Raw genomic sequence first — 127,450 nt, 5'->3', positions numbered from 1 at the left:
TGTGTGGAAAGGAATATTAAAAGTCCACATGTTGCACAGAAATTGGAAGGGCATGGATAGATTGAACCCACTTCAAAAGGTAGTGTAAACCCATGGATGAGTGGATTTGAAATCAGTTTCACATCTTTGGTGCATTTAAACTGTATGGCCAATCAAAGTCAAAATATTACATATGGATATAAACTCCAATATGTACTCTAAACATGTATTTTATTCTAGAAAGAACGGCACAGTGTTGTTAATAAATATTAGAATTTATATTACTACTGCTAACATATATTAGTATCATACAAATATGCCTTTACAGAACATCTGGAACAATTATTTCAACACCAATCCAAGAGTGTTTCTTAAGGCCAAAATATTTTCCACAGTGCTGTTTAGCCAACAACCCCGTCACACCACGGTCCAGAAAGAGGTGCATTTGCGGCTCCCCCTGCTGGCAGGCACAGACGTGAGTGATGGGGGCCAGACTGCAGGGGGACCTGGAGAGTAACGGAGCACGTTCTGCTGTTCATCTATGCTCAAAATGAAGCATCAAGGGTACGGTGCGCGTCCCAGACAGCAGGCCTGCGGTCAGTTTTACGCGGCGGCTGGCGGTGGTTAAGGACAGGACTGGGATTTTTGAGGCTGATCCAAGAGCAACTGCACAGCGCAGATAAGTAAGCCGCTTAAACGTTTGAGGCGGTTCATCATAGCGAGCTGTGAACTCCATATGAAATATCCCAGACAGTCGCACTTGTAACAAGTGTGCGGAGCAAGAACAGCCCATACGCCGTCACTGCAGCGTTTAGCACAGGAGGAAGACAGACAGCCTGGCCGCGCTCCATCTTGGCTAGCAGCTAAGCAATTAGGGGCTGTGCAGCTTTCACAGGAGAACAAATAGACTTTTTGTAGAAATGAATCCTAATAACACAGAGGCCTTAACCTGGAACAGCGAGAGCGCCCGGTTTGCAGGCGGACTTGGCCAGAGGCCACCTAATGCACCTAAGTGGCAGGAGATCAATGTCCACACAAGAAAGGGCAAAGAGCAGCGGAAAAGTCTCACCGTGGCCATAAAAGCCAATGTTGCGTTTCTGCGCAGGACTGCAGTGTACACTTCAGGGGTGACGGCAGGGGGGGGAGGCGCGGAGGCTTTCCTGGCAACCAGGTTAGTGCGGCCGTAATTCACAGCACATAAATCCAACAGTCATAACATGGAGTGGATGGAATGATGATGGAGGCCCTCTTCCGCTCGCTGCCGAGGGACTGGGGGTACTGGGAGAGGGGCTTCGAGCGCGAGGGTTAGAGGCCGGACAGTGAGGCATTAAGCCAAATCACTCAGAGTGAGAGCAGGAGGCCGAGCGATCACAGGAGCTTATGGGAAATGAATCAGGTGGGAGTTGGAGTCAAAGCAGGAGCCGCCAGGGACCATCGATCTGGGCAGGAGAGCGAGCGAGAAGAATTCGCACTGGGATTCATGTCTGCAACAAGCCGCCAGCTTTTACACACTCCTTCAGGCCCATTTACACTCGTAAGCTAACAGTGAGGTCAGGGGTGGGAAGCGAAGCTGACCTCTGGTTGGGAAGGAGGTTTGAGAGCACTTAAGAGGAACTGGCAGCTAAAAGCTGGGAAAAATGTGTGCTAGCAAAGAGTGGACAGGTGTATAGAACACTCATGAAGCCAATAAACAAGAAGAAATAAAAAATGTTTAACAAAATGTTACAGTACTGTAGAGGGTTGAGGTTCAGTGGATACACTGGCGAAGAGAACACATAGTATGCAACATTTTCACAAATCACAGCTCAATGATTCCAGGGTGGAATGTGTGAATTAGTGGACCTGCATTGGGGAAACTGTAGTGAATTTGAGTACTGCTAGGGTAACTGTAGTTTTGTTTGTCCCCTATGAGGTCCAAAACACAATATAAACTAGATTAAGTCTAATGCGCATTGTTAAAACTGTACCTGGAACACAAGTGTTTAATATACATGATCATGCTCATTTATATCTCTATTCGTCTCTGGGGTGGTGTTAATAGTATAAAATATTTTCTTTCAAATTTCTTAGCAGTGAGTATTTTTTTCCTATAAAATGTCCTGAATGCATTTCACCATTAAAAAGCTTTACATCTTAACCATTTGCCATCAGGGAGCATATTCATAACTTTTTTAATGAAAAAAAACTTTAAAATACCAAACTCTTCAGACCAAATCTGTCAGGACAACTATATTTTTTATACGATGCACTGTTCCAGAATTTATTGCAATAAATGATAAATCTTTTTAAACCATCTGACACATTTTTAAAGCACAATAAAGAGCAAAAAAAATAATATTCGAACAATGGAATTCAAATATATTAGTTAAAAACCAATAAAATAAAAACACTGTTTTAAAACAAATATGTCACATTGGATCAGTCATGTTAAGGGGGTCTCCTAATTTCTGCTAAGCAAAAACAATGGCTAATACTGAAGTTAGCAAAAACTCCTTATACTGTATAATAAGTTAATAATACACAGACCTACTTTAGACTCAGATTCCTCTTATAATTACCACTGTAAACAAACCAGTCTAGAGTTTTTTGATAATGGAAAACTTCACCACCACCAAACACATATAAATAGCTGTTTACATTTTAACCATTTTATTATGCAAAAATTGTGAAAACACTATTTTATGTTTTGTCCCATTATGATTACAATTTAGAAGGCCAATTACAACAACCACCCATTCTCTAGAACTACCCAATCACTAGTAATGCCCTAAACACTAGGAAGGTGAAAAGCAGCATGTGATCCAAGTGAATTTAGACACAGCCCTTTTTTTCCCCCCCAAGTTGTCTGACGCAGCACCACTGGGTTGCCAGCTCTGATATATCCGCTAACAGATGCCTGTGCTGACCAGCGTTTTATACTAGGAGTGATGTGGGGAGAGCATGCCATCTACCCACCCCTGAAAGAGCAAAGTCATTGTTTTTTTTTCTTTCAAACTCGTAATGGTCTTAATGGCAAAAGCAGCATGATCCAGAACTTAGGCATTCAATCTGAAAGTGTTGGTGCTTTAAGAGTATTATTTCCATTTTTAAAGATTAAACAGGTCAATAATAAATAAGGTGTCTAAATAAGCTTCAAATCACATGGTAACAACAATTAAAAATACTGGTTACAAGGCATTTTCTCTTTTAGGAAAAACATATTTTTAGACTGGCTACTGTCAAGAGGGGAAGTGTCAAGAACAGAGCACAAAAGATTAATCGTAAGACCCCACGTCCAACTCTCAGAGCTAAGCATCCTTGCTGGTTTGGACTTCATGAAGTAAAAAAAATAAAATAAAAAATAAAAAATGTTGACAAAGCTTTCCAGCAGAAACACTGCTGAGTAAATGTACATACTGCAAGTGTGCACAATGTGCAAAGGTTTGTCCCCTCAAATGCACCATTTTTCCTCCCCAATCCCCAACACACCTGCAGTTTAGCTTTCAGAGTGCAGCGGCTCATTTTTCCACCCGCTCGCAAATAAAGAACAGCACACTCATCAGAACCAGCCCCATCTGAGCCACAGGAAACAGTCACACAAAGGCTTCCCGAGAGAGACGGACAGAGCGGCCGGGGGCTGCACAGCACTGAGGGGCTCTTCCAGGCTGAGCTGAGAACTGCTGCACTCTATTATCCTCATCATCATCATTAAACTGTCTATTATACTGTTTATTTAATATCAAACAACATCCAGGTTACCTTGCACTGTTAAAATGAACTAATGAAATGAAATCTACACGTATTCATATACACGTCCATTACAACACCACCATGCGTCTCCCTGTATCCACAGGCGTAAGTGGGTCATATGTCTGACGATTAACACATTTTTGCCTCACAACCAAATACCAGCTCTCCTTGCATAACCAAACAAGAAGAAGGTCTCCGCAACCTCTAAAGCTGCAGTATTAAACTTTGATGAGCTTACACTGCCATCTGCTGGACATCACATATAATACATGAGTGCTGAGACCCCAGAGAAACAGGAGATTCTCCCCCCCCCCAAAGAAAAGTGCACATTAACTGCATTAGTTTTATACTTAAACTATTTTTTTTTACGATGCATAGACACAGACTGAGGTAAACAAACATAACAGTATTATGGGAGATAAGAGAAATACCAATAGTAATACTAATACTAACATAAGTAACAATATCAGAAATAATTACAGTCTCAACATTGAAAAAGGAGCAAGGACAAATATCCCCTATATTAACCCTCCTATTATCTTTGGGATCAATTTGACCCCATTCAGTGTTTAAAGCCTCTGAATGAAATGGCTGGCATTAGTTTTGTGATTCATATTTATTGTCTTTTCTTAATATACCGAAGACAAAAATAATAATAATATTTCAAATATTTCAATTTTAATGTCTGTTTTTAAGGCCGTTTTATGTGCATAAAACATAAGAAATATTAATATTTACATTCATTTGTGAGGTATCTATGACATTCAGTTGTAGAATCTTTCTCTAAACATCTCTTTTTATTTTAAGGCCTTCACAACAGAATACTTATTATATATATTTAATACTAATAAAACATTATAATGCCAGAACCATTTAGAACATGTTTAATTAAATTAAATTACTGGGATCATTTTTATCTAGAGAATAAAGGGTATTAGCAAATATGAGGATAGTAGGAGGGTTATGAGTATGAGGTTACAGTGTTCTTGTATTTAAATATGTTTATTCTTATTTGTTTCTGGTGTCAGATCATCCATTTTCCTAATTGCTAGCAAACACCTGCTCTTAATCAGAACTGTAAAGTAATAATTGTATAGTATATAAAGTAGTCTAGCAATTTTGTCTATTGTTCAAAAAGTTGAGGGATCCATCTTACAATTTCTTAATTTTCTATCATCACTTTTTGTGCTTGCTCTCATCAGGAACTAAGTTAAATATCTATGACTATATAAACAATTGTCTATACCACCAAAATACACAGACATCCACACTTTAAATCATACTAAAAATGAGTTCCTGCAACAATGATCAAACAGACATGAGGAAATGTATCGTTATACAGATGTTTGCCATATATTTTGTCCAGCCCAACATTATTTATCTAACTTTAGCTACACAGATTAACATGCATCTAACCTTAGCTACAGTAAGTAACATACATACATACATATATATATACATACATATATGTATGTTACTTACGTAGCTAAGGTTAGATGCATGTTAATCTGTGTAGCTAAAGTTAGATAAATAATGTTGGGCTGGACAATATATATATATATATATATATATATATATATATATATATATATATATATATATATATATATATATATATATATATAGCGTAAGATAGCGTAAGTAACATATATCAAATCTCAGATAGCGTAAGTAACATATATCGAATCTCAGATGGTGTAAATAACATATATCGAATCTCAGCTAGTGTAAGTAAGTTACATATATCGAATCTCAGCTAGTGTAAGTAACATATATTGAATATCAGCTAGTGTAAGTAACATATATCAAATCTCAGATAGACAGAGTAACATCCATCTAACCTCAGCTAGTGTAGGTAACATATCTAACCTCAGATAGCGTAAGTAACATATATCGAATCTCAGCTAGTGTAAGTAACATATATTGAATCTCAGCTAGTGTAAGTAACATATATCGAATCTCAGCTAGTGTAAGTAAGTAACATATATCGAATCTCAGCTAGTGTAAGTAACATATATCGAATCTCAGCTAGTGTAAGTAAGTAACATATATCGAATCTCAGCTAGTGTAAGTAACATATGTCGAATCTAGTAAAATTAATCTAATGTCGGATAGACAGATTAACATATATCTTACCTCAGCTAACGTAAACAACATATATCTAATGTCAGCTATACAGATCAACAGCCATCAAACCTTGGCTAGACAGATTAAAATCTAACTAACCTCAGATAGAGTGATTATTATTTATCTAACCTTAACTAAACAGATTAAAATTCATATATTCTCAGCTAGAGTACCGGTAATATATATCTAACTTCAACCAGAGTGATTATTATTTATCTAACCTCAGCTAGACAGATTATCATCTATCTTACCTCAGCTAGAGTGATTATTATTTATCCAACCCTAGCTACAACAATTAACATCCATCAAACATCGGCTAGAGTGACTAGCATTTATCTAACATCTATCTGAAACTTGGCATGGTGAAAATAGGTTCATGTTTACCTGCTCCAGAGAGTCGTATTCTATTTGCAATATATGTCTTTACAGCGACTAGACAAGCTGTATGTGTACATTTGCATGTCTGGATTGTCAACAAGCAACTATGCAGAAGAACACTGAACATCTATTAAAGCAGATGAATCTATACAATATTAACTACAGCAGTTACCACCCATCTAAACACAACTAGAGTGGATAACATGTATCTAACCTTAGCTAGAGAAGTTAACATCAAGCTAACATCTGCTACAGTAGTTAAAGCTACACCTCACTTTGAGATAAACTCTGTTTTTCACAAGATGGCAGTGTTACATAACACAAAAGAATACTGCACGTACTGGTTGACTTATAAGCAGAGGCAGAAATTAAATCTACACTGGCAGCAAACAGCAGAGATTATCATCAGGGAATTATTTGTAAAGTGGTAGTTATAGAGACCTTATCACATCCCTGCAGTTAAAAACACTGCATCACACTATAAAATAGTTCTTTACTGGCCCACAGTCTTCTATAAAATCACCACAATCACAAAGTTAATACTGAGATACTATAAAAAGATTAGCATACAATGTAAACAGCAGAAAATGATATATTTGTATAATCAGGCCTGAATGAAATCTCAGGAGTCTGTTTGAGAGATTAACACTATTACACGGATAAAAGACGGGAGACATCCCATATAGAAAGTCTATCAAATTTCCTGAGTCATGAAGAGCATGCTAGGCCTCTCCACCTGTTGCTTACTGGCTGGACGCCTCTTTGCCAGGCCTGACCTCTGTTAAGGGCAGTGAGACAGTATTAAGCAGCCTTATCATTTAGCTCACTGATAAGCTGGTTGTTGTCATAATGCTTTTGGGAGAAGTCAGGACTGTGTGTGTGTGTGTGTGTGTGTGTGTGTGTGTGTGTGTGTGTGTGTGTGTGTGTGTGTGTGTGTGTGTGTGACTTGAAGTGTTTTACAGTCTTTTATATACTGAAGTACATATACACCACATGCACAACTTAAACACAATGTTATGGTAAAATATATAAATTTCTTTTCTGGGTGGTATTTTCCAGCATTTTGCTAACAAACGTACTGATAATACACTACAAAATAAAAATACCATTATAAGCAGTAGTAAGGGTGTGAAGCAATGAGCAAGCCAATGAGGCCTAATGCAGTTTCAGCAAAAGGCCTTATCAGGTCTTGTGCAGAATGGGTCTTTTGAAACAGATGATATATAAGGAGTCAGAGTTTCTGAAAAAATAATTTGCCATTAATAGCCCTATCCGGACAGGATTAGTTTCTCAGGGGGGCGTTTGTGAAAAATATTTCTCACTTCTACTTTTCTACTGAAAAAAACAGGAGGACCAGTGATTTTCTTTTTTTGGCTTTCTCGGTCACGACATCCCGTTCAGTAGCTCCTCTATTTCCACTCGCTGTTGTGTTTGCGACGATCTCCCTGGAAACGTGCGTGCAAAGTGTAATTACGGGGTGTGGCTGCAGACAAATAGCTTTTTTATTAAACGTGAGGTGACTAAACGCAGATTTGCGTCCGGACGGGAATAAAAAGTACAGAACAACCACGGAGCTCATTGAAAAAATTACAGGCTGAATTACCTACTATGTTTTTTTCGGAGGACGTCTGAGAAAAACACATACATGGTCATTTCGGACAGGAATAAAAACCACAGATGATAGCAACCACTTGGTATAACATAACTAATCTACTGAGCAACAAATTAACATCAACATTGAATACCAGGGCAACTTCTTAAAAATACCACGTTAACCACATAGCAACATCATTGCCACCACTGCACAACATTCATGTTAACCACTCAACCATGACTCACAACATCCATGACTACGGCAGTTACCATAGCAAAGTAAATTCAAAATCCATCCCATCAATCCACATCATCAATGTCACACCGTCTTTTTTCTGGTCTATTTTCATACACAAGGCGCACCAAACTAGAAGGAGAATTGTGAGAACAGGGACGTCACCATGTTTTCCTTCTAATTTAGCAGACCTCACCGCTGGGTGGTGAGACCTGTAAAGCTAAGCTAAGTTAAGTGAACAAAACTGTAATTAAAAAATATATATTTTGAAGTTAAATGAGCCTGGATGTTGATCTACACAGATTTTTTTTTACCTGAAAAGTGTTTATTTGTATGAGTAAATTACGTCAATTTTCTACAGTAAGCTTAGATTTGCAGTTTTCTACTAAGGCTAGCCACGGTTAGCAGCTAATGACAGCACTACACTGCGGAACCCAGTGTGATAATACCTCTGAATGGTGAAAGAGCTAGTGCTTGTTAGCGGCTAATGCTAAGGCTACAGGCCGATAATAATTATCTTTGAACAGCAAAACAGCTAGCGCTTAGTGTGGTTAGGGGCTAATTAAAAGCACTTTAAAAATACTGTCAGTATAACCTGTTCTACAATACAGGCAGAAATGCAGTTTTCTACGTTATATATAAAACAGCACTCAGAACACCTGCAGACTCCGGGTCAGAGAGGAATCCAGCTCGACATCTAACTGTGAGGAAGATTCTACTTTCCACCAAAACCATAATAATTTAACCCGCATGGGGCGTCGCTGGAAAACAAAACGACAGACCACAGCGTTCTGACCTCTGACCGCCACTCCTGTGAGCACACCTGCCACACACAGACTGAACAGCCTTCACAACCAAGCTACGTTTTACTGTTATTTACAGACCTGAAGTCAGGTAAGGACAGCCAGGGTTCAGCAGGACATCATAAGTGGAGAACAATGCTCTCATTCAGGCTGAGATAGGGAACTATATCACTGCAGAAATTTAAATACAACATGCTGCATTGTTGGAGCCACACACCCCTAGCCACGTGCTCATCTTCAGACACTGCTCATGCTGACGTATTAAACTGCTCAGATTCCTGCAAAGCAGAGAGCCCTCAGCTGTGTAAACCAGCCCCAGCCTGACACACCCCCCTTAACCTCCTGCAGAAACTTCAGGAACTGAGCTCTTTTCACCAACATGTCCCCATATGCTCTAGATTTAAAAAACAAAATTAATTAATAAATAATACTAAAAGAAGAATTAGACATATGCCAGTTATATTGAAAGTTATTATTAGGAACAGTAGGTTCAATAAATGCTGGCAAACATTTCTGATATATTTTGAGATTCACTAAACTAAACTACATAAAACACATTTTACAACTTTTTCCCATAATTAATCTCATCTTTTTCATTAATTTTCTTTTTTCCAGTTTTGTTCAAGATTTAACCTTTTAAACAATAGGTTTACTATTCAGCTATTAAACCTTATACTAAATCTACTAAAAATCATTTGGTAATTATTTGGTTTAGCATATATTTGAAGCCCCACAGGGTTCTATTTTAGGGCTCTGAAACTGATGTATAACGACGCAGGTATGAGAGTGAGCCTGTCTGTAATCATGAAAAAAAAATAATAATAAAAAGGTCTCACTAATTATCATTATTATAAATAGTAAGGGAAGATTACATGAATAAAAATATCAAATAAAAAGCAAATTCCTAAAAAAGCACAAATTTCCTACCACATGAATGTTTTTCCCCCACATACCCCGAAATAGCTATGACAAAATTACAGAGTTGATTAGTCTGGAACCCATACAAATAATTTTTGCATCTTTATCTCACTTAAATCTCACATGCATACATGCAAACTTTTTTTTTTTTTAATTCTAATATTAAACCTTTTTTGTTAAAATAACAAACCAATTAGAAATGGCTATATTTATTTTTGATTGCCTAAAAGAGCTCAACAGGATATTTAAACAGCCTCCTTAGATTTGTATCAAACCACACACAGACACAGAGAGACAGACACACACACACACACACACACACAGAGAGACACAGACACACAGGCACTCTTATAAATACTTATAATACCCAGATGCCATAGTGTACTGCAGTGGTGCACAGTGTAGTTCACGCACTCATAGAATCTGCTCATCATGTTCCTCATCCAGACATACTTCAGTCACACTTCAGTGATTATCTTTTTATTCCTCACCCACACAAATCCAACAGCAAAAATAAAACACATTAAAAAAAATCCACTGTTCAAAAATACAGCTCTTAGGAAAGTTCAAGGCCTTTATCCGGCCCCTACATTGAACTGAATTGCAAGAGCAGCATATGATGTAATTGCTATCTGCATAGTTCGTTTGGGTAGGATTATGGACTTATTAATAAGTCAGTCAAAAACTTGGATTGGAAACATAACTCTGTCATAAAAATGAACAAAAACACTACCTGCTTGCAGTTAAAATTCACATCATATACAGTACTGCTCAACATAACGGATGAACCAGTCAATGCAGGGGACATAAAACACAAAACTTTTTTTTGCTGCTTCAGTATACTAAAGCATATTTTATATATATATATATATATATATATATATATATATATATATATATATATATGTATATTTACAGGCCTGTATGAACATCAAATCTGATTTTTTACATCAGATTTAAAAGTACTTTCATCTGTGGTCCTAGATCGAAAAACATAAATAGGTCATATCATGGGTAGACAGTTATTGCCAGTCATAAAAGACCAGGCTCTGATACCTTACCCATAACGATACAATGGTTACAAATAAAGACATCACTATATATTGCAATACTGTAAGCAAGCCAATATTTTTGCGATTGTAAAATAAGAGTTTAGACAAAAATTTACTGAAGTATAGTATAAAACACAGTCTTTTATAAAATCAGATAGATATCAGAAATAATGTTTTACTTTTGGATTTTTGGTTGCATAGGTTAGCATTAGCCACCTCCTTAACTGGTGCTTGATTTTGTAGTTTCGAACTTTCGTTCGTCTCTTTTCGTTTCTCCTGTTACTTGAGCCTTAATCTCCCTTTTCGCAGATGAACCTAATAAACCTTGCGTGAACCACTCGTGTCTACTCAGCACCTTTGTTTTCCTTCACAAAACCTCAAGCTGATCCTAAGCCTCTTACTGAAGCAAACCCCTAGTCAAGCTAATGTAGTGTAAAATCTACTACTAAACTACAAGGCACTGCACTTTCTGATTAGACCTACAGTGAAAAGGAGAGACAGTACACAACAGTCAGAATAACAAACTCAAAACTGTTTTAATCAAAACACACAGTATGCTTCAGACTAGTAACATGTAATATGCAGAATGTATAATATGTATTAGATGGTACGAGTAGAACTTCTCCACAACAGAAGTGAACCCAGGAGCAGCCTTTTCCTTTTATATCCCTGCCTCTATCCAGTTCAGGTTGCCCTGACATCTGGAGCTGGAACAATTACACTGCGGCATAACGCAGAGAGAAATGTGACTGGCTGCATGCGCTAATGTATGACAGTAATCAGCCTTGACTCACAGTTATTAAGAAATCATTTGATAAACAACACACACACTGTGGGGCAATAAAACAAAAACACTCTCAATTTGTACTATAATGTTTTCATTGAAAATATTAAGTCTAAATTATATACGATAAGCTAGGGGTAATAGGCTTTAATATGTATTTGTTACATTTTATGCTCATATGTATAAATGTTCAAGCTCAACAATAAAAAATAAATAAATAAATCAGGATTTTATTGATTTGTTCTATAAAACGCATTTCCACTAAAGGACAGAACACCATAATCATTTTAGTTATTCTGTATTTAAATAAAAAAATATATATGTAAAATTACAAAATAAAAGGCGATTTAGTATAAAGAAAGAAAAAACAAATTAATGATTACAATTACAATTGCAAAATCAAATTATATTTTATGGGTAAACCTAGTGAACATGAAATTAATCAAAATCTGAGCTAGATATAAACTACATTACATTATTGGTGATAAACAATATTAATAATAATAATAATAATAATAATAATAATAATAATAATAATTTAAAAAAAATATGGTATTATATATAAATTGTATAATTTCTTGGCAAATTCAATGCAGCCGAAACCCAACAAACAGTGTGCATTCCAAATGATTAATATTTTATTAATAATAAATTAAAAAGAAAATGAAAATTAATAGTAATTAAAAAAAGAATACATCATGCATAGTTCATTTATAAAAAAAAAACAAATCACAAAATTCAGCCTGAAAATCAAGAGTATCTACAGTATGTTCTAACACACTAAAACCAATACGTCGCTGACCCTAGGTCAGCACTCTCACTCTAGAGTGCTTGATATATGTGTGTCCAGAACCCATGCTGACGCAAAGCCTGCAGGATCTCCCGCAGAGCCTGAGAGAAAGCCCTGAATTATTTCAGCTGCACACAGTGGAGGACTGTGCCTCTGTTGTGTAGGACCTAAACACATATCCTGCTAAAACTGCAAGAATACAGAGTCTCACTTTCTGCAGACTCACAATGAAACACTGCACTGCAGTCTTTTCCAGGCCTCGAAATGGGGATGCACATTGTGTTTTATTTTTATTTATTTATTTATTTTTTATTATCAGATTTTAGGAAAACTGTCACATTATGATAAACTCACTAATGTATGCATACAAATCTTTATATAAAAAAAAAGAGAGAGAAAAGCAAAAAAAGTTGATTTCTGATCCAAGTACAACACTGCTTTCTAGTGTTCATGGTTTAAACACAAATACAAAAATAAAACTACTGTACGTTATCAATATTTACCATGTAAACATGTTAATAATTAATCCTTAAAAAATGCTCAGGGATGTGATTAGTGTAAAAATATTGCTGAGAAGAGGTGTTCATCTGCCAGGATCGTGTATAACCTGTCATGTTTTTTTTTTGTATGCTCCTTCATAGCATTAGCACAAGCTAGGTCACAGAAGTGCTTAAAAGTTTGGCTTCATTTTCTGAGAGAAAAAAAAAGTACAAGCACAACACTAAGCTGCACAAGTGTGCCATGCCAGAACCAGCAACTCGCCAGTATCTCAAGTACAGCCAATACCTTTTCCTAGCCGTTAAGTCACCAAAACGCAACAGTTACTATGATTAGTTACTTGTATACTGTTACCATCAGGTACTAATACATCTCAAAAAATTGAAATATCGTTTAAAAGGTCCTTTTTATTTCAGCAATTCAGTTGAAAATGTGAAACTTGTATATTAAATAAATGTATTACACACAAAGTGAGTGATCTATTTTAAGCATTTATTTCTTTATTGTTGATGATTATGGCTTACAACCAATGAAAACCCAAAAAAATCAGTGTCTCAGAAAATCAGAATATTAAATAAGACCAATTGGTACTTTTGGAAGTGTGGGCAGTGTGCAAAGTACTGCTGGAAATTGAAACCTGCATCTCCCTAAAAGTTGTCGGAAGAGAAAAAACATGAAGTGCTGTAAGATTTTCCAGGAAAACACTGCACTGCACTTATACAACATTCTAATTTTCTGAGGCACTGATTTTTGGGTATTTATTGGCTGAAAGCCATAATAATCAGCAATAAAAAAACACATAAAATAGATCACACTGTGTGTAATGCATCTATATAATGAGTTTCACATTTTGAACTGAATTACTGAAATAAAGTAACTTTATGATATTCAAATTTTTTGACATGCACTAGTATCTAGATAGCTATATTTGGGTTTTTTTTAAACCCAAAGTACACTGGTCCTCCAGAGATATTCTGATCCCTGCATTTACTTTAATCAACTGAAGGGACATCAAAACACTGAGAAAACACCTGTTCTCTCTGACATATCCTCGTGGATGAAGGAGCATCACCTTCAATTAAATCTCTCAAAGACTGAACTTCTGGTTATACCAGCAAAACCATCTTTTCAACACAACTTCTCTATAAGTATCGACTCTCTCTCTCTCTCACCGACAAAGGTTGCTAGGAACCTGGGTGTTCTGGTTGATGACCAACTCTCCTTCACGCACCATGTGGCCTCAGTTGCTCGGTCCTGTCGCTTTGCGCTCTATAACATCCGAAAAATTAGACCGTTCTTGACGCAACAGGCCACCCAACTCCTGGTGCAAGCGGTCGTCATCTCACACCTCGACTACTGCAATGCCCTGCTAACTGGCCTCCCGGCCTGTGTAGTAAAACCACTCCAGATGATCCAGAACGCAGCAGCACGTCTGGTCTTCAACCAGCCAAAACGGGCACATGTCACCCCGCTGCTCATTGAGCTCCATTGGCTACCAGTTGATGCTCGCATCAAATTCAAAGCTCTTACAATCGCCTACAAGGTGATGACAGAACAGGCTCCTTCCTACCTGCACTCGCTCCTGAAAGCTTACGCTACCTCCCGGCCGCTGCGCTCCTCCAATGAACGTTGCCTCGCTTTGCCAAACATTCACACAAAGCAATCCAGACTGTTCTCATGCAGAGTTCCCCAATGGTGGAACAAACTACCTTCCACTACCAGATCAGGAGAATCTCTCGCTATCTTTAAGAAACTCCTGAAGACAGAGCTCTTCAAAGAGCACTTACTCTCTTAACATCTCTAACACACTAACTACTTCTAACCTCATTTCCTTCTTCCCCTCCTTCACTCCTCTATCCTATTATTCCCCTTTGACCTCCTTTTATCCCTATCCAAAGATGTTTTACCTTTAAACTTATTTTACATTGTACTTGACTATTGTAAGTCGCTTTGGACAAAAGCGTCTGCCAAATGTAATGTAATGTAATGTAATGTAATGTTCAATATTTACACTCAGCGTTAATTTTACACTAGTGACTTTCCTTTGTAGCGTGAAGTGTTATTCAGGGTAAATAAAGACTCTGTACTCACATTTCCTTGTGTTTGTCCTCTGCCAAAATCTGGTCATTTGGCTTGAGTCCATACCTGTTAAAAACAATAATCATAAGTATACATATACTGTCACTTTTTTAAAGACCAGACTTTGACATGGTTCACACAAGTGGTTAATAGAAAGTTGAGAAAATATATAACAGGTAGGTAGAGATAGTTGTATATTGGCACTATCATACACATTAATCTGCTGATTATTGATTACCTCAGCTTTACTCAGAGAAAAGACACTACTGGCTAAAAATCTGCAACAGTTCACAGAAAACATATCAGACACTGAGCTAAGGTCAGTGCAGTTTGACGTAATTGGACCCTTTTTTTAATCAGACTGTTTTACTGGGTTTTCATGGATTTATATATTGGGACTACATTATTAGATAATATATTGTCCCAGAGATAAATGCAATAAATTACATTATTCCCATTTAAGACAATTTAAATCACTGATAAAGGTAAATAATAATACAATATCATAATAATGCAATTCCACCCTTTTACAAAGCAGCACACTTTTGATAATAAAGAAAGCTCTGACATCACTATTAAAATAAACAAAATATACATATAAAACATTTACATAAAACAAAAAAACTTGCCCATGAAAGATTGCCTAAAATTAATACCTCTGCTAAAATACAAACATACAAAAATACAAAACACAATGGACATTACTGAGTGTATACAAATATTATAAAAGGTCAAATCATACAATATATGGAGAAGACTGGCCTGAGACTGGCCAATCCAATTTCTTAACAGGGCTTATTGAGAAATATTACTGCTCACTACAGTATAATCATGAGTGTATATAAAATATATAATGTGTAAAGAGATTTTGAACCTTATGGGAAAACTTTCCACCTCCTTTTCCCTCTCCTTTTTATTATGCACGTTAATACATGTTTAAGGACATTAATAGCAGACCAAATCTTTTCTATTCAGGGTAGTATTTACATTTCAAAGGGATTAAAGGGCTACATGCTGATTCTCTGTCAAGTCACCAGAGGCCTTGCAGAACTCACGCAGATAGATTGCCTCTGAGCCGCTCCATTTCCCTGGATACAAGATATCAGTACAATGCTGAAAAACCCCTTAAGAACATAAAAGAGACGGATAACAAAGGCCACTGTGGGTAAAGGGCTTGCTGAGTGAGCAGTGCCTACGAAATATGCACAATCCACATCACAATTTCACATACATTGAGCAAGAGACTATATATTTTAACAGACTGATTGATTAACATTGAGTCCACACTGAGTGATCTTTTAAGAAACGTCAATGGATTTTAGAAGCTCACTGGCTAGCTGAGCTGTGCAAATGGAACCGGCAATTTTAGGGCTTTAGGATTAGCCTATGGCAGTGAGTAGCAGGTATATCTAATCTCATGTAAACAGTGTGTTTATTATGTAACTGTTGTGTTGCTTCTTTCAACTGAACCTTGGCAATCAATGTCTCGAGTTTTTCACGAAATAGATGCCTAAAGTTTAACTAAATCAAATGGAAATCATTATCTAAGGCACTTTCCAATCTAGTCTTTGTTTTAACCAGTGTGTAGTGCACTAGAAGAATAAAGAGTTTGCAGAACTATTTTTACAGTGAAACGTGTAAAAATGTAACAAAATATCTAGAAACTGTAGAAAAATATTGGAGAAATGCTCCCTTTAATAAGCAAGAGAACCAGACACCTTTTTTTAAAGCAATAGTGAACAGCTCATTCAGAAAGCTAATGCTAACACAAACACACCTTATAGTAAACTGATTGAAGTGTTCTAAAGGAACTAAAAGCTGAATTGCCAGTAGGGGTAGGACATATACCATATATCAATATCACAATCTATTGTATCGTTTCGACCCTATCGTATCGATACATGGTGTCAAATACACTAGATATTTTTATTAAACCATAGGAAATCTAATGTCCTCAAGACTTGCCCGTCAATTTCAATTTGACTTACTCCAAGTTACTGCTTCATTAATCCAGGTGTAGGTCATGATGGATGTAAAACACAAAGAATGAATTAGATTAGATTGTTATCAAGCTGATACCAGCGTTAAGAGAATTAGATCAGGGGCCAAAATAACCCAATTGGTACATTCCTAATTTAGAAAGAAGAAATTTCATATAATAACTGTAGCCTATTTTCACTAAGAATTCTGTGCATATTCTGTAAATACAGAGATAGGAAAAGTTTTAATTGATGACAAAATAGAGCATATAAATAAGTCTATAAACATCACCTTTCAGAATCAGATACCAAGAATTGAGACATTGCAGAAAGGTGCAAGCCCAATACAGCACGCCTTTAAATGTGCCAAAGATTTCAACAAAAGAACTGTCTTAACATCAGATATTACCAGAACAAACAGAACACAAGCCATGCTGACTGTGCAACAATAAACAAAAACTAATGCATAAGACCAACCTAAGAGAGCACCACTGGCAATGCATTTCTGGTTATGTAATAGAAAGGGGGTGAACTGGGAGAGGGGCATTGTTTTATGACTGGCATTGGAATGGCAGGCCTGTGAATAGGCCTACGTGTCAGTCCAGGAGGTTTCCTCTTGCCCACAGGGTGTCTGTACATGCCACCTCTTTAAAAGACACAGTCCAGTAAGGCAGTAGGTGGGAGATTCAGTAGTGAACCTCATAGGAGTTGAGTGTAAAGCAATCTAGAAAAATTAGCCTTTTCCCTAAAAGGTATAGAGTGATCATTTAAGCAGCTGTGTTACAAAACATAATTCCCCCTGCAATGTTTTGAACATCAATAAGACTGTAGTGATTTGCTCAACTCACTGTAAGTACAAAGCAGAAAATAAACCCTTTATTTGCAGTTGTTTGGGCTCTGTGCAGCATGACAAAGAAATGCTATTCTTGAACACAAGACCAACAGACAGCTTCTCAATAATAATGTGTTGGGAGTCTTGAGGTGACCACAACCCACACGCAAAGCCATCAATCTGTACAATGCAGCAGTGCAGTGTTAACATGCTGTAACTGAGGCAGAGCCCTGTGTTGAGGGATTTGATTAAATATGACTAGCGTATCATTAAGCTGGGAAATGTAGCATTAGTTACAGGTCTGTGTGACAGGGTGATGGATCAGCTTGGAGTGTAAATTTGGAGGTATTATTCATGTCAGTTTAGTAATCTCAATGTTTAGACTATAGGAATTGTGTTTCACTAGCAGTAGGGTTATCATTTAGCTCGTTTCACATACAGTAGTATCAAATGCCTTAAATGTAAATGTAAACAGATGTTGGTGACTAGTAGCTAGCTAGCTTGCTAGCTAATCCAAACAGGATGCTTTAAAAGGTGATTGTCACCATTTTGGGACACAGAGCTGATGGAGGACCAACTTAAATCAATTTAGAAACAGTTAAATTATATCAGCTGAATTATATTCATTTATACATGACAATATTATGTTACATGCAATATTGTATAGCTTTTTTGGCAGTATATTACAGGGCATTACAGCATACTAACATTAGGCAGCTAGCTAGTTAGCTGGCTAAATTTAGCATACTCTTAGCAAAGCAGTGTGACTAAAACTATGAGGTCAAATCTCAGCATTTTGTATGTCTTAATTTTTAGTTTTGGATTATAAGTAATCATTTAGATTGGCTGATAAAAATTTTAATTCAGTGTTGATATGAGGTTACTCCAGCAGTTATATTAAATAATACGTCAACTACATTCATGTTTTACATGTAATGTTGTATTCTTTTTTTACAGTCAAGACATATGGACCAGTTTATTACAGGGAATTACAGCATTCTAACGTTTGCTAGCGAGCTAGTTAGCTAGCTAAATTTAGCATACTCATAGCAAAGCAGTGTGACTGAAACTGTCTGAGGTAAAATCTCAGCATTTCTCACGTCTCAATGTTTAGTTCTGGGTTCAAAGGAATTATTTATCCTGGCTAATAGAACATTTACTTCAGTGTTGATATGAGGTTACTCCAGCAGTGATATTACTATCAATTAACTATATTCATGTGTTAGCTATGAAAGAATACAACGTATTCTTTCTTATTTACAGTTAAGACATTTTTACCAGTTTATTACAGGGCATTACAGCGTACTAACGTTAGCTAACGAGCTAGTTAGCTAGCTAAATTCAGCATAGTCTTAGAAAAACAGTGCGACTGAAACTGTGAGGTAAAACCTCAGCATTTCTCACATCTCAATAGTTCTGGGTTTTAAGTAATCATTTAGCTTGACTTATAGAAAATTTATTTGGTGTTGATGAGGTTACTCCAGCAGCAATATTATTATTGCTATCAATTAACTATATTTGTATGTTAGCTACATGTAACGTATTCTTTCTTTTTTACAGTCAAGACATTTTTTACAGGGCATTACAGCGTACAAATGTTAGCCAGCTAGCTAGTTAGCTAGCTAAATTTAGCACAGTCTTAACTACGCAGTGTGACTGAAACTGTCAGCATTTTTTGTGTCTTAATTTTTTTGTTTTGTGTTATAAACAATAATTTAGCTCAACTTATAGAAAATTATCACTAGAAATGTATTCTCTTTTTTTACAGTTGAGATTTTTAGGACATTTTAAATTTAAATTTAAATTTATTACAGCATACTAATGTTAAAGTAAAATATAAAAATTCAGATTTTTACTTTTTAATAATGTCATTCTAGTGCACAGTTTTGTCAATCCAAATTCTGCCGCTTCTTTTACGTGTTTAAGAGACAACTGCATCGTGTTTGGAGGTTGTATGTGTGTGATGTAGCAGGCAGCCTACTCTTCTCTGATTGGCTAGTTGCAGCAAGGCAGCTGTACTCATTTGCATAACACTCCACCGAACTTTTATACCATATAGCAATGCTGCGCTCAACGCAATGCAACCCATCATGCACCTTAGCTTGCCATAGATCTCTCCATTGAAATAAACATCATGTGTCAAGACTATAGTATTAGTAGACACATACTATAAACAGCTGTGAATTTAAAATGAGAGATTTTTCATTTTCCAGACAAACCTGGAAATGGTAGCTAGCTACCTAACGTAGGGTGTATAGTCCTAAATTAAATCAAAAACAAATAAACAAGAGAAAACCACCACCACGAATAGTAATCTGATCGCAAAAAAAGCAATCCTTGACATTTTACAATCATAAGCTAGTTTCTGCTTTCTGCTGGTGTATCTATTTACTAGTGTGTGGCTAATCCACACCAGCACTTAGATACAACATCCACAGCAGCAATCTTAGTGTACAGAAAACCAGTACAACACACACCATGACTGATCCAATTTCTCAAGAAAATATACAAAAAGAAGACATGTCAACGTAAATAGAGAGTGGACTTCAGTTTCTCTTAGCCCTTGTTCTGGAGGCCCACCATCCTTTACTTTTTATTTGTTGTCACTGGTCCCAAGACATGTGATCCACGTAATCGGCTCAATAACAGCCCACTATTAAGTTAAATATGGGTGTGTTAAAACAGGAAAAGCACTAAAATGTATAGTGTAGTGGGCCTTAAGAATCTCTAAACTAAAGTTGCTTTATCCAAAAACATTCTCATCTAAAATAATTTTAAATTACTAACCACTGAAAACTAACCTTGCTTAAACATTTTGCTTAGTTTCTCTAAAGGGATGTGATGCAGCATATTATTAAAGTGGTTCAGACACAGAGAGGAAGCAGATCATTAAAGAGCTGAATGCAGTCTCCAAGTAAAAGGTCACATGTCTTAAACAAATGAAAGGAACTGTAATGTTCATGGGGTAATTTATTTCTTAATTTGCGTCACAGTGTAATCATTTTAAAGATAATTTGCAAACTCCTCATGCATTATGATGTTATTCCAATGTCAACACGTTTACAGTATGTGCAATATGGAGGTTTCATGTGCCAGCTAATGTGACATGTGACTTACTTGTCAAGGAAATCCTTGTCCACCACAGCACAGATGTCGAGTAGGGGGTTTCCCATGCCAAAAAGCGCATTTTCACTGCAACAAAAAAAACAATAATATAATATAATAAGAAATTTGGCTGTCAGTTCTTCCTCCACATGGCTGTGTACGCTGACTGTCTATGCAATGGCAGTTGTGCTTGCCCAGTAAATCCACAGAATGTTACTCTAGCTAGCCAGCCACAAAATATCTTGAGGGACTTCACCCAGCAGAAATGTGCAGCGAACACAGATGGAAGACCCAGTCAGGCATGAAACTACATGAGGTTACATGAGTTGAAATAAATTTAACCACAGCACTTTCTGCAAGCTCCAAGCCTGCACAGAAGGTAATGTTTTGCTGGAGCGTGCTGTTACAGATGTTTATAAAAGATAAAACATGCTTAGTCACATTAATGGCGATATAGGGAGAACAATATTACGCTCTGCATATGTATATCTTAGGGAAGCACTGCAACGTTTGCTGTGCTGCTCCAGACGTAAGTAAGATAAACAAAAATGCTTTGTTACACTTCTTGTGGTACACTGAAAAACATTATTTCAGTCTGAATAGCTAAGAGAACAAGCGTCCGTCCTGAAATGACTCTCGTAACGATTGAGAAACACATGACACTGCAAGGTATTAGAAGAGTGCAAAATTACAAATGACCGGTCATCAATAAATCATTAAAAAAAAACAGCTCAGGTCAGTGACTACTCATTCATTGACCCTGGTTGTGAAATTGGCTTGGAGTGCCTGGACCTGAAGTGCAGCTCTGAAAACTGATGATTGTGAGGTGCTGAGGTAACCAGCATTACTGTATAAAATCTTACACAATGAAAAACAACCTTACAGCAACATATTCCATCCTATTTTGTAGATCATAAAATTATCAAAACATTTCTGAGACATTCTTATGAAACAAACAACTTCTAAATAAAATAAAAGCATGTACAATTAAGGCTAAAAGAGAAAAGCAGACTCCTGGGAAACTTTTGAATTAGAGCAGATGTATCTACGTGGGAGTTTCAGAGGTAAGGCAGCTTCTGAAACAGATGTTCAGTATGGATATGATATGGAGGTGAAAAAGAACAAGCATGGTCATCTCCTGCTGAAATGCTAAAACAGACAAAATGCACAAAAACCTTACAATCAAAATAATTACAGATACAGTATTTGTTGTAAAATTGTATCAAGAATATACATGGCATATTCAGGATTCTCAGAATCTCACCATAAATTATCCTACTATCAGTGATCATCAACATAATCATAAACATTTCAGTAACAAGAAATAAAAGAAAAAGAGTCTACATCTCATTAGATCATCACCCACAAGGTTCTCCCAATGCAAAAAGCTACCCTTACCTGGCCATGCTTCTAGCTGGAGATGATGCTGGAGACTCTTAACTGAGATCCAGAGGAGTTTTAAATATAGAGCAGATTTAGCCAGCAGCAGTGCACTGTATCAACAGCGCTCAAAGTCAGGAGTTTCTCTCCTGCTTTCAGCTGATTGGCTAAGGGACTAAGGGAGGGGAGCAGATGATTGGGGGAGAAGAAAAAAAGAGGCAGTGCTCTGACAGGGGGCTGCATTTTGGGCCAGGAAAAAAAAATAATAATAAGCCAAGTCTCGTGCTGCTGCTGTCAGTGCTGCTGCTGTCAGTGTGTGCACAAGAAACAGATTTAGGCTTATTAGCAGTGTTTTTACACGCTGGTGGAACGAAGTTAGCTGCTTCATTTACAATGATGCTTACATCTAAAATAACCTACACTTAATTAACCACAATGAACCATTTGAAACACGCAAGTTACTTAATACTTATTTAGCACTAACCGCAAAGGACATTGGATGAACATTAATTTTTTGTTTGCTTTAGACCTTTTCATGGTTATGATGGAAAAACAACCTTTATTTTATTATTTATACTAAGACTTTATTATTTATACTAAGTAATAGACATTAGTTAGCGTAAAATTATAACATTAAATCTATGTTCATTAATAGATTTAGGTGACGTGCTTCCTTTAAATAATAATAATAATAATAATAATAATAATAATAATAATAATAATAATATTTTTAAACATTGCTTTCTACACCACAAAAACACGTTAGAAGCTTTATAAATAAAATTTAAACAAGATAATATAAATATGTCATGTAACTAAAAAATAATTAGTCGGTCAAACAATGCATATATACACCATAGATTTGATTACAAGTTGAATTAACCTAACAATACCTTGTCTACAGTCCTTTTTAAGCTCAGTTTAGTTCAGTTCATCAAGATTTAACTACATACTTAATGTAAAGTAAAGAATAATAATTACAAACATTGTATATATAACAATATATACAATGTTTGTAACCATACCATTGAATCCAAACTTAACAACACCTTGTCTTTGTGTTTCTCCAGTATTTTTATTTTACACCCACTATATAGTACTATATAACTCTACATTCCTATACTGGTATAACGAAAATAATCAAATTTAATTAATTGAATGAGAGGAGAGTTACACAAACTATTATCTATAGTTTATAGGTAAGCAATCCTATGTATATAGTTTCCTAACTTAACTGTCTGTGGCTGAAATGACTGCAGCTCTATAGAGAGCTAGCTACATGCTGTCTGGTTAGGGGACTGGCTGCCAAAGCAGCTTGTAAGCGTGTCACCTCTCACACAGAATTTATTTTGTGACACTGGCCTTATGAACCCTTATCCCACTTTCGTTTGGAGCTGCCTCTCTATCTCTTTATTTCTTTCTTTCTTTATGTGTGTGTTAGAGCCCCCTGGCCTGAAACTGAAGGCAAAGTGGTCAGAGGACTTCTCTGAGCTGTTAGCTAAGCTACCTAAGATACAGCTCTGTATGAGAGACCACTTACAAATTATGATTTTCTTTGATTTTACCAAATTGAAAACCTCTGGAATATAATCAGGAGGAAGCTGGATGATCACAAGCCATCAAACCAAGCTGAACTGCTTGTATTGTTGCACCAGGAGTGGCGTAAAGTTCGACAAAAAAAGCAGTGTGTAAGACTGGTGGAGGAGAACATGCCAAGATGCATAAAAATTGTGATTAAAATATTCCACCAAACATTGATTTTGGAACTCTTAAAAATGTATAAATATGAACTTTTTTTTGCATTATTTGAGGTCTGAAAACTCTGCATATTTTTTGTTATTTCAGCCATTTCTCTTATTTTCTGCAAATAAATGCTAGAAATGACAATATTTTTAATTGGAATTTGGAAGAAATGGTGTCCGTAGTTTATAGAATAAAAACAATATTTATTTCACTCAAACATATATCAGAGAAACTGATTCAGAAACTGAAGTGGTCTCCTAATTTTTTTTCAAGAGCTGTAGCTAGTTAGCTAACGTAGCTAACTACATAACAAAAGCCACGTGGGGCGGGAATTCCACCGGCTCCCACCTCTGGACTGAACAGCGAGCATACCCAAAGACCACATGTGCACGTGTGAGCGCGTGCATCCGCCAAACCCCCAATTTAGCAAGTAGGTTAGCTAGCTTAACTTCTTAGTTAGTCAACTTTATTGTATCTACATTGTCTAAAATATAACAAAACAATCCTCTATTACTACTTTATACTTTTTTAAAACTTATTTTTGACTTTGTTTTTAGCTTGTAACGCTCGCTACCCAGTAACTTAGCTAGCTAAACTTACTAACATTTCCCACGGCCAGCAAACAAGACCCCAGCATGAACCTCATGGCATAAATAAACTTAACTTGGTAGTTAGCTAATCAATGCTAAATGGTTGCGATTGTTTCTCAAACAAAAATTTGTTGCAAAACAGAACTGCAGCAGCTGCACAGCAGAGGAACACAGAGAGATCTCAGTAGCAGAGCACAATGGCAATGAGGGATTTACCTAAATTACATAATTTAATCAGGATTAAATCCAGATATCCCAGCTATGTGTAACGTAATTGTCATGTGTCATTTAACCCGAGCTTAAAGTGCACACAGTGCAGACCACGCTGCAGTAAAACTCACTCCCTAACTTGAGGAGCTTCTTCTTACAACACCCATACCCATCGCACAGCACAGTCCAACGCCTGTGCTCAGCTCACCTGATCAGATCAGTCTTTTCCTCGAGTTTGATTTTCTTTGCTTTGGGCTCTCCTGTGGCCATGGTGCTTTACCTGTGCGTCCACTGATTTGCGCGCGCGTCCCTGACACCTCACCTTGCTGGATCAAGCGGGAATGAGAGATAGAGATACCGCCGGAGGAGATAAAAAAAAAAAAAAAACACTGCAGCCCGGTTTAGAGCTGCCCTTTTCTGCTGCCGGACCAGAAACAGCTGAGGAAAAAAGTATTGCGTAAGTGTTTAACGCCATTGACAAAATATAGTTTATTTGTTACAAAACATACCTAAAGTTTTGCTTCATCTGTTTTAAAATCCACTTTTTGACATTTGTTTGCATTATTTTCTACAGAAGGTGTCAGAAGCTAACGTTGGTAAGTTAAGGGCTAGTTAGAAAATTGCTGCGAACCGCTAGACGGAGCCCGCGAGCGAGTCCTCAATTAATTGGGGTGAATGGAGCTAAAAGCTAAAAACTCAAATAAAAAATATTAACAAACTACATGTCCTGGAAATTATTTTAGTTTTAGGAAGAACAAAATGGTATTTTGCTCTGAAAGCAAATAAAATATGCCTATGTATTTCAAATGTTCTACAGCATACGTTTTTTAGGCAGTAAAGGCGCTAGCGTTACTGCTACTGTGAGCTTAGAGTTGACAGGTTGAGAGATGATGCTGAAGATACAGACAGAGCACGGAGTTTAAACAGTTTATAACTTGTTTAATTTGCAGGGACAGTGCTCATTAGACAAGATAGAATAAACTATGTACACGAGGCAGAGTTTCATCTGTAGTCTGTGACCAGTTCTTAAATAAGGCAAACTAAAATAAAAAAAAAACATATCTTAGATTAAAACAAACATTTAAACACTACAGAATAAGAGACAAGCATCCAACAAACACAATACAAGTAATGCAACACAATCATTATTAAAAACATGCAGAGGCAATTTATATTCAATTTATATTCTGTTCAAACATTTATTTTTTAGCAAGCTACAGTTTTAACTGATAAGTACTAGCATGATAAGTACTAATTTTTAAAAATATTTTATTTCTAATTTTCTACCCTGATTTTCTCCCCAATTTACACGGCCAATTACCCAACCCAAATGTGCTCACTCAGGGCTCCAGTAGCCGATGGCAAGCTACATGAGCAGGACTCAAATCGCTCCCGATCATAGTGGCAGCACATATCTTGCTGAACCACTCGGTGCCTTTGTTAAGTTGAAAAGCTTTAAAAAAAAAGATGTCTTCTGTAGCAAAATGTTAAAGAATTTAGTATTTTCATTTTTAAAATTATCAAAAATGTATGAACTCTGATTTTGATCAAATGCTCCATAGGAACCCATTCATTTTGGACTCACTCTAGAGCGCCCTCTTTTCTCTGACTAACGCGGAAGAGGTTCTGAAGTGGGAACTCTCTCTGTTGTAGAGACTTTTCTGCCGGGTTGCTACCGAGGACTTTTCTCAGCTGGAAAACTTACTCAGCATCAAGACAGTTCTCTAAAAGGTATTTTTACTGTTTTGTAAATGTATTTTACAAGTGCAAAGCGTTGGTTAACAGTATATCCTGTGTTCTGTCTAGGTAGTGTCATATTTAGCGAACCAGAGGCTGAGAAATATGTCTAAAATCAGGCACCAAAATAAACAGACGCTAAACTTTTTACTGGCTAGCTTGGTTAGCTACACTTGCTCTGGAGTGGTGTAGGTAGCTAAATGGCTAAGTCTGTTTTATAGCTAATGTTAACGTTAGCTAACAAGCTAGTTAAAGTGTTGACAGCCTCTTATAACAAAAAATCCATTAAACAGATATAAGTTCTCTGTGACAGTGGGAACATAGTAGTTTACAGCTAGCTAGCTAACTCTTAGCTGTGTAAGTTAGCTTAGCTCGTTAGCTGGCAAGCTCAGTTACTGTGAAGCCCACATTCCACATTCTGCAGCATCTAGAGATCTTCAGATGGATAACACCTAGGTGTCAGATAGCTAAAAGCTGGCTAGCTACGTTTGTTTCTGAAATTTTAGAGCAAACTGACAACCAAGTTACCCACAAGCTTGTTCAATTAAGTATATTTCTTACGTTTGTGAAACCGAAAAAAAAAATCATTAAACTGTTAACAGTAAAGAATTTATACTTTGGCCCATTTAAACAAAAAAATGGAGGTTATATAGTTTCTTGACATTATTGTCAATGAACTGCACTTTATTTGAATATTTTGAATGTAATAAAGTGACAGTTAAGTCACTAACTGGTTGGTGTGGTGCAGTGGATAACACCACCGCCTGCCAGTGAGCTACCATGTGGGAGACTGGGGTTCAATTCCAGGTCTGGGTGACTATAATGTGATACACCAGTAAGAGTCCTTGGGCAAGACTCCTAACACCTCAGTGGCCCACCTCGTAATAGGAATAACCGTGTAAGTCTCTCTGGATAAGAGCATCAGCTAAATGCCATAAATGTAAATATAAATGTTTATTGCAGAGAGCATGCTAAAAAGTACGCATGCGTTTAAAAGATGCATTGTGTTGCTGTTGATTAGCTTTCAGCTTTCTTCAGTTCTGGTTCTGTTTTTTTTTTTTTTGCTTAAAACTGTGTGTATGAGCAGGTGAAGACTCAGTTTGCAGATCGGATATCTCCATGTTTGTAGTAGCTCTTGTATCAGCACTGTGGTTACTGTGGTTGGCATTCTGACACATGCACGAAATTTAAAGTCTGCAGTTGGTTTTATCACTTCATCCATCTAAACAGCACTATGTTTCTTTTCACAGCTCTCAACATGATTCACAGCTTGTTTCTGATAAACAACTCTGGTGACATATTCCTGGAAAAACACTGGAAGAGTGTCATAAGTCGTTCGGTCTGCGATTACTTTTTTGAAGCTCAGGAGAAAGCAGGGGAACCTGACAATGTACCTCCTGTCATCCGCACACCTCATCACTACCTAATCAATATCTACCGGGAGAAAATCTTCTTTGTTTCTGTCATCCAGACTGAAGTTCCTCCCCTCTTCGTCATTGAATTTCTTCATCGAGTTGCTGAGATGTTTCAGGTATTCTTCTTATATTAGCATATAAATTAGCTCTTTTTAAAAAGTTACGTTTTAGTGTTTTTTTGGGTCTGTTTAAAGTCAGATCTTTTCTGGGACTGGAAAACTGGCCTTTTAGCTTTTAAACTAATGTATTTTTGTAGTACTAAATTATTCTCTACAGTAGGGTGCTAATGTACAGTTTATTTTACCTTTTATATTTAACTAGGACTATTTTGGGGAATGCTCTGAAGTTACCATTAAGGACAATCTGGTAATAGTATATGAACTACTTGAAGAAATGCTTGACAATGGCTTCCCCCTGGCCACGGAATCCAACATCCTGAAAGAGATGATTAAACCTCCCACAATTCTGCGCTCCATGGTCAACACTATCACAGGTAGAGGACTCCTATAACAACATTTAATAACAAAAATGCATTCACATTTCTGTCGCTTGCCTGACAATTTGTAAGAATAAAAGTACCGTATGCTGTTTTGCATATTTCAACTCCTCTGTGATCTTTCCAGGCAGCAGTAATCTTGGGGCCACTCTTCCTACTGGACAGCTGTCCACTATCCCGTGGAGGAGAGCAGATGTAAAATACACTAACAATGAGGCGTATTTTGATGTGGTGGAAGAGATTGACGCTATCCTGGATAAGTCTGGTAAACCTTACCTGTTCTTGTTTTTCTTACACATGATATTTATTATTTGTAGAGAAGTGTGTGATCAGCTTGGTTGAAGGATCTTCATTGTTCACTTCTTTTTTTCGACATCCCATTTCATAAGAGTTCACAGTGTTTATTTGGAACATTCATCGTTTTCAGGCACAACAGTGTTTGCAGAAATCCAGGGTGTGATTGATGCTTGTGTAAAACTCTCAGGAATGCCTGATCTCACACTATCATTTATGGTGAGTGCAAGTAGATAAATACACACATAGAGAGGCTTATATGATTTATGTTATGTCTGTACTTTTATCTAATTCTGCTGTATATTACCACTTATTAGTGAGCATGGTTGTGTTTAGATTTAGTGACATTTTCCCGCCTCTGTATCCACTGTGATTTCTTCATTCTGTACTCTGTGAACAGGGGTAGAAACTCCATAGCTCTCAAACATTTCCAATCTTTTTTTCTCTTTAATTTTTTTCCTCTGCACAAGTGATTGTTACAGAGATAAACTATTTATTGATATAGTTGGCATTTTTTTTGTGGACATGAAGAGAATGGAATACACCTTAATCACACAAACACTATATAAAATGTGTGTATATCTGTAAAGAACTCTTCATCATTTCCAACATTTCAGCTGTGATTTGCCATTTATGTTCTTTATCTTCCACATTTTTATACTGTTTTAATACTGTTACACATGTTTAGCCATTCATATTGAAAAATGTACAATATTGCAGTTTTTGTGATACACATTATTAATATACATATGTTTCTCCTATAGAATCCCAGACTTCTGGACGATGTGAGTTTCCATCCTTGTGTTCGCTTCAAGAGGTGGGAGTCTGAAAGAGTTCTCTCCTTCATCCCCCCAGACGGAAACTTCCGGCTTATGTCCTATCATGTGAATGCACAAAAGTGAGAACTATTCTTTGAATCTTTCACATAATGGCTGCTTTAAAAAGAGGAAATTGTGTGGTGATTTTAAAAGATCAAAACCAACTGTCTGTTCCCCTTTTCAGTTTGGTAGCAATCCCAGTTTATGTGAAGCAGAATATCAGTTTCTTTGAGAGTGGTTCTTCAGGGAGACTGGATATCACTGTGGGTCCTAAACAGACCATGGGCAAGACCGTGGAGTGTGTGCTCGTCACAATACACATGCCTAAAGTGGTTCTCAGTGCCAATCTCACAGCAACCCAGGGCACCTACACGTATGACCCAGTCACCAAGGTAAAGCTTAGCACCATTTACTGTATGTGTAGCACTCTAAAATAGAGCTGCTTGAAATAGAAAAGGACTGTGTCCAACAGTGAGTGCTAAAAATACGTTGCATTTGATGCGTTCTGTAACTAATTCAAATTGGGTGCCTTCGAGCTTGCTAGCTTGCTTGCATGGTCAGAGGGAAATCTGTTGCAGAAGAACTCAAATGAATGTAATATTTTTAACTGTCTCAGATAAGATTTTAAAGTAACTGTTTAACACAGATTTTTAGTACTTGTCAAAGTTATAAAAGTTTAACAAAATCTATGCAATGTGTGTCTTTCTGTTCTGTGCTGTAGATTTTGGTGTGGGACATCGGGAAACTGAACCAGCAAAAGCTTCCAAATTTAAAAGGAAGCCTAAGTCTACAGTCTGGAGCTCCCAAACCAGAAGAAAACCCCAGCTTGAACATTGACCTCAAGATCCAGCAGTTAGCTATTTCAGGTAAGTAAAGGGCACTCGTCCACAGTGGCTGAGGTTAACTGGTCAACAGAATGTAGGAGGTGTAGGATGTCAGATTGGAGTAAGTTTAGATAGAGTTTCATGTTATCTACCGTGTTTTACAGACTATAAGGCACACCGTATTATAAGGCGCACTATCAATAAACTTCTATTTTCTGGTCTATTTTTACATACATACATAAGGGCACTGAATTATAAGGTGCATTTTAAGCGACAATAGTAAGGAACAGAGGTGTCGCCTTATTTTTCTTCTAATGGGAATAAATTAAAGTAAACAAACTATTTATTAAAAAAACATTGTATTTCAAAGTCAAACGAGTGCTGGATGAAAATCTACACAGATAACTTTCCTGAAAACTGTTTATTTGGATGAGTAAAGCGCCTTTGTTTATTTACAGTAAGCTTAGATTTCCAAAACAATTTTAACAGCACGGTTAGCAGCAGCGCTAGCCGCGGTTAGCAGCTCATAGTGCCCCACAGCGCTGCACTGAAGATCCCTGAGTGTTCTGGTATGCAAGGGCACTATCAGCTAGCGGTTCATCCCACATAGCTTCTTTTAACACAGCAAAGAGAAAGAGCTAGTGCTGCAGTTAGCGGCTAATGCTAATACTTTTCCAGCCTCTGTACTTGGGAACTTCACTGAAACTCAGAGTGGCTTTACTGCTTCTTACTGACTGCTAGAATTCATACATAAGGCGCATTGACAATTTTAGGGAAAATTAAAGGATAATAAGTGCACCTTATAGTCCGATTTTGATATATACATTTCTCAGTGATTAATTACAGCAACTTCTCTGTTCTCTCTTCTACCTTCATCAAAATTCGAAGTCAAATTAACCTACTGTTTTTCGCTAAAGCCTGCAGGAGTCTGATCATTTTAGGCCCATATGGAGCGTCAGCCACATCTACATTTGGCTGTTAGATATTTAATCGTAATGGGGATATAAAAAAAAGGTCTGAAACTGTACATTGCCCAACACTGAAACCATTTCAGAACCATTTGGGCTTTACTTTGTAAATGGAGTATGATCATGTGACCACATTTTGTGTTAACATTCGGCTACTGAGTTTGCTCTTCCTGGGGTGACTTTACTGACACCCAAATGTGAGAATTTTATCCCTGAGGAGATGTGTTACTTGTGTTTAGCTTCAGCAGTTCAGAGCTACTGTATCTTTTGTTTTGTACATATTATACGTAGGTACATATGAATATGTGCTTTTAAACAAACTTTTCATTTGCTGGTCTAAATGCATATGTCAGAACAGGTGTTTAATTATTTATTTATATATGTTGTGGCTTCTGCTCTTTGCTCTACAGGACTTAAAGTCAATCGGCTGGACATGTATGTGGAGAAGTACAAGCCATTCAAAGGTGTTAAATATGTTACCAAAGCTGGAAAGTTTCAGGTCAGAACTTAACACTGTCTATGAACAGTGTGTCAAACAATATCATCTGTGTGCCAAAAAAAAAAAGGTATAGAAGGTGCCATCTCATTCGACAAATCACTTTTTACAACCACCTGTTAGGAACTGTCATGCTGCCAATGTATTAAGCTTTGCTGCAGGGAAGAACATTTTTGGGAATTTGTAAGACATAAAGGCCTTCTAAGATTGGAAAAGCCAAAGTGCATTCCTTTTTTATGTTGATTCACATTTTTGACGTGTTTGTACTGGAATCATTTCTTCTACTCTGTCCTGTTTTAACTTGATGTTTTATTGTATTGTCAGATTTATTTTCACTTTGATGTTTAAGTGGAACAGTGAAAGAAGGTCCTAAAGTGCAGCAAGACAATTCACTTTAGTCACTTTAGTATCATTAAAAATAATAAATTAAATTCAGTAATAACAGTAGATATATTGCTGTGCATGTTTGAGGAGAAGCCTTTGCCAACATTATAGTAACAATGTTTAAGTACTTTACTCTGGCACAATGCACAAATGTTAAGTGGCCTTTTAAAGAGGAAAATGTAGTTTAAAACATAAGATGCCTTTCTTTAAAAGCACAGTTATGCCATAGCACAAGGCATTAACCCTGCCTGTGCTGTTACTCAAGCATGCCATACATAGCTCACATAGCTGCAGCTTATGTGTTCAGTCTATTGGAGTTTCCAGTTGGGATGGAAATACCAGCATGGGATTTTTTTAAATGACAAAGAGGAATGTTTGTTAGATTAGTTCAGTAAAAATAAGGATTGTTAAGTTACACTGCTTTAAAGCTACTAGGCTGCAAATACTAACAGATAACAGACCGTTTTAAGGTGCTAAATTAGTCATTCACTAGTTAACTGGCTTGCTTGTTAACTGCGTGGCAGGTATCTAGGTCACTCTGCAGAGTTTTTGAACACTCACAAGGGACACAATCTATTTTTTGTATGATACAAAAAAATGCAATCTAAGGGAATACCTTATTTGCTTTGGAAAATATGTATATAAAATAAATGCCTTCACATTTTATAAATATTTTGGGGAAACAGTGGTCTGTGAGTGCTTTCTCTTTTTACTATTATCATGTAAAATAATGTAATAGTGTAAAGTATCCTTGATTAATGCAAATATTAAACATGGAGTTAATCAGTACTACAGCTCTGGAAAAAAAAACACTTCAGTTTTTGAATCAGTTTCTCTGATTTTGCTATTTATAGGTTTATGTTTGAGTAAAATGATCATTGTTCTTTTATTCTATAAACTACGGAACAAAATTTCTGCCAAATTCCAAATAAATAAATATTGCCAATTAGAGCACTTATTTGCAGAAAATGAGAAATGGCTGAAATAACAAAAGATGCAGAGCTTTCAGACCTCAAATAATGCAAAGAAAACAAGTTCATATTCATAAAGTTTTAAGAGTTCAGAAATCAATATTTGGTGGAATAATCCTGGTTTTAATCTCAGCACTCAGTCATCTTGGCATGTTCTCCTCCACCAGTCTTACACACTGCTTTTGGATAACTTTATGCCACTTCTGGTGCAAAAATTCAAGCAGTTCAGCTTGGTTTGATGGCGTAAGATCATCCATCTTCCTCTTTATTATATTCCAGAGGTTTTTAATTTGGTAAAATCAAAGAAACTCATCGTTTATTAGTGATCTCTTTATTTTTTTCCAGAGCTGTATATGTAGGCATTAAAATGCAGTGCTCCAAAGGCTTGGCTGGTGCAGAGATAAGCTCAATTATCTTGCCTGATACATTACAAAAAAAGCAGTTCTGAAGTGTAGAACCCTTCGTATGCAGTCGATGTTTGGAGACTTTTACAGGATGCGACTGATGTGTCCCTCTCAGTTCTCCATTAGACACAATTCTCTGCACACATGCAACATAAAAGGGGTGATAACAAAAAGGGGGCGTAAAAGGGGAAAATAACAAATTGATAGAAAACAAAAACTGTTAGTTCTTACAAGTATAATATATATTTTTGGTGGGACCTTTCTGATTACACTGCAAAGCCTAGTTGGACTGTTCAGTATGTGTGACCAATAGGATACTGAGATGAAGTAGGACTTTCCTATGCAGAATGTCTATTCCAGCCTAGGCTTTGGAACAGTCAGTTTATGCTGTCTATATTGTCACTGCTGAGCCAAAAAAATCTCCATTATTGCTTATTAGTGTGATTGCAGATCACACTATTGATCTTCTTAAGTCTGTTTCTTATTATTATTAGTGTGATTGCAGTATGCAATCACAGTACTGTTCTTCTTAAGTCTTATTCTTATTATTATTATTATTATTATTATTATTATTATTAGTGTGATTGCAGTAATGCAATCACAGTATTGATCTTCTTAAGTCTTATTCTTATTATTATTATTATTATTATTCCACCTGTTTTTTGTCCGGTTAACTAGTGCCGCAGTTTTCGAAATATCGACTTCGTTCAAAAGAGAAAACGTGCGTCCATATCGGGAATGGTGGGCTTGTATACAGCTTTCCGATCGGACTTACGTTTTTCGTAAAAACTTCGTAAGTACGCGTTTTTTTGCCCATTGAAAATGAATGGGCAGAACTTTGCACGCCCGTGGACGTCGCAATTTTTGAAATACGAAGATGAAACCAATTGAGGACCTGTAGAACTTATTGAGCTCTTTCCGAAAATATGCGTTACGAAAAGTTACGTCGTACGGATTTCGTACGATTGTCGTACGAAGTGGCCCCATTGGAATGAATGGGGCAAATCGGAGGACGGCAGCTAGATCGAAGGACAGGTAGCTAGAACTCCAGTACTGTGTGTAATGGAGCAGCTATGGGATAAAACAGCATTAGGTCAAAAGTTTGGACACCCCGGCCCCCCAGTACTGTGTGTAATGGAGCCACGGGTCAAAAGTTTGGACACCCCAGAGCCCCAGCACTGTGTGTAATGGAGCCACGGGTCAAAAGTTTGGACACCCCAGAGCCCCAGCACTGTGTGTAATGGAGCCACGGGTCAAAAGTTTGGACACCCCAGAGCCCAGTACTGTGTGTAATGGAGCCACGGGTCAAAAGTTTGGACACCCCAGAGCCCCAGCACTGTGTGTAATGGAGCTGCGGGTCAAAAGTTTGGACACCCCAGAGCCCCAGCACTGTGTGTAATGGAGTCACGGGTCAAAAGTTTGGACACCCCAGAGCCCCAGCACTGTGTGTAATGGAGCCACGGGTCAAAAGTTTGGACACCCCAGAGCCCCAGTACTGTGTAATGGAGCCACGGGTCAAAAGTTTGGACACCCCAGTGCCCCAGTACTGTGTGTAATGGAGCAACTGGTCAAAAGTTTGGGTACCCCGGTCAGCTCTGCAATCACACTCGCAGTTTCTGTAGGAACTGCAATCTAGTTCCACCTGTTTTTTGTCCGGTTAACTAGTGCCGCAGTTTTCGAAATATCGACTTCGTTCAAAAGAGAAAACGTGCGTCCATATCGGGAATGGTGGGCTTGTATACAGCTTTCCGATCGGACTTACGTTTTTCGTAAAAACTTCGTAAGTACGCGTTTTTTTGACCATTGAAAATGAATGGGCAGAACTTTGCACGCCCGTGGACGTCGCAATTTTTGAAATACGAAGATGAAACCAATTGAGGACCTGTAGAACTTATTGAGCTCTTTCCGAAAATATGCGTTACGAAAAGTTACGTCGTACGGATTTCGTACGAATGTCGTACGAAGTGGCCCCATTGGAATGAATGGGGCCAATCGGAGGACGGCAGCTAGATCGAAGGACAGGTAGCTAGAACTCCAGTACTGTGAGTGTATGGAGCAGCTATGGGATAAATCAGCGTTAGGTCAAAAGTTTGGACACCCCGGCCCCCCCCCAGTACTGTGTGTAATGGAGCCATGGGTCAAAAGTTTGGACACCCCGGCCCCCCAGTACTGTGTGTAATGGAGCCACGGGTCAAAAGTTTGGACACCCCCGAACGGCCAGAGCAACCTAGCGTGCATAGCTGATTGATGTATTTGCACGTTGCGTAGCAACGTGCAAACACCATTTAATCTAATTGATGCATATACATCACCTAGCAACCACCTAGAAACACCATAGCAACCACCCCGGATACCATAGCAACACCTTAGCAACCGCCTAGCAACACCCTAGCAACCACCTAGCAACCACCTAGCAACACCTTGGCAACCATCCCGGATACCATAGCAACACCTTAGCAACCCCCTAGCAACACCCTAGCAACCACCTAGCAACCACCTAGCAACACCTTAGCAACCACCCCAGATACCATAGCAACACCTTAGCAACCGCCTGGCAACACCTTAGCAACCACCTAGCAACCACCTAGCAACACCTTAGTAACCACCCCAGATACCATAGCAACACCTTAGCAACCGCCTAGCAACACCTTAGCAACCACCTACCAACCACTTAGCAACACCTTAGCAACCACCCCGGATACCATAGCAACACCTTAGCAACACCCTAGCAACACCCTAGCAACCACCTAGCAACCACCTAGCAACACCTTAGCAACCACCCCGGATACCATAGCAACACCTTAGCAACCACCTAGCAACCGCCTAGCAACACCCTAGCAACCACCTAGCAACCACCCAGCAACACCTTAGCAACCACCCCGGATACCATAGCAACACCTTAGTAACCGCCTAGCAACACCCTAGCAACCACCTAGCAACCACCTAGCAACACCTTAGCAACCACCCCGGATACCATAGCAACACCTTAGCAACCGCCTAGCAACACCTTAGCAACCACCTAGCAACCAGCTAGCAACACCTTAGCAACCACCCCGGATACCATAGCAACACCTTAGCAACCGCCTAGTAACATCTTAGCAACCACCTAGCAACACCTTAGCAACCACCCCAGATACCATAGCAACACCTTAGCAACCACCTAGCAACCACTTAGCAACACCTTAGCAACCACCCCGGATACCATAGCCACACCTTAGCAACCACTTAGCAACACCTTAGCAACACCTTAGCAGATACCAGCCAGCACTGCAATCACACTCGCAGTTTCTGCAGGAACTGCAATCTAGTTAGTGTGATTGCAGTAATGCAATCACAGTATTGATCTTCTTAAGTCTTATTCTTATTATTATTATTATTATTATTCCACCTGTTTTTTGTCCGGTTAACTAGTGCCGCAGTTTTCGAAATATCGACTTCGTTCAAAAGAGAAAACGTGCGTCCATATCGGGAATGGTGGGCTTGTATACAGCTTTCCGATCGGACTTACGTTTTTCGTAAAAACTTCGTAAGTACGCGTTTTTTTGCCCATTGAAAATGAATGGGCAGAACTTTGCACGCCCGTGGACGTCGCAATTTTTGAAATACGAAGATGAAACCAATTGAGGACCTGTAGAACTTATTGAGCTCTTTCCGAAAATATGCGTTACGAAAAGTTACGTCGTACGGATTTCGTACGATTGTCGTACGAAGTGGCCCCATTGGAATGAATGGGGCAAATCGGAGGACGGCAGCTAGATCGAAGGACAGGTAGCTAGAACTCCAGTACTGTGTGTAATGGAGCAGCTATGGGATAAAACAGCATTAGGTCAAAAGTTTGGACACCCCGGCCCCCCAGTACTGTGTGTAATGGAGCCACGGGTCAAAAGTTTGGACACCCCAGAGCCCCAGCACTGTGTGTAATGGAGCCACGGGTCAAAAGTTTGGACACCCCAGAGCCCCAGCACTGTGTGTAATGGAGCCACGGGTCAAAAGTTTGGACACCCCAGAGCCCAGTACTGTGTGTAATGGAGCCACGGGTCAAAAGTTTGGACACCCCAGAGCCCCAGCACTGTGTGTAATGGAGCTGCGGGTCAAAAGTTTGGACACCCCAGAGCCCCAGCACTGTGTGTAATGGAGTCACGGGTCAAAAGTTTGGACACCCCAGAGCCCCAGCACTGTGTGTAATGGAGCCACGGGTCAAAAGTTTGGACACCCCAGAGCCCCAGTACTGTGTAATGGAGCCACGGGTCAAAAGTTTGGACACCCCAGTGCCCCAGTACTGTGTGTAATGGAGCAACTGGTCAAAAGTTTGGGTACCCCGGTCAGCTCTGCAATCACACTCGCAGTTTCTGTAGGAACTGCAATCTAGTTCCACCTGTTTTTTGTCCGGTTAACTAGTGCCGCAGTTTTCGAAATATCGACTTCGTTCAAAAGAGAAAACGTGCGTCCATATCGGGAATGGTGGGCTTGTATACAGCTTTCCGATCGGACTTACGTTTTTCGTAAAAACTTCGTAAGTACGCGTTTTTTTGACCATTGAAAATGAATGGGCAGAACTTTGCACGCCCGTGGACGTCGCAATTTTTGAAATACGAAGATGAAACCAATTGAGGACCTGTAGAACTTATTGAGCTCTTTCCGAAAATATGCGTTACGAAAAGTTACGTCGTACGGATTTCGTACGAATGTCGTACGAAGTGGCCCCATTGGAATGAATGGGGCCAATCGGAGGACGGCAGCTAGATCGAAGGACAGGTAGCTAGAACTCCAGTACTGTGAGTGTATGGAGCAGCTATGGGATAAATCAGCGTTAGGTCAAAAGTTTGGACACCCCGGCCCCCCCCCAGTACTGTGTGTAATGGAGCCATGGGTCAAAAGTTTGGACACCCCGGCCCCCCAGTACTGTGTGTAATGGAGCCACGGGTCAAAAGTTTGGACACCCCCGAACGGCCAGAGCAACCTAGCGTGCATAGCTGATTGATGTATTTGCACGTTGCGTAGCAACGTGCAAACACCATTTAATCTAATTGATGCATATACATCACCTAGCAACCACCTAGAAACACCATAGCAACCACCCCGGATACCATAGCAACACCTTAGCAACCGCCTAGCAACACCCTAGCAACCACCTAGCAACCACCTAGCAACACCTTGGCAACCATCCCGGATACCATAGCAACACCTTAGCAACCCCCTAGCAACACCCTAGCAACCACCTAGCAACCACCTAGCAACACCTTAGCAACCACCCCAGATACCATAGCAACACCTTAGCAACCGCCTGGCAACACCTTAGCAACCACCTAGCAACCACCTAGCAACACCTTAGTAACCACCCCAGATACCATAGCAACACCTTAGCAACCGCCTAGCAACACCTTAGCAACCACCTACCAACCACTTAGCAACACCTTAGCAACCACCCCGGATACCATAGCAACACCTTAGCAACACCCTAGCAACACCCTAGCAACCACCTAGCAACCACCTAGCAACACCTTAGCAACCACCCCGGATACCATAGCAACACCTTAGCAACCACCTAGCAACCGCCTAGCAACACCCTAGCAACCACCTAGCAACCACCCAGCAACACCTTAGCAACCACCCCGGATACCATAGCAACACCTTAGTAACCGCCTAGCAACACCCTAGCAACCACCTAGCAACCACCTAGCAACACCTTAGCAACCACCCCGGATACCATAGCAACACCTTAGCAACCGCCTAGCAACACCTTAGCAACCACCTAGCAACCAGCTAGCAACACCTTAGCAACCACCCCGGATACCATAGCAACACCTTAGCAACCGCCTAGTAACATCTTAGCAACCACCTAGCAACACCTTAGCAACCACCCCAGATACCATAGCAACACCTTAGCAACCACCTAGCAACCACTTAGCAACACCTTAGCAACCACCCCGGATACCATAGCCACACCTTAGCAACCACTTAGCAACACCTTAGCAACACCTTAGCAGATACCAGCCAGCACTGCAATCACACTCGCAGTTTCTGCAGGAACTGCAATCTAGTTATTATTATTATTCCACCTGTTTTTTGTCCGGTTAACTAGTGCCGCAGTTTTCGAAATATCGACTTCGTTCAAAAGAGAAAACGTGCGTCCATATCGGGAATGGTGGGCTTGTATACAGCTTTCCGATCGGACTTACGTTTTTCGTAAAAACTTCGTAAGTACGCGTTTTTTTGACCATTGAAAATGAATGGGCAGAACTTTGCACGCCCGTGGACGTCGCAATTTTTGAAATACGAAGATGAAACCAATTGAGGACCTGTAGAACTTATTGAGCTCTTTCCGAAAATATGCGTTACGAAAAGTTACGACGTACGGATTTCGTACGAATGTCGTACGAAGTGGCCCCATTGGAATGAATGGGGCCAATCGGAGGACGGCAGCTAGATCGAAGGACAGGTAGCTAGAACTCCAGTACTGTGAGTGTATGGAGCAGCTATGGGATAAATCAGCGTTAGGTCAAAAGTTTGGACACCCCGGCCCCCCCCAGTACTGTGAGTAATGGAGCCATGGGTCAAAAGTTTGGACACCCCGGCCCCCCAGTACTGTGTGTAATGGAGCCACGGGTCAAAAGTTTGGACACCCCCGAACGGCCAGAGCAACCTAGCGTGCATAGCTGATTGATGTATTTGCACGTTGCGTAGCAACGTGCAAACACCATTTAATCTAATTGATGCATATACATCACCTAGCAACCACCTAGAAACACCATAGCAACCACCCCGGATACCATAGCAACACCTTAGCAACCGCCTAGCAACACCCTAGCAACCACCTAGCAACCACCTAGCAACACCTTGGCAACCATCCCGGATACCATAGCAACACCTTAGCAACCGCCTAGCAACACCCTAGCAACCACCTAGCAACCACCTAGCAACACCTTAGCAACCACCCCAGATACCATAGCAACACCTTAGCAACCGCCTGGCAACACCTTAGCAACCACCTAGCAACCACCTAGCAACACCTTAGTAACCACCCCAGATACCATAGCAACACCTTAGCAACCGCCTAGCAACACCTTAGCAACCACCTACCAACCACTTAGCAACACCTTAGCAACCACCCCGGATACCATAGCAACACCTTAGCAACCGCCTAGCAACACCCTAGCAACCACCTAGCAACCACCTAGCAACACCTTAGCAACCACCCCGGATACCATAGCAACACCTTAGCAACCACCTAGCAACCGCCTAGCAACACCCTAGCAACCACCTAGCAACCACCTAGCAACACCTTAGCAACCACCCCGGATACCATAGCAACACCTTAGTAACCGCCTAGCAACACCCTAGCAACCACCTAGCAACCACCTAGCAACACCTTAGCAACCACCCCGGATACCATAGCAACACCTTAGCAACCGCCTAGCAACACCCTAGCAACCACCTAGCAACCACCTAGCAACACCTTAGCAACCACCCCAGATACCATAGCAACACCTTAGCAACCGCCTAGCAACACCTTAGCAACCACCTAGCAACACCTTAGCAACCACCCCGGATACCATAGCAACACCTTAGCAACCACCCCGGATACCATAGCAACACCTTAGCAACCGCCTAGCAACACCCTAGCAACCACCTAGCAACACCTTAGCAACCACCCCAGATACCATAGCAACACCTTAGCAACCGCCTAGCAACACCTTAGCAACCACCTACCAACCACTTAGCAACACCTTAGCAACCACCCCGGATACCATAGCAACACCTTAGCAACCGCCTAGCAACACCCTAGCAACCACCTAGCAACCACCTAGCAACACCTTAGCAACCACCCCGGATACCATAGCAACACCTTAGCAACCACCTAGCAACCGCCTAGCAACACCCTAGCAACCACCTAGCAACCACCTAGCAACACCTTAGCAACCACCCCGGATACCATAGCAACACCTTAGTAACCGCCTAGCAACACCCTAGCAACCACCTAGCAACCACCTAGCAACACCTTAGCAACCACCCCGGATACCATAGCAACACCTTAGCAACCGCCTAGCAACACCCTAGCAACCACCTAGCAACCACCTAGCAACACCTTAGCAACCACCCCAGATACCATAGCAACACCTTAGCAACCGCCTAGCAACACCTTAGCAACCACCTAGCAACACCTTAGCAACCACCCCGGATACCATAGCAACACCTTAGCAACCACCCCGGATACCATAGCAACACCTTAGCAACCGCCTAGCAACACCCTAGCAACCACCTAGCAACACCTTAGCAACCACCCTGGATACCATAGCAACACCTTAGCAACCGCCTAGCAACACCCTAGCAACCACCTAGCAACACCTTAGCAACCACCCCGGATACCATAGCAACACCTTAGCAACCGCCTAGCAACACCCTAGCAACCACCTAGCAACACCTTAGCAACCATCCTGGATACCATAGCAACACCTTAGCAACCGCCTAGCAATACCTTAGCAACCACCTAGCAACATCTTAGCAACCACCCCGGATGCCACAGCAACACCTTAGCAACCACCTAGCAACACCTTAGCAACCACCTAGCAACACCTTAGCAGATACCAGCCAGCACTGCAATCACACTCGCAGTTTCTGCAGGAACTGCAATCTAGTTATTATTATTATTCCACCTGTTTTTTGTCCGGTTAACTAGTGCCGCAGTTTTCGAAATATCGACTTCGTTCAAAAGAGAAAACGTGCGTCCATATCGGGAATGGTGGGCTTGTATACAGCTTTCCGATTGGACTTACGTTTTTCGTAAAAACTTCGTAAGTACGCGTTTTTTTGCCCATTGAAAATGAATGGGCAGAACTTTGCACGCCCGTGGACGTCGCAATTTTTGAAATACGAAGATGAAACCAATTGAGGACCTGTAGAACTTATTGAGCTCTTTCCGAAAATATGCGTTACGAAAAGTTACGACGTACGGATTTCGTACGATTGTCGTACGAAGTGGCCCCATTGGAATGAATGGGGCCAATCGGAAGACGGCAGCTAGATCGAAGGACAGGTAGCTAGAACTCCAGTACTGTGAGTGTATGGAGCAGCTATGGGATAAATCAGCATTAGGTCAAAAGTTTGGACACCCCGGCCCCCCAGTACTGTGTGTAATGGAGCCACGGGTCAAAAGTTTGGACACCCCGGCCCCCCAGTACTGTGTGTAATGGAGCCACGGGTCAAAAGTTTGGACACCCCCGAACGGCCAGAGCAACCTAGCGTGCATAGCTGATTGATGTATTTGCACGTTGCGTAGCAACGTGCAAACAACATTTAATCAAATTTATGCATATACATCACCTAGCAACCACCTAGAAACACCATAGCAACCACCCCGGATACCATAGCAACACCTTAGCAACCACCTAGCAACTGCTTAGGAGTGACCTACCAACCACTTAGCAACACCATAGCAACCACCCTGGATACCATAGCAACACCTTAGCAACCGCCTAGCAACACCTTAGCAACCACCTAGCAACCATCTAGCAACACCTTAGCAACCACCCCAGATACCATAGCAACACCTTAGCAACCGCCTAGCAACACCCTAGCAACCACCTAGCAACACCTTAGCAACCACCCCGGATACCATAGCAACACCTTAGCAACCGCCTAGCAACACCCTAGCAACCACCTAGCAACACCTTAGCAACCATCCCGGATACCATAGCAACACCTTAGCAACCGCCTAGCAACACCCTAGCAACCACCTAGCAACCACCTAGCAACACCTTAGCAACCACCCCGGATACCATAGCAACACCTTAGCAACCGCCTGGCAACACCTTAGCAACCACCTAGCAACCACCTAGCAACACCTTAGCAACCACCCCGGATACCATAGCAACACCTTAGCAACTGCCTAGCAACACCTTAGCAACCACCTACCAACCACCTAGCAACAACTTAGCAACCACCCTGGATACCATAGCAACACCTTAGCAACCGCCTAGCAACACCTTAGCAACCACCTAGCAACCACCTAGCAACACCTTAGCAACCACCCCGGATACCATAGCAACACCTTAGCAACCGCCTAGCAACCACCTAGAAACCACCTAGCAACACCTTAGCAACCACCCCGGATACCATAGCAACACCTTAGCAACCACCTAGCAACTGCTTAGGAGTGACCTACCAACCACTTAGCAACACCATAGCAACCACCCTGGATACCATAGCAACACCTTAGCAACCGCCTAGCAACACCTTAGCAACCACCTAGCAACCACCTAGCAACACCTTAGCAACCACCCCGGATACCATAGCAACACCTTAGCAACCGCCTAGCAACCACCTAGCAACACCTTAGCAACCACCCCGGATACCATAGCAACACCTTAGCAACCGCCTAGCAACACCTTAGCAACCACCTAGCAACACCTTAGCAACCACCCCAGATACCATAGCAACACCTTAGCAACCGCCTAGCAACACCTTAGCAGCCACCTAGCAACCACTTAGCAACACCTTAGCAACCACCCCGGATACCATAGCCACACCTTAGCAACCACTTAGCAACACCTTAGCAACACCACAGCAGATACCAGCCAGCACTGCAATCACACTCGCAGTTTCTGTAGGAACTGCAATCTAGTTGTTTTTGACATTGATTAAATCTGACAGTTGTCTTTTACATTGTGGACAAGACCAATAAGAATGTAAAGTAAAGTTGCCATTTTCGAGGAACTAGATTTTCTGTCCAACACTGAAAATATCTTGTAGGTTCAATAATTGCACATAATTAAAACAAGCTTCAAGTCAAGAATAGTTTTATTAATCTGAGGCACAGCAGATGCTTAAGGGACACTGTAAAACCAAAATCAGCAGTAGTGTCTTTTACATTCATACATCATATATCTCTGAACCTGAAACATGCTGTTTACAAACATACAAAATTCAGCCTTGTAAACACTCACAATGAGGCACTACATTAGGGACTAAACATTCTCTAAATGTACATGTTAAGTGTCAGAATGAGACTAATGACTAGGCAGTGTGTTTTCTGGTTAATGTTTAGCTGTGTAAAGTTTAAATGAATGACTCGGTTGTTGGTGATCACTGGCTGAGGTGATAAGCACTGGAGACCTTTGGTCTGGATACCATTGTGCTAGTCTTCCATTTTCAGGTTCTGCAAATACAAATGCAAATCTGATATGGTTGCTTTATTTTTTACTATAGAAATTTAGAAAAAAAATAGGAAGTGAATGAGTGAACCTGGTTTATGTAAAATAATTTTACTTTTTTTTTTAAACTGGACTCTGGAAACATATTTAGCTCAGTGCACCTTAAAAAAAGCCTTTTTTCTTCTTTTTAAACAATGTGTCAAAACATACAGCTTGTCATTAATTGAATTCTGAATGATTTTAAGCCAATAATCAGAGATAACAGTTCAACTGTTAAATAAATTGTGCTTCAGAGATTGTTGCACCACTCTTGCCATAATAAAACACATTTTCATTATTTTAGAATGGTCAGCACATACACACACACACACACTCACAAAATAAAACTTTTAGACTGGATATAATTCAGAGTGATATCTGATTTGTAAAGGGCACATCTATCTACTAAACTTGTACTTTTAGTAATCTAATAAAATGCTAGTAATTCTAGTAATCAGAACACTGTATCTAACAAAATCTTTGGCATCAATTTTTGAGGCATCCAACAAAAAAAAAGTCAGCGAAATAAGTCCCACAGCCTTCTTATGCAAATATAAGCTAAACAACAGTGCTCCATGAAAAACAGGTGAAATATAAGCTAACACAATCAGCTCAAGTGTAAAGTAAGTGTAAGTAAAGCTAAAAATACTCTCTTTTGAGTTTCTCTTCTAATTGTGTCGACCAAAACACACTGACTAGGACAATCAGGTGCAGACAGCATTAAGAAATATAAATATATACAATTTCAATAATAAAAATCTCCTTCTCAAAACTAAAAGAGTAAACTTCATGAACTCTTAAGATTATTTGAGAGAGGCATCAAAGAGGCCGAGCCAAAGTTCTTCAATACAAAATAGAAAACAAAAAACTCTTCATGCAAAAAATATATATATACCTGGAATTTGGATAAATTCTGGAAACCCAACATACCAAAAATATATATTCAAAACTCTTTGTCCTGTGTAATCCTATGTATTAAACACAGTGGTAAAAGATAAAGGGACCAAGAGCAAACCTTAAAAAAAAAGAACAGTTCCCGGACAAAGCAATCAGTGACACATGAACTCATCGTATATATAAAGTAAGAATAAGTGGTTTATATCAGTGTCCATGAGTTTTACACGCTTTAGAATGTGTACTTTCATTCTAGACATCACCACACGTCCGTGTTCCAAAAGGCAGGACAGAACCAGGACATGGAGGACAGGAGGAGCTAGTCCTCAGTTTACTGGTACCAGGGGGTCTTTCGGACCCAGCGGAGAGTGAACCCTGCGTCTGTGCGGATCTTGATGGAGGCTGCCTCTGCCTCTCTCACCGTCTCCTTCACCGACTGCATGAGGTTCTGTGCATTGTGGACCAACATCTCTGTAGCCTTTATATCAAAAACAGAAATACGTTAGGTTCATTTCTTGCATTACTTCAAAAATACTTTATTTGAACATAATACTCTCTGTGTGTAAGTGCTACTAAATCTCCTTAGGTGCTGATGTTTGTAAATGTATTTGTATTGTATTTTTCACACTATATGGCACATCATGTTATAAGGCCCATTATCATTAATCTCCATTTTCTGGTCTATTTTCATATATGAGGTACACCGGATTATAGGGCGCATTATGCAACACTAGCTAAGCTAAGTAAACAAAACTGTAATAAAAAAAAACATTTCCTTTTAAAGTCAAACGAGCGCTTCCATTTAATTACAGTAAGCTTAAATTTCCAGATTTCCACTAAGGCTGGGAGTACCAGCATTAGAGGCTAACTGTGAATGGTAAAAAAAGCTAGTGTTTTGCGCGGTTAGCAGCTAATGCTAATACTGCTCCAGCCTTGATGCTGGAGAACTTAACTAAAACTCCTGTATACCGCTGTACTTCAGCGGAGAGGCTACCTGACTGATAGAATGCATACGTAAGGCACCACCGGATTATAAAGCGCACTGTCGATTTTTGGGAAAATTAAAGGATTTTAACAATTTAAAGCCTACTGTAAAGGTTTTTAACATTTTTAAAATAAGGTAAGCTGAAAGCTTATCTGCTCAATTCCCACCTGCTCAGATTCCTCCTCACTGATGTTTGTGCGTCCCAACATTGTGGCCTTCACTGTGGACAGGATCTTAAGCTGAGTGCTGATGGTTGGAATACGCTCACACACCTGCGTAAAGTAAATATATACACATGGAGCTGAGAACAAATCAATGCTCAAAGTTTTAAAATACTGAAGAATTCCCTTTCCATAAAAGAATACTGAAGAAAACATGAAGGCTGTGGTTTCATTCCTTTCCATTCAAATTCATAGAAAATGTCTGTGCAGTAGAGACCAGAAGCAGAGCTAGACATGCCTACTTATTTAGTAAGCACACCTGTTCCCTGAGAATAAGAGTCTCAGACTGCTTTTACTGAGTTTACAGGATAGTCTAATGCACGTGAAGTCAATTTTCTACTGAATACCCAGTTTTCCTGTAAGTGTAATGGTCCAATCAAATGACAGAAATCCACATTTCCATAAAAGTTGTCAGCAGAGGGAAGCATGAAGTGCTGTAAGATTTTCAGAGAAAATTCTGCACCTAATGCTTCCCTCTGCTGACGAGCTTTATGGAGATGCAAATTTAATTTTCCAGCAAGACTTGGCACACTGCCCAAAAGTACTGCCAAAAGTACCAATTGGTCTTATATACAGTGTTGGGCACGTTGGGTAAAAGTAATTAGTTATAGTTACTTCTCCAAAAAAGTACTAACTGAGTTACTATACTATAAAAGTAACTAGTTACCAGTTAAAGTAACTTTTGCATTACTTTTGTGTTACTTGCCCCCGTAACAACCACCCACAGTAATAAGTTAGATTACTCGTTACTGAAAAAAGTATTATTATTTCAATGTCGCTATTCCCATCACTGTGTATATAATATTCTAATTTTCTACGTTTTTTTGAGGGGGGAGGTTCATTGGCTGTAAGCCATAATCATCAACAATAAAAGCTTAAAATATATCATTCTGTTTATAATACATCTATATAATATATGAATGTCACATTTTGGTCTGAATTACTGAAATAAAGTAACTTTTCAATGATATAAAAAAAATTGAGATGCACTAGTGTATTCTAACAGTCGGGCTCTATTATAAACTGACCTGCAGCAAGTTTGTGCGGATTCGTTTGTCAGTGCACTGCTTGGCCACTTCTTTAGCCAGTCGCGTGACCTCGTCTGAGGCCTTGGCGATGTCTTTAGCGCACTGGATCAGAGCGCGCTTGTTGCCACTGCCTCCACGCACCAGACGGGACATCTCCGCCATCAGCAAGGCCATTCTCTTAGCTGCAGCAATGATGTCGTTACCCTGAGGAGAAACGCGGCTTTCTGTTAGAAAAAGGCCTGGCTGGATTAAGCTACTAGTTTGATTACACTGTAAACAAACAATAATAACAAGAACAGAATAATAAAGTAGAACATATACAGTATATTCAGACATAAATAGAAATCGTCATCATGTGCCACAATTCTGGTCAAAATGCTCTTTTTGGAAACGGATTAGACAAACCAAAAACAAAGTGTTAATCATAACCATTACAGTGCAATGTCATTCTTGCATCATGCCATCTGTGAAATTAGTGGAAGAAAACTGGTGACTGGTAAAAAAAAAAAAATAATAATAATCATTTTTGTAGTCTATCATATGTTGTGGGGCATTGAATTGACTTGAACTACTTTGTGGTCAGAATTTTGTATGGGAAAGAAAGAGATATATGTATAAAAAATAAAAAAAAATCATTTTGTATGAACATCAATATTACAATATTGCCATGACATGAGTTTCTATTCATTTATGACCACAACTGTTTGTCCACTTTAAAGATACCAGGATCTTTTCAGCACCTCCAGCTATCTATGGCCTGTTTTTGTGTCTGTCACACAAATGTTCAACCATATAGAAGAAGGAAAAACCTTAATTTTGAATAGAAAAATTCTATTCTATATTATGCAATTTGAACTGAAAGAGAGAACCATGGCCTGATTCAAATTTAAAAGGGTTTTGTGTGACAGCGACCGTATGTTACAACTTAAAAAGCCTTATAAAGCCTTATAAACAAGACTTACAGACATACATAGTTACATACATGGTGGTGTCCTTTCACTGTGTTAATACACACTTAATTACATGGTTAGAAAAGAAAAAAAAACAGTGCACAAAAACAAACAGGCAGGTGACATAACCTCATCACAGTGGAACCCCAAAGTCAGTGAGAAACTGATCATCCTCGGCTTCACAGGTAGGCAAAAGCAGAATGATTGACAGCAGACACTGAGTGAATGCTCCTCTTTCAGACCAGGGGCCAGAGAGGCGAAAGGCAAAAACAGTAAGCAGAGGATGGACTTGTGAAGCCAGTTTCAGTTTGTCCAAGAAGTGCACAACAAACTCCAACAGCCATTCCAACAGCAGTCAGGGGCAACCTCAGCAGCCAAAAGATTACACACTGGACCCCAGTGTGACGATGCAGCAGCAGCAGTAGCAGCAGTACAGCAGCAGTTTCAGTAGCCGGTTTCAGCGTTCCCACAGTAACATCTAGATGCAGAAGGGGTCCTGCAGCCCATGGGGGCCAGCAAGCAGAAGTACCTTACTGGACCACTTGCGGGCTTCCTGGTGCAAGGACTGCGCGGCAGCCAGAATGGGCTGGTTAACAGGCTGATTAGAGGTCATTAAGAGCAGCTCGGGCTCGAAATCGTCCTCGTTGTCTGTGAACTCGTCCTCATCGTCTATATCTACCTCCGCCTCAGCGGTCTCAAAACCCTCGTCTGTCACATCGGGCTGGGGGAGGGAGGAGGAGGAGGAGGAGGAGGAGGAGGAGCAGAGGGAAGGAAAGAAGGGAAGCAGTGTGGAGAAGAAGGAGAGAGTTAGTACGAGAGGCACTGGATGGAGATCTACAGGAGAGGAGAGGGGAACAGTGAAGGTTTAGGATAAGGAAGGAGAGGCAGCACTGTGGTTCTGTCGGGTAAGCCTTTTCACAGTTTGGGAAGCGTTACTGGAAATCCACACTGAAATGAAACTGACTGAAAGTAATGCTTTCTGTTCTCACATAAACACTATATAATTTAAACACTTTTAATGATTTGTTGTAGAAGTTCTAAACACTCCTAAAAACGTCAGAATCTTTAAATCAAGGGTATCAAACTGTATCCGCAAAGTGTGCATGTGTGCTACTGATTGTTCAGAATGAAAACCTGTAGCCACACCAGCCTTTCCAGCCTTTTACAGTTTGACACCCCTGCTTAACATTATTTGGAAATTATTTTAAAAGGTCATATACAGTCCCAGACAAAAGTTTGGACACCTTAAATTCAGTGGTTTTCATTGTTTAAAAAAACATATGAAATTATTTAATAAACAAAAATAAATCAAATAGTTAAACAAACCAGAATATGTTTTATATTTTAGATTCTCCAAAGTAGGCACCTCTTGCTTAGATGACATGACTTCAAGAGGTAGTCACCTTTCAGTTAACAGCTGTGCTGAACTTTTCAAGAGTTAATTACTTGAATTTCTTGCCTATTAATGTGTTTGAGAGGATCCGCTGTAAAGTTATAGAGTAGAGTTGGAATACAGTGAATAGCTCTATTTGAATAATGTTCTAATCCATATTATAGCAAGAACTAATAACTAAATAAAGAAAAAAATGAAAAATCCAAAAAATGTGAAGTACTTTGAAACTATCCTCAAGTGCGGTCACAAAGCTCTTCAAAAACATTATGATGAAACTGGCTCTCACCAGGACTGCCCCAAAAAAGAAAGAGCAAGAGTTGCCAGCTTCAGAAACCGCAAGTTAACAGCACCCCAGATAAGAGCCACCTAAAGGCTACACGCAGTATTTTGGTTTGTTTAACACTTTTAAGTTACTGCATGATTTCTTACATATTCCTTCATAGTCTGGATGATTTCTGTATTAATTTACAACTTAGGAAAAAAATAAAAACATTGAATGAAAGGTGTGTCCAAACGTTTTACTGGTAGTGTATATTTAGTTTAAAATGGTCCTTTAAAGGATCAATTATTCAACAATTCTTCAAAATTGTCTCTTTTTTGCATATTCTGTATTTGGTATGAACCGTACTTGTAAGAATGTTTATCAGAGAACAGGAAACATGATACTGGTGTAGTAGTTTAGATTTCCAGTGTATGCAGGGCATTTTCTGAGGCTGAAATAGAAAAAATAGCAAATAAACAAAAGCTTGTCTATTCTTAGAAGTTTGAAAAAGCAACATTATGTAGCATTTGTATCTTAAATCACCACCTTGAAAATCTATTTGATGTTCTACTGCTCTGTAATATGTGAAATATTGCTTACTGCACTATGTAACTCTGGTGAAGCAGGCGAGAATAATGCTTGCAAGAACTGCATAACTCTGCATAATTTCCATTGTGTGTTCTTTATCTCTTTATCTATTATAAGTGTGTGCTTTTTGATGGGTTGGCTAAAATGTGCATTCCACTTCCCAACTGTAGAAGAGCCCAAGAACATAAAATGCTGCTTTAAAATGTGACAACACTGATTTAAAAGCGTGCATAAGTAGGTTTAGATACATGTTTTCAAATCCATCCTGCTGCCATAGTTTCAGTTTTTAAAATTCACCAATTTGTCCAGTGCTGTCTTCAGTTCAAAAATATTGTCTTGATGAACAAACACAATGACATTCAGATTCAGGAACACATGAATAAGGCACAGACATGGGGACATGCAGGACAAACAGAGAAAGGACAATGGAACCACCAGCAGAATGAAAGAGATAAGAGACTGTAAAGGATCTGAGCTGAGTCAAGCATTGGAAAAATAGAAGATATAAGTGGAAGTACACGGAGAAAACACCAACTCAGCAGGAATTTTTGGGATTTTGTATTTACTTCCTGCTTAATGAAGATTCATATACAGCAATCATTACAGTTTATGTGCAGACTGATGAAGTATTATATTATATATACCAGTATTGCTCAGAAAAGAGCAGATGTGTCCACAGAGGAAGATACACTAAAATAAAATTGAATAAAAAGTCAATAAAAGCAAACTGCAACAGGCTGTCCTCCACCTAAAATGTGCCCCACAGCTAAAAGTAAAAGTTCCTAGAGGTTATTAAGGTAGCAAAAGGTTAGACATTTACTGACTCTTAAAAAGCATGCAAACATCTTTTGCAGATTGCAGTTTCCATTTCTGTGCTGAAATTGAAACTATCCAATCAAAAGATTGTCTTTAATACAAGTTCACACATGAAATAACATACATCCCCAAATCAGAAAAAGTTGGGACAGTATAGAAAAATCGAAATCATGTTTTATTCTTACTTTTTTAACATTTCGTCGCTGTCCAATGAAAAACACTTATCTCCAAAACAGCAACTTTACAGAAGAAAGAAACTTTCAATGGAAGTCAATGTAAAAAGATTTTGAAGAGTTTCTATTGGTCCGTTTATCAAGAAATTTTGGCACAGTGTAAGGGACAGTTTGTCTGTTCAAATTATGTAGTGAACAAAAAATCGCCAAAAATGGAGATAAGTGTTTTTCATAGGACAGCGACGATATACTGTAAAAGTGTGCAAAAGTATGGGTCATTATTTCAAAATTCTCAACACATTCTCTTTTGAATCTACTCGTGTCATCTTCTTATGCCTTGTAAAGCAATGCCTTGTAAATTTCCACATTAATGCCTCAGTGACCAGAGAAGACCTGGACATGACTAACATACATAAGGCTTCTGGGTAGGGCTGCAACTAATGATTATTTTTGTTAGTCCACTAATCTGATGATTCTTTTTTTGATTATTCGATTAGTCAATGAATATTTCTGCCATGTTCTCCATCTCTAAAAACAATAGAGAAAGCTAGACATGAGATTTAAAAGTTATTTAATTGTCTAGATGTTGTTTTTAACGTGTAAAGTACTGATATATATATATATAATGATTAAATATGTTTGGGCACTTTTGGAGACACAGATGTAGTTGATTGTAAACTGTGAGTGAGCCATTTACCCATCTCCCATTGCACTTCTGTCCCCAGCACTTTGTGTAATGCGGTACTGTTACAAATTCGACAGTACCGCATGAAATTTGTAGTCGACAAATTTAATTAATCAACATCGTCGATTATATCGACTAATCGTTGCAGCCCTACTTCTGGGTGGATGTATATTAATAAATGAAATCCAGCTGACCAGACAAAATACGACTTACAGTAAATATTTCCCAACTGTTTTTGAAATGGGGAAGTCAGTTGCCCACATCATCGCATCAGTGTGCCATCCAATAGACAAACCACATCTTTCCACTATCCTCAGTACTGTTTTATTGCTGTCTAAAACATATAGATTCAACATTTTAAATGCAAACAAGCTGTTAGAACCAGATTATCTCTACAAAGACAGTAAATGTTGATTAGTAGTTGGTAATTACTCTTAAGTGCTATTTTTGTCTCAAAACTGCCTCAGTCAGTGCTTTAACTGAAACTGAACTCTACAAGAGACGTTAGTAATGACTATGCTTAAGATCTAACAACCATCATCAGATGCTCGTAATCACAGAGTGCAGCGTGTAGCAGAGGCACTCACCTTACTGGACCACTTGCGGGCCTCATCGTGAAGTTGCCTGGCAGCCACCATCATCGGCTCGCTCACCATCTCACCCGCCTTCTGCTCTGGGAACTCCTCGTCCTTCTCCTCGGGTGGAGGGGGTCGGGGGGGAGGTACCTCTCCTTCTGGCAGAGGCGGTTTAGGAGGAGCTTGCTCATCATTTACCTGACAAAGAACAGGAGCGGCATGTGAGTTAAAACAATCATTATGTCATAAAAACTACTCTTTAAAGGCTCAGGACTAATGAATGGTTTAGTAGCATAAAAAGCATACTTCATATGTAAGGCTCACTTAAGATCACGTAAAAATGATGAGTTTCTTTGATTTTACCAAATTGAAAACCTCTGGAATATAATCAACATGCCAAGATGCATGAAAACTGTAATTAAAAACCAGGGTTATTCCACCAAATATTTATTCTTGAACTCTTAAAACTTTATGAATATGAACTTGTTTTTGCATTATTTGCATTATTTAAGGTCCAAAAGCTCTGCATCTCTTTTTTTTCAGCCATTTCTCATTTTCTGCAAATAAAGGCTCTAAATGACAATATTTTTATTTAGAATTTGGAAGAAATGTTGTCCGTAGTTTATAGAATAAAACAACAATGTTCATTTTACTTAAACACATAGAGAAACAGATTCAGAAACTGAAGTAGTCTTTGAATTTTTTCCAGAGCTGTATTTCACATATAAAATTATTATATTATGGTGTAGATTCAAATACACCATACGCAGGGAGCAATCTAAATAAACAAGTAAATTAACTGATGAATAGATTTTAGATAAACAGACTTTCCTTTTATCATATAATCCTTTGTAAGTAAATAGTAAATTCTGAAAAAAAAGTCAGCACTCTGAGAACTGGGAAGGCATCAACACTAACATGCAGTTGATCCAGGTCTGGAGGAGGTGGCGGAAAGTCTGGCTCCTGAGGCTGGAAGGCCTCTCTCACTTTCCCCACAGCAGCCAGGATCCGGTAGCCAGAGTCTAAAAAGTTCTTCTGAAGACCTGTTCCCCAAAAACATAAAGAAAACTCTGGATCAGTAGCAGCTAACACACTAATCCAATGAGAGGAGCATGTAACTGTGCTCTATACATTTATTAGTTAATCAAAAGGTCTGTCTTCTCTACCTGGATCCTGGATGTTTCCTGCAACAGCTTTGGCATCCATAACCATAGGCGAGATGGTTTTGCTCAGATCGTCTGAGGCTGCTTTCACCATCTCCCTGAACTTTGGGTCTTCAGAGTTCTCCACTTCCCTCTTAGCCACCAACAGCACCCGATTAGCCCGTCTGGCAATACTAGTGGCCCCGGCAACCAGCATCTGGGGCTGGACGTTTGCCATGGCCACACGGCACTTATCAATATCCTTTTTAATGGCTTCTTCTGAGGCATCCAGGAGGGATTTAGTGTCAATAGCCTCATCTACCAGACCTGTCACAGAGGTAGAGACATGTGTAAATAGAGTACTGGGCAACAGGCATCTGAGAAAAATTATATTCAGTTATTTGCCGATGGACTGTGTTTGTGAGAATAGCAGTTTTTATGCTACTGAGTGAAATTCACTTCTGTGCCATAAATACAACTTTATCCAAAGTTAGCTGCATTCAGAGCCAAGTTTAGCAACAAAAACAACATAATTCTCCCTGTTGTGGGTAATTGGAACATTAAAATAATTGTGAACTGTTGTTTTAAGGTAAGAATGCTACATGATGTTGCTCTTAAATTTGTTAATGTTCCAAACCGCTCCTCAAGGAAAGCCAGTGTTTACAGGTACTGTCTAATTCCTAATTTATCTAATTAGCCCTTCGTTAAATGAGATTCTGTAAATCCACACAGTGGGTAAAGAGCACAGGGAGTAAAAAAGTGTGCTCTGACTTCTGACTTGTCAATTATTATAACACTGAGCACATTGTTTCTGTATTCTATTCCAACATATGTTATTAAAAACACATAGATTAATACATTTGTGACTATCTAAGACATTTGCACAATACTGTACAATGCCAACCGACAGAAGGATTACTTTAGTAAACCTTTTTCAAAAAACTCCTTTAATTTGGTCTTGAAAATAATAAAATGAAAGGGTTTTAGATAAGAAAACACTGGTTAATGTAAGAGTATTTGTGTAAACTGTGTAACTGGGTTATAAGAATGGCTGATTGACACTGAAAACATTCTACATAAACAGAACAAAATGCAAGCAAGCTTTCTGCATACCAGTCATTTTTTCAATGTTGTCAATCCACTGATTTTTCATAGTCTCGAAATGTTCATAAGCTGCCTGGTTGCCAGGGTTCTTCAGCAGAATACGTGCAGCAGAGGTGACCTGTGCAGGGCAGTATAACACTGAAACAACGCATCACAACTATAACTGGGATACAGTACAGAAATAATTCCTATTACATTACTAACATTTCATTTAAGTTTTATTTTAAATGTTTCTTTTTTTTATTTAGAATATAATGTCCACATGTGTTGGACACATGCTGTACATCTAGCCATGTTCAAAGACTCGATCGCAAAGACTCGTCAGACCACTGATAAAATATCCAGTCACTCCCTCCCTCCCCCACACTCCAGCACCCTGTCCCAGAGAGGACTCTCACACGTACCTGAGGTGTTAGCTCCCTGGATGACTTCACTGCTGCCTGGATTCCCTCCACTGTGCTTTTGTTGGCTGTCCCCACAGCAGCAGCTTTCTCTGCCGTGGCCCCCAGCCTGTTGGCATGGTTCTCGAAATTAGAGGCTCTTTCTTCAAAGACCTGCGAGAGCAACAAACAGAAAGAAAGATCTGTTCTGCATCTTCATCATATTTTTAGCTGTTTGTTATTGAGTAATAGATCTTAAATGTACACTCAATTCATCCTGAATTGTAGCAAAACACAGCATGTAGTATTTTCTGAACACAGGATCTTGCCACAAGTGGGTAGCGTACCTCTTGGTGAGAGATGGCTGACTGCTAGACATGCCTCTATGATGCACTAAAAGATATTTTGACCAGATGACAGGCTTTGAGAGGGGACTGAGAAAAGCAGGATAGGCCACATTTGGGACAAATAGCCCACCGTCTAAGATGACTGTCAACTAGATACAATTGCCGTTGTTTGCAGAGGTGTCACTAATGAGAAGCCTGGACTGTTACGTACAGGAACCAGGTTCTTGAGGTTCTTTGAGGTCCGTGAACTTTGTGATGAGCACTTCACATACACTGCCTGGCCCAAAAAAATAAGTTGCCACCAAAAAAAAAGGTCTCACGCGTTAATATTTAGTTGGATCGCCTTTAGCGTTGGTTGTGGCAAGCATTCACTGTGGCATTGATTTCGATAAGCTCCTTCAATGTCACAAGATTTTTTTAAAGAGGAAGATGGATGATCACAGGCCATCAAACCAAGCTTAAATGCTTGAATTTTTGCACCAGGAGTGGCATATCCAAAAGCAGTGTGTAAGACTGGTGGAGGAGAACATGCCAAGATGCATGACAACTGTGATTAAAACCAGGGTTATTCCGCCAAATATTGATTTCTGAACTTTAAAACTTTATGAATATGAACTTTTTCTGTGCATATATATATTGTGTTTCCTTAGTCCAAGACATTACAGTCCAATGAAGTGATGCTTTTACCTCGTCTCGGTTAGGAGCCTCAAGTGGTGCTGTAGCCGCCACAGCCAGAAGTTTAATGGGAGTAGTGGTATCACTAAATACATCAGACACCTCTTGGGTCATCGCTTCTTGCATCTTTGCTTTCAAATCCTAAATCAAACAAACAAAAATAGATACATAAATATAAAATAGCTTTATGTATTAGATATTAAAAAATGGTTGAAAGTTACATGGGGAACAACAGTTCCACCAAGAACCAGAAGATGGTGCTGCTGGATCACAAACTAAAATTTAATAAAGAACCATTTAGGACTGGTTTGTTCCAATGAGATGTGAATTGAAAGCAGCCACACTGGCCACCGACATAAAACCTTAAATACTAAATATTTAATCAAGGTTTAGGCTTAATAATTTTTCTTCTACTAGCAACTAGCTTGGCTTTGCAATTACTACTGCACAAATTACACACGTTTTATTACATCACTATGCATTTCCTCATTATTTATACTCAATTCATCTGTAGGTCTCAATTTCAGCATCTTACTTTGAGGGAATCCAGGAGCTGAGCAGCTACAGCTCGAGCCTGAGGACTCTCTCCCTCTCCCCGAGCCGCCAGGTCAGCCAGCTGCATCATCAGCTGCTCTGCTCGCTCACACTTCGCCAGCAGCTCCTGCCTGTACGGCCCTGGCAGAGAGTTGGCCAGCCTGCGGCCCTCAGCGATCAGCCCACGGATAGCAGCCTGGCCTGGGTACACAGAGACAGCCAGAGAGAGAGAGACACAAAGAGAGAGAGAGATACATGTAGTGTCAGTACATTCATATAGTATTATTAAATTATGTGACTTAGCACCTACAGTATACTACTCAACTAAACTGGCATATATGGTAAAGTTGGTAAGTTAGTATCTGCTCGCTCAAGTGAGACAAGTAGGGACTAAATTGTGATGTTTGAACCTTGCAGAGTGATGATTGGTCAGAGAAAATCATCATTGGAAGCAATGCAATACAGACTTCCTGCACAAACCAGCCACCATTTGATCGTGTTTGTTTTTACCAGACTCACAACAATAGGAGCTCATAAAATGACGTCCTTAAAATTGCATTCTTCCTTACATCGTTTGAAGTGGTACAAAGTAGGGGTGTATCATATTGTTTTATATGCATGCACTAAATATCTATGAACCTATATCTCACATAACGCCAAGAATATCATTATCACAAAAATTCCTTAAATATTGAGAATTTATATTAAATTAGTGGATGACATTTCAAGCAGAGGTGCAACTCTTGTTATGTAAAACCAACCTGGTAAAAAACAAGTAGAGTCAAGTGGTGTTGGTACCATGCAGATGAAAAGTGCTAGTGCAGGACCAGCAGGACTTTTACAATGTTTTGGAGTGTATAAACTGAACTCTATTAAAACTAATATTGCACACTTAAAACAATAGTCCTTGAACTGTTCTTGGTTAGAACACTGGAGCTTTACAAAAAAAAAATAGTAATATGCTGAGAACCTTATCTTTCCGCTAATGTTCTTTATAATTTGACAGTTGAAAGAACCTCAGCAAAAGGTCAATGTTCTATACCCTAGTTTTCCTAGAACTGCACATCTGAACCTAGAACAATTTAGGAACCTTAGATTAAGATGGTATGTCTCATAGGGTTAAAGATAATTTAGCATCTATAAGATGCTAAAGAATGGAAATTCTTAACTGCTTGTAAAATCACAAGTCAGAAAAGTTGGGGCAGTGTTAGGCTTTTTTAGCTGTTGTACCAAATCTTGATTACATCCAGCCGATGCCATCACCTGTGTGAAATCACATTCATTACTAGCCTTAAATTTTTGGGGAATGTGTTGTCTTATTTTTTTCTTATTTAGGGTTGTATATAATATTTCTCTGACGGCCATCTTTGCAGAAAAAAACTAAGCCCCTCTGAAACAACTGGCAGTTTCACAGTTTTATCCTTCTAGCCACTTCAAAATGAATTCGACTTTCAAACAGAAGGAGCGTGTGTATAAACAGAAGGGCACTGGAAGTGAAGGCTGATTGAAGTTACATAATCGTCCTTAGCACCTCTATAATTATACAGCACTGAGGGTTGAGGGTTCCTCCATGGTTAACATACAGGAGGGTCAAGCAGTCATGTAGTTGGCTATGAATAGAACGTATGGCAGCTCTTCGCCGTTTAAAGAATTGTTGGGGTTGAAACTCCTCCATTCAGCAGGGACTAAAAAAAATAACCACCCATCATCATCTGTTTATTTCCCTGCCCAACAGAAAGCTCCATAGAACAAAGTGGCGGGGATGGGTTACACACAGACCAAAAACCTGATACGCCAGTGCAGTGTTGTCCTCTGGGGCATGTAAATAGCCTCAGATGATTGGTCTTTCATTATGGTCCAGCTGGCCAACCATTACACACATAAACACACATGCACACACACACACACGCGCTCACACACCAGATACCAAAGCACTATTATATGGACCCAGAATAGCCATGTTTCAATACCATCATGAAAACAGGCTTTCCAGTTCCAGTTTATTACCTGTCCAATCTAATCTATATGGGTAAGTTAATTATTGAAATATACTATACTGCAAAATCAAATGTTAATTTTGACCTCAACAAAGTAAAAAAACAAACAAAAAAAACAATAGCCAACAACACACAGCAACCAAATAATATGGTATGTATTAATGATAAACAGTGTCAATATCAGACAGTGGTCTGTTTCAGACCCGAAGGCGACTATCTGATGGATATTTTGGCTTGAACATCATTTTAAATGAGTTGAATTCCACTTAAATTTACACTGATATGTCAGATAGAATTAGTACTCTGTCCCATGACTTTTGCCAGGTTCCATGGAAGCTGAAGGACACTGCACTCTGCAGTACAACATGTGCAGTGGATGTGATTTTGGACAGATGCTGTCATTTGTCTGTTCGCATGGATAATTCAAGCCAGATACCACAGGTCACAATTATTACCACCCACAGAGCTGTCCACTGTGTATGGTAATGCCTTAAAATAATGTACTGGTACCTGTATTCCTGGTACACATGTGATACTTTGGACCAAGGAACAATACACAACTGCAAAAAAAAAACAAAAAAAACTGCCCCATCCATCTGGCACCCACTTTCCGACCTTTAATATAAAACGCTTGACAGGGTTTCTTTTCAAGCACAAGATAACACCCCCAATTTACAGTATACAGGTGTAAGCATTTCCATGCTGTCCTGAGGTAACATTTCGTGATCAATTTACGTAATGATATGCCATGGTGTGGTGTGAAATCATGTCATTTCAATCATTTTCAAGATGCAAGAAAAAAAACTCCCGTCAGACCAAGAGAAAGAAACCATGAGAGGAACCCATCCATCTCTGGCAAATATTAACAATGTAATATTTATAATTCTGCAGAAATTTTCATACATACATATCCTCTACTTATAAACCCAGTTTGATAGACCTTAAAAGACATTTAATACTAGAGCTCACCCACTCCACGATCGTCCACACTGGGGTTGTTAATCCAGCGCATGGCCTGCTCCATCTTGCCCTCCAGAGTCACAGCAGCCTTGGCCGGTCGCATGTTGGCCACAGCGCGGTTAGTCTTGGCTTGCAGGTTCTGTAGAGCGGTTCCAATCTGTTTGGCCAGTGCCCTCGCTTCAGGAGTATCACCTTTACCCCTGAGAATCAGACAGCTCAATTTTGGAACAACTGTTGGGCAGTCTGGTTAGGCTTTACCATATGAGCATGTCTGTAATTCTATAATCACATAATATAGTCTTCTGTTTCTCTGCATATTTTATTATCCTCTTTTTACCCTGTTTTTCAATGCTTAGGACCCTCTATGACCACCACAGAGCAGGTATTATTTGGGTGGTGGGTCATTCTGGTGGTGTGTTAGTAAGTAGTAATGTGTTATTATAGAAGTACAAGTGCTCCTACAGTCATATGAAAAAGTTTGGGCACCCCTATTATTAGTTATTTTTAGTTCTAAATATTTGGGTGTTTGCAAAAGTCATTTCAGTTTGATATATCTAATAACTAATGGACACAGTAATATTTCAGGACTGAAATGAGGTTTATTGTACTAACAGAAAATGTGCAATATGCATTAAACCAAAATTTGACCGGTGCAAAAGTATGGGCACCCTTATCATTTTATTGATTTGAATACTCCTACTTTTTACTGACTTACTGAAGCACAAAATTGGTTTGGTAACCTTATTGAGCTTTGAACTTCATAGCCAGGTGTATCTAATCATGAGAAAAGGTATTTAAGGTGGCCAATTGCAAGTTGTTTTCCTATTTGAATCTCCTCTGCAGAGTGGGCTCATCAAAACAACTCTCCAATTATCTAAAATAATGGGTGTGGAAACAAGAAGATGGTCCTAATGTGATGCTTAATCAGGGTACATATCCCCAACACACAATGACTTTGCATACTTTTGCAGATACAGTACACACAGTTAAAAAACAATTGACATCAAAGAACCCTCACTCGAATAAAACTTGAGCCATTCTGAGAAGTTCTGAATTAGTGTTAGAATACGTACTGCCTGCGAAGTTCCATAAGCTTTGCAGTGAGTCCAGCAATTTCACCGATCGAGCGCAGAATGTCATCTCTCTCCTTGGGGTCCTCACACAGGTCAGCAATACGTTTAGCCTCAGCCAGCAGAGCTCGAATGTTCTCCTCTCCTTCCGGACCCCCATGAGGATCAGCCAGCCAGCTCTGAACAAACAACACAGACTGCTCACAATCCAGCAGTCTAAACAGATCATCATCTCAGCACTGCAACAGGTGTCCTACAGTATACAGAACATTCTCATATGGAGCCTTAAAAATCAGACATGCCTGGATCTGTACATCACTGATTACTCTTATATTAAAGCTATGATATGATTTATTCAGATTTGTTATATTTTTTATTGTTTTGTTTTTGATTATTTTGGTAAAACACCAGTGGTAAGATTTTATGTTCAATTATTACATTTGAAAATACACCCGTCTACAGAGGCCCCAAGGTGACATCATGTTTACAAAAAATAATGCATGGCCACAACTTATTAAGGCATGGGAATGAGATCCTAATGCGTGGCCACAACTTATTAAGGCATGGGAATGAGATCCCAATGCTTGGTCACAACTTATTAAGGCATGGGAACGAGATCCTAATGCGCAGGAAGAAGCTAATTAAGGCATGTTAATGAGATAATTAAGTTGTGGCCATGACTTATAAAGACCTCTCTTGCAGTCTCTTGCAGTGAGACATGGCCTAATTCATTAAAAGACACTCAAGACACTTGATTCTCATACTAAAAGCTTACTTGTGCACAACCCCTGAGAGCTGCTTGCTTTGTTATCTGTGAAACAAAAGCACCTTGTGGCCACGCCTTAATGGCTATGATTTAATTAACTGGTTCTCACGCATTATTAAGTCGTGTCCACGCCTTAATTATCTCATCCCTTTCCTACTCATTAGTATCCTGTTCCCACGCATTAATAAGTTGTGGCCATACATTATACATTATACATTATAACCTGATGTCACCTTAGGGGCTCCGTACTTATCATTAAAGTAATAGTTGCAAAAATAGTTACTGTCACGCCATACTGCTCTCCTTCCATACTCCTGAACTCCACTTCACAAAAACCCACTAGCAATGACGTCACCGTCAGCCGCTCACCTTCGTCCAATCAACGCTCCCCCCTTCAGAGTCACCTGTATTCTAGGAAGTTCCAGTTCTATGTAATTCTCTGTTTTGTATATAAGCTTTCAGTTAGCATCTGTACTTTGCGAGGTACTGTCGACTTATGTTGCGTACTGAGCGTTTTTCCAAACCTTTTTCTGTCTGCCCTTTTGTTATGACACATTTTTCTGTATCACGGATTTTGCCTTTTGTCTCTGCCCTTATCCGATTTGTTGCATTAATGGACTGTCTCTCAGGCTTCGGATATTGAACTGTTTTCACTACTACGTCTCCTGTATTCAGTGTGAGTGTTGTTCATCCTGTCATCTGGCTATATTATCCTGTTTACAACTCTGTAAATAAACCAGTCTTTACCTTTTTGCTCGGCAAGTATCACTCCTATCTGTCTGGCGTTACAGTTACACCCCAGAAGAAAGTGTCAGGTATCAAAAAAAGTTATTCAATAAGTAGATAAAGGCTACTAGGAATATCATGAATAAAATACAAGAATAAAATTTTGGACTGATATGGACAATATTCTGTACACATACAGAAGTAGGGTGGATGAGCATGAAGTTCTAGAGGTTTCATAATTTGGTGAGGAGTATTGAGTATTGATAGTGCATCAAAAAGCATCCGATACATTTCAATCAAGGAACAGGTCTGGTGATGCAGCCGGCCATGGCAAAGAGCCAAGTTCTTGAGACTGCAGCAGTATGTGGGTGAACATTGTCCTGTTGGTAATGTACATTCTGTGTGTGTTCAGAAAAAGTTGGGCCAATGGTTGCAGGACCTGGTTAATTACACATTGGCTTGACAAACTGTTTGTAATGAAGACCAAAGGTGATCTGGCATCATGCGAAATTGCTCCCCAATTTTTGACACCTTGGCGCTTACTATGGTGCCTCCACACACAGATTTGCTGGTCATCTCCAGTCGAGATTTCTCACCACTTTTCATACCTGTCAGTTGATTCCTTCTGGGTTCAACAATGTATTTGATGATAAGTGTATTTATAATATTTATTTTAACCAAAAAATTAATGTTTAGTTTATTAACATTATATATTATATTATTAACATATTTTAATATACTCCACCATCCCAATATCAATACAGCTGAACTTTTGTTACTCTATGTTCATGTCCCCCTTGCATTCGCCCCTAATGAACAGAATGTACTAAAGTTTATTTCAGAATAACGAGAGGGTGGGAAGCTGCAAGCATTAATTAGAGGGAAAGAGCAGCATAAATCACATTATACTCATCTGCACCACTGTAGGCGTTCACTGCAGGGAGCAGTCTATCCTCTGTATCTAGTATCTGTATATTTCCTTCCCTCCCTCTCTTTGTGTTCACGTTGATGTATCTTCATCTTGCCATTTTTAGCCATATTGATATTCAGGAGGAAGAATGTTATATAATCCGTGTGCCGACTGCAGTTTTGAGCCCATGCTGTTTTTTCCGCTGTGGTTTGATGCGAGAACATCACAACAGGACGCCTCAGACATAAATCTCTACTGAATTCTGTCTCCCACCCTCCGGATGCTCGTAAGTCACAGAGCAGGCAAATTAAATAACATTTTATAATGGCCTGTCAGCTCTGATCTTCATTTGGTGGATGATCCGTCTGCAGGGATGAGCCCCTGTGTGTCTGCTGGGATGTGATTTAAATCTCTTTGTCTTGTGCAGTAGCTGACCAAGTAGCACAGACCACCCTTTCCCAAAACATATTCTGTGTGCATTACTGGTGAACAGAGTGAACTCTGACCTGTGCAGCATCTATTCTCTTGGCGATGGCCTGCTTGGCATTGGTCAGGATCTCCAGTTTGCGGGCAGCATTCTCCACTTTGCCCACAAGGATGTCCAGACCCTGAGCCACCTGCTGCGCCTTCTGCATGCCCATAGGCGTGGGTCCCTGACCTCTGGAACACAACACAGAAACAATGTGGGTCCCCTATTATACTACATTCACACATGTTTTTTTTCCTGGATAATTGAATCAGCATTGTTAGAATTGCAAAAAGCACCAAGATTTAAGGTAAGATTTAGGTTTTGAGTTGCTGTAAACGTCAGGGCTGAACTGAAGCTTACACTATGGTTAATGTGCTAATCTGAGGATAATGTCAAGGTTTTAGTAAATGTAAGGTTATGGGTTAGGTTTAAGGTTTGATCCTAGATTAACCCTTGTGTGGTGTTCGGGTCTGTGGGACCCGTTTTCATTTTTCATCAAATGATACAAAAAAAATATTTTTTCTAACTCAAACTCATTGGCATTGGCTCATTTTTTTGTGAAAAACATATATCAAAACACATTCAATAAACTCGATAAACACACTGTACACCCCCAACCCCTCCCCCCCCACGCACATTTATATTACATACAGTATGTTTGGCCAAGGGCTAATAAACATTGCTTCATTTGTAAATTTGGAACTAAACACATTTTCTACTCATATCTTGAGTTTAATTCATTTTCTTTTACATTTTATTAAAAAAACGAATAAAAAAAAGAGGAGCACTTTTTGAAAGAAATGTAACATAAGAAAGGTAAAGGGCAAATACTAACCATATAAGCTGTTTATATTGCTTGCAATTTAGGTGAAGCAAGCAAGTGTAAAGCATTTTAATACAAAATTGCTTAATTTTGCTGAAATTAATACAAGTAACAAAGTAAACGAGTAACAAAAATATGAACACCACACAAGGGTTAAGATTAAGAGTGAGTTGAAGTTTAAGTTGAAGTTTAAGGTAGTGTTTAGGTTTTGAGCTGAGGTTAAGGTCAAGGTTAGAGTATGTGGGTTAGTGTCAGGTTTGGAAATTAAAGTCCTAGACTGAGTTTAAGATCATGATAACAGTAAACGTTCAGTTGTTTTGAGCTAGCATTATCAGGAGGACTATAGTATGTGTTATGTTTAGGTAAGGTTTAGGTTTTGAGCTGAGATTAAGGTTAAAGTTTTGAGCTGAGGTCAAGAGGAGGATTGTAGAGTAAGGTCACTTACTTTAAGGGGAGGTCTAGACTTTAAGCTAAAGTTAAGTTAAGCTTAGGGAAAGTGTTTATGGTAATGGTTAGATTTTGAACTGAGGTAAGATCAGGTTTAAAGTAAGTGTTCGGTTTAAGGTGATGTTTAGGCTTTGAGGTTTAGGCTTAGGACCCTAACCCTAACCCTAACATTGAATCTAAAATTCACTCTAACCTTGATCTTAACCTCAACCTAAATATATAACTAAAACTCTCTCTAACCCTGACCAAAACCTTAGATTAAAACATTAATTGTCCCCTAAACATGAGCCTAACTTTGACTTCAGTTATTAAGCTACGTTTAAGATAGTGGTTTTATTTAAATTGGTGTTAGGTTTAGGGAGAGGTTTAGGTTTTGAGCTAAGGTTAAGGTCATGGTTAATGTGACTTATGTATAGACTAATGCTTGTTTTTTTGAGCTGAGGTTAAATTTGGAGCTTGAGGGAATTTTTTGTTATCAAGCTAAACGTAATCTTGGTATTAGATTGGAGTTAGTGTTAGGTTTAGGGTGAGGATTAAGTTATGAGCTGGGGTTAATTTCAGGGTTAGACTGAAGTTAAGGTCAGGGATAGTGTTTAGGATTAAGATTAGATTTAGGCTTTGAAATTAGGTTAAAGTCAGGGCAAGAGGGTAAATTCATTCTTAAATATACAACTTAGTGTTTCATTCAGAGATCCAATTAACTTTTTGATAGAGACAAATGTCAGATAATTATTTAGCAGATAATTAGTTACATGTTAAGTTAGGTTAAGCTGGCATCTAAATAAACAAATATTTTATAAAATTCTCTGTAACTGCACATTCTGAGCTAAACATTTGCCCTGACCCCTCACACTGCCACAGCGCCATGCGAGTGTGTGTATTTATGTGTGTGTAGGCAAAGGTATTTTTCTGGCATTTAGCTCCCGCCTCTGCTGGATGAACTGTGTGCAGGCAGTGGTCTGAAGCGATGGCTGATTAAGCAGTGCTCAGCCTTTAATCTGCTTTACCCCAGTCCCTCTAATGAAGCCAGGGCCTCCCTTCTGATCTCAGGGCTATCATTTTCACTTTCTGCAGCTCAGCCTCAACACACACAGACAGCACACAGCATCGCCCTCTGAAAATAACACTGCTCACACACCCAGTGCTTAAAGCCTGCCTAGAGTAAATCTAGATACAGTGTGTGATGTTGTGACTGTGTCTCTGATAGACATCTTTATGTTTAAAGCTTCACACAATGCCTGTTTAAAAAAAGACAACATACTGTGACTATGTCATGTTTTGTATAGAGAGTTCACTGAACATGTTTGCGTGTTATTTATAGAATGTAGGAATGCTAGGCTGTAAAGATATAAATACATATTGCAATATAGAATATTTTAAATGTTTCTAATAATAAGGATATGATTTTTCTGATATTTCAATATACAATACCACTCAAAATTTTGGACACACCATTCAATGTGTTTTCTTTTTTCACATGTGCACATTGATACGTGTTTAAATGTTGCCTTCTTTACCCACAACAAAGAACATGATATTTGAGAGACAACTCATAGCTTTATAAAGGGAAATAGATGTGTTTTGCTTGAGTGGAGAGTAAATAGCTTATCTAAAAAAATCTGATTTGGCACATTCACACAACCACGAAAAAATCAAATCTGGACCACGTTGAGCGAAAAAAAAAACAGATTTGGTAAAGGTTCAGCCTGGTAATGTGAACGTAGCCTAAGTAGAGTCACTTGGAAGAGTTTTCTCAATGTCTTGAAGGAGTTTCTGGATGTGCTGAACAATAGATGCTGCTTTTCCTTCACTCTGTGAAGCTCCAGCTCATCCTAAATCACCATCTTATTTTATCAGGTTTAGATCACTGGATTGTGGAGACCAAACATTTTCTTTGTTTAGTATGCAATTTCATATGTGTCCCTTAATTGTTTACATATTTGTAATATTAATCACAATACAGTGTAGAAAATAAATGAAATAAATAAAAACGAAATAAAAAAGAAATAAAGAAAAACACTACATCAGAAGGTATATCCCAATATTTGACTGGTCTTGTACATTATGTACAGCATCTGTCACAGATTGATGTTCATAACAGGACTCATTAGATCAGTTTCTCTGATTTTGCTATTTATAGATTTATGTTTGAGTAAAATTAACATTGTTGTTTTATTCTATAAACTACAAACAACATTTCTTTCAAATTCATTTCCATTCCATTTCTTCCTGCAAATATTTGCAGAAAATGAGAAATGGCTGAAATAACAAAAAAGATGCGGAGCTTTCAGACCTCAAATAATGCAAAAAAAAACAAGCTATATTCATAAAGTGTTTAAAGTTCAGAAATCAATATTTGGTAAAATAACCCTGGTTTTAATCACAGTTTTAATGCATGTTTGGCATTTTCTACTCCACCAGTCTTACACACTGCTTTTGGATAACTTTATGCCACACCTGGTGCAAGAACTCAAGCAGTCCAGCTTGGTTTGATGGCTTGTGATCATCCATCTTCCTATTGATTATATTCCAGAGGTTTTCAATTTGGTGAAATCAAAGAAACTCATCATTTTTAAGTGGTCTCCAGAGCTGTACATCAAGAAATACATTGTGATACAAATATTTGGCCATATCGTCCAGCCCCAGCTGTAAATGTCAACAAACTCAGATTAAGCGGGTAGTCTGCATTCTGCATTCAGTTCCAAACTGCTATCTGATCACTCAGTCCGTGTGCAAGGACGTCTCTGTATGGGAGGCCTTACCTGGCACGTATGTCCGACACCTGATCCGTCATCTGGCCCAAAGTCTTGGCCGTTCCCAGGATCTCCCTCCGCTCCTTCCCAGCACACAGCTCACCCACTTTACCCGCCTCATCCAGAATCTGACGCACAGCGTGTTCACCTGGAGTCCCTATACAAACACATCAACAGCACATTTATATATTCATATGCACTGATTGACTCAGATTTACTGTACAGACTTATCAAATTGATGACCCTGTATTCAGTTGAATTTAATATGTCTGCAAATATGGATCTTAATATAATAAACAAATGATCATTACAGGGTTCTTGCGAGTTTTAGTGAGATAAATTTAAACCATTCTGAATGAAATTTTAGACCAGAGTTTTCCTTTTTAGCATTAATCTCAGCTTCAAACTGTGTGGTTGCTTGAGCCCACAGAGGCTTTTTGTCCACAGAGGACCTGGATGATCCTCCTGCATGGTTTGCAGTGAGCTTTATATCAATTACTGGGAATTGTCTACAACCAACCTTGAAAATCACTGTTGTAAATCCAATTCTGATTGAAAACAACTTTCCCATGTTTTCCCACTATAAGCAGATGAATTAACTCTAGAGGTGTTACTTTGGTGACTGAGGAAAGTTTGTATCCACGAACATATTTGGTTGGCAGGTAGTGGACAAACAGGACTGTTTCCTGCCTGCAGTTATCATGGGATTTGTAGTTTAATCACCACAAACCAACACCTATATCCCCCTAGAGACAAAGAGAACTAACTTCCAAATAGACTACACTTTTAGAGAATTAATAAAAAAAAGGATTGAGTAAATTCAATTTGAGACATTGGATGAAAAGTCTTTTGAATTTTAGACATTTTAAATAATTTTATTTCAAATTTTTCCCATTTTCTCCCCAATTTACACGGCCAATTACCCAACCCATTCATTAGGCCATCGTTTCTTTTCGAGCTGCTGCTGATGCAGCATTGCCAAGCAGCCCGTGCGCTCGGAGGAAAGAGCAGCGACTCGGTTCCTGCACATCAGCTCACAGACGCCCTGTGCTGCAGACATCACCCTAGGAGTGATGTGGGGAGAGAGCGCCATCTAGCCACCCGGAGGGAGCAGGGCCAATTTGGCGCCCTCTGAGCTCCGGCAGCTTGATGGCAAGGCTGCATGAGTGGGGGTTCGAACCTGCGACCTGCTCATAGAGGCAGCGCTTTAGACCCCTGGACCAATTGGTGCCCCCGAATTTCAGACATTTTAAGACTTGTTTAGCCCTCACATGAACCCTGCAGATTGTTTACATTAAGTGGGTTCAATGTAAAACAAATCAAAAGGTGGTCTTACATAAAAATACAAAAGCTTATGTGGTTCCCATATCAAGGAAGTCACTAGGCAATTCCTACATGCTCAATAGTGTGACTCTTTTGCTAGGTGGCTGAAATTGTGTTGACATGTGGTTGCTCTGATGTTCTATTGCTGTTCCTCTATGGCTGTTACTATTGGAGTTACTATATGACTCTTACTAATAGTTTGGAAGGGGGTTGAAATGGTATTTATTGGCAGTTCCTATGATGTTGTGCCCTGGTGGTTGACCAGGTGTTACAAGTGTATCTGTACATAGTGTAATTTTTGCATTCTATTTATTCTGCCAAAAACATCAGTTACTGTAAACTGTATGTCCAATAAAAAAAAGATGTATAGCACCCCTAATTAACTGTTTATTCTATGTCTATCTCTCCCACAAAGCCCTAGTCAGTCCCTCTTTCCATTTTTAGGAACAGATAAAGGTTTTTTGTGTTGGCATGCTTGGTTACCTGGTAGGCCATTGGGATCTTTAAGCCAGCCTTTAGCTAGATTCATCTTTGACTCGATCAGTGCCAGAGCTCTCTTCATTGCCTCAGTGTCCTTCAGAGAGAGAAAAGGACAGAGTAGAGAAAGAGAGATGGAGGTAGATGGATAGAGAGAGAGAGAGAGAGAGAGAGAGAGAGAGAGAGGGAGAGTTGGAGTAGAGGTGGAATAGAGGAATGAGGAATAAAACAAGAGTATAAAACTAAATATCTGAAGGATGCTGTATCAGTAGAGGTGAACTGCAGTCAGACCTTGGCTGGTTGTTACTATTATAAAGTGGATCATGTGTGTGAGTATGTTTCACTCATGGGAAAGAGAATGCTGACGGGAGGGGCTTTACAGTGCTAGGTGACCCTCACAGACTGAAGGACAGACAGGTAGCTTTTTTTCTCAATCTCTCTCTCTCTCTCTCTCTCTCTCTCTCTCTCTCTCACACACACACACACACACACACACACACAGGTGGAGGGGGCCACATAATCACCACTTCACACTCCGTTGCACCCACTCACAGGTTTGGAGGAAATTTCGAGTCAGTCTGGCTCACTGCCTCTGGCTCTGTAGATCCTGCTGCACTGAACAGTCTGAAGCAGCATTAGTGCACAGGGATGTGCAGAGATTTCACCTAAAGCAGTTCAATTTGTCATCGGACAGCTGAACACCTTAGAAAGAGTACACTAATTGCTAATACTGTTCCATTAGTTAAAGGAACTCTCTTGAACTCCCAGGCCTGAGACACATGTACCTATACCCCAGCTACCCAGTATAATATGGCAACTGGTCTAAGCCATATGTGCCAAAACGTTGTTCAGTGATTACAATATGGCAATCAGCCCAAGCCAGTATATCGTCGCTGTCCAATGAAAAACACTTATCTCCAAAACAGCAACTTTACAGAAGAGAGAAAAAACCTTGTAAACTTTCAATGGAAGTCAATGTAAAAAGAGTTTATTTCAGGTCATTTAAAAGAGTTTCTATTGGTCCATTCATCAAGAAATTTGTGTAAGGGTAAGGGACAGTTTGTATGTTCAAATTATGTAGTAAACTAAAAATCGACAGAAATGGAGATAAGTGTTTTTCATTGGACAGCGACGATATGCAAACACCTCTTTTAGCGGTTTTAATACAGCAAATGTCCTGATCCACATGTGACAACAACCAGCAGAGTATAAAATAAGATTCGACTCAAGCTGCACCTATATTGTGATATACAATTCTATAAAAGTCTGCGCTTAGCACCAACTTTTGATAAATTCATCTATCCCTGTAAAATTTCCTAAACATGCAGTTCAGAAATGTGCTCCTCACCATACAACATCTTACTCAGCACCCACCTGCATCCACCACAGAGCTACACACACAGCTCAGCTAGCTACCCTTTACTGTACATCAGCTCAAGGATGAGGATGCTCTGTTTCCTGCAACGTCTGATCTAGTATCTACTCTAGTATAGTTTTAAAGCAAACTGCTACAGCAGAAAGGTGTGATGCAGCGAGTCAGACCACACAGATGAACCTTTATCTGTGTCTTCAGCAAAAAGGAACTTCATCCACCCACTCTATCTCCTGCACCTCCTTTCTCCTGTATCCAGTAACAGCTGCAGTCAAAGCCACAAGAGAGATGAGATCAGATTATTCGGGAGCTGATGAGTCATTTCCGTTGGTCTGCGTTATTAGCTGGAGTCAGCGAGGAGTTGGGTTGCATTCGGGAACCACACAGTCCAGCATGATGTCTTATTAGGCATTAATCCCAAAACACTTCTGAATCACATCTGCTTCAGTAACACCACCACCGGCATCTGCAGCCAGGCATACTATACACTCTAAACAGGGAAGCTCAGGAGCTAACGAGCAAGACTCCCACAATTTGTAGGGAAATTTGATGTGTAGTATGTGTTCAATCAACCATCAATAGTTGCTCAGGACAGACATACACAAATACACTATCTATACATGTTAAAACGATTGTGGACACCTTTTTCTTATGTATGCACTGAGATATTTCAAAGTACTGATTGCCTATAGAGAAGCACAGCCAATAGAATAAGACTCTCTGGAGCAGGTTAACATGATCCTATTGGCAACATGCCTAAGTCCAGACATTGGTTAGAAGGGTATAAATCCCACCAGAAGTGAGCTATTGTGCATTGGGACTGTGTTCTCTGGAATGACGGTGCTTCATCCACTACCTTTGAGTTGAGATAGGCAGTTGGTTGTGATGTGAGGTCACAATCAAATTCCTCACAGCAATATTCCAAAATCTAGAAGAAACCCATACAAATGGCACCATAACCTCTATTTTTAATGCCCTTGATTCCAATACATGAGTGTCCCAATACTTTTGTCCATATATAGTGTACGTATCAGTGTCTAAACCAAGCTGAACAGCGTGGGGTTCAGAAGAGGGCAGCTGATAAATTTTTAATGATGTGATCACTCCCTGAATATGCAATGAGCTTCTGCAACAACCTGAAGATGACACACATTTCCCAGGTACAGACAGTAGTGTGTGAGTAAAACACAAATAACACATCCAGTCAAGTGCACAGACTGTAACCTGAGCAGATGGACACTGAGGCAGGTAGGAAAGTGAATGAAATGTTAAACTGTCTGAAGTTTCCACTCCACATCTACAGTTACTCACATACTGACAGATAACGTACCAGAGTGTGTTTAATACACAGTGCTGTTTATCTGACAAAAGTTAGGGACCATTATCAGTAATTTATTTCTTTTTCAGTCAAAATAGCCATTACATAAACCTTACATTATGAGACCAAGGAAGACAAAGTCTCCACAGCAAGAAACATGATAATTTAACAAAAATCTTTTTTTTTTTTTTACTGTAACATGTTTTAACCATGTAACTGTATTTTTCAGACTTTAAGGCATACTATCAGTGAATGTCTATTTTCTGGTCTATTTTCATACATAAGGTACACCACATAATAAGGCGCATTTTAAGAGCCAATAGCAAGGAACAAAGGTGATTGCCATGTTTCCCTTCTAATTCAGTAAACAAAAGATTTCCAATATTTTCAACAGCACGGTTGACAACGGCACGGTTAGCCGTAATTAGCAGCAACACTAGCCGTGGTTAGCAGCGCTTAGCGCTAGTAAATGCTGCCCGACAGCACTAGACCGAGGAACCCTAAGTGTTTCAGTAAGCCAGGATGCTATCAGCTAGCGGTTCGTCCCACAAAGCTTGTTTAAACACGGTAAACACGCAGACTACAATCCAATATACTCATCTCGGAATGAGGAAAAAGCTAGCTGTTAGTGTGGTTAGCGGTTAATGCTAGTACTTCTCCAGCCTTGGTTGGAGAAGTCATCAGGCATCACTAAAACTCCTGTATAACGCTGCACCTCAGTGGAGTGGCTTTACTGCTCCTTATAACATGACTGGTAAAATTCTTACATAAAGTGCACTGGATTATAAGGAGCACTGTCGATTTTTGGGAAAATGAAAGGATGCGTTTTATAGTATGATGTTTTATTATAACCATTCAGTTGGTTCATGTTCTAGTCCGTATTTTTTTGCAGTTCATTACAGTTCTAAATACATACTGCAATATTTCCCATCTTTAATGTTTGGAATGCTCTCACTGCTTATGAAAATGTTTTGCAATTCAGCACTAAATCAATTTTATTTAGTCATAATTCTGCAACCTATCGGAGAAAATGTTCAGACTCCTAGTGAAGGTATTTTTTTGAAGTGTATCACAAAACCGATTATATATTGTCCAAATGAACACACCCTACTCCTAGTGGAGGGTGACAAAATGCATGTTATGTGCTAAATCATCTGTTTGGGAAAAATATGATGCAGCACTTCTGGCATTTCTAGTTATTACATCTGTGTGTGTGTGTGTGTGTGTGTGTGAGAGAGAGAGTGTGTGTTATGAGAGGTGGAGGGACTGTTTGTGCCTGCTGGCGTAACCTCATCAATCCAGTTTTTATGATGCGAGTATGAGCCCCACAGGCCTCAGGGAACGATGCTGCCGAGACTGAGTTTGAACTAAAGCACTGGATGGGGAATCATTTATGTGGTAGACCACACAAACACAGTTCCACTCCAAAAAAGACCAGTTTGTAAAAATGCAGTGCGAGTCACATTACATAACATCTGTATACAAGCAAAGAACATGTAATGTAAACAAAGGTAGAACAGCTGTTTACCATGAGACTACACATTCACACAGAGCAGGAGTGCCTTAAGGAAAAGACTTGCTGTGTTAGATAAGAGCTAGCAGGACTGCAGGTTTATCAGGAAAACAGCATTCATTAGGGGTTACGCTACACACACAGAACTAACACGCACCAGAGAGAGACAGCAGAGAACACAGGCCACACTGCCACTTGCTTACACAGACCAAATAAGTGTGAACAAGTTACGAAAAACGCTTTTCCACTGCAGGTTCGAATGATTCTGAGCACAGAGGGTAACCGTTCTATAGTGGCTTTTTCACATGAACATGTTCGACGCAGGACATTTAGGGGCAACAGAACCGTTTGGTGGGAGGGCCTTATGACAATGAAATCTGCTGATTGGCTAGCTGGGCCTTGCAAATGCAGTAGTAGGCTGGTAGCTACTGTGCTAATGCTGCAGAAGTGATATTGAGCAAGGCCTGTATCTGTCATGAAAGCTCACCATTCTCCATTTTGCATTTAGTTAACTAGTATGCTCCATTTGCACAAGTTAGCATGCTAACTTGCTAATTCAGGGAACTTGGTGGGAGAGCTTAATGAAACTGTGATCTGCTGATTGGCTTGCTAGAACTTGCTCTAATGCTGTGGTAGGTTGTAGGTCGGGGTGCTAACGCAGTGGTAGAAAAGTTGGACAAGGTCAGAAGCAATGTTGGATTAGGTCTTTAGCCAGCATGCTAACGCATTGGCAATGATATTGTATGTATAGCAATGTTGGACGAGGCCTGTAGCTGTGGTGAAAGCACACATTTATCCATTTCACAAGTAGTTAACTAGGATGTGCTCTATTTTGCAAGTTAACATGCCGATTTGCTAATTCGGCATACTTGTGGGCCACTAAGCCATTTGGTGGGACAGGCTAATGATGTTGGGATCTGATGATTGGCTAGTTTGGCCTTGCTAATTCCACAGTAGGCAATCAGTGTGCTAATGCTGAAGTAGCGATGTTAAAGGAGGCCGATAGTGATGAGGGAAAGGATGTTAGCCAGCATGCTTATGCTATGGTAGCAATGCTGGACAAGGTCAGGAGTAATGTCGGATAATGCCGCTTGCCGACATGCTAATGTCTCAGTAGTTATATTGGCCACAAAACCATTTGGTGGGACAGGCTAATGATGTTGGGATCTGATGATTGGCTAGTTTGGCCTTGCTAATTCCACAGTAGCAAGGCACTCAGTGTGCTAATGCTGAAGTAGCAATGTTAATCAAGCTCAATAGTGATTAGGGATTGAGGATGCTAGCTGGCATGCTTAGGCTGCAGTAGTGATGTTAAACAAGGTCTGTAGCTGTTGTGAAATCTCCATTTTGCATTTAGTCCACAAGTATGCTCCTTTAAGTGGTGCAGCGGCTAAGCGCTGCCACTATGGTCAGGAGATCGCCGGTTCGAATTCTGTTCATGTAGCTTGTCATTGGCTACCGGAGTCCTGAGAGAGCACAATTGGTCTCTGATAAATGATAGATGGGTAGATGGCGCTATCCAAAGGGTGATGTCCGCAGCACGAGGTGTCTGTGAGCTGATGTATTGAAACTGAGTCGCTGCGCTTTCCTCCGCGCGAGCTGGCTAATCGGAAATGCTGCATCACCAGCAGTTAAAAAAAAAGTGGTGGCTGATTTCACATGTATTAGAGAAGGCATGTGCTAGTCTTCACAGTGTTGGGGCATCGCTAGTGATAGGAGGAGTCTTAATGGGTGGGTTGGTTAATTGGCCGTGGGGAGAAAATGGGAAAAAAAATAATAAAAAAGTATGCTCGTTTTTGTAAGTTAGCTTACAAGTTGCAAAATGTATTATCAGACACTTTGCATTTCCATGTCTTGATTTAGCAACACAGCAAATGAAAAGCAAAGCTGTAGCCTGAGCGCAGCAGTACGAATCAATCTTAGTAACCATTTAGACCTGCAGTGGAATAGCGACCAAAAATGACAGGACAAGAGTGTGAATGGGTTTAAGGAGAGAGGCAGGATAACAGAGTGAGTGAGGCTCAATGAGAGACACCTGTGAACAGAGTGTGAAAAGGGGAGGAGAAACATGGAACAGTGTAACTGGCATTCAAAAATGCAAGGCAAAGAAAAGCACAGAGATAGACAGATAAACCCCGCCTGTTATCTCCCCCAGTTCTGGGCTGCTTTTCTGAACTTACAATACACCGTCCTCCACAGACACCAACATACAGAATGTTGACTGTGTCTGACAAATGCTGCAACCCACACAATGAATGCAATAAGGACAATCACATGTCCTGCATTATCCACACACTACACACACACACACACACATACAGTATGCAACAGCATGAAAGACTCGTCTGCCACATGCTAGAGCATTACAGTGGGAAAGAGGAAGCCTTACCTTCTACAAGGAGGAAAAGAACGGAAGAGTACAGAAAAGAAAGAACAAAAAGAAAGAAAAGCCTGTGTTTACATAAGGTTACATCAGGGTGAACAGAAAATCAGACATGAAAATTATAACATGCTTCAGAACGAAGGGTGTAACGGTACATACGGTAACATATTTGTACCAAACCATCTTATTCCAGTGGTCACAGTTTAGTGCATACAGTCCTATGATAATATAAGGTAAGCGTAGGTATGTGTGAATAATAAATGTAACACTATATACTAAGCTTAATACTACAGAATTGGCAGGTTTGTACAGAAAACTTTAACTTATTGACTACTTGACTAGAACTGCATTGTGGGATAACAGTGCCCATTATAACCACACATAAAACCCTAAAAGTTTTATGCATCATAGATATTTGAGTATACATAATTTTTACTTTTTTCTGTATTACTTATGACATAGTAAGACAGTTAGAACACAGTTTATACCATTAATTAGTATGTATTCTTAATATAATATTGAGTATTGCACGATTGACAACTAAGGAAAATGCATAGGATACCTTGCATGAGAGACAGCTTGAAGAGAGACACCCTGATAACAGTCCTAAGTCAATAAGGTTATTACTCAGTAGCACACCAATAAAACCAGTACTGACAGTAAGAGGGATCACATACAGTGAATGTTTATTACAGCTTTACAGTATTAGAATTATTGTTGGTATTTTATTGTTTATATACAGTACCAGTCAAAAGTTAGGACACGCGTTCTCATTCAATGTATTTTTTTTATATTGTAAATGAATACTAAATATTTTTCAGATTGACACACTTTCATTTTCTAAAGTATTTTTTTACTTTATTTAGTTGAGTAGTTCCTGCCATAATATGTATTAAAACATTACTCAAATATGGCTATTCACTGTATACCAACTCAACCTCTTTACAATTTCACAACTGTACTCTCAAACAAATTAAGAGACAAGAAATTCAAGTAATTATCTCCTGTCCATTTCAGCACAGCTGTTAACTGAAAGCCATTCCAGCTGACTCTACCTCATAAAGCTGACTGAGCAAAGCTATCATCTAAGCAAGAGGTGCATCCTTTAAAAAATCTTAAACATATTTTGTTTGTTTAACACTTTTTTGTTTACTAAATAATTATACTAAATTATACTAAATAGTGTTTTTTCTTTATAGTGGATGATGCCTACAATGAAGAACATATTAAAACATATAGTGTGTTCAAACTTTTGATGGGTTCAAGAACAGACTACTGAATAAAAGTAGATACATAAGCACATTTGGGAACTCGTGCCTTAAGCTAAAAGTCATCAACAACATGCTATTCTAAAGTTAGCTCAAGCTACTTAGTGTTTAATGTGGACAAATTGCTGTTGTTTTTGTTGTTGTTGCTGCTTTTTCACCTGCTGTACTGAAATCATACCAAAATGCTCATATTGTGTGCACTGAACTGTGATTTTTTTTGTACCGTTACACCCCTATTCAGAACATATCTTCAGTGAGGAAAGCATGAAGAATAATCATGCTGAGGAGGAAGGAAGGGACAGTCAAACACAGCAAGTAATGAAATAGCTTTTACACCCACTAACTCAATTTGCACTTCAGTACCACATGACACATGTTGGCCACAAGCAATTATCGAGCACCTTCCCCTGCGCAATAGCGCCCTGCGCTCATGATCTGGAAGTGACTCCTCTGTGTTTCCTGACACTGTTTATTTATCACACAGTTGCAGTATTCTAGGCCTGGCCATGAAAGGAGAAAATGCTCGATAATTGCGTTTGTAATTATGGCCATGTCACTCCATGATGTACCCCAGCAATAAATAAACAAGATCGTTTCCCTCCTAATACTCTGCTACATCTTTCTACACTATGCCTGAAGGAACCTGTGGAGGAGAATGATGAAAGGAGAGCAGGAGAGTATGACAGATGTAGGTAGGTGTGATATACAGAGAGATATGGAGGCTGTTTTGGGCCAGCGGCAATATACGTGGGAGTGTGAGGAGGTGCGAGTGTGTTATTAGGAAGGAAGTGTGCTCAGATCACATATACATACACTTTTGGTTCTACTTGTGCACCATTTGTATAATATGCACAATAACAGCATATCATAAGAACTGATAAAATTTGAAATAAGTCAAATACTTTGTTAGCCCAGGCATCTTCATCCCAGGAGGTAAGCTGGAGCACTCGTATGATTTCGTTGATGTCAGCGCTCATCTTCTCAAAGGTGTAGTTCCTGTTCTTCAGAGCCTCCTCTACTCCTGGGCTCTTGGTACATTTGGTGGTCACAAAGATTTTTATAGCTGAAGAAAGGCAAGAACAGTGTTTGTTAATAGTACAAAGATAAAATGAAAAGATTAAAGTTGCAGTGGTTACCAATTTCACAATATATCATGGTGTGAAAATCTATGGTTATAATAGAAGGAACATTTGCTTATTACTGATACTATCAGTCCTGTAGCTGACTTTCTGCCTGTCCTGGACTCTAGTTCTTGCTCTTAACTCTGCATTTCCCAGAATGCACCAGTCTCTAACCTCCCAGATATGCTGGATCACATGACGCTTCGGCGTGCCGGCTCACCTGACTGTTCCAGTTGTCGTTTCCTGTCTCCCTTTATATAAATACCCCCCGTTTCTGTTCCCCGTTTCCGAGTATTGAATCTATCTTGCATAACTCTTCTACCGAGTGTTTTCTTTGTGTCTAGATCCTTCTGTTTCCAACCCTTTTTTGCCTTTTTGCACACTCTTTAGCCTAGCTCTTTGTTTACTAGCTTCTCTCGGTTTTGACCTTGCTTTGTTTTTAGATAATTTCTTTGCTTTGCCCTCTTGCTCGGTTTTTACCTCTTGTGTGTGACCTCTAGCCTGTTCTCTCTGGTACATTGTATCATGCTGTAAGTCTTGCAAATTTTACCACTTTGCAAATAAACTTTATGTTGAGTTCCTGTGCATGTCTACATCTCGTTTTGCCCACGTGACAGATGTTGTGTTTTTTAAAACTGTACCAATTCTCAAAAACTGTAATAATTAACATAAAAAATTACATGTATTGCCCTGTATTTCAACCAGGCCAATACATAGCTCTATTACCAGTATTTGTAGAAAAAATGACTGCTGTTTTCCCTGCATGCCAATTTTGGTTCAAACACGTACCAAAGAATGCTGCTTTATCTGTTAGCATCACAGCTTTAACAAGAATAACCAACAGTATTATTACATATTACAACAAACCAAAAGTCTACTTTATCTAAGCAGCATGGTGCTTTCAGCCTGCCAACAAATATCAACAAGTAATCTAGCTCAGAAAAACAGTTAAGATAGTGTGTAATGCACTCAAAGCCTGCTGAGCCAGGCTGTAAAACCTATCCTATCCAGCCAGCCCTCAGCCTGGCAACAACTTTTAGTGAGAAATCCAGCTCAGAAAAACAATTCTCGGCATCACAGATAACATATACTAAGCCTGCTGAGCCTAGCTGTTAGTATTGCTGCTAATCTGCTATCCTACTTAAGCTAAATCTACTTTTTCCCAAAATTTAATGCTGTAGCTGCTTTCTAGTGTGCGTGTACTCTGATCAGTCACAGTCATAATTCTATATTTTTTTTTTATTACGACTGTGTTAATACTTTAGGCTGTGATATCTGTGAAATACTGTCATACCCTGATATATTTAGAGACTGTATCATACCGTTGCAACCCCAGACGAAAAACATGGAGAAGGTTATACATGCCCTCGACTCACTTACATACTGTCCCATTATCATCCCATTGTTCTGCATGCAGCATCTATGGCAGGCAACTCTTCAAGGTCACACTACATAGAACATGCCCCAGCACTATCATTACAAGGACTCTCCACTGCTTTATCAGACTCTCAGCTGCCGGTCGAAGCTGGGTAGACGCTCACTCTGCTTTCTAAGTGCCAGCAGCTAAATGACTGCAATTATCAAGGTTGCCATATCAACTGCTGGTGCATGGCGACAGCATGCGGCATGGCGTCTCTGCTGCTGGCACCGATCTCTCTCTCCCTCACCTGATATCAGCACAGGCAGCAGCTCCTTCACTGTGTTCATGGAGTTGATCAGCATCAGCCGGTGCTCCTGATGCGTCAACTCCTGCTGTCGCTCATCGATCATCTTCGCCATCTTCGTCATTCCTAATGATAATGAGGAGAAATTTGTACATAAGCAGGCAGATGCTGAATCGGAAGCTCTGAGTTTGGGTCTGATAACTATTTAAGCAGTGTTTATAGTAAGTATTTGAAGTATTAAATAACATTTACTATAACTTAATAATTATTATTTTTTGTGTTTTCCATAAAAGCTTGTAAAACTACTTGGTTATACATATATATAGTCACACCTTCCAATGCCTCTACAGATTTTCTTCACTTTTTCCACAAACTCCAACTCCCAGCATACACGTCCCAGTCATTTGTCTCAGCCAGCTAATCAGCACCTCATAGGTAGATCAGCCTCACCTGGATTCTGATTAGTTTCTGGTGTTTTCCATGTATATATACCCCTCTGTTTTGTCCAGCTTGTCGCTAAGTATTGGCCCTGTTTTTTCAGCTGCATACCGAGTGTTATTTCCTTGTTTATTTCCTTGTATAGCTTTTTTTGGCTTTAAATATTATATATTTATATATATGTTTCTGACCAAAGGTATAGGTATGTAACATTTGAAGAGAAGTCTCCGTATCAGCCTTTACAAGTTGAAGTTTAATTAATCTTATTAAAGAAAAAATCTAAATTAACACAATATCAGCCACTGGGTGTTACGATATATAATTTCTATTTTTAATTAATAAACAAGATAAATGAAAAAACAGTAAACAAAACACGGGTAACGCAAAAACTTACAAAAAACAAGGCTAGGATAAAATAAAACTTAAACAAAGACTAAGAAACACAGACTAAGAAACACAGACTAAGAAACTAAGACTAAGAAACCGACATGACACATACACAGCAAAGGCTTGACTAGATTACATAAGGACGGCAAGGACGGCAAGGATACAAAGATACAAAAGATACAAAAGACTCGACACTGAACATTCAAACAGAGGGGCTTAAATACAAGAGGAGAGTGAGAAACACCTGGGCTAGGATGATGAGGGGGCGGGGTTATAGATAAGACACAGGTGAGAACACTAATTGCTATAGGGCAGGGCTGGGGCGGAGCTAGGGTGGAGACAGGTACAAAACACAACAATAGCACATGGCTGGGAAACATGACAGGTAAACAGAGGAGCAGGAGCACAAGAGACCAAATAAGGGAGAAACAGAAGACAGACATGGGCTAAGGCGTTACACTGGGTAAATAATAAAAAAAAAACATGCAGGAAGATAATGCAAAAATCACCTGGTCCCAGGTTTTTAGTGTATGTGATCAAGTCCTCCATGGTCTCCACAACCTCTGCTACTGTCAGGTATTCCAAGATGCCCTTACAGACGCGGATGATTTTACGCACCTGAAAAAAAAATATACTGTATAACATTATTCATTTAAAAACATGTTTCAAAACAACAAAAATATCATTAAAATAACATTTTAAATACACCTAAAAATGTCTTTATAATCATTTATAATTGTACAATGTAATGAAATCTGTCTCTGGCTCGAAGTGCAGGGTCAGGCTAGGAGCTACTGCTTCCTTAAAGCAGTTGGGGTTCAGGGCCTTGCTCAAAATGTCCAACAGTGGAAAAACAGTGGATCCTGGTATTGAACCCACAACCCTGTAACCAATAAGCTTTCACTTATGGCATAAGAGTTTCACTAGATCAAAAAACTATGAGTTACAATTTACCAAAGTGTCCAAAATAGTTCCTTCTTATTCAAGAGGAAAACATCTACTAAATGAATGACTTTGATCATTTCATCACTTTTGCAGACTAAGTGTTTCGGATAATGTGTTCCGAGCGTGGCTGTAGGGTTGGGGAGTTCAGCTTTGTATCTTGTCTTGTGATTAAGAGTCTTGTGACCAGCTGAAGCCACGCTTCTACTTCTAAAGTATCTGATAGGCTGATAAAAGACACAATGTGCACTAAGCAGCGTCTGCTTGAGATCATGTGCTCAGGGTGAATTCTATTAAACTGGCACAGAACACACGCAGCACACACATGGAGGATTACAACAATATCCCAGCCCACTGAGACCACCCGTCTCCTTCCATTTTACTCCTGCATCTGATAAATCACACAACTTTCAATCTCATTAAGACTTGAAAGTCAGTGTTACAGTACTGGGGATGGAGGAAAAAATGCTGTTGTTAGGATTAAATAGTGTAAAAAATGTAAACTGATTATAAAACAGTGTTGTTTATTAGGAGTCACTGAAGAATCGTTTTAAACAGATTCTTCAGAAGCTCTTCAGAAGCTGAAAAAGCCCTGAGCTGAGGCATAATCTTCATTGAGGAGGTAGTAACTGAATAAATGTACTAAAGAGTTATTTATAGTCACATTACTTACTAAAATAAACACTGTGTTTAAAACCTTGTAACCAACACTGCCCACATACACCGGAATGCTAGAAGGCATGAGATATGTACATTGCAGTATGTACATTAATAATAAGATAATTAAATGTTTATCTTAGAGGACAGCATGGGAAAGCCCAATCCTGTATTGTACTGTAGTTGTGAGGTGCTATCTTGTGAGGGAGGCTGAACATTTGACCAGCATGCTAATGTTAAAGCGACATGAATTATCAGAGAATTAATTAGTACTGTTAGTTTCTGACACAAAGATGGGACATTCCATTTTAACATTCCTTGATCCACAGTGTCACACATGTAAGAGATATCATCTTCATTTTCTTGTTGTCTTTCAGCTGCTCCCTTTCCCTGCCTTCTTTACTGTTACACCAACCATCCCCATGTCCTCCTTCACTACATCCATTAATCTTCTCTGAGGTATTCCTCTTCTCCTTCTGCCTGGCATCTCCATCTCCAACATCCTTTGTCCAATATATCCACTGTCCCTCCTCAATACATGTCTAAACTATCTCAACCTGACCTCCCAAGCTTTAACTCTAAGCCGTTCCACTTTCACTGTTCCTCTGACCTGCTCATTTTTAATCTTGTCCATCCTTGTCACACCCAACAAAAATCTCAGATTTTTCATCTCTGCCACCTCCAGCTCAGCTCTGCCACCTCTGTCTCTAAGCCAAACATCATAGCAGGTCTCACTACTGTCTTGTACACCTTCCCTTTCACTCTTGCTGTAATCCTTCTGTCACACATCAGCCCTGACACTCATCTCCACCCACTCCACCCTGCCTGCACCCTTTCTTCACCTCTTTTTTACACTGTGTTAGAGATATGATACACCTTATAAAAGGCATTAACGCCCACAGTAGAAAGAAAAGTTTGTGGTAATGATCGTGACTGGCTAAAATTGTCTGTGTGAACCCCACATGCATATTCCCACAGGTCAGTGCAGCGTTCCTCAGCTTCTGTGAGGCACAACACTAGAACCTGTCCCATGACATGTGGCATTTCATTGTACTTCTATATATTTTTCAAGCTGGCAAAGATATTAAGCAATATAACTTTGGTAAAATCATCTGTGCAGAGAATTAAAACAATTATAGTTAAAATTAACACAGAGAAGAGAAGAACGAACAGAAGGCTCCACCTGCATTCATATCTATAGGATCGATTAGCATTTAGTAGGACACTTTTAATGCCAAATTGTTTAACCATACAGTAACTATGCCAGTGTTAAAAATAGCCAACAGTCTATTTTCATGCCTTGCACCTGTGTCGTATAAATAGCAACAGAGCTTTTGAATATATCTATGTTGATGAATGTGATGGTCTGGAAGTGAGGTGTGTTCAGGTAAATTTCTGCCATACTGCTATCTTGGGAACAGCCAAAACACATGCATGATTAATTAAGAGAATTAGTACATGCCTTTTGAGCTTTCCAAGCCACTCAAGGTATACTTTTCCCGTCGTTACGATAGCAAAGACACACTGACAAGCCCTAAATCAAGCTGCATGGTGCGCAGTTCACAGCTTGAGTATAGATCATTAAAATAGGGTCCTTAGTGTTGAATTAAACCTATAAGTATTAAAATAAATCATGTTGATTCAACACTGGCAAATTTATTGTGCAGAGATTACAAAGATACTATGGAAATCCCTAAAACAGCAATCCACTCAAGATAAAGCCTCTTTTTTAGGATAAAGATGAATTTGGACAAGTTCTATTGGCATTAATTTACCATAACTTTTCATAGAGTTGCAGTATTACCACGGTAATGGCAATGAGTTTTGGTAATGGCTTTTAATTAAACTTTCAATGAGTCGACTTCGCCTGCTGCTTAAAAACTTGAAAATCTCCAGTGCATCGGCTGCATACCTCTGCCTCATCAAAGGTCAGCAGCAGGTCTGACGTGCCTGAGAGGATGCCACGAGAGCCATCGATGAGGTAATCTCTAGCAGGGACTGAGTACGGGTCTGTCCTCAGCATCCGCGCTGCCTCTACCAGCTTCGCACAGGCGTTCTCCACTCTAGAGAGAGAGACAGAAAGTGAGAGACAGAGAGAGAGAAATGGAGACAGTGGGAGAGCATACTGGTATCACAATCAATAATGGATGCCTACAGGCACAAACTGTAGCCAGAAATAACTGGACAATGACACAGTTCTTGCAGTTTGTATTCCGGTATAGTGGATTGAAAATCGAACTCTGACAGTGAGGTTAACTGTACCTGGCAGAGAACCATTGTAGAACACATTCAGTTATGAAGAAAAATGCTTAAACTATCTAACTGTAATGAAGGGAGGAATATATCCTTACACAACATTCTGGTGATACACCTCGAGGACAGAAAGATCACATTACAGTTCGCAAAAAAGCAACTAAAATGCTAAATGTGTGGATCTAAAAAATGTGTGGAAATTTGATGGACACAGAATTGCCCACTTAATGTTCTTTAGGATCATGCAGCATCACTGTAACATCAGGCATCAGTTTCTGGATGATTTTAGACATGTGTGGGAATTAATGAGCAATGGCCGTTAACCCGTTAGTAATCTTTAGGGTGTTCTAAAAGTCAGGGAGACTAAGGGGTAAACGATCTAAAGTCAGTCAGCCACAGCTATTAAATTACATTTTGAAATAAGGGCTAAATATAATGTGATTTAGACACAGTTCTGACACCAATTAAAGCATAGTTGGGTCTACTAGTGATCAATACATTTTAATATGAATCTCTGGTCTCCAAATAAGTCAGTATAGTCCAGTGGGAAATGCAACAGACTTCCTCTGTTTTAAAATCCAGTCTGGTAAGTGGTTTATTGAAAACGTCAATAACTAATCATCCATATATCCCTATATGGGCAAAAAGTGTTTATCCTGCTCTTGACTGACTCTTTTTACTGTCCAGGGAAGGCTTTCTGCTAACTCCAACAGCTTTAAACCCTACCTAGCCCAATTCTGGCATTATGCATGGTACCACTAGTTTCATGTTTGTGTGCTTCAGGGAGTCCGTGAAGATGTTCTCTACAGATATTAGACAGTCCGTGTGTGGGCATTTGTATGTTGTTCTGTCAACTAAGTAAAGAAAAAAATACATTAAAAAATGAAGGTCAGTTAATACGAAGAATTTCAAGAACTTTGAAAGTGCAGTCGCAAAGACCATTAAAAATGTTATTATGAAACTGGCTCTCATCGGGACCGACCCAGGCAAGGAAGACCAAGAATTACCTCTATTGCACAGGATAAGTTACGATAAGAGTTACCAGCCTAACAGAGTATTTTGGTTTGTTTAACACTTTGAAGTTTACTACACGATTCCTTATGTATTACTTAATACTCTATATAACTTCAGTATTAAATTACAATGTTTGACTAATACTGTATATCATTGTTGAAAAATGATAAGAAATAAAGAAATAAAATAAAAATATCCCCTATATAGTGTATATCATAAATGTAAATTTTACAGAATAAGACAGATCTTCATGGTTTAATGTAAAAGTATTTAATTCCATTTTTTATTTTATTTTATTTTATTTCTTTTTATTTAGTCATTTCAGTCATTTCTATTGGTCCATTTATTGTGGAATGCCACACACTGTAAAAGGCAGCTGCTGGGGACAAATGATGAAGAAAAATAACAATATTGTGGGATCATGGTAATCACCAGTAATACTTATGAAAAACTGAAAAAAAAAAAACTAAAAACATTCATTTAAAATTCATTTTTTAAAATGTACACATATTAAGATATGAAAAAATATATATTTTTCATGTAGTCCGATTTATTTTACTTTAGAGAATAATCCTGCCACTCTCATTTCCTCAGTATTCCCATAGTGGCATCCTTTTACTAAGGTGGTAATGTATTAATAGATAAAGGAGCATGTCTCAGTTCACCTCCCCCCCCCAATACCCCAGCACCCCACCACCCACGCCCACCCCACAGAAAGGGCAGGGGTGGAATGGATGATGACGTGAGTGTATGAGAAAGCCTGCAGTGTTTGAGGTGGAGGTCCACATTAACTCAGGCACCTCCCTATATCTGAGCTGAGGATCACTGAGCACCACACAGTCTATATATAGACAAGTTCACATTCCCTGTCACCAACCACGTGTGTGCTGATTTATGTGCTCGGAGCCAGCTTGTGTTTATGGTGCCAAATGTGTCAGCTTGAGCATTTACGAATCCCGACGGGCCTTCTGCTGCATTTAAGAGAAACCCTATACCCGGCCGTTTCGTGCCCGGTCCAGATCCACATATGTGAGAGAAGCAAAGAACCTATTTCTGCATGCTGGTGGTGTCCGACAACAAGTGCACTGAGCAATCTCTTCATTTTAGAAGTGCTGAGATAAATGCACATTTAGCTGATGATCATGCAGCATATGACTGCATCTTAGGAGACATCAATTTGTCAACTGTCTTCAAAAATAATAAAATCTATAGCCTTCTAAATGGCTATAACTGGATTACTAACATCACATTCATCTGAGGGAAGATGAGAAGACCAGCAGGAGAACCCCACAGAACTGACATTAGTCCAGACAGCATGGCACAGCATGGTCCGTGACATTCTTATCCACAGCTCGTGAGATGACTCGAGACCAGATACTAATAAGCTATGACTAAGATTTGACTCACTGCCTTCTTCCAGGATAACACTGGTCCAGCAAACTATTTCAGTGGTCATAAATTGAGGCTTTCCAAAAAGGGGTGTCGCCATGTTTCACTTATAATTCTGCAGGTCTCGCTGCTGGGTGGTGGGGCAACTAAGTTAAGTAAAGCTAAGCCTAGTAAACAAAACTGTAATTCTTAAATAAATAGGATGTTAATTACACAGATTTCTTTCCTGAAAACGTTTTATTTTGGTGAGTAAAGCGCTTCGGTTTATTTATAGTAAGCTTAGATTTCCAGATTTTTGATAAGGCTGGGTGCAGCAGCGGTTAGCGCTAGTAAATGATTTTTTAAATAATTTAAAATAAAATTTTTTATACTGAACTCTAAAGAAAACTACACAAGTGAATTTTCCAAAGAAAACAAATGGTTGCGCAGCTGAATAAGAGGAAAAAAGATGCAAAACAACAAACTGAGTGCATATGAATTTGGTTGTGATTTACTCAGCTTAGTTACCTGCCCTGAAGAAGTATGTAAAGTTGTTGGGACACAGTAACTTTATCTCTTGGCCATGTCTAAAAATGAATGGAAGTGAATAAGATGAATAACGGATGCAAAAACTACAAAAAGATGAGTGCGGGCATGTGCGGCTGTGAAATAGAGCATGGCAACCTGTACATGGGAAAAACATGAAATTTGGTAAAAATGAATGGAAGTAAATGGGTATAATGAGGGATAAAATAAGAGAGCAAATATATGGCGTGCAGGCCAAAACAGCTGAAGTATTTTTTGGGGGTCTGAAATCTGAAATCTGTTTAACAGAAGTATAGAAGATGTGCGAGTACGTTTGCACCCCATTCATTCTTAATGGCAAAATAATTTGGATGTTTATACAAAGGTTTATATAAAACGTATAAGAAAACAAATTGTTTTATCCAACTTTGGAAGATTTTCTACTAGATTTATTTTTTTTTTTGCTTTGAGGAGCATTCCCCACCTCTTCAACTCAACCCAACAATATTGGGTGGAGCACTCAATGCTGGGTGCACTTAATACTAGGGGTAGGCTTAAGAAAAGATTTTTTTCTATTCAAAACTTTATTTAAATGATCTGATATTGATTTATATAAACCGATCGATCTTTAAAATGAGCCTATTTTTACCTGTGTGCGTGAAACTTTAACTCCCTTTAATCCTGCATTATCATATGTTGTTTATTTCACATAACAAGCTCCTACAAGAGTCCCATCCATTGGTAGCCTTCTCAAATGCACCCCTGTCAGGTATTCTGACATTTTTCATATTAGATTTTCATCTTTTCCAATATCTACTTTTGGACTTCTGTAACAGTCTGATGAATTTTAGATCATAATTTTAGAAGATTCACAAACATCTAAGAACCAATGTACTACCACTATTCTGGAATCTGTTAAAACTTTCTCTAAAATCCTCCTCATCCCAATTAATATAGTCTCTCTTCGTCATGTTTCGTTGTTCCTACTGTCCTCTTTTTACAATAATGATTATATTGCTGATATTAAAGAACATAATTAGACTATTCTCATTCAATTTCCATTAAAATATTAATGACAATACAAAACCTATTCTCAACAGAATGCTGCCTAACCCGGTCTGAAAAAGGCGTTACCTGTAATAATGCAGATAGTTAGTTAGTTTAGGCTTGTGCCGCTGTCTGGAGCTGCGCACACCTTTTGTTTGAGAGAGTGCCTATTAAAGTAACCATTATCTCCCCTGTTTGTTGTGAATCCAAGCCAGTAAAGTAATTATGGAGCCGTTTGTGGGCATAACTACCACTTAAAGAACAGCAATAATGGTTTAATAGACCCAGTAATTACCAGAATTGTTGGAATGGGGTTTCGGCACATAATAACGTAAATACTGAATGTAATATTCAACAGAGCACGGCGCTGTGAATAGACCCCAGAGTGTGGGGTGTATATGAGGAGACTGAACTGACATGAACTGTAGATTTGGAGACTTTTTCTTTTGGAAACATAATTCTTTTCCACTGAGAAAAAGACTCCACTAAGGAGAGAACTGCTCCCATATTTCCTATTCAGTTACAATGGCTTTGTAGTGACAGCAAACACAGATAAAAGAGACGCATCAGCTTGAGTTACGAGAAAGACTGAAGGAAAAAAGAATGGTGAGAAACACACACAAACACACAGACATACACACACACGCACTCAACACTAACAAATGCACTTCACACCACTTAAGTCTGAAATGTCTGCTGCCCAAGCGCCATTCCTTCTCACAAAGGGCGGAACTCCAGGGAACGTTTCTACATGGACTTTCGATCTGGGTTATCAATAATGCATCAGCATCAGCAACGTCTTAAAGCAGCATCCTCCAGCAGCAGCAGTGTGCCATCACAGAACATGAGTCAGCTGTGACAGCCAGGAGTCAGCCCAGAGGAGAAAACACACCTCCACACCTCCGGTTACAAAACTTACACAAAGTACACAACTTACACTACTCATGCACCGCCTCCAACTGTGCAGGGAGCATTAGAAAAGACTGATGAGGGATGGTTCAGATATTAAACTTACAACTGAACTTATGAATTGAGAGAGGAATCATTAGCTTTTTCCTTGCCTCTAATCCATCAAAAAAGAAGCCACATAAATTTCATTTAGGCAAGATCAATGACTGTATGTAGAATGGATTCCACAGTTCCATCCCCTTCCAGTCTATAGAATTGAAGCCAAAATTGCAACCTGTAGCTGTGTTATGGAAGCCTATGGATCACATTAACAAAACAGTCTAATGATGCTTTGTGGTGACATCACCAGAAAGGTCCTGCCTCTGGCTATTACAGTGCAAAATTATGTGCTTTGTAATTTCTTTAAGTAAATTAATTATACTTATGAAAACCAACACTGTAACTAATCATTTTCTACAAATTTATGTGGTGCTGTTTTTTTTCTCTTTACATTGCATGTGCAACTAACTGCACTGCTCAAAACATCGTTAGCATTTCTCAGTTCTATGGCGTAGAAGCCTTCTCATTTGGTACTCACCCACCCACCCTCTCCAAACAAGCATCTCATGTACATTTCTGGCGTATTGCTATCTTGGTATGGGAAAACACAGGTGCGCCACTGGCTGAAATGAACCAAGATAAACTCTGATAGAGTTCAAGATAGAGCTCCACATTATACTGCAACCAGCCAGCAGAGGCACTAGAAATTTATGTTTTATGTTTATGCTTTATGTGACTCTATAATCACTGGGAAAGACATTCAAACAGATAAAAGTGCTACCCTGTGAAAGAATTCAATATGCAAATCTGCTGTTGTAGATCACTGACTTTTTAAAATTGCCACTGACATTTCAAAGGAGGCCTATTTAGTTCAGGGTCAGCTTCATTAGCAGGCATTAGTTTTGAAACACATAGCTGGGCACTGTGTGTGTTTGTCTGTGTGTGTGTGTGTGTGTGTGTGTGTGGGCATGTGACCAGGCATGTCCAAAATGAATAAAAAAAAAAAGGCTATGACTGATGCTACTGCTGATGTTTAGAATGTATGGTGAAGTAGATTAAACTTGACAGCTAATGTGGTACTTTGAAAATTCACAATTCATCACCATTTTGACCCCTCCAGCACCTGGTCAAGTTCATTAACAGACATTCCTGTTTAAACTGGTGCGCTCTGTGTGTGTGCGTGTGTGTGAGAATGTGATTAAGTTTGATGTATGTTCTCATGATGAGCCCCTGGAGGGAGGCAGGAAGCGCAGGGCTTACTTAATGAAGGCCGGAGGCATGTCTCTCTTCATAATCTGGTCTTCTGTGGTCTGCACCGTCTCCCTCCCCACCTGAAAACAGCAGGAAAACAGACTCAGTTAAAAGACAACACAAAAACAAACAGAAAGCAGACATTTTTATTGTTATTTTGAGTCAGTTACCTGCATTTAATTTCATTTAAATTTGTCTTTGTAGAAAATTAAATCAATTAATCAATCAATTATTATTTTCACTCTTAAGTAGATTTTATAGAAGTGAATTTATAGAAAGGTTTCAGTATCTGAGTACTCATTTTGATCCTCAAAATGGTGTAATTGAATTATGGTGCTATTATATTTTATTATTATATCAATGGTCTAAAAATGACAAAATTATTAATGTAATCAATATATCATTTAAACGTGGTCATCCTGTTCTACTTATGAACAGCAGACTTGTGTCTTTTTTATATTCAGGTCAAGGCTGCAGTAGTAAAGGCAGTCTGGGGCCCTCCAGCACAGTTAGGTTAAACACTCTCATGTGGAAAACCTTTGGTCCTCCAGCAGACGGACTCGGCTTGTTAATGGGGTTGCTTGGAGTGGCTGTGCACAATAAGGCCCTGTGTCTTCGTGGATGGGCTTAACTTTGTTCCACGGCTGCAGCCTGGGTGTCCGCCAAGAGCCACCAAGCAATCAACAAGGCCCAGCGACTCTCAGTCCATCTGCAGTTAGCAGCTACCAAACCCATTTATTAAATATCTCCAGGGCAAAAACATATAAAAAGATTTTTATATTAACTGGAGCATGAGAATGTAGAATTCCTGCTATATTTCTCACATACAAATACACTCATCGTCGCACAAAATACAGAGAATTGCACCTAAAGAGAATCAACTGGCAGGAATCAAACCTGGTGGGTAGTATGGCCAGACTGTCACTGTCTTCAGGGACGAGTTCTGCTTATTTCTTAGTGGAGGCGACGAACAATTCCGTGTGTGGAGGCCCTGTGGTCCGCACCCAGATCAATGATTTGTTTGTCACGTCATGTCATGGTGTGGGGTGCAATTTCACATGATGTTAGATCACTTTTGGTCTTAAATACAGCCACTCTGACAGGCTAATATTAAGTTAATGAGGTCCTGCAACTAAAGCTGAGCGATAATCTTCGAGTTTTTCACAAAAAAAAAACAGATTTTCGATTATAATCAAATTTTCCCCCCTACTATGAATCAAACTACAAGATGACAAAGAAATGGTTCAAAACTAGGTTTATTTGTAAAAAAAAAAAAAAAAACTATTATATACATATAATATGTTTGGTGTTTAGATGCTTTGGGTTGATTCGACTCATTGAGTGAATCACTGATTCAAAACATTGTGTTCATATCACGCTCTGACCTCGTGTACACACACTGGTAAAACCCACACACTGGCGGACACTGGATTATACTTCAGAATGCAGGTTTGTGACTGGAAATTGAGAAATACTGAGTCACAGAAGAAACTTTGAAGGAGAGATTATTATTGTTCTCCACAATTATTCACAAATCCTTACCGGACAGCGATGACGCTGCAGTTTTTAGAAATGGTAGGATTTATTTCTAGCTAAATATTTGCTTTTGACTTTTTTCGGTACAAGCTCCGTCCTCAAACTGAGCTGAATGTTTAGAAAATATGAATTAAAAAGATTTATTTTATATATAAAGATACATATAAATGAAAAAGAAATTAAATTAAAAAGATAAAATGTCTGTATATAAAATAGCATTAAAACTATCATACGAATTAACCAAATTAATCGTGAAAATCGATTGCAACCAATGGCCAACCTTTTTCTAAATGTATATTTAAATGTGTTGTTTCAACAGGACAACGCTCGTCCACATACTGCTGCCATCTCAAGAGCTTGCTTTGAAAACACAGATGCTATGACATATTAGATGCAATTCTAATGACCAAGATTTGCCCATATCATTCTTTTTAATCAGTTATGGGTTCTGAGAATCTTTATGTTCATTACAAAGAGCATTGCAAGGTGACATTTTCTTGTGGATACTAGGGGTGGGCAATATTATATGGTATACAATATATCATGACACAGAAATATCATGATATTAAAAATCTATATTGTGATAATAGGGCTGTTCTGTCTTAAAAGTAGTCTATTATTTACTGTGAAGCTTTAGGTTTATTTATTGTATAATTGTTTTAGTTTGCAGTTTATATGCATGCACTAAATATTCTGCAATATTTTTTGCTGCATTATATTATTTTATGCTATATTATTTATTTTGCCACATTGTGATTATTCTGTTATACTATTATAAAATATTCCTGAAATGAATGAATTATTTTAGTTAGTAGTACAACTTTTTTTTTTTTTATCTTTGTACCTTAATTTTTGTATTTACATTTTGGACTTTTTGACATAATGTAAATCTGGAAGCTGTTTTTGTTGCCATAATATTGTTACTGTCAAAATAAAACCTGCCATTACAAACCTTTTCTTAATTTTGACATATCCAAACATTTCCTCTGCTGTTTAAAGACTAGTATGTGAAGATGTTTTCGATCACTAAATGATGAGCTTTTGAAAGAGTTTTAAATAAAAAACTATGTGGATAGTAAGCAGTAATTCCTTTAAAGATACACACAATTTGTGTTCTCTTGCTTGCAGCCCTACATTAATGCATTCCAGCGTAAGAGCGTGTTTTTCCAAGTAACTCTAGGCCAGTTTTACTGGCCCTTCCACCATCAAATGTGATGAGAAAGCAGATGATGACTTCTTCCTACGAAGTCTTAAATATTCAGTTACATATTTTTAACATTTCAAAAACAATACAGTCCAAAGTACCAGAAGCAAAACCAAAACACAAGTCCAATCAATAGACCTACTCTAAAACACTCTGACTGCCTGAATTAAATTTGCATTGGTCCTCCTTAAAGTGATCTGGCCCAGTGTAAGAGACAGACAGAGGGACTTACAGGCACCACATGGTGCTCCACTGATCTGCTCCTTTTCCACATGTCTAATTACAGAAGGCAGGCACTTTTATCTCTCTGAACGTTTAACTACTCTGAGGGGTTCCAGAGACCAGCAGAGCAAGAGGTCACCCTGTACCCTCACAAATAACAGAGTGGTACAGGAACAGGAATACAATCAAACAGAGAAACAGGGCAATTGATTCCACAGGCATGTGACACAAAGATTAAGACCATTAAGGGACAGGGAGAACATAGACATCGAACAGCCATAACATTTAAACCACCTACCAAATATTGTGTATACTCCTAAAAATATATAGGTTCTAAGAAAAAACTTCATGTAGCTGCATTTTTGAGAGCCACCAAAACAGTTTTGATCCAGCTTTGAATTACCTCTGATGGTGTGCCAAAACAAAATTGAAACAAGACTAAAACAAAACCAATGAGATATAAATTACATATTTGAATAAATGATCTGAAGCTTGTACTAGTTAAGGGGGCCTATCTTTCAGTCTATATCTGGAGCATCTTGTAAGTCGTCATGTTTTGTTTCTGAAATAGCAGGATGCCCTGCGACTTTTGACTTTGTACATATAAAAGGGGCTATTTTTGCACATAATCACTCTCGCATAAAGTGATCTCACCAGATATATTCTTGCCAGTTTTAGTCCCTTTCAGAAAGAGACATCACTGAATTGTGTAAATTTTGCATTTCATTTGGAAATCAAGCGATCAGAGTCTGGAACAAGGGTGGAGAGGTACACAGTCTAAGCTGCTTGAGGTCTAGTGTGAAGTTTCCACAGTCAGTGATGGTTTGGGGAGTCATGTCATGCTGCTGTTGGTCCACTGTGTTTTATCAAGTCCAAAATATGTGAGTGTTTTCCCGGAAAATCTTACAGCACTTCATGCTTCCCTCTGCTGACAACTTTTATGGAGATATGGATTTCATTTTCCAGCAGGACTTGGCACACTGCCCACACTGCCAATAGTACCAATTGGTCTTAAATAATATTCTAATCTAATTTTCTGAGACACTAATTTTTTTGACTGGGTTTTCATTGTCTGTAAGCCATAATCAACAACAATGAACGAAATAAACACTTAAAATAGATCACTGATTCACAGATGAATCACTGCTTCATAGGTTGGCCTTCCTTAATCCACTCTGGTAGGTAGCCTACTAAGAACTGCATACCTGGACACCCAACAAAACCTGTCTGATGTGTTTTGGAGAAGTCCTCCTGACCCACTCATCCAGACATTACAATTTTGCCTTGTCAAAGTAGTTTAGATCGTTATCCTATTTTTCCTGCTTCCAACACATCAAATTCAAGAACTGACTGTTCAGTTGCAGTCTAATATATCACAGGTGCCACTGTAACAAGGCAATCCATGTTATTATTATCCACTTCACCTGTGGTTTTAATGTTGGCTTTATTATCAGTGTAAATCATTTTATATGTCCAGCTAGGCTTATAAGCTAATGGAGGTCAGATAGGCTTTTACCACTGGGAGCAAGCCAATCAGGACACACACACATACACACACACACACAAAGTGCTGGTGAGTGAATGGAGGTAGACAGAGGCCAACCCAAACAGCAATAAAGCGAAACACAAAAAGGAATGCAGCTCCACTGGCTTGGCACAGAGACTCCACTGTATCAGCAAAGCCTTGACGAGATCATTCAGTTCAGGTGTCCATCAACTGAATGTGACCAGCTCATATAAACAGCATATAAACAACTCCAGCTCTTATTATAGTTACATTCAACAGCTAACAGCTACATTTAGTTTAAAATCAGGGAACATTAGACTGCTGAAGAGGTGTGTTTATAGTTTTATCAACTATCAGGCAGGTTCTCATTCTAACCAAGTATACATCTTATTACTAATCAATTTTGTAAGACTTCAATCGAGCAAGGAGATAACTTAGTTTTCTTTCAGTATTTCCTCCTCAGTGCTTAGTCCGGCTGCACAATATATTGTTTCAGCAATATCATTGCAATGTGGGCATGAGCAATAGTCACACTGTAGAATGGGTAATGTCCTCAAGACAAGTAAAAGTAAATGCTACCACTTTTTTCCACATTGTTTTTTGCATTATCATTTTAGGTGACATAGCTACCAGAAGCAGATATAGAATTTATTTTAAACCAATCTTGGAGACATAGGGTGCATTATTTAACATTTAACCGAGTAATCATGTAATAGGAAATGCTAGATTTAAATGAGTCAGGCACTAAAAAATTCAGATTACTACTTTTGTAAGCTTTGATGTATACTTCAAACTTGCTGTCGTGAGTTTTTGTAAACATGATGTAATTAATTATCATATCTGTAGTCCAGTAATCTGTGAATTATTTTTCTGATTAATCGATTTAATTAAATGTCCAAAAAAAGTTTAAATGTAAAATGATCTGATAATAGTGAGACAATATGTGAACTCCATGACTAAGCAGTGACTAAGCAACATTTAACCCTCACCCATTGTGATTATGACCCCAGCACTTGTGTACTGCACTATAGTTACAAATTAAAGATTAGTTGACACTGAAATTTGGGGTCGACAATTTTTTTTAGAATTGATTATGTCAACTAATTGTTGCAGCCCTAGTTTCTAATAAAATGCAACTCTGACCTTTTTACAGATTTCTCTATATTGCTGCAAAGATACAAGCTATAATGTTTTGGAAAAATCACCTATAATATCTAGTTTAATCAAGAAACACAAATCATTTTAATTTGTAATATGCTATCAATACATTAAGTCAAATATCAAAATTTGTATTAAAGCATATATGCTCTAAACTCTAAGACTCGCCCTCCAATTTACTTACTTGCTGCTTCATTATTATTTCACTGCATGATATTTTGCTAACACAATATGTGGCCGCTGGCTTTAAGTCTAGTATTTTGTCCATTAACAGTGTAACACTGTTCTCCACCCATCTGCACTACTCTAATGTAGTGGAACCCGGGAAGGCCCTGCTTAGGGGGCCTCCACCTTAACCATCTCCAGAGACACTGGACCCAGCGACAGCATTCCGGGGGCTATTCTTAGCCCATCGTACCCTGGGTCTGTTAGCATGGAGATAACTAGGAACCTCGACCACCTTAGCTGGACCTATTCTTAAAAACACCACAGATATTTTATTTTAAAATACATTATTGAATTATTAGTATTATTATTAGAATAATATAGGAATTATTATTAGCATGATTATTAGCACTTGCAAAATATATATACTAAATACTGTGAAACACACAAAACACTCAATACTAACCCTCTAGCTCACACAGCGTTAGCATGCGTTTTAAAAGGCTAAAAAGCCCTGCGACAGACAAGATAAACAAGCAAGTGATGATCAAGCAATCACACTGGTGATGAGTCTCGTTCCCTCCCCGCTGATTGATCTCATCACAGTCAACATGTGTGTGTTTGCGAGGCTCTGAGCGGTAATGAGCAGAGCAGATGTTCACTCCCCTGGGTCTCCTGTTTAAAACCAGGACTGGCACACTGACAGGACCAGCCCATGTTTTACACACACCATCTCCGTGTGTGCCATTTGGCAGGTCAGCTGTATTTATATGTCAGGCACTTAAAGGCTCCAAATAGATCACTGGTGCTGGCACTGATGGTGAACTCACTGCAGATACTGACTACTGAATAAACTGAGATATAGTCAGAAGACCTCTCATGATAAGATTTTGTTTTGGACAATATATTTCTATATAAATTGTACAATTGCGACAATAATATTTTGTCCCATTTTAAGACCCAGATTTGCACTAATATAATGATAATATAAAACAAAGTTTAACAATGCAATTAACTGTTGCAAATACTCATGACTTATAAGAACTATAGAACTGATTTCTAAAAAAAAAAGGAAAGTATTAAGTGATTAATTGAATATTTTACCTTGATTGATTATTGAATAATGAATGATTATACTGTTCTATTATTGATGATTTAGGATAAACCTGAAGATTTTAAACACTTTACAGCTCAAGCACATTTAAATAAACAGGAGAAATTGTAACTGCTTAAAAAAGGAGAGGGGGTATTAAATTATAAGTTTTAAATGTGAGTTTTGATTATTTTTAATCAATTTCCAAGCTCGTATAATTGGATAATAATAAAAGATCGCAATGAACAATATTGCCACTTTATGTCTACGCTCTCTCTCCATTAAATACAAAAGACTATTTGAGGTCAGCACAATAACTGAGATCATGTTCATATATTGTACCATAACTCAATTGTCTAATTATCATAACAGGCCTACAAATTAGTAATTATAGCAATCCTTAAAGTGCAGGTGAATGTAAACCTGTCTAATAACATAAGCAACTCTTTAAAATGTCAAATGTCATTGGAAAAAACCTGCTCGTGTTTCAGATGTCAGAAGTCCCTTAACCCCGACAGTGCTAGTGGTCCTGTGTCAGTCAGTGGCCTTGTTGGGAGGCCACACTCAGGATTTTGACACATGCCTGGCCTGCTCTGATCCTGGAACAGCAGATAATCAGAGCAGTCATTCATGAAGTGATTTGTTTTCACTGGAGAAAAGCCCTCTCAAGTGTGCATAAGTCCCTAAGCACACACAACACAGTGTCTCTCTGCATGCACTGATGGCATAGCTGTAATATTCTGATTTTGCATCAGAATTCATGGACAACTTTATTCTGGAGTTTCCAAGACTGAATTCAGCCTCGCCGACCCCCAAGTACAAGAGACGGTTGTATTTGGACAGTGGTTACTATTCAGCCTGGCCTTTTTACTTTACACTAGGGTTAATCAACAGGGTGATTTAATTAGTAGGAGTGGGACAAATTATTTTTATCACAATACACTGTATCGTTTTCATTTGTGATATGTCATGTCAATAACAATATTTTAATTAAAACCCTAAGGTACCCCACCCCCCCAAATTGACTAATGTTTCTGCTTCATTACTCCTTGTGGTGGCACACATGATAATTGATCGTCCTATCATGTCAAAGTTTGCTGAAGACTTTCTAAAATACCAAACCCAAAGCTAGACTGAAACATGTCTCTACCCTGATCTCCCAGAACTGGTATGTTGGGGCCCCCAGATGTTTGATGGACATCTTTAGGGTTGGACAGAGATTTCAGGCCTTGTAGGATAGTCCACTGCTCCTAATGCCACATGACAGCCATAAAAATACTGTAACTGGCTATAATGATGCTTCTGCTAAAAGCAGGCTGAGTTAAATTACTCAATTTTGCTGGTTTCAATGCATTCATGGCAGCTTTCATCATCTCAAATTTATTCAAAAACTTATTTTGCATTTATGCCATGACAAAAATTCATAATTGCTCAGAACTTTTGCCAAAGGTTTGAAAGAAAGCCTGGCTCCTGACTCTGAAGGTAAAAAAAACTCAATAAAGACATGAGTGCAGTCACAAGTCTTTAATGAAGATGAATATTAAACGGACAATGTTTGAAGACATCAAGTGACTCTGCTGTTTGGACACCCAGGCGTAGTCAGTTGTCCCACTTTGTGCCAAGACAAAAAAAAGTCCAGATGCTTGACATATACATGTCCCTGAGTCATAAATTTCTGAGAGTACAGTGAGCTGTCAGTGTGTGAGCTGACAGAAAAGCAGGCAGAGGGGGAATTCTCTTACAGTCATGGTCTTCATCACAAAACATGTTCATCTCCAGCTCTCAGCCTCTGAATGTCTGTTTACTCTCAAGCTGCAAAAAGCATTTCTCACCGGTTACTTGCATAATAGAGGCCCATAAAAGGTCCCCCACAACCTTGTTTACAGGCCTAATGCTCACACCAGAGTTCCTGCCAGTAAAAATAAGCTACAGAGACGCAGAGGTCAATGATGGATTGATCGTATTTTGATGCATAATTGATGTAAATGCACATGCTGTAGCGTCAGTGAGTTGCCTCCTCACTCAGAGGTCGTCTGATCCTAAACTGTGCACTTGCTGGGCTGTGATAATGGATTCAAAGAGAGCAGTCGCGGTCACCAGCTGCCCCTTCCACTGTCGATCGCCCTCCTGTCAGATATCATTAAGCACTGACCAGCCAGTTTCAGTAAGTGAAACCTAAGAGCAGCAGACACTCCTACAGCACACACTGTTTCTAACACACAAGCAAAAGAGCAGACAATAATTAGAGGCTGAAGACAGTGTGTTAGTGCTGCACAATTAATTAAATGTTCGGTACTCAGTGAAACTTAACACACAATGAATGTAGTTATGTAATTTAGAAATAAACACGGAAGTACGTAGAATTAAGACAATCTAAAACAGCAGTGACTGGCAGTAATGTATCAGACCAGAGTGCAATGTACAAACATCATACACATTTTAAATCAAACATTACATTCGCGATTAATTCATCTCGGAAAACTGTTAGCATTCAAGCTAATATTCTCCAAACCTTACTGCTGAGTTCGGCTGTTAGCTAGCATTGTGCTTTACGGAACAACTGGAGGAAAATATACCTAAAATACACATATCATTTCAAACCACAGAAGCTACTAATCTAACCAGCACAATAACATCCATCTGTTAACATTGGCAGTTTGCGGTTATTTAGCGATGCTAAGTTAGCGCTTAGCATCGCTAGTAACCCATTAGCATTGCCCTTTAGCTGTTTCCATCGCTACTTAGCTGTTACCATCACTTGTTACACGTTAGCATTACCAGTTAGCTGTTACCATCGCTAGTTACCCATTAGCATCGCCAGTTAGCGCTTAGCATCACATGTTAGCGATTAGCATCGCCAGTCAGCGGTTAGCATTGCTAGTTATCAGTTAGCATAACCAGTTAGCATCGCCAGTTAGCTGTTAGCATCACTAGTTAGCTGATAGGCTAATCTGCCGTTTTTATTTTCTTAACAAAAGCCCCAGGGCAGCAAATATAAACTAAATGTTGTATGCTAAAATAAAAAAGAACATTTCTTTTTTATTTCATTTAAACTAATAAAAATACTCAAATTTAATTTAATTGTAAAGTTTTAAACACTTTGATGAAGAATATGATTAAATAATCGAATAATCAAAGAGCATGTAATTAATTGGATTTTGTATCACGTGACAGCACTATTAAAACATTAAAACTCCAAAATGTGACGAAAAAAAAACATTTAAAAAAATAATAAAACAGATTTTTTAAGGCCCTAGTGAATGTACTGTGTTGTTAGAATTTCTTTGGTCAGCATTATTTTTAAAGTATAATTGTGTATTTAATTTGAGTATTAAGAGTAGTGAAGTTTTCTCTTGCAAATTTGTATTCGCATTCAAAATCAGCCACAGTTAACAAAAAGGTACTTTTGCTGGTTGGTTGAATAATGGACAAGACCAATTTATACTGAATATTGACATTTATTTTAAGCCATATGCTTTGATGGTTTGTTGGGACATTAAATATGTTCAGCATCAAAAAATGTGGGCATTTAATGTATGTATTGGTGAACAAAGTGGCAAAAATGTGCTCTGTATTCAGTATTCTGTCTTTGGTTCTGGCCAGACATTTTTTTGTCTTTATCCCTGGTTCCAGCTAATTTGGGGGATGTCTTTAAAAAAACATATTATCTCCTCAGTAACACAATTCTTGCGCTCAAAAGCTTGCACATCATTGTAACCTGATCACATTCACAATATTTACATCCAATCAGTAAAGAGAAATCATTACTTACACTAAATAGACAAACATAAAAATGGCTTGTTTCATTATAGAGCCTGTCATAGGGTTGTAAAAGCCTTGTAGAACCGCAGATAGTAGGGCTGGATATATCTTAATTATCAAGACCCATAATTGGAAAATGATTAAATCATGGCTTATGGCTGTGTGCTCAGCTCAGTACATAACTACATTATAAACTGACCATCAGGGTATGCAGCAGACTCGGTGTCATACAATGCAAGTTTGGACAATAAAGAAAAAGCACCAGTTACATACAAATTCAGAACTGCCTTGGGCTTTTTAGTTAATAGCTGATGAGTGAAAATCACTGTAGATCTATGTAATCCACACTTATTCACACAGACTGTTAACGTGACACTGCAACGCTCCCTCACAATTCTTTCACACTTTTACACCATGTGAAAATAGTGTTAAAATCAGCCTCCACTCAGGCTTATCCCTCGGTTTGGATGTGCTGAGTGGTTGGTGAAGCTGAACAAAATAGAATGGATTAAAACTGTGTATTAAAGAGGAACAAATTTACATAGAGAGAGGTGTTGACAGCTCTGGGAGGGGAAACTTAAATAACATTTCAGCAGAAACTAACAGTTTGAAATTGCATAAATTGCATGAAACACCAGGCAATAGCAGACAGTTCAGTCTGCAAAACCTCAAAAAGAATCATAAATATCTTTTTAACCTTCTTCCTGGGATTTTCAGTTGAAATAAAGCAATCAGCTCCTGTTTCAACATGGAGTCACATTTATCAATTCTATTCTTCATCTTTCTATGCAGGTTAAAGGAATGATTGTCAGAATCTTTAGTTTTCTTTCTTCTGTACACAATACAATAGAAGTCTATCAGGTGACATCACGACTTACGTTTTTAAAATATTATAGGGAACTACTACAATAAGCCTTTTATGAAATGTTAATAAAAATATTTGGGTGCCAAATTGGAGACGTGGGCTGATAAGATGTTAGAGAAGAGATAAAAATCAGCTCCACACAGCAGTGGAAACCCCACAGATAGAGCAGCATGATGATAAGTGAGGAGAAGATGACACATCAGGCTGCTTGGCAGAAATCCAGCTGCATGTGTAGAAGGTTACCTACTACAGACACATCCTGCTGGCATGAACCGAACCATATCATCTAAACCTGCCTGCAGGAAGCAGGGTGATCCATCGCTGATTTAGAGCCGAGTTTAACAAACAAAAATTTCCAGGTAGCTGCTTTCCTTTTCTAAAAAACAGGCATACAGTCTTTCTCTTTCAGCCTCAGTAATCCAACGTACTGTATGTAGGTAGGTATGTATGAATGTATAAGCCCCCATTTAGATCCATATGACTAATTTGACAAATGTAAAAATACTATTTTTTTGGGTTCGGCTCTCATTGTAATAAATATAGTCATGAAAAAACACCATTTATAGAGAACAGGCTGCTTCTAAATGAACAATTATTTGATGCCATTAAGTTGCATTTATAATTTCTAAAATAACAAAAAAATGGTGCGATTATTTTCCATAGAAAAAAGGTTGCCATGTGTTATGTTGACAATAGGGCGGCACGATATTGGGAAAAATTTACATTACAATATTAAACATACAGGAATTTTCCCAAATTTCAACATGTCAACAATCCATGTCGTCATGATATTAATAATGCAATATGGTACTGTCTTGAAAAATGAGAACATTGAGAATATTTTCCTTTGTATTAAGAAGCAAAAAAGTTTTTAAAAATGTATATTGACATTGTGTAAAATTGGCTTGTTTTGACTATTGCCATGTGCACACTGTGATATCGATGCTAAAACTATATTGCAGGGTCCTGAGCATTATAATCATAAACGCTTTTAATCTTATCTCAAGGACAAAACTCCTCTTTTGGTAACTAAAAGTGTGTAAACACTGGAGACTGAGTTAAAAGTAAAGGGTGACTCTATCATATAGTAAGAGTTAAAAACAAACTAGCAACAGTTCGGATATAGTTTGCATTGCTGGCAAGCCTCCAAGCGAATCCGACAGCTTAAGTGCCAATGATGTAAGCACCACTTTCGGACGAAACGGGGGATGGGGTGGGTGTGGATCTTTAGCGGCCTACAACCTGTCTTCAGGCTTTGCCTCCTAGAACCTGTCAACAGACTTGGCGAAGGATCCAGACGGAGAAACAGAGACACGTAGACCATGTTCCGTGCCAGACCCTCGTCTGGCCCATAGGGTTCTCTCCTTCATACACCATAAAAAGCAAACTTAGAGAGGACTGGGTGCGAGGGAGTTGGAGTTGCTCTGAAAAAAGCGCTTATGAGGCCATGGAGATCCAAGCATCTGGTTACCTGTTTCTTTGGGAGCACATGCTGTACCATCTACATGCTTTAATAAACAGCAAATGGGCCATCTAGAAAAAGAATGCACATTGAGGCTCGTTGAGTCTATAGGCAAAGTGGAGATGCTCAACATCCAGAGGTGTCACACCACCAGAAAACCTGCAATTTCATATGAAGCCAGATCATCTTTCCAGGAACTATGACAGTCTACATTTTCATTAATGAGGTTCCGCAACCACACTCTGGTGTGCTATTCCAAAAGGACATATGTAGGATGCTATTAAACTTGCTTTCGAAACATTTTACCTCTTACACAAAATCTGCAGGAATATATAAAAGGAATGGGATGGATATTAGGACACATTTATCTTCCTTTCAAATAGAATCTGACACTTTCTTCTGGGTGACACTTTTTTCCTACACTTTAATGATTTTTTAATAATAAATGTACACATAATAGTGTGTTAAGTGTTTGCTATATTTCCCAATGACTAATTGGACACAGATCTAATGTTCAACCAAATTTAGCCGAAGACGCTAAAGAACACCAGCCAAGCATTGAATTCCAGTCTGGGTAGATCCAGCAGATACAAAGTCTGGCCCCTGGGCCTTGTTTTGAAATGCTTGGCCAGTACATGTTACGTTTCAGCTTCAGCCGGAACAGGTGCCCCAAAGCTGGGGGGGTGGGTTTGATGGGGGTTGGTTGGGGGAGGATGGGGAGGGGTGGGAACAAAGTGTGTCTCCAATGAAGACGCTGACGCCTGAGACTTTCTCGCTCAGGCAGGGAGTCACTTTTCTGGCACCATGAAGCATCGTCACTAACCAGTCACTACGAGACTGTGTTACTTCCCAGTGAGGGGACCTATTTATTCCTTCCTCAAAACGCCAGCTCCCTCTGAGGAACTTAGACACCTAAATAAAGTACATTTTCTCCTTGTTACTTCATTATTCACTAAAGCTAATTATCCTGCCGTAGAGCTCCAAGGAGTATCAGCAACAAGCAAGTTAAACCTGTGCAGTCACACCACTGAATGAACTCCTGTGCACCTCAATGAGGAACTCTTTACCATACAACTTTAGAGAAGATTTTATCGTCTGGGCTTTTTGCATAATGCCTATGTGGTTTAAACCAAACTACCTGTTAGCGTATTTGCAGTCTATACAGCTACATCCAGGAGAAATATTCTAATATATTTAAATGTACCATCCTTTGAAGTAGCATAACAGTATACTGTCAATGTCACACAAAACCCTTCTAACTCCATTTTTACATCATTTGTTTATTTAACCTTACTTAATTATGTATGGACCAACAGCAATGCGGCAAAATGACTTGGAATAAACTTTAACACTCACTGTCATTTCTGAATTTTTTGTCCTTCTCCAATAATATAGCCATATAGCCAAAGTTATTGCAAAATAATTGTTGTATGTAACATGACGAAGAGTAAAATTGATTAAGGATATATTTAAACTGCAGATAAATCAGATTTGTTTCTCAAACCAAAACAGGTGGGATGATGGTTCCCACTTTTGTCTGTAAGTGATCAGATCAGATCAGATGTGCGTGTCTGGACAGCACAAACTTATCTGCACTGGTTTCTGTAGTAAAATGGTAGGCATCAGTAAGTCTCCAAAATAAACAGGATTCCTTGTTGCTGTTCTTGTATCCTTGCACTTTTGACTAAGTTGCAGTTTACTGTATTGTGAGAGAGGCAGGAATGCTTTGAAATCAGATTTTAGAATCCAGAGTGAGATCCTGACTAAGATGCATCTTACAAAGTGGATTGTTATTGCATGTCAGACTATCAAAATTTTGGACTTGGTCTGAGAGTCTGAACACAGCCAAGATTTCATGAAACAGTGTGTGATTAAGAAAATAGATTGAAATAGATTTGGCTTAAAATAAAAACATCCATAACAATAGTTAAGGCTAAGGGTAGAGATCAGAGGTCATGGCCATTTTCAGTTTTTTGCTCCTCTCCTGTCCAAACAAAGGTTTAAACTATTATAAAGACATTTTGAACTGTTATAGAAATAATTTGGATTTTTTTCAAATCTTTTTTGATTTAGTCCATCTTTAGATATATATCCAGTCCCCAATCATCAGATGATCTCTTCCCAGCCATTCTAAACATAGAAAGGAAAGAACGGAACCTCAAACCTGTCAAACGCATCTTTTCTGAACATCTGCCTAGGAAGCACAGTCGAGCATCTCTACATACTCGGGGGAAGTCGTTCATTGCAAGACTCCAGATTTCACACCAGCTGGAATGAGATTTGCCAGCTTGCAAGAGAGACGGACCTTGATGTCACCCTGTTTCACTTCCCCCTGAGAACTGAGCTAGCCCTTGCTTTCAGCACTAAATCTTCAGGCATCATTGTAAAACAGCCATATGCTAGTTATTCTACATTTTATTCACTTCATAAAGTGGATGTGAACATTAATAAGGCCCTGAATGAAAAAATACCACCACAGTGCAGCTAGTGGACTGAATTCTGGTCCTGAATTATAGAAATCTTGAAGCACAATAAAACAACAGTAACAGTAATGCTGCCATTTGGGGTTTTAATACAGTAATATCTACATTTCACATTGTTTGTCAGCAATAATGGCCAACTCAGACATAAACGGCACAATAAATGGTTTTTACAACCACTCAGCTCTTACAACTTCAGCAGTTAAAATGCACTTTATATATAAATGATAACTATGTGGCCCCACAAGTAAATCCACTGATTCTACTAATCAGTTAACTACAAAGTTCTTTGCAGAGTTGCAGTGGGTGTGTTGAAGAAGCAGGGAAACCACCAAATGTACTGGACAGGGTGCCTACATGATTGGGAAACACTGATCTATGCCATTCAGTGCTTAATACTCATAAGCCAAAATCAGCTATTAAAAAAAAACAGATTGCTGTTTTATGTAGTCACAGTGTGCCCCACTGGGTTTAGAAATAAAAAGAAGCATACTAGCAGTGTGTGTCTTGTTGCTGTGGACACAACCAGCAAAGCAGTCTTGAAGTTTGTGGGATTAATGATTTTGTTTTTGAACTTTCTTTCGAACTGAATATCTATCAGTGTTGTGAACCGATGAAGTCACTGGTCCCAAAGTGTCAGTCTATCTAAAGCCCACGCAGAGGGGTAATACTAACAACATGCAGAGCACTCTGAGCATAGTATAATGTAGGGCTTCATATCACCAGAACACTTTTTCTGTGATATATGCTGCGATATAAAACCAGCACAACACGACACGCTAACAGCTTCTTTCCCAGAGCTGTAGCACTCCTTAACCACAGTGAACACCTCTGAGTCTCCAATCTTGCTACTAACTGAACTGTACTGACTGCATTTATAATTCACTCACTTGCACTCTGCTTATTTGCACAGCTGTACAGATGTTCTTCTGTAATGTAAACATCATCTGCAACTTTCTTTAAACAATACTTAACATAAACCTACCTCAAGAATTTTTGGATACAATAATATTCACATGTGTACAGTTCTGATGTTTTATTTTATTTTATTTCATTTCATTTATCTCTTAGCTTATATTGCTCTTCAGTGTTCTTTATTTATTTAGTATGTTTAGCTATATTTTTAATCTATTTATTGTTTACCGTACCTTCTTTCTTAGTGTAATGTTTGTCAATAGTCTAATGTAACTGGTACATGTCATACATGTGTTGCTCTCACCAAGCCAAATTTCTAGTATGTCACATACTTGGCGAAATAAAGTGATTCTGATATATAAAAAAATACAAGAATTCTCACCAGAAATCAAACATGCAATATTAATAATATACTGTTTTTATACAAAATTTCATAACGCGCAGATCATATTTGCCTTTGGTAGGTATGTCATTAAAAAACAAGAACAACAGAGCAAATTTTCGTTTTATATCACGCTGCAAACATTTGTTGCCTTAAATGATACTGCACATGCTGCAATGTGACTAATCTGCAAGCTTATACTGTGATGACAATACTCAAACAATATATTGTACTGCCCAGACATGACGATAAATTTAGAGAACTTTTTAAAAACCTGTCAAAAATTCTCTCATTCCAACCATATTGTAACTTTTTATTTTGTAACTCCCCTCTTCTGGGACAGGCTGTTAATCCCTTTAATCTCTATAATAATGATATTATTGACTTATATGCTGGAAAATCACGCGAGGTTGTTATTATAGCACTTTCATTGGCAGGGTTTTCTAAAGCTGCCGTTACTTCACTCTGAATAGGGAGTGAATCCCTGGGAATCCCTCAGCTATTGTGGTCCACTGCAAACACCAGCAAATCCCTGACAGCGCGCAACATCAGTGTCTGGCCCTACTTATAAAACTTTCAACTTGTTCAGTTAAATGGGAACAGGAAAAAAAACTCTGAATCATTTTCTGTCACATATATTGGTCCAATCACCATGGAATTAGGTGCACATGGGCAACTGTCAGATTCAAATGATACTGTGAATGACAACAATAAAACAGGATATTAATTTATACAGCAGGACATAACTTGTGTTGTAGGCTAAAAGGCAAATAAGAGTGACATCCAACAACATGAGCAAAACCCTACTTCTAAAAGCCTTTACTCCCAGTGTCAACTTTAGTTCAGTTATATATAGTCACTGTCATTCAGAAACCCAGCAGGAGCAGGAGCATTTCTATTGGTCAAGTCATCATGCAGTTTGCACAAAATGTAAAGAACAACGCTCAGCTTCCATTTTTCTTTTCTTTTGCATGAGTATAATGATGACTTAATAGTATTTATGTGATAAATAAGGTAGGCTTTGCCTTGGTCACCCCTTAAGAGGATGATTAATGGTCCTTACTTCAAAATACACTTGTAAAAAGTTTCCATAATATTAATCACTGATTTTTTTTTAAAGCTTGCCACATTGAAATGACTTTTAATAATGATCTTTACAAATAAAATACTTTTAGTGGTAGAATTGTTGATTTAGTTTTTTATAAAGTATAAAGTTTAAAGTATTATCATCTGAACAAAAAAATAAGAGACAACTTAAACATGATGAATTTCTTTGATTTTACCAAATTGAAAACATCTGAAATATAATCAAGAGGAAGACCAAGCTGAGCTGTTTGCATTTTTGCAGCAGGAGTGGCATAAAGTTATCCAAAAGCAGTGTTTAAGACTGGTGGAGGAGAACATGCCAAAGTGCATGACAACTGTGATTAAAAACCAGGGTTATTCCACCAAATATTGATTTCAAACTCTTAAAACTTTTTGAATATGAACTTGTTTTATTTGCATTGTTTGAGGTCAGAAAGCTCTGCATCTTTTTTTGTTATTTCATTTCATATTCCATTTCTCATTTTCTGCACATAAATGTTCTAAATGACAATGTTTTTATTTGGAATTTGGGAGAAATCGGGAAAAAGTCTGTGGTTTATAGAATAAAACAACAATGGTCATTTTACTCCAACATACATCTATAAATAGCAACATCAGAGAAACTGATTTAGAAACTGAAGTGGTCTCTTATTTTTTTTCCAGAGCTGTATAGTTATACACACACACAAACACAGATACACACTAAATCACGACTCAGTCCACCACTCTCTCTCTCTCTCTCTCTCTCTCACCCGCACAAGGTTGCTGACGGCCGCCTGCACAGCAGCCACGGGCGCCGTCAGATCAGGGATGGCTTTTCCGTCAACTTCGCCCTCCTCGTGCATGATGACCAGGTGGGATATCTGCTGAGCCACCGGCTCCAGAATGCTCTCTATCGTCTTGGTGTGAAACACCGGCATCTCGGCACAGTCCGAATATCCTCAGCTCAAGCGGGGAAAAAACGAAGGGGGCACGTGTGCGCACCTGAACACAGTCCCTCTCTCTCTTTCTGCCTCTCCTTCTCTCACTCTTTCCTCCTGTAGGGTGACCCAAGCCAGGCTGGAAGTCCCGCAGCTGCTCGCGCTCGTGCGCTCAATCCCCCGGGCGCGCTCCCGCTGAGCCTCGGCTTTCTGAGGCGAGCCGAGGGAGGCCAACGCACCGCTGAACAGCACCAGCGCCGGCCGGCCAATCGCAGCGCAGCATGAGACCCGGGCGGCGCTCTGATTGGCCGGCGCCGCTCCAGCTACGTCATGCATGTTTCTGCCCAAACATGGAGTGGAGTTATGGAGTGAGGAGTCCATACATTCAACATTAGGCTACATACATATACTGTAGTACAGTATACACTACTGTATACACTACTGTATAAATCTGCATAGACCTCTCATAAGAGACAAAGCAAGTCCTGGCTGGCTGTGTCCCAAACCACATTCATGCAGCCACACTGGATAGTAGTGTGCAGCCTATATCAAAACTAAAAGAGTGAGTGCACCAGCATTAGAGCTCCATTGGTCATTAGGACACTACAGTATAGTGTGTATAGTGGCTATAGTGAAGGACAGGGACAGTGTGTAGTGCTTTTAGACGTCATCAAAAGTCTATTCCTCTGTAGAGTTATGTGTGGGTGTCCAAAATTAGCCAGCTGTTTTAATTATACCTGGGTATCCCTTACATTCTAAGTGTGTGTGTTTGCACCGGTCTATTAAGCTATCGGTCTGTTGTTTATTTTAGGACATTTCTTCAAGGCTGTGAACATATTTTTTACATGTGAGTATTATTCTACACTATGAAACTCTGAAGTGTTTTTCTTTTTATAATAACATTTAAATGACATGACAATTTTACAAAAGAGAAATGATGTAATTACTTTTTTATATAGATATATCACTACCACATATACACAGTACCAGTCAAAAGTTCTCATTGAATGTTTTTCCTTCTCATTCTCATTCAACCTTTATTATCTTTGCTTTTAGAACCTTTTGTAGGAAAACAGTAAAACAACATTGGAGACCTTAAGAATGTGTTCACAAAGGCAGTTTAAAGGGGACCTGTCATAACTTTACACACATTAGAATAGGTCTATGGACTATACAAAACATGTTCATAACGGACTTTGCACAAAATCACTTACACATAGAGATGTCATAAGCTCTATTCCTGCCCGTTTTAGTCCCTTTCAGAATGAGCCATTTAAAGGCTCTGTCACTTTTATGCAAATGAGCTGAGGCTGGCCACACCATGTATAGGCTAATTCATGCTTATCTGCTATAGAAGCACAAAAGTTATTATTTGAAAGTACTTACATCTCGCTCATCTGTTGAGCTGCTACAGACTCACCCCAACTTGCCACAGATCAGATGAAGTCTTATGCCTAATCCTGCTGTGTATTGTCTGAGGTTCAGCAAACCCAAATGGTGGATCTTCAACTGATCCTGTGGGTGGGAGTTGACAGGTGAGTGGTGGTGCCATAGTGGTTCTATGTAGGTTTCCTTATTGTGATGTCACAATAAGGGAGCCACCCAGACGGCTCATAAAAGCCAATGATTTTATTACACCAAACTCTTTCAACTGATTCACAGAAAATTAAAGGATGGATTTTTCGCACTTGGAGTAATTAAAGGGGCAGTAGAGACCCAAGTGGAAATTCTAAAGAAAGCAAAAAGCGAGTGTAGCATAACATGTCACATTTTAAGGCAGACATTTGAAATATGGAGCAATGTGTTTGGAAAAAAATCTGTTATTTCAAATTCACATTTTTTGCTAATTATTTTATTTCACTTCATAAGCACACTCTTTTTTTTGCTCTCAGCTGCCAGTGTGTGCTTCAAGACTTTTGACTAGGAGAGTGGTGTAACCCAATCCAAGCAGTGTATTTTTGAAAGCTCCAAACACCAGTGTGCCGTGCCCTCCCAGTTTTAACACATGACATAAACACAAACTGTGCATAACTTTAAAATATAAAGCTGGCTATGAGTACTGTGACTTGTTTACTCGATTCATTGTTATACAGTGCAAGTTCTTAGCCACAGAAAACAGACTAGACTTTGTTTTGTTGGGTTTGTGGTTGACACCCAATTTTAAAGCCTGTGCCTACTGTTTTTAAATATTTTAGAAATGTTACAGTGAGCTCATAATTAGAGCCCTGCAGATTTACCATGGCTTCATGTGATTATACAAAACAGCCAAATTTTTTTTTTCTTGACATTATGCCCCAAAGTATTCCAAGTAGCTACCATCTGATTGAACTATTACAAAGCTACCAATTTACCACATTTAATAAGCTCATGTCTCACAGTGAGTCTACACAGAGGCACTTTCAGCTATCATTGCATGCACAGTCCCTGCTAACAAAGACCAAACACCCAGTAAGTGTGTGACTACCTAATATGGACTGATTCAGTCAGAGGGAGCCACTGTGTACCTTGCAATTGTAATGTAAATTGTTTATGGTAAGCCCAGCAGCCTACGCTAGAGCTAGTAAGTGCAGAGTCATTCGGAAGCCTTGCAGAAAAAGTGCTGCCTGGAGAGCTTTAGCTTTCTCTTTACTGCCTTCTGTATTTTAAAGGCGTACATTGATAACTGTTCAAGCTGCTATTTGTATTTACATTCTATATATATAGAGATATGACTGGGCATGGAGGCAGGCTCCATATGGTACCTTGAGGCACATTTGACCACAGATGTTGCATCTGGGCATAACGATCCCGGACACCTGTAGGCTGCTGAAGCTGGTGTCCCAGCTGTTCACATAAGTGTTCAATTGCTGATGAATCTGGAAATTAGGCAGGCCAAAAAGTGTTGTAATCTTGTAAAGACATCTTAGGAAACACAGACTGTTTGTTGGCAAGCATTATCCTATTGAAAACTGTAAACTAAAGCAATAGCTTCCCAGATGACCACACTAGAATTTGTGGCTGTGTTTCTTTATATTAAACACGGTATTGAAGTGCTCACTACAAGACCATAACCAAACCTGACTAGCCACTGTAGGATCCTGAAAAAAGCCTATATTTTTTACTAAAGACAACATGGTTCCAGTCGTGCATAACACTGCTGTAAATCAGAAGCATGTCAAGCAATCTCAACAATCTCTCACGAAGAGGTACACTACCCAAATGTAGCCCCTGAGAGCCTTTTTATAGGGAAGTAGGGGAAGCAATTTTATGTCGTCTTGTGGCAGGACTCAGTGTCTAATAATCAGACCACAACTGTAATCATTTATACTTTTTTTAAATATCTGCCTGAAACATGCATTTTGAGTTATGCAGAAAACTGTGTGCATTTTTGTTTTGAAAATGGCAAATTATGTCTTTACAAGGAAAGGAATGGAAAACATTCTGCCAAAGATGGTTTTGACACAGATGTTAGCGAGTGAAGTCGTTTCTCGAAAGTGTTTATGTATTAGCTGTGTGGTGCAGGAACAGCTTCACAGGAACCAGGGCAAGCGATGCTGTGTTCAGCGTTTCTCTCCCACTCTCTCTCTCTCTTGATATCTCTCTTTCTCTCTCTGTCTCTCTCTCCCTCTTTCTCTCTCTCTCTCGCTCCATGTTCAGGTCTTCCAGTGGCCTTCTGCTGACATGACCATATTTGCAGAGTTTGCAAATGCGCCCCAAAGGATGATGTATGGTGATTACACTGCTCTCTCTTGCTTTCTCTCTCTCTCTCTCACTCTGTCTCTTTCTCTCTCTCTCTCTCTCGCTCTCTCTCTTTCTTTCTCTCTCTCTCTGTCTGTCTCTCCCTTTTCTCTTTTTCAAACACACACAGATACAATTAAGATGGAAAAAAACATGACAAGCAAAAGTGACACATACCATCTGCATGTGTTTCACCTTATACAGTATATTTTGGTTTGTTACAGTATATCCCCTCTAACTGAACTGTTCGGTTTGTTACAGAGTCTGAGATCTGATGGATGTTTCACTGCAGATGTGAGGGACTGCTGTACACCATCGCTCCAAAAATGTAACCTGATCATATTGTTTATGTGGAACTTTCAGGGTCCTTCCTTGAAAACCTTAGTTTAGCAGATCAAACTAGGTCATTCATTAGGCTAATGTGCTGCTCAGACCACTCTGGCTGTGTTTGTGTGCTTCTGTGTGGTGGGCTGTCTCAGTATACAGCAGTACACTCTAAAAAACAGAGGTACGATATGAGTACTTTTTTGTACTCGAAGGTACACTCTTTATAATTGTACCCTCAAAGGTACAATATTGGTCTTTACGGGGTCAGATTTGTTCCCTCTGAAGTACAAAGTCGTTTCTAACAGCAATAAGTACAAATTTGTACCATTTAACCAGCCAAAGGGTACATTCAGTATTCTGCATCACTGTACTAATGAACAATATATATTTAAATTGCACATGTTTTATTTGAAAGCCAGACAATTTTGTATCATCAAGTTTTTGAGCCATATTTAGTTGATGATAATGTTTATAATCTTTATGATCTTTACTGCCACAAAAACCATGGGTACAAAAAAGGACTTTCACTGAAAGGTACTTTTTTGTGCCTCAATATAAGGTACAGCCCCAGCGACAAGCTTTGTACTCTTTTAAGTACAAATCTGTACTTACTTTTCTTAGAGTGTAGAGTAATTAGAGAGGACCCTCTCCACAGCCATGTCTCCCCCTCAAACCACACACTTCCAAAAATAATTGCAATGGAGCGATCCGAAACCATCTTCGACCATTGTCCAACTGCATGAGCCTCACACTTTCAGAAAAGAGATTGGGGCTTTTGGCATGTCATTCTGCCACAGTAAACAGCCTACATGTGCATTTGGGGTTATGCACTTTATAGCCTAATACTCCACATGTTGTTCTTCTGTTCTTAAAGGTGTAAAAAGTAAGATATTGACTGGTAAATGGAACAGCCATAGCTGCAGTGCCTGGGGAGCAATTGTGGGTTATGGGTGTTGCTCAAGGGTACTTCAGTTGTGTCCGGTTGGTTAAGGGCTTCAGACCCTCTTTTCTAACCTTCAAGTCATGTCTGCCCAGTTTTATTTGTATACAGATACACAAACATATATTCGAATATTTGTAGACACTCCTTTCAGATACATTAAGTTGCAAATATACACACATACACAGCTTATCTAGTCCCAGTGGAGAAGAATTGCCAATAGAATAGGCCTCTCTGATGCATATGACCATAAACATGTTGGTACCATGCCTCATGTCAGATGTGGGCTAGAGAGTATAAAGTCCCCATGCAGTATTGCGCTGAAGGGTGACTCCAGTAACTCTCTTGTTGCTGAATACAATCAAATACTCACAGCAATGCTCTGAAATCGAGTAAAAGGGCCTCCCTAGACAATAGAGACTGTTATTTTTAAAAGAAACTATAAATGAGTGGGTGGCCCAATACATTTTTCCATATAGTGAATCTTCACTAATCATCAGGACCCATGGTGTGTATTTACATTGTGTGTGATATTCTAGTTTGTAGCTTTGAAGTTACAATTAAAAGCTTCTTTATGGTTTGCCTGAAATGATCTTTCCAGTGTATTAAATTATATTTATTATACATAAATTTGATATTTATCTAATGAAAATGATAAAGTATAATCTGAGTAGTTTCAGTTTAGTTGTGAAAGATTTGAAAGACCCTATGCCGCCCTCCTGTGGAGCATCAGAGTCAGTAGATCAGGAGGAACAGCAAATGTATTTAACAAGTTTTACAAATCTCTTCCAGTTTTGAATCATATTGAAAGGAAATTGTCGGTCATTTAACACATTAAACAAGGAATAATTATTCATTTTTAACATTTTCTTTTGACATCTTTTCAGACTACATGGCATGTGCACTGTGGCACTACTATGAATGAACTACTACTGTATCATGCTTTTTTTTGTTAAGTTATTTTAAAAATCCTTTAAACAGTTTAAAAATACTTTGGCAAAGAGATTTGGGATCTGAAATAGAAAGTGAGATTTGGTCAAAGATTTGATCAAACTCAGGAAGATATATTAGGGAGTCCAGGGGTAAACTTGTCCGGTATAAAATATTACATAGATATTATTGGACACCATGTTGACTATATAGAATGGGCCTTATAAACAATGACTGCTGTTGGTCAAAAAGAGACGGGCACCTTTTTTCACTGTAAATGGGAATGTGCTTTGTTAAAATCCTTCTGGAAAGGAGTGTTGAAAGTGCTGAGTAACTGGATGGATAAAATATTTAATAAAATTACAAGGGTAATACAAGCATACCACACCCATCTGGCCACCCAATCTTCTCCTGGTTTATTTGATTTACCTTTTATATGCACTTATTAGTTTATTTTATTATTTTGTTCCTTGTCACATCTGACTCTATGGATATGCTGACAAATATACATATGCCCATAAATCTTGAATGTATGTACCTGTATATATTTTTAATGTACCTGTTGATTTGCCCTGTGTTTGTTGAAAAGTGTATGAAGGAAATGTGTAATAAAAAACTTTAATTAAAAAAGAAAATCATGTTGAGGCTCCACTGATCTGCAATAGTAAGAATTGTGCTGCTATTGTTGCTGCTCTAGGCCTAACAGTTATATTTGTAAAAAAAAAAACACACATTTGTTTGTTACTATATTACATCAGTCTACATGCCTCTTTCACTTCCAGCTACAGTGTTGTATCTCTCAGATTGTGGGTAGTAGTATTGGACACTTTTTTTGTGTTTGTTTGATACTTTCTTTTGTTGGAAGGGATTATCGTCCAGGTAAAGCTTTCTACTAGATTTTTTGAGCATTTTGCTGTGAAGATTTGATTGCATTTAGCAACAAGAGCATTAACAGTATCAGTATTTTGGATGATCACCACCACGCCTTTTCCTGAACTCCCTAACTCATCCCAAAAGTACTGAATGGAGTAAGATATACAGGTCATCACGTATTGCGTTTTTCTGTTTACTCCATATTATGTTTCATAAAATATATTTTTTTCATCTGTCTATAGCTGACTAAATGAAAGAAACTGAGGAGTCACTTACACAATCACTGCTTCCATGTCATCACCCACACATTCATTTTTTCATAATCATCATTTGGCTTAAAATCTTTTCCATGCTTGCGTGATCATTGCGTCATGACATAATCTATAAAGCAAAACAAGTCTGCAGCTGCCACTGTATCAGTGTTGGGTGAGGCCCTGGCCTGCAGTAATCCAGGATCTGTTTTCAGGAACCCCTTTCCCCCCTGGACCTACAGGCTGGGAAATCCTTTCCACTCCTACTTCCACCCACCACTAACAAGCTGATGTGATGAGGCACCCACCCACCACCACCCACCAGCACACGCAGCTGTCTCTAAACTACACCCATAACAGCCTGCTGCGTTCATTCAACCCGTGAGAAAATTGTGGCACCTCTACCATCACCAGAAATGTGATAAATATATGAATGAATGAAGTGAAATCAGTGAGAAACAGGAAGCAAGGCAAGACAGAGTACATAACAGTTATGCTTTAGTGATCTTTTTAATGATCAGGCAGAGCAAATACAAATTTACATGAATGCTAGAATTAGCATTATAGAACTCAATACATTAACAAGAAAAAAAGGAAGGATCCAGCCTCTTATAAAATATATACAAATATGATAAATATAAAATAAATACAATATAAATATTTTAAGTGCATCTTAAACATTAAATACAGCATATTATATGAATATCATCATCATCAAAAAATGACTTCAGTTTTCAGTGGTAGATTCTTCACGATAGGATTTACACGCTACTATACATGATACGTCCAGTATGAGAAGTAGAAAACAACTTACATACTATGTATGTACAAATGGTTTTTATCAAAAGGTAACATGTAACAGTATTTGTGGAGCAAAGCTAGCGCTTATGCGGGTACATAATGCCGCTGGTGAAGGAGGAGGGCAGGCCTGTGTGATCTTCAATCCATTTGTTATAGTTGGTGACTTTGGTGTAGACTCCTGGTTTGAATTTGGTGGCACACTGTTCTCCCCAGCTGACCACTCCGAACAGGAACATTCGACCATTCACCTCACACACCATTGGGCCTCCAGAGTCTCCCTGCAAAACATGAATTAATCAGTGAGAAAAGGAGAGTACTTGTACAGTATGTAATTCCAATATTGCTACAAACAACAACAGGTGCAATTAAAAAATTCCAATAATATAAAATGACACAATGGAACATTCATTTCCATAAAAAACTAAAAAAATTTAAAATAAAATAAAATAAAATAATAATAATAAAAATAATGGTAATTATTATACATTTCTTGACATAAAACAGTGTTGTTATTAAACTGTAATCATTATTTTGGTAAAATGACCAATAACAGTTATTTACAGTTACAGGTAATTATAGATTTATTTTATTTATTTAGTTAGTTAGTTAGTTAGGTATTAATAGTAGTTAGTTAGTTACTTAGTTACTTAGTTACTTACTTACTTACTTACTTAGATATTAAAAGTAGTTAGTTACTTACTTAATTACTTCTTTGCTTAGATATTAATATTAGTTATTTAGTTAGTTATTTAGTTACTTACTTACTTACTTACTTGCTTAGATATTAAAAGTAGTTAGTTACTTAGTTAGTTAGATAGTTAGTTACTTACTTAATTACTTCTTTCCTTAGATATTAATATTAGTTATTTAGTTAGTTATTTAGTTAGTTAGTTACTTGCTTAGATATTAATAGTAGTTATTTAGTTAGTTATTTAGTTAGTTAGTTAGTTACTTGCTTAGATATTAATAGTAGTTATTTAGTTAGTTATTTAGTTAGTTAGTTAGTTAGTTAGTTAGTTAGTTAGTTAGTCGGTTACTTACTTACTTAGATATTAATAGTAGTTATTTAGTTAGCTATTTAGTTATTTAGTTACTTGCTTAGATATTGATAGTAGCTAGTTAGTTAGTTAGTTAGTTAGTTAGTTAGTTACTTAGTTACTTACTTACTATATAGATATTAATAGTAGTTAGTTAAGGTAAGGTTCAGTTAAGAAATTCATATTAAATATATAAATATATACCTGACAAGCATCATCTTTCCAGGTGGGGCTGCCAGCACACACCATGTTGTCGGTGAGAGGAACCTCACTTTTTCCATAATAGTTATCCTGGTGACAAACTTTAGGAGAGATGAGCTCTAAACGAGCCTCCTTAAGGAACTTGGAATACTCAAATCCATCTTAAGAAAGGAAGAAAACAATTATATTAAAAATATATATTTCACAATGAAAGAGAATGTTTGTAAAGTTTTAATAAATATTTAGTAACACTTACTGCTCTTCACTCTGCCATAGCCAGCTGTGGTACAGAATGATCCATAGGGCATCATGTGCTTAGAAGGGGGAAGGCACACTGTCCTCACTGTGCGTGTTCTCTGTGCACACTGCCCACTGCTGTCCACGATCTGCATCAGAGCTGAGCACACACACACACACACACACACACACACACACACACCATTAATAAAATTATAATCAGCTTTTCTTTTAATACAATATGTAATTTAGTTAGATTGTGTTATTTCAGTGTGTGCTGTTTGAACACATACCTATGTCATTGTTGTAATTCTCTGATATTGTGTTATCAAAATCTTCATGAATGATAAGTTTGGTCACTTTGAACTTCTGCTCTTTGTTATGGTCCGTCTCATTGATGGCATTCTTCCCCAGGTAGACAGAGATGTGCTCGAGTTTGTTTCTCCTACTGTTTAAAACAAAGCATTTTTCTTATTGTACTGCAAAACAGCAGACTCTATTGATCTATACATGATCATATATTAACATCACATGCAGTAAATTTATCAGAATTTGCTCTCTTTAAATACAACACAAAATGAGTCCCACAAGGCTCCGATGTAGGCCCTTTGCAACTAATTTAAGGGTCTAAAAGGTTAATATTCAAATATATATTAATATATAAATATATAAATATAAGTCATTTTAAATCCCTTTTACGGATCTATTTTTTAAATAAATTACAGTACACATACCCTGAAGGAAAGCAGTGGGCTGCTGTCAGGACCCAGCAAGGAGCGATGAGCGTCCCTCCACACTTGAAACCCTTATTTACGAAAATGGATGCCATCCAAGGCTGTGACTCCACTGTAGTCCTGTATCCCCCGATGATCCTATATATGCTGTTCAGAGATCGTTCACCACATGTACGCTCTGTTAAAATAGAATACAGAGGCAAGACCCATGTTACTGAGTAAAACCTGAAATAACATCCATTAAGAAGTAAAGAAACCTTCTGATCTTTCAGAAAAAAAATGGCAAAAAGAAAATAGAGTTTGACATTTACTGAATATGTTAAATATGTTATTTTAATTATTTTTGATAGGTCCACTCCTAAAAATAAAGGTCTTTTAAATGGTCTTTAGTGATGTCATAGAAGAACTAGTTTTTGTTCAATATCTGTAAAAGCAATGTGTGCGAGTAAACTTAAAGTTAACCCTTGTGTGGTGTTCGGGTCTGTGGGACCCGTTTCATTTTTCATCAAATGATACTAAAAAAATATTTAATAAACGCAAACTCATTGGCATTGGCTCATTTTTTGTGAAAAACATATATCAAAACACATTTTCGATAAACACACACTGTGCACCCCCCCCCCCCCCAACATTTATATTACATACAGTATGCCTGGCCAAGGGCTAATAAACATTGCTTCATTTGTAAATTTGAAACTAAACAAATTTTCTAATATCTTGAGTTAAATTCATTTTCTTTTAGATTTTATTAAAAAAACTAATAAAAAAAGAGTAGCACTTTTTGAAAGAAATGTAACATAAGAAAGGTAAAGGGCAAATATTAACCATGTAAGCTGTTTATATTGCTTGCAATTTAGGTGAAGCAAGCATGTGTAAAGCATTTTAATGAAATTTTGCTTATTTTTGCTGAATTAAATACAAGTAACAAAGTAAACGAGTAACAAAAATATGAACACCACACAAGGGTTAAAATGTAAAGTTATTTAAATCTTTAAAAGTTTCCTCACACTCATAAATAAATATGAACATGGGTATTTCTGGAACCAAAAGTAGAATCACTCAGAAACCTTTAGAGAACTTTTATTTTTTAGAGTGTAAATAAAGTAAATTAAAGTTTCTTACCAGTATCCTGCTCTGGTTCTGTAGGTTCTGTAGGTTCTGTCGGGCTTTCAGCTGTAATAAAAAAAACACACAATTATTACATATTGTTTATACTTCAAACATCACTTACTTTCTTTGCACAGATAAAAGCTAGTGATTTTTGAGTACATTTTACTTTATTTTACAACTTACTTGGTTTGGCTTCACATCGAGGAATATCACAGAACTCTCTTATAATCCGGGTTCCTCTCTTAACGCGGCACCATGGCATGATGCTCTTGTCTGGATTCCTGCCAGGCAAAGTCAATCACAGTCGAATTTAAGTTTAAATGGAGGAACTTCTTTAAAACTATCTCACACTGAAATGACTCATAGACATATCAGAAGATCAGCCATGAGAACCACAACACTTCTCTATAATACTTCCTCTTAGGCAATGACTTTAGCTTTAACAAGTAAAGCACCATTCTTAATCAAATGCGTTTTGCATTTTATTAGGTAATGGCAGTATGAAGAAATGTTGATGTAATCATGACAGATTATGTTATTATACCCTTTTATATTATTTGAAATATTAAGTTGTATGTTGCCAGTACTGAAAGAAAGAATTATGGTAATTCAATTAGTAATTAGGTAACATTTATTAGAAAAATAAAGGAAATGCAGACTGGTTGTGCAGATAAAGGAGTGGAATGATTGGGGTCAATATAGCTGTGAATTAGAGTTTATAGACCTGTGCGTGCTGTTTTTTTGCTGTCCGCAAATAAAAACTTCAGGCATTGGCTATGTGCAAAAATGACTATGAGTGAATAGAAGTAAAAACAACAAAGGATGAAAAAACAACAAAAAGAGGAGTGTGGGTCAATCTGGCTGTGAATTTGAGTTTGGGAACATGGTGACTGTTGGACAAAGGGGAGATTGGGATTTAGCAAAAAGGTAAAAGAGAGGTAAAAAAATTATAAGAGTATATGTGAGAAACGTGGGATAAAAATATTCAAATGAAAGAGTTTGGGTTAGTCTATCTGTAAACTAAAAATTGGGTGGAGAGCTTGCAATTTTGTTGCTGTGGACCAAAAGGTGTATTGGTAATTAGTGAGGGTGAGACTAAAATAACAAAAAGATGCAGAGCTTTTAGACTTTAAATAATGTAAAGAAAACAAGTTCATATTCATAAAGTTTTGAGAGTTCAGAAATCAATATTTGGTGGAATAACCCTGGATTTTAATCACAGTTTTTATGCATCTTGTCATTTTCTCCTCCACCACTCTTACACAATGCTTTTGGATAACTTTATGCCACTCCTGGATAATGAAAAGAAGCAAATGGGATGAAGAGAGGATGAGAAAACAACAAATAGAAGAGTGTTGGTCAATCTGACTGCAGTTTAGAGGTTGTTGGACAAAGGGGATTTTCAGATTTATCACAGATGAAAATTAATGAGAGTGAATGGGTGTAATGATGGATGTAAAGAAAACAACAAATAAATGAGTGCAAGTCACAACAGCTATTAATTAGTTCTCACAGGCCTGATCTTTCATATGTTCATCCTTCGAGTTTGGAGGGGCTGAAAGATCTATAAGTATGGGTCCAGAGGTGGCAGATAAGGCCTCTCTGAGGTTGAAAAGTGTGTCTGCTGTGTGACATGTGGGTGAGTACTGCAGTAGGGGTGGAAGTAGTTTGAGGCGTGCGTGTGGTTCGCTTTCTCTGGGCGTTTCTCACATCTGCTGCTAAAACTCGCTCTTGGTAGTATTTATATATTAGCCATGGGTTTTAGCTAAACTAATTCCAAATTGTATTCTAGACGTCCTGTTTCTATTGTTTTTAGCTTATAATGAGAAATGTACATATTTCAATAGTATAAAACTGTCAGAAAGTGTCAGAAATGATCTCATGGCCCACCTGCAGTAATTATGTGATCCCAGCCCACTGGTAACAGCTGATCCCAGACTCCGGAATCTGTTCCATCGGAGACATCCGTGTCCTTTGGCCGTTACTGAGACAGTGCCTCTGTACTCGCTCCCATCACTCCCCTCAGCAATGCACCGTGTAGATTCATCTGCAGGAACAGTTTATAGTCCTAAATAATCACCCACACACTCCATAGATTGATATTAAAGCTATCAAGAATATATTCTGCTTTAGGGAAGCTAAGTAAAAAAGAAACAAAAAGCCAGTGGTATATGTGGTATATATGAGATAGTTATAGGCCACAGACTCACCATCTGCAGCATACTTGTTGGCTCTAACAGACAAAATGTCATTGTTTTTCCAGGGCTTGTGTTTCAAAGCAGAAGACTGTGGGGGAAAAAAAGAATGAGGCAGACAGAAAAAAAAACAATACATAAAAACACACTTCTTCTATTGTGTCTTAAAATATATGAGTATATGAGGAAGTAAGTAGGAGTAAAGTTCTGCTTTTTTCTCCTTACCGCAGCAAATGCACAAGCCACCAGTAATGTGATCACCAAACACCTCATCTTCACTGCAGACCGTGGCCTTCCTTATATGGAATTTCTGAAAAAGCATCATTTTGAAGCAATGAAAAAACAGATGTATGCATTTATAACAAAGGCTACATTCTTTGTATTACTATATCTTGCATTCCTTTATACTACATGACTTTATTTGGGGTTCTATGACTTTTATTAAGTAAATAAATAAACCTTATTTTTATCCAGAAATTAAAATTGGCCCCTTGCAACTGTTTTAAATCTACATAAACCAAACCTAATATATTAATATATTAAATGTGTAAATGCCATTCATGAATATTGCTGAATCTTAATTGTTCGGCACATCAAAAAGATTCCAAAAGGAACCATGTTTGAGAGCTATATGTAGTAAATAGAGATATACGGCTCTGGAAAAAAATTAAAGACAACTTCAGTTTCTCTGATTTTGGTATTTATAGGTTTATGTTTGAGTAAAAAAAAACATTGTTGTTTTATTTAAAAAATACAGACAACATTTCTCCCAAATTTCAAATAAAAATACATTTAGAGCGGTTATTTGCAGAAAATAAGAAATTACTAAAATAACAAAAAAGATGCAGAGCTTTTAGACCTCAAATAATGCAAAGAAAACAAGTTCATGTTTATAAAGTTTTATGACTTCAGAAATCAATATTAGGTAGAATAACCCTGGTTTTTAATCACAGTGTTCGTGCATCTTGGCATATTCTCTTCCACCAGTCTTACACACTGCTTTTGGATAACTTTATGCCACTCCTGGTGCAAAAATTCAAGCCGCTCAGCTTGGTTTGATGGCTTGTGATCATTGAGGTTTTCAATTTGGTAAAATCAAAGAAACACCTAATTTTTAAGTGGACTTTTTTTTCCAGAGTTGTATTACATTTTAATAGAGGTAAATATATTGTCTAGAAATTACAAGGTTCTGCAACCTAGCTTGCAAAAAATGTTATTGAAATTTTAAGGTTTAGCCTGTCACAATCGTGTGTCATAACTATGGTTTGCATCATAACATTATTAAAGTATTTCAAGTATTTAAATGAATTAAGAGTTAAATGAACACTAACATTATAAAAAAACATCTAGAGCAACTTTCTTAATACTAACATACAATAAAAACAACAATAAAACTGATAAATAATCACACTGATCTTACACTAATACATGCATTAATGTAATGTATAAACATTTCCCAAACAAAACAAAATTGGAGCATTTTTTAAAATCTAAAATGGAATATTTCTATATTTGACTTAATAAAAAGCCCAGTACTATGTGCTCATCCTGACCCTCATTATCATGTTTGTTTCATCAGCAGTATCTTTGGTGTTTGGTCATGATGGTAAAATAAAAGATTGTTTGAAATGTTATTTAAACAAAACTAAGAATAATAACATCACATTATAATAAATTAATTTGAAATGTTATTAAAAACTGTAATTACCTTTCTGAAATTGATCTCTGTTGTGATCTCTGCTGTTGTTCTCCTCAGCAGATAGCAGATCTCTCCTTTCAGCTTAGCTGCATGTGAGTGAGTTGCTGGTTCTATTATTTATAGAGCTTTGAGGCTTGTGATTGGTTGGGAGAGGCGGGGCTAAGGGAGACTAATAAAGGCTTAATACAATGTGAGGAAGGCATATGGGATATTTTTTTTGCAAAATGTGATGTAATGGTTCTTAAGGTGTGACTCAAACCCCTTCCTTTCAACAGAGGAAATGCTCCTTATATGGTGCTGGTCTGTTTTTCTGTATTCACACGTGGTTTTCTGTGGTGTGAGAACCTTTGTTTTACAGAATTACTTAAACATATTTTTCTGAAAAACAAGTGACAAAAAAAGATGCAGGGGAGTAAGTTAATAAATCGGAAATCTGCTTTACATAACATCAAAGGAAATGTGTAATGACAAGATAATGAACTTGCCAATAAGAAAAAATAATAAACAATATTGAGCAGCAATGGTCTTTATTGAAAGAAAACTACACCCTGGACATGAGAAGTGAACAGTGTCATGGTTGGTTTCCACAATCACTGAGCACAAATAACAATGCCCTCTAGACAGGGTTCCAGTCCATCGCAGGGGACCACATCCAACCATTCACTCATGCCCCCACGCTTAGGGGCCAATTTAGCATGATTAATTCACTTGCCACATGTAAGATGGATAAACAGATAGTTTTATAATGTTTAAATTATATTGTATACTTTGTATGTTGTCTATATTATATTATATATTATATGTCTTTGATTTAAGGGGTGTTTGTTTTGTGCCATGTCCACAGTGCTGCCTGATTAAACTACATGATTCTTCTAGTAAGTGGTTCAATATATATATATTTTAAACTATATAATAATATAATATATAATACATGTTCAGAAATGCTTTTAATCATTTAGAAATTTAGATTATTAATTTAGTTTTTTTTGTAATAATATCAAGATTTTTAAATGTGTTCACAAATTCTATGACCACCCTGTTCATATTTTGGCATAACCCCACCCATAGAAGAAAGTAACCTTTGATATCTGTGACATCACAACCTTCATACTGTTTTTTAAAGGGATTGAAGACATTTGCTGAATGTTCAGCAATTAATAATAATATTACTTTTACCTAATATACATCACACTGTCTCCATACTCCAGTCATGGGAAATATCAAGATAATTAGAAATATTTTAATAAATTATATATTTGAAACAGAACAAAGACACCATGAACAATTCAAAATGTTTGCAACTCTAGATTAACAACAATTACATCAAATGCCAATTTTTGGTGAAATTGTTAACTCTTACCAGCAGCTCACCATGACAGGGTGGATGCATGTATGACAGGACAAAAAGGGATTTGTAGGTAAAATATTGGTAACACTTTACTTGGATGGTCCATTTTATGGCCTTGTTGATGCTCAATTGACATTCAACTAACACTGAATTGAATGTCCATTAAATTTAACTTAACCCTGTGTTGAATGTAAATGATTCAAAATAGAACCTAACCGTACTCCTAACCCTAACCTTAACTGTAATTCAACCATAAAATCGAACCCTACACCTAACCCTTACCCTAACCTTAACCTAAGCTTAAACCCAATCCTTAAATATTAAGATAAGCGTTTGGGTTAGAGTTGAATGTAGGGTTACATTTAATAGAGAATCATTTACTTTCACTTTTTAGTTCATTTGCATTTAATAGACATGTAGTTGAATGTTAGTTGAATGTCAGTTGAGGATTAAAGATGTCATCAAATGGACCATCCAAGTAAAGTGTTACCAAAATATTTTTTCTGTATAGTCTGAAGTCTTGTAAAAAATTCATAATCTAAATAATTAGG

The 127,450-nt window shown here is 38.5% G+C and overlaps 4 protein-coding genes across 9 annotated transcripts in view; 1 reads left to right on the top strand and 3 right to left on the bottom strand.

The window, feature by feature from the left end:
• adka (adenosine kinase a) overlaps positions 1 to 25,170 on the bottom strand; it is a 254,337-nt gene extending 229,167 nt beyond the window's left edge. For 2 of the 3 annotated variants that reach the window (XM_022684666.2, XM_022684667.2), the window contains exons 1-3: positions 25,013 to 25,170; positions 20,894 to 20,968; positions 14,978 to 15,031 (exon numbers count right to left, since the gene is read on the bottom strand). In XM_022684666.2, the coding sequence (XP_022540387.1) occupies positions 14,978 to 15,031; positions 20,894 to 20,968; positions 25,013 to 25,074 (191 nt within the window). In that variant the 5' untranslated portion in view covers positions 25,075 to 25,170. Of the gene's footprint in view, positions 1 to 14,977; positions 15,032 to 20,893; positions 20,969 to 22,279; positions 22,382 to 25,012 lie in introns of those variants that run through there. The other variant, XM_022684668.2, reaches the window with a different exon arrangement.
• Positions 25,171 to 26,398: 1,228 nt separating this feature from the next.
• Positions 26,399 to 32,919, top strand: ap3m1 (adaptor related protein complex 3 subunit mu 1). The gene is made up of 9 exons (XM_022684670.2): positions 26,399 to 26,535; positions 27,792 to 28,072; positions 28,278 to 28,449; positions 28,580 to 28,717; positions 28,880 to 28,965; positions 29,511 to 29,644; positions 29,749 to 29,956; positions 30,286 to 30,430; positions 31,767 to 32,919. Exons 2-9 carry the CDS (start codon positions 27,800 to 27,802, stop codon positions 31,865 to 31,867), a joined length of 1,257 nt encoding a protein of 418 aa, XP_022540391.1. The 5' UTR covers positions 26,399 to 26,535; positions 27,792 to 27,799; the 3' UTR covers positions 31,868 to 32,919.
• An 11,471-nt stretch (positions 32,920 to 44,390) lies between these two features.
• On the bottom strand, positions 44,391 to 110,763 carry vcla (vinculin a). 4 transcript variants are annotated; one of them, XM_022684671.2, is made up of 22 exons: positions 110,332 to 110,763; positions 91,752 to 91,822; positions 85,249 to 85,399; positions 82,247 to 82,355; positions 80,916 to 81,038; positions 79,030 to 79,190; positions 70,280 to 70,373; positions 68,483 to 68,630; positions 64,488 to 64,641; positions 61,583 to 61,758; positions 60,519 to 60,709; positions 57,554 to 57,753; positions 57,031 to 57,159; positions 56,021 to 56,170; positions 55,626 to 55,734; positions 54,537 to 54,839; positions 54,289 to 54,413; positions 53,383 to 53,568; positions 49,408 to 49,599; positions 47,929 to 48,132; positions 46,847 to 46,951; positions 44,391 to 46,172 (listed from the first exon to the last, which is right to left on the bottom strand). In XM_022684671.2, the coding sequence occupies exons 1-22, from the start codon at positions 110,497 to 110,499 to the stop codon at positions 46,026 to 46,028; spliced, it is 3,396 nt and encodes a 1,131-aa protein (XP_022540392.2). In that variant the 5' UTR covers positions 110,500 to 110,763; the 3' UTR covers positions 44,391 to 46,025. The 4 variants fall into 4 exon arrangements, with proteins under 4 accessions (XP_022540392.2, XP_022540393.2, XP_022540394.2 ...); XM_022684672.2 differs by having other exon boundaries at positions 70,280 to 70,370; positions 110,332 to 110,762; XM_022684673.2 differs by lacking the exon at positions 49,408 to 49,599 and having other exon boundaries at positions 110,332 to 110,760.
• Positions 110,764 to 118,060: 7,297 nt separating this feature from the next.
• On the bottom strand, positions 118,061 to 125,661 carry plaua (plasminogen activator, urokinase a). Its single transcript, XM_022684678.2, has 11 exons — positions 125,561 to 125,661; positions 124,078 to 124,162; positions 123,868 to 123,943; positions 123,548 to 123,704; positions 121,841 to 121,938; positions 121,670 to 121,720; positions 120,548 to 120,725; positions 120,107 to 120,261; positions 119,833 to 119,973; positions 119,580 to 119,737; positions 118,061 to 118,616 (listed from the first exon to the last, which is right to left on the bottom strand). Exons 2-11 carry the CDS (start codon positions 124,123 to 124,125, stop codon positions 118,416 to 118,418), a joined length of 1,263 nt encoding a protein of 420 aa, XP_022540399.1. The 5' UTR covers positions 124,126 to 124,162; positions 125,561 to 125,661; the 3' UTR covers positions 118,061 to 118,415.
• Positions 125,662 to 127,450: the final 1,789 nt, after the last annotated feature.

Source organism: Astyanax mexicanus, chromosome 7, assembly GCF_023375975.1.
Source record: "Astyanax mexicanus isolate ESR-SI-001 chromosome 7, AstMex3_surface, whole genome shotgun sequence".
In the NCBI taxonomy this organism is placed as follows: Eukaryota; Metazoa; Chordata; class Actinopteri; order Characiformes; family Acestrorhamphidae; genus Astyanax; species Astyanax mexicanus.
Note: the sequence above shows the minus strand (reverse complement) of the source record. Positions and strands in the feature narration are given on the sequence as shown.

Coding starts and splice junctions, on each gene's coding strand:
- ap3m1 (XM_022684670.2), top strand. CDS start 27,800: ATGATTCACAGCTTGTTTCTGATAAACAACTCTGGTGACATATTCCTG. Junction 28,073..28,277: donor GAGTTGCTGAGATGTTTCAG/GTATTCTTCTTA, acceptor ATATTTAACTAG/GACTATTTTGGGGAATGCTC. Junction 28,450..28,579: donor CATGGTCAACACTATCACAG/GTAGAGGACTCC, acceptor TGATCTTTCCAG/GCAGCAGTAATCTTGGGGCC.
- vcla (XM_022684671.2), bottom strand. CDS start 110,499: ATGCCGGTGTTTCACACCAAGACGATAGAGAGCATTCTGGAGCCGGTG. Junction 85,400..91,751: donor ATGCCTCCGGCCTTCATTAA/GTAAGCCCTGCG, acceptor CTCTCTCTCTAG/AGTGGAGAACGCCTGTGCGA. Junction 49,600..53,382: donor CCCGCAAGTGGTCCAGTAAG/GTGAGTGCCTCT, acceptor TCCCTCCCCCAG/CCCGATGTGACAGACGAGGG.
- plaua (XM_022684678.2), bottom strand. CDS start 124,125: ATGAGGTGTTTGGTGATCACATTACTGGTGGCTTGTGCATTTGCTGCG. Junction 123,944..124,077: donor TGGCTTGTGCATTTGCTGCG/GTAAGGAGAAAA, acceptor TTTCCCCCACAG/TCTTCTGCTTTGAAACACAA. Junction 121,721..121,840: donor TCGATGTGAAGCCAAACCAA/GTAAGTTGTAAA, acceptor TTTTTATTACAG/CTGAAAGCCCGACAGAACCT.